Here is a 121896-nt window from a genome sequence, read left to right as displayed (position 1 = left end):
CTTGGACAGGAGCTGTGATATCACTTATACATACTTGTGCCACCTCTCTACGTTCCCTGCAATTCAAATATACCTCACTTGCAGAAGACCACATTTTTTTAACCTTCTTTCATTGCCAAAGACTGTGACTACCTCTGAGAGCAGTTCATTTTCTTTTCCTTGAGGCCTGACTACCAAATACTGTACGTTAAAAGTCTTGGTCTTATATCAACCAGACATTTTCATTCTGTGCCTCTTATCTTGACCTGGGAGATGAAAGTCATTATTCTCTACTAGAGGGATTCAGGCTTTCTGGGACAAATGGGACATGTTTGGGAGGGAGCTATGGATGAAATTACAACATCCATAAAGCCAAACTTGAAAGATCATTTTAATTCAGGTCTTTCAGAAAGGTGTATAAGGGAAATGGAGAATTGTCAAGCATATGCTTCTTTGTTTTCCTCTTGTTCTTACTGACAGAGATCTTGGGAAGAGGCAACTAGATGATGATCAAACTATAACACTAGGCACCTGTTCTTAGGAGGATTAGGATCTCATGGGATTTCTGTGTTGCAGTCAAACTATGGTTAGCATGTACATGTTTTCATATTGTTTTCATTTTGGCTCTGAAAATATAGATGTGGTCTTCTTTTTTCCCATGATTATAACACCCTATCCTAATCCCCAAACCAATTTCACACAATGAGCATGAATAACTGTTATGAATAAAACCACTTTGTGTTAAAAGAACTTTTCTGGTGAGATTAGGGATTATATCATTGTAATGTTGAAGATATCTGAAAAGTTTGTGGAACTAATGCTTCATAAGTTTTTATCTTCTGGTTTTGTGCAGGGTGGCTTTTCCTCTTGTTATGTTCTAGTAACATAAGACCTTGATGTATTCTAATCACTGAGATGAAGAGTCTTGATGGATCTTGCCTGGAAGATGAATGGCACATATGGTAATTCACATATATTTCAGTTATTTTAAAAGTATCACTTATGAAGGAGGTGCATAGTGTCATGGAATATACATCATTCTGGATGTCCAGTTGAGCATGGCTCCAATGAGTGTTCTTGGACCAAATTACTAAATGGTTATCAGGTGATCCAAGCCTGATTTCCTCTACCTACTAAGATCCTAAGAGTCTCTGAAGTCTAACCATAGGACATTTATAAGCAAGGAATCTTTAGTTGACTGCATAGTCATTCTCTAGAGTGATGACCTTGGGACATGAGATAATCTCCATTGCACAGTTCTATTCCTGGCAGAGAAAAAAACTGCTCTTTCATTGCTGGTAGGGTACAGAATCATTAAACTTTAAAAAATACTAATTATAGAAAGTAAGAGAGAGTATCAGTAAAATAAAATTCTGTGTTGGAACCCAATGTAAGGGCTTTGCTACAAGATATTTTAGAAGGAGAGGACTTAGACAAGTGAGATAATTCTGAGATGCATGTGCTTTAGGGCCTGCAGCAATGAATAGCTGGGTTATCTGTGGATGGGGATGCTTTTTCACTTGTGAGCATATCTGGCCAGTGGCTTTTCTTAGGAAAAGCCATTTCTGTTTATTCATTGATCTGTGGGCCTTTTATGTCTTAAATACCTAATTTCATTATAGGTAGTTAGAATTAGGAATATGGGTAAAGTATCTGAACAGTGCAGAAGGACAGAAAAGAGCAGGAAGAATACAACATAGCTCATTTACAAAAAAGTGAAAGCAGAGATTTGAAGCAGATGTTAGAGATTATAATAAAGTTGCTACATATGGTTGGAGCAGACCTTATTTTCTCATCTGTAGGAATCTATATGTAGGGAAAAAGAAAAGTGAAGAACACCAGCAATGGTTTATTGTTTATACAACACAACATGGTAAATGGTGTCAGAATCAACCACACACATTTATTGAATTCATTGACTAAAACAAGCCTCTCTCCAGTGCACTCAAGGTCATTGTAATTATATCCACCATGTGTCCCAGTGGCAACAATAAAGCTGGTGCTCTCAGGCAAGTGCATATTCAAATGTCCCCTTATCAAATTCTTCAACTTCATCTTCCCATGTAGAAGAAGGCATGCTGCTATAAGGATCGAGCAGGATTTTGAAGCATCGAATAATAAGAAGTCCCAGGAAGATACACAAAATCCCCACAAAAGCAAAACCAGTTTTTTGTTCCAGAGTCAATGAGAAAGCTGATACTTCGTTGACACTCATCTTAGCTGAAGAGTTGCCACAGTAGGGACTACTCATTATTCTCTGTCACATCCTTGTGACCCTTTAGAAATCTTGCTGGAGTCACCTCTTGGCCTGGAAACAAAATTAGATTCCATTTAGTTTCTACGGTGCATGCTATCGATCAGGTAATAGTTTATGAAAGCTGGCATTTTTCAAACCCTCACCATTTAATTCACAAAAGCTGTTGTAGCACATCATCATGTATGGATCTGAACAAAATTAGTATTGGAGATGCTACCTCTACTATAGTAATTACAAAATTGCCCATCCTGGACAAATTTCACTGTGCTATGGATTATAAATGTAAATTCAAGTAGGAAATTAAGCATTCAGAGGACACCAAAAGATGATTAAATCTCTGGTTCTTTGACATGGATTGTCATCTATTTACATTTTATTTTGGAAGGTGTAGATAGTCATAAATAATCATGTTTAAAGTGTATCACCACTGCCCTTTGTCTAAAAATTATGACCTTTATAAATATGTCTCTTCTCTACTTCCTCTGCTTCATATTTATGTACCAGTATTTTCTTTTACACTCCCACTTCATAAACTAAATGTTATGGTGTGTGTGTGTGTGTGTGAACCCAGACCTTTCCACTCTTCCACTGAGCCAAACCTGGTCTCCAACTGCTAATTTCTTAAAGGGACAAAATATATTTTAACAATTCCATCAGTAAGAGAAGTACCCAACACAGCCACTAACAAGTAACACACAATCATAGTTGTGGGCTATTAACCAATTCCCTATCATTGCTATTAACTCTCCAAACACCCTCAGTAAACATGAGGTTCAAGTTAAGCAGTATGTTCTTTACATAAATCCAGTTTCAAGATAAGCTCCCTAGTTCCTTTTCATCCAAATTTCTACTCCAAAACTCATAATGTATTGAAATTCCAAAACCCAACAAATACATTTAGAAAGAATAATGTCGAATGGAAGCAAAAACAGACATTTGGTATCTTACTGTTAACATCAAAAAATTCCTAAAATTTAAAATCCGTGAATTAAACAAAATGATCAGTAAACCACAGCCACCTTTCTTGAGAAGAGTGTCCTCAAATAGCTTGCTGTTTGGTAATTACGAATGATATGTTTTCGGTATTTTTGTTGTTCCTTCTGATAATTTGAAGAAATGTATTTGTTAAAATGACTGATTTAGACTTTGGCAGGCAGGAGGGCATACCTGGTGGTTCTCAGGGCTTACTCTTGGCTCTGCAACTCAGAGATCACTCCTGGTGGGAGTCAGTGACCACAGGGAGTACTGAGTGTCCAACCTACTTGGCCAGATGCAAGGCAAGTGCCCTCCCCATTGTATTATCTCTCCAACCCAAAATAAAATTTATTTATAAATTTTATAAATAAAAATTTAGACTTTTAAAATTTTCTAACTTTTGGCAAAAGAGAGAACAAGGAATGAACAGTAAAAAGTGGGGAAAGAGAGAAATTAAAAAAAATATGTTCCTTTGCTTTCAAAATTGTTTGCCAACTAATACAACATGCAATATCAAACAACATTTGTTTTTTTCCACAATGGGATTATGAGTTCTATCTCCAAGCCTTAAGTTGCAGAAATATTCAGTTTTTTTCTTGTATATGATGTTTATTTGACATTTTTGCTTAATAAATAAAAATATATTCCTTTAAACCCTGTTGAACTTCCACCATTTTACTTTTTCTGCCTCGCCAAGTATGATATACTGAAAATATTTTATTATTTCTTTAAAATTTAGGATCACTTAAAGTAGCTCAAAATATTTTTAAAGATTGTGTTTTCAGCGCGTAGGGCATTTGCCTTGCACACAGGCTGACCCGGGTTCGATTCCTCTGTCCCTCTCAGAGAGCCTGGCAAGCTACCAGTGGTGTATCTGATATGCCAAAATCAGTAACAAGTCTTACAATAGAGACATTACTGGTGCCCACTCAAGAAAATTGATGAGCAACGGGATGACAGTAACAGTGACAGTATTTTCATGTTCTTTGTCCTGTTGAAGGCGGAGGATATTGGACTAAATGTTTACTTACCTTAAACTTAGAATCTCTTAAACTTAAGAATCTCTAATACTATTACTTTTGCTACTTTTAACACTTACTTTTAATACTATTACTTTTACTGTAATACTATTATTTTCATCAATTAAAAAATTTTTAAATGTTTTTGGGTAATTACCAGCAGTAGTCAGGGTTATGCTTGGCTCTGCCCTCAAAAATCACTCCTTACTGGCAGGGGGAACTATGTGGATACTAGGGATAAAACTCGGGCTGGCCACATTTAAGGCAAGCCCCCCCACCCACTGAACTATCTCTCCAGCCATAAAAACTATTTTGTTGAGATCTATATACGTTCTGATTCTTTGTTGGATGGATGGAGAAACTGAAAAAGTTAAAAAAGAGTAAGAAATAACAAAACAAAACAAAAATCTACCAGGATGTTTCTATATAGAGATGCTGGGTTAAACATTTGTCATGTAACTGACATGCCGAGTCATGCCATTGTATTCAGCTAATTCCCCCTGCTGGATTTTTTTCTGCCCTTCCTCAGAACCATAACCTTGTTGGGCAGTAACATTTGAATATTTCAGGAAACCTGTGGCTAAGAGAAGACAATAAACCTGATTTATTGGTGGACACTGTGCTGTGCTTCACAGATTCTCATCAAAGAAGGACTTGTTGCCCAGTGGCTGGGAATGCTGCCAGCCAACAGGCTTCATTTGTTCTTGCCCTTCACGGATTCCTTACCATCAGAGAGCCGCCTCAGCCCAGGAAACAGCCCCCTCATAGGGCAGACGGTTTTCAGTGACAGGCGGGGCCATCTTGATTGGAATGGACACAACTCTGAAATTGTAACTGTTTCGAAACTCTGAAACTATTGGAACTCTAAGGTTCCCAGGGGTAAACTGAGGCTTTTGAACTCACACCTCAGCTCAAGTTCTGCCCAATTATTCTTCCCCCTCCATTTGTGGTGATCTCAACACAATGAAAGCTCTGCACACTGAAGTCTGGCTCAGTTTCTCAGGAATACAACAGTTGCTGTCACAAAACTTAAAAAAAAAGAGCAGTTTTAATGACCTGTCTTTTTTTTACCCAAATAGCTCATATTACCATAATGCAGAAACAGCCTAAACTGAGTTAAAATCACTGTATCACTGTATCATTGTCATCCTGTTGTTCATCGATTTGCTCAAGTGGGCACCAGTAGGGTCTCCATTGTCCCTGTCATATGCTAGTGTAGCCCGATGATGTATTGGGGACTCTTTCAGGATCAGGGGAATAAGGAATGTCGTTGTTACTGTATTTGGCATATTGAGTATGCCAAGGGTAGCTTGCCAGGCTCTTCCGTGTGGGCGGGATATTCTCGGTAGCTTGCCGGGCTCTCCAAGAGGGATGGAGGCTTTTAGAGCGGCCTCTAGTCACCTTTACAGGTGTTCCCAATCTAGTGAATGTAAGCTTTTGGTCGACTGGCATGCTGTAACGATCTGCACACTGACAAACATGCACCTGCCTGCATCTCTGTCTCTGGGGAGCACCTGGGACATCTGCGGCCTCAGGTTGATCTACTTGAGGTTGATGGAGTGCGCCTGGAGGTTGTTGAGCAGCTGGCAGAGCAGGACCCTATTGCGGAGGGTGTGTGCCAGGTCGAAAATCTGCGCTGAGTCCCAGTTAAAATAGTAATTTTATTTTTTAGATGTTTTTTAAAATTACAATGATGGCACAGTCATCACTATCACTATCACTGTCATTTCGTTGTTCATTGATTTGCTCGAGTGGGCACCAGTAACGTCTTCATTGTGAGGCTTGTTGCTACTGTTTTTGGCATATTGAATATGCCACAGGCAGCTTGCCAGGCTCTGCCATGCGGGTGAGATACTCTCGGTAGCTTGCTGGGCTCTCTGAGAGGGGTGGAGGAATTGAACCCGGGTCGGCCACGTGCAAGGCAAATGCCCTACATGCTGTGCTATTGCTCCAGCCCATGGCACAGTCATGGGATGACATATAGCTGGTCCTTCCAGAATTTCTCTGTGGATTCGTGGCCAATAGTTAATCCACTTAACCCATATCACTCTGCTATTCTTATTCAAGACCACCAACGACCAAATAAACAAATTTTTAAAGAAGGCACAACACTTTTTTGCCCCTATTAAATTGAAATAAGTTATCTTCCTGATTAGAAATATAAAACTTCTTATGTTACAACTTTCCTAGCATATAGAAAGTGATCTTTTGTTATTAGTCATAGACTAGCTATTGAGTCACTTAGTACTTTAAATGGAAAAACACCTACTTTTTTCTTTAAAATATTTAAAATTATAGTTTAGGTAACATGGCTATAATTTTAAAATTTGTAGTATTTATATAAAAAATTACTGTAATCCCTCACCCCAACATTTCCCAACCCTCCACTAGTGTCCTGGCACCTTTGCTTCAACTTCATTTTCCCCCTTACAGATCTATTCACTGTTTAAAAGTTTTGTAATCCAATGCCAAGAGTTTGTTACTGTTCAATGCTGGATTCCCTGTTTTGTCTCTCTGTATACCACAGATGGGTGAGATCATCTGGAATTTGCTCTCCCTCTGATTTATTTCATTGTTACATGTTTTTCAGTCCCATCCACATTGCACCAAACTACATGATTTCATTTTTTCTTAGAGCTGTATTACATCTCATTGGAAAAACAACTTCTTTGAAGCAGTTACCATAGTTCCATGTTTAGGGTATTTAATAAAAGTTAAAATTTAATTAACCAAATTAATTGTAGAATATGATTTTTTGGTGAATGACACTCTGATTTTTAAAAATATGCTTTAAGCATCCATAAAACATGAAAATGCATTTGTTTGAAACAAACAAGAAAACTTTGATTTAAGAAATCTCTCAGGAAGTTAGAAATAAACATTTAGCAGCTAATTCAAAGTAGAAATATTTCCTTGCTTTTGTATTAGATTCACTAATACCCAAAAATCTTTAGTGAGTAGGTTTAAATTATTGAAGTGACCATTATTAAATTTGTCACAAAGCTGGAATAAAGATCCAGAGAGAGAGAGAGTTCATCAGGTAAAGTACTTGCCTTACATGTGGCCAATCTGAGCTCAATTCCTAACACCACAAATGGTCCCCTGAGCAATGCCAGGAGTGATCCCTGAGCAAAAGCCAGTAGTAAACCCTGGTCATTACAAGGTATTGGCCCCAAACCAAATACCAAACAACAACAACAAAAAGAACAAAAAAGCAAAGCTGACATGAAAGTTCAATGAGAAGGCCACGATATCATAATTCAAGGCAACCCTGATTATAAGAGTTTTGAATGAAGCCAGAACATAAAGTTTGACAGAAGTGCTATTAATTTCCTTTATTTAAATGATAAGGAAATAGATGCTCCAACACCATATGTATAATACTTGATTTAGTAGTTTGTATGAAATATATCTGCAGGTCACAGTTAATCAAAAGTGGTTATAAATCAAAAATGTAAAGTGGTTGCTTAAATAAGCAAATTCTTAGATTTAATAGTGCATAAATGATCAAAAGTAATTACATTATTACTATGAATTGGTCACACCTTACTTTCATCCAAAAGTGTTTTTTCAATAGTTATTATGTTCTAGTAGCCAAGGATCTCTCAACGTAAAAGGTTTGTTTTAGATCCGAGCACAATCAAGAATGAAATAATGAAGGCTTCTATATAAGTAACATAAGGGAAAAGGAAACAATAACTTTTTAGTATCTACCACATTCTTGCAAGTGTGGCTTTACATAGTATTTTATATAATCTTCATAATAATTTTATAGGGTTGAAAAGATTATCCTTAGTCTCTTTTTAAAAATGATTCAAAGATGATGATTAAATTTAGAAGAAATAGAGACTTCACATATTTGGGGATCAGAAATTTTTTGTTTGTTCTTGGGTTTTTGTGAAAGAGATTACAGGTTTTAAAGTATGTCTACATAGATGTGAGGGATGAGATTTGGCAACTGTGATGTCATGAGCCGTAAGAAGAAAAACTTGAAAGATGATTCCACTCTATAAAGCTTGGACAAGTGTGAGGATGGTTCTTTAATTGCAAAATGTAAAGAAATGATAATGTGTAGACTTGGAGAGTAAAAAAAGTTTAGTTCTGGATTCAGTGAATTTGTGGTTTTCATAGCTGGCATATAGCTCACATTTAAGCAGTGGTATTTAAAAGACAAGTTCCTTTGGCCCAGCAAAAATTGCTAGTAGAGTAGAATGTCTGCTGTACTATTTTTGCCAAATCAAGTTTGTGTAGAAAAAAAATCAAGAATGGAGAGAATTCAGTATACATATGCATTTTTAAACTTCTTTAAGAGGAGACAATTGTTGATGGGCAGGAGAGATAGCTTAATGGGCTGAAGCACACTTTGCATGCTGGAAGCCTTGGTTTGATCTCTAACACTGCACCATCTCCCAAGCACAGAAGCAGTTCTAGAGCATTGCACCAGGAGTTTCCCTTAAGCACCCTAGATGTGGCCAAAAATCATCATCACATAATCATCATCATCATCATCATCATCATTATCATCATCATCATCGTCGTCATTGTCCTTATCATCCTCATCAAAATGAAAAAAAAATCCAAGGATGTAGGTCAGCAGCAGAGTACTTGCCTTTTTTTGTGTAAGGCATCCCTGGATTCAGTGCTCTGCTCACAAAGGAAAGAAAGAGAGGGACAGAAAGAGGGGTGGGGAGAGAGAGAGAGAGAGAGAGAGAGAGAGAGAGAGAGAGAGAGAGAGAGAGAGAAGAAAGGCAGGCAGGCAGGAAGGACGGATCTTATTTTTTCCCAGAAAATGGAAGACAATAATGCTCTACATCACTAATCATCAGGGAGATGCAGATCAAAACAACAATGAGATATCATCTCACACCACAGAGACTGGCCCACATACAAAAAAACAAAAGCAACCCGTGTTGGAGCGGATGTGGGAACAAAGGGACTCTCCTTCACTGCTGGTGGCAATGCCGACTGGTTCAGCCCTTTTGGAAAACAATATGGAAAATTCTCAAAAAATTAGAAATGAGCTCCCATTTGATCCAGCAATACATCTCCTGGGTCAACAAAGTATAGTAGAAATGACATTTGCACTTGTATGTTCATTGCAGCACTGTTTACAATAGCCAAAATCTGGAAAAAACTGGAGTGCCCCCAGACATATGAATGGTTAAAGAAACTTCGGTACATCTACACAATGGAATACTATGCAGCTGTTAGAAAAGATTAAGTCATGAAATTTTCATATAAATGGATCAACATGGAAAGTATTATGTTGAGTGAAATGAGTCAGAAAGGAGGCAGACATAGAAAGATCACACTCACCTGTGGAATATAAAATAGCAGAATGGGAGACTGACACCCAAGAGTAATAGAGATAAGAATCAGGAGGTCTGCCTCATAGCTTGGAAACTGGCCTCAATGCTTGGGGAAAAGGCAGCTGAGATAGAGAAAGGAACACGTAGTAGAGAATATTGGGAGGATCCTCTCAGGTTGAAAGCTGCGTGCCAAAAGTAGACTGTAGACCGAACAGGATGGCCACTCAATACCTCTATTGCAAACTACAATATCCAACAGGAGAGAGAACAAAAGGGAATGCTCTGCTGCAGAGGCAGGATGGGGTGACGAGGTGGGTGGGGGTGGTGGGAGGGATACTGGGAACATTGGTGGAGGAGAATGGGCACTGGTGGAGGGATGTAAATGAAATGCAAACATGAAAGTTCATAAGTTTGTTAACTGTACCTCATGGTGATTCACTAATAAAAATTTTTAAAAAGAGGGAAGACAATAGCCATATTCAAATTATCAAAGTATTAATCCCGAGGAATCCAGATCAAATTGTTCTGAATAAATTTGGAGGGCATTTTTGTTGTAAATATGTTAAAAGTTTTTTTGCAATTATTACAAATAATCAATGACAGGCTAAACCTAGGTGTATTCCTTGAAGAATGCCTCTTGCATAAGAAGAAAACAGATGTGATCAGAACTATGAGTGATAAAGGAGAAACAACAAAAAGGAAGGTTTCCTTGCAGATTTCAAACATGCAGGCCAGAGATAGAGAGTTCAAAGGTCATGCACACATGCTTGGCATGCACAGGACTTCAGGGTTGAGACCCAACACCACATGGCCCCCCAGCACTGTGCCCCAGCACTTCTGAGAAGACCTCCACCCCAAATTCAAAGTACAGGAGTGTAGATTATTTGGCACATTATTTTAGTAAGAGGACATAGTTTTCTGTTACGTTTTCAATTTTTTATTTTTTGGTTTTGGGGCCACTCCCAGTGATGCACAGGAATTATGGTAATGCAGTGGCGGGGATTAGATGCAGAGATCCTACATGGAAAGTATATGCTCTAGTCCTCTGAGCCTTACCTCTGGCCCTGTGTTCAGGTTTCAGTAGAGCCAAGTAAATAAACTTAAAGATTCCAAAAACCCTGATATTTTTCTTAAAAACAATTGTTTAACCATATTTTAAATCAAGATACCTAGATTTACAATACTGTTAATCATACTTTCAAAATGCATATATAATTTCAATAAAACCAGAAAACCTACTTTCCCTCCAAACATTAAGAAAAACTCTAGGGAGAATAGAGGGTCCATTAACATTCTTTTATTTTAAAGGTTTTGTATTGTTGTTGTTAGTTTGGTTGTCTTTTTGCTTTTTTTTTTTTTTGGCCATGTCCAGCAACGCTCATGGCTACACCTGGTCTTCTGCTCAGGAATCACTCCTGGCACTGCTCAAAGAATGATATGCAAGGGGGGCTGCATGCAAGGCAAACATCCTAATCACTGTGCTATATCTCTGGCCACATCTTAAAAAGAACTTAAACTTTTATATATACCTTCATATTGACCTTATATTATAGATGGAAACAAACTATAGGTCAAGGAGAAAATCTGAGTGGACACAATTCAAAGGTTGAATGAAATCTGGGGCTGAGAATGCGGTCCAAATGTGGAGTCTGACATGTATGAGGTCCTGGATTAGATCCAAAACAAAGCAAAACAAAACAAAGAGAGAGGAAATAGAACAAAACAGCCATTGCTACAGGCTTTGTATATATAACCGTATAAGTAAATTATATAATTATATAAATAAATTACATAATTATATGAATAAAAGCCAGTAGGCCTGAGGTATACGTAGCTATGGGATAGAGCACATGACTCAAAAATGTGAGGCCTTTAGTTTAATACGTTGAGTCACACACATGAAGTAAAGAAGATATAAATCAAATTTGCTTTATTTTTCACAGTTCAGTAATTGGTTAACAATCTGTTCAGCAAGGATGATGCTCTTGTCATATATGTAGCAATTAAAATATCAGTATTTTAGGCCTAAATTTTCAATTATCTATTCAAATTCTCCATTTGACTTACTTGTACAGTTTCCCCTCACATAGTTTTTGATATGTTGCTAAGCATGATAATCTTTATCCCTTTATAGATTGGCATAGAGTATAATATGTATAAAGTCTATCTAATTAACAAAATGTTGCTAAGACTAAATAGAATTCTTCAGTTACAATAATTTCCCTCTTCATAATTAAAATTTTAAAATTACTCAGTAACTGTGGATGAAATATACATTTACTACATCCTCTAATTTCTGGATGATGTGGATAAACAAAAAGTCAATGTGTTCTATGCAGCAGACATTCTAATGCCTAATTTAAAGGAAATACATCTGTTAATATCTTGCTGACTAGGAGATAGAAAATGAAAAAAAACTGACAAAAATTTAGACCATTGAGCTTTCCAAACCACAAACTAAAAAAGAGCCTGTATGGGGAAAAAATAGCTGAAAAAAAATTTTTAAGAGTAGAATGTCACATTTTATGTTGATAAAATTATTTGTAAAATTATCACAATGAACAGTTAAATTACCTGGATCTGATTAAAGTTTTAAGCAACATTTTGTCATAATGAAGATTATTTGTCTCAAGATATGTTTATATACTTTAGAAATGAGAAAGTAATCCTAAAGCACCTCCTATCTTTATAATTAACAGGAAATGAGATTACTAAATTCTGGTAAATAATTGGATTAGATTAGACCAAGTTTATACCTATAGGTACTAAATATCCCAAGCATCATTTAGTTGCTTTACAGCTAATCAGCAATGAATGAATAAACAAAATCTTTCAGTGATCAGTCATATAAATAATACCATTGTGAGTAGTCAATTGGGGTTGACTAAAATTTTATACCTAATTATGTAGCCTTTCATATATATTGTGCTGCATATGCTGTTTGTTTTTTCTATAACATAAGTTTACTGATTAGAGATAAGAAAAGTGATTTTTAGAAAAATTTATTTAGTTTGCATGCTTAATATGAAATTGCAGAAACCAATAGTAAAACATAGAATCATTAAAGACAACCTTCTATATTTTATTTTAATCAACAGGTTTTTCCCTTCTTGTTTACCTATAAGTAGTATTCCAAATAGCAAATCTGGAGTAGCAAATATTGTAATGGAGTATGGAATTCTGGGTGAAGAATATGTTGATTGTAGTAATTAGATGCAATAATCTCTAGTGTTAATCATATGAACATTTATATTTCATAAAATGGAAAATATAAGATGTCCCCAACTTAAAAATTCCTCTCATAAACATATAAACCCCACATCAAATATGAATCTTATGATAGCCTTTTAAAACAACAAAGGAAAAGATAATAATTAAGGACTTATCCATATAGAGCCAGCTAATCATAATAAATGAATTGTGTTGGAATTAAAAGAAATCTTAAATTACAAACCCAGATGTCTTCCTTATGATGAAGTGCATGCATTTCAGGCCTTGCCAGGTATCCCAAATCTTGAAATCTGCTACAATCCACCCCCAGCCTTTCAAATTTTACCCTTAAAGAGAATTCCCTTCAGAGAATTTTTCCATAGCTCCTCAAGGACTCACTCCAGTCCTTGATTCTAAAGGTCTGAAAACCTGGTCTGAAAATTCTCAAAATGTCTCATCATTAGAGAAATGGAGACTGTCATTGTCATTCTGCCTTATTTGTCTCCAGTTTTCTTTGGACAAAGTAAAGCCCTGAAACCTCCTAGCAAACAATTTAGGAAAATCATCGGCAATCTGACAGCACACACAGCACATCCTTTTTATTTTTATTTATTTCTTTTCTTTGGCAGAAGCAACAGCAGCAGCAGCAGGGAAATATTGGGGCCCTCTCCTTCCGAATTTGAACTCACCCAAACTGCAGACTCCCTCCCCCACCCAGACCCGCCCTCCTCCTTCCCACTCCCGAGCTTTAGAAAAACAAGAGAATGAGAACATGCTTCTTATCTGGACCTGCATTGGAACCCTGTCAGTTAATGCAGGGGGAGAAAGTTACTTCGCAGGCTGCAGCGGTGTCTCACCTTCCATGCTTGTTGCCATGGAGATGACATCCAGCGAGTGGACTAGTGTTGACAGGTTTGTCTGTGTTCGCTGATCGGTTCAGAAACAATGTAAAAGGCGTATCCTGGGAATCTGCAGGGAGTCACTGGACCCACTGCTGTTAGGGCTTTCCTGGCCTAGGTGTGTAAATATCTGTGGCTATCAGTGAGATAGGACTCAAGTGCATGTGAAGTGCGTGTGTGCGCGAGTGGATTTGCAAGAAAATGTGCGTGGATGACTTCACTGTGGCAGTGTGTAAATATTTACGCGGAGGCGCCTGTGTGTTGTTTGTGTGTATGTCTGAGGGCGCCTGCCTCTGTGTGTGTGTGTGTGTGTGTGTGTGTGTGTGTGTGTGTGTGTGTGTGTGTGTGTGTGTGTGTGTGAGCCAGAGCCGAAAAAGGAGCCTCCCAGGGCAGCAACAGGCTCTATCTCATCCTCATCCTGCTAAAAAGAAAGAAAAAAAAATAGGTGCGCTCTGCAGATTAGCGATCGGAGTTGATCACCCTCTTGGTTTCCCCAGGCAATGGAAATTGAATGAATTTGTTAAGACCCTCGTTTCCCTCCTCGCTGCCCTGACAGTTGTGTCATTCGCGTTTTGCTGACCTCAGTGACCGCAGTCTCGATAGAAAAAAGTAAGCGTTAAATTCTTACGTGTTGCTTCTCATCTGATCACGGAAAGACCGGAGTGCAAGATAATCTGATTTAACTGGGGACTGCGAGCTTCTACTGGAGTTATTATTCCTCACTCGTCTTGTTTTCCCTTCTACGCAAATCCAACTGAAATCCCCTCCCTTTTGGAGGAGCCGGGGCTGTGCGCTGTCCGTAGTGCTGAAACATTGCGTAGTAAGACATTGCTCTCAGGTATGAGCTTTAAAGACACCACACAACAGCTGCTGGGATAAAGCCCCTCAGCAATTGCAAAGCACATTTTCTTAAAAATGTTGATCACATCATTTACATTCCAAACCTAAACCGTGTTGCCAGAAAAACAAAACAATTGAGGAAAAAAAAAACCTTTTTCTTCGTTTCCAATTCTGCTCATGTCTGGAGAATATATCCAAAACCTAGTTTCAAACACCTGTAGGTCTGAAAAAAATATTATTTTTCACTCATTAATAACTGAACTTTCAGTGGTTGGGAAAATTAAGATGTGTAATTTGGTACTCATTTATACAAAACCATGGTGAAAACACATAAATGAGAGGTGTATATATAGGTTAATTAATGAAATGAAAATAAAATCTAGAGTCACTTATAGTATTTGTTAATTTAGGACACTTCATAGACTTACAAATAAAGGAAAATAGTAGTCTACAAGGATGTGCTAAACAAAGTTATTAATTTTTACTTACGACTATCAAAAACTTTATAACTAAATGTCCATCAGAGAAAAGAGAGAGAATAGAATAACAGTAACTTGTTTTTTTGCCATGATTTTATTGATAGTTTAAATTTTGCTGAAAAGTTTTGTAAAACAATATGGACATTCCCCAAAATCTAGAAATTGAGTTCCCATTTGACCCAGCAATGCCACTTCTGGGAATATACCCTGTTGACCCAACAACACACAGCAGAAATGCCACCTGCAATCCTATATTTTCCTATGTTTGTTGTAGCACTATTCACAATAGCTAGAGTCTGGAAACAACCTGAGTACCCGGGAATAGATGACTGGATAAAGAAACTGTGGTATATCTACACAGTGGAATACTACACAGCTATTAGAAAAAAATGAAGCCATGAAATTTGTTTATAAGTGGATGGACATGGAGAGTGGCATGCTGAGTAAAATGAGTCAGAAGGAGAGGGACAGATATAGAATGACCTCACTAATTTGTGGATATTTAAAAAATAGTATGAGACTACTATCTAAGACCAGGAAAAACAGGGGCCAGAAAGGACTGGCTCACAGTTGGAAGCTTACCCCAAGTGTGTGTGGGGCGAAAGGTAGTTAGGATAGAGAAGGGACCATTTTTAAGATGTATATTTAATTTGTTGAGATAATATTGTTTTATAAGAGAGTAAATATATGTCTTAGGATACAATGCTACTGCCTTGTATCGACCTTCAAAATGCCAGGTCCCTCCACCACTGTTCCTATGTCCCTTCTCATATGCCCTCTCTTCTCATATATTTGGTAATTTAAATTTGAATTTTACATTGTCTGGATAATCTCTGCAGTTTGTTCTACTCTATACTTCTGTCTTTCATACTGTGTCCTACTTCTACTTATTACTTTTGAAAACCCAGCTCAAGAAAACAGAATTAGCTACTGCTAGTTCTACCACTGATGTATGAACTCTACTCCAAGAATTTGTTATCTTGGTTGGAGATTTTTGACTTTCCCGATTAATTCCATAAATGTGATTTCATAGTCAATAACCATTATTCTGATCTTAAAAATACATACACCACCAATATAAATATTATTTAGTAAATCATATTTGGCTTAGAAAGTGGAACAGGATCATTGTTTTATATCACTGGTGAGTATCCTGCTCTGCTGTCATATACATGGATTTTTTAGAGGTTGTTCTACATTGTCTTCTATTATTTATTTTTATTTGTTTTTGTTTTTGTTGTTTTTTGGGACCCAGAGGTTCTCAGAGATAGTCATGGCTCTGCACTCAAGAACTACTCTTTGAGAGCTTGGGGGACCATACGGGATGCCAGGGATCAAACCCAAGTTGGCCGCATACTAAGCAAGGGCCCTACCCCTGTGCTGTTGCTCTAGCCCCTGTTATTTTTAAAACCATGCGTACCTCTGCATATCATTGACTGTGCTTCCACCAAATGCTTGTAAATTGATGCTAAAAGAAAGTTTCTATAAAAATTAGATTCTTTGGTGTTAGTTGGTACATGATCTTGATCTTTTCAAGCAATATGAGCAATGGTGATGGTCATAAAAGTCTGCAAAGTGGGTCATTCAAAAAAGTGTAATGGATTAAAAGTCCATTATGTTCCATTTCCTTTGCTACATACTGGAATACAAAGATATATGACATTTGGTCTCTGCCCTTGATAAGATACATTGCAAAACATAAAATCTATGAAGTGCCATAGCACAGAAATAATTTATGTTTTATTCTCTGTTGCCAAAAAAGCAAGGAAAAATAACAAAATAGAGAAAAGCTAAAATACCTGTACTTTAGGTCTTTTGCCAATGTCTGCTGTCTAGATCTTATTAAAAATTGCTTATAGATACAAAATAGATGGATGCTCTTCTAAAGGACATGTGCTCGGCCAATATTCTGGATAGCCTGTGATTTATTTCCAGAGCAATTCAAATTTTTAGAAGTGAAACATATCTATCTATCTATCTCTCTCTATATATATATATAACATTATTTAGGCTTCTCTCAAACAGAATTTCCTTTACTTAAGCATAACACTTTTAGTTTATATTGCAAATATTCTGCTTAGAACACTCATCAGGTGATACAGCCCGCTCTGTGACTACTATAGGCTTATTACTAAAGATGGTCAACAGATCATTTCTCTTTTTTATTGGTGCTTGGGTTATATTTGCTCCCAACTGAGGTTGTTTTGCTCAGCAGTTCACTTTCAGTGATGCTTAGGGGACCACTGGAGGTGAGTAGCAGAGATTGAACCTTGGTTCTGGTCCATTGAATTATTTCTGCAGCCCACTTACTATTTCTTATATGACATTGCTTTAAAAAACCATTTTTTCTATACCACTTATGTATTAATCTATAATACCACTTCCTTTTACTTAAACTACCTAAGTGTGTCTTCCTTTGCTGTGTCATGTAAATTATGTAACTGACTACATTTGTCTTTTCTTTTTGTTACAAACAAAAACAAAACAGGAGTTTCTTTATGGAAAGCATGCATTCACTCTAACCCTAATTCTCTTTTTCAGTGTGGTTCCTCATATAAATATCCTTAATGAAACAACAACCAAAAGCTCACGGAATTGAAGTAGATAAAATAAAAATAAGAACAAATTTATTTCTCTACTTTTTTTTTGCCAAAAAATGTTGGCTATAGTATGATGTGTGATGCATGCAAAGTAAACACCCTACGCTCTGTATTATCTCTCCAGCCCTCAGAAGTAAAATAGTTTTAAGGCACTTGCCCTTCATGTTCCTGAAACCAGTTCAGTCCTCAGCACTATGTGTGGTCCCCAGAGCACCGCAGTGGCCACTCCTGAGCGCAGAGCCAGGAATAGCCCTGAGGACTTTCCAGTAAGAGCAAACTCTTCTATTTACCCCTGTCCCAGCCTTACCAAAAGAAAAAAGACAAAAATATAATACTTTAAATGTTAATCCAATGTTTATTTTAGGTAATTTTAAGTATCTATTTATATCCAAGAACATCTGCTCATTAAAAATGCATTTTTACATATTTTTATTGTCATTTTTATCAACCCATGTATTTTTTTTCTTCATCAGTGTTGTTGTTTATTTATTTTTGCTCCTGGACCAGGGAAGTTTCTATCTTTCCCTCCCTTGCTTCCTAGATTAGTCAATAATATATGACACTATTTCAAATTGGTTTTGGAGCCATAACCAGCAGTTCTCAGGGCATATTTCTGGGTCTGTGCTCATGGATCACTCCTGGCAGGCCTGAAGGACCATATGTGATACCAGGGATTGAACCCCGGTCAACTGTGTGTGAAGCAAGAACCGTGCTCAATGTACTATCACTCTGGTCCTAATTTTAATATACTGGGAAGGGATTAACAATGATTGGAATGATCAAAATTCCAGTAGAAAAACGTACTGATGAGTATTTTGTCATTGTTCAAAATGAAGTGCAAAAACAAAACCAAACAAAGTCCAGTGCTTTTACCAGATCTGGTAGTCCTTTCTATGGTTCTAAAACTCCAAAATAACCTATAGAGCAATTAAAAATTTTTTTTCCAAAATGAATGATAAGTGGTATCATGATCAGTTTTGCATTAATATTTACCGAGTGGCTCAAAGTTCCACTTATTTCTGTTTCTTGTTTCCTATTTTTCTTTCTTTGAATTTCTTTTTCTAGTTTATTTACCATCTGATCTCTAGGGAGTAGCCAATACAGAAAATGTTGAAATAGCATTAGAGAGTACAGTAATAGGATGATTAGACTTGATTAGAAAATGACTGTGTGATTTTTGTCAACAGTGAAGAAATTTTCTAAGTAAGTGGACTCATAAGTGAATTGAGCATGATGACACTTCAGTATAGATAATGATCTAATGCTGGTCTATTGGATAAGTTCCATTGAAAATGAGATGTGTTTTGTGGGTAAACTTTCCTGCACATAAAAAATGTACTAAATATTTCAGTTAAGAATGGTTTATTTAAATGAAGTTATATGTAATTGGCTTTAACTTACTGCCCATAAGCCTTGATGTTTTCTTTTAAAGTATACTTTAAGCCCTCTTCCATATTTACTGTTAAATCTAGTAAGTATAAGAATATCTTGGAACAAAGTCCCCATGAATGTGTGAGCCACACCATAGTATAATTTATAGTCATTGGGTTAATTTATCTTGCTGAGTTAAAGAAACAGTAGAGCAAAATCAGTTTATTCTGTAGCAGAATATGTTTCTATAATATCAGCTAGTATGCTATTGCTAATCAAGAAGGTTAACAAATGTGGAGACAAATTGGTTTACACAATTTTTCTTAATACAATAGTGTTGACTGCCAAGTGAAAACAACTTTACAGCAAGTCCACTAACTTAGCGGAGTGCAGAAAAGTAGGAGGATAGGTAGTCCCTTTCAGTGTCATTCATTTCAACTTTCTCTTGACTTTTTTTGGCCACATACTTTGTTTTGAATTATATACTACTCACCTCTTCCTGATCTTTCTATATGTGCTCCTGTCATCACTGAACCTTGCCTTATATGTTCCGAATATTTATTAATGATTTTTGTTACTCCCAGCTCGAGCTCAGGGATCACTCCTGGAAGGACTTGGAGGACCATATGGGATTCCAGGGATTGAACTTGGGTTAGCCATGTGCAAGGCAAATGCCCTACCCACTCTACTATGTCTCTAACCCCTTGATATGTATTTTTAACTTGTATTTGCAGCTCTGTTAGTATTTTTAAAATCAAGTCTATAAATGTTTTTACTAATAACCTGATTGTAAAGTTGCATAGGTTTTTCACTGGTATTTTCCCATTGTGATTTTCCCCTAAATATTGGCACTTGTAATGGAATGGACTTTGTCTTTAAAAACAATTTTAGGAGCCCAGAAAAACAATGAGTGGAAAGCACAAAAAAATCCCTAATACATTCCTCCTCCTTCTCCCATGACCTCACCTTTTAATATCTTACTCCTGGCTCTGCACTCAGGATTCATTCCTGGTGGGCTTGTGATGCAGGAGAATTAACCCCAGTTGCTCACATGCAAGCCAAGTCCTCTACCTGCTGTACTGTCTGACTGTTCCCAAGGATCAAATAATTTTTACTAGTCTTGTACAATATTTTATATTCAAAGTAGTTATCTAGGGGAGAAGAGTTTGGATCACACCCAGTAGAGTTCTAGGCTTTTACCTGGCTCTGTGCTCAGGGGTCAGTTTTGGCAGTGGTCAGGGTACCATATTCATTGCTAAGGATTTAACTGGGGTTGGCTGCCTGCAAGGCAACCACCTTGTCTCTCCAGTCCCACAAGAATTCTTGTATAATTATTCCAGGCCTTTAGATGATGTTCAAATAAAATGTTGAAAAATAAAACGTTGGAAAAATATGGATTATTTTTCAGAAGTTCTTCTGAAACTAGCACCCAGAAGTATTAGTAGTCTGGGTGCATGTGTCTAACTTGAAATCAATGGACCCTATTCATTGCCTTAATGATGCTGGTATTGTCAGAACCACTGTCACTGTATGATAGGATAGTAACAATAATATCAAGCAGAGTCTTAGATGCATCAGAGATAACTCGGGGATCTTACTCACAATTGAGATTTGTTAATTTAGTAAGGAAAATAACATGTTACACTTTTTTTTTGGTAAGGGAGGGTGCATCTAGTTTGTGTTCAGGGTTACTCCTGGCCTTTCGCTCAATGATGATTTCTTTTTTTTTTTTTTTTGCTTTTTGGGTCACACCTGGCGATGCACAGGAGTTACTCCTGGCTCTGCACTCAGGAATTACGCCTGGCGGTGCTCAGGGGACCATATGGGATGCTGGGAATCGAACCTGGGTCAGCCGTGTGCAAGGCAAATGCCCTACCCGCTGTGCTATTGCTCCAGCCCCTCAATGATGATTTCTGATAGTGCTTGGGAACCATATGTGTTGCCAGGATTTGAACCAGAGTCTGCTGCGTGCAAACCGAGCATGAGAATTATTCAGCCCCTATTAGTTCTGTATTTGAAAAATTATATTATTTAGAGGTGTAGATATTTTGAATTCTAACAATGGATGAAAGAATGATTATAGTAATTATCTTCTTTGTATTTAGATACCTTATAGAATATTTGAGTACCTTAGAAATTACCAAACATCTATTCTCACCATAATTTAATCTCTCCCATATATGTAACATTCTAATATTTATTATTATTATTATTATTAGTTTCTGATGTTAGGAATGAAGCACAGGATCTTATATATATGAAGAATGCATTCTATCAGCTAGTAACATCCCCAGCCTGATAGACTACAGATGATATTTTTTTGTTTTTTTTGGGTCACACCCAGCGATGCTCAGGGGTTACTCCTGGCTTTGCACTCAGGAATTACTCCTGGCGGTGCTTGGGGGACCATATGGGATGCCGGGAATCGAACTCGGGTCGGCCGCGTGCAAGGCAAATGCCCTACCTGCTGTGCTATCACTCCGGCCCCTACAGATGATATTTTAATCTTAACCAAAACACTAAGAGGCACTGGTGCAAAACTTAGGTGAAGAAAAGGAGTGATATAACTTTTGTTTAAAAAGATTGCAAAGAAATAGTTTTGAGGTTCTATTCCGTTCCATGAACCTAACAGAGCAGAAATCCAATGGCAATGCCTTAAGAAGATAGGGGGCAATTTTTTTCCCAAACAAAGATTTTGGATGCAGGTAGGGTTAATAAAATATCTTGCTGAGTTCACTCATGTTTAATTTTTCTATTTCTCATCTATCAAGCTTATCTTATAGCACTTCACCTTAAACCTATTTATTCATGGCTTCTGGTGGAATTCTCCACCCTCAAGTCTTACAGGAAAGAAGCAAGACAAACAGTGATAAAGACTCCCTTAGGATCTCTCTTGCATCTCTTGCTATAACTTCTCAGAGTTCTGTTCTCTGGCCACGCCATTATTTATTTAGCTGGGCACTTTGCTACACTAAAGACAACTGTAGTTCTAGCAGTAAGGAGAAAAGAAAAAAATAGCTATTATATGGGAAGGTTTTAATGTGTTCCATAGCATGAAATGAAGACCAGTGTGAAAATTATCTTCAGAAAAAAAAAATGAAAGTACTGTTAGTATAACCACAGTGTAGAGGAAACTACTTGAGCACATCAATCATTTTAATAAAAAAAAGTAATGATCCCAGGGATTAAGTTCGTCTGCATAGAACAGAAAGATCCAAGATGATAACAATTTGATCAGCATAGCAATTTATTTCCTCCATTTGAAAACAAATCTTAGGGCAGAAACACTAAGGTTATTATTATTGAGGCTTCATAGTATCATCTGAGACCCTAATTTACTTTTCTGTCACCTCATCCTCAGTACTTCAGATTTCAATCACAAGGTCACTTTATGGTCCAATATGATTTCCATTGATACAGACATCATTTCTTCATTATAGCCAGCAATCTGGAAGAAGACTAAGGTAATTCTTCCAGATAAGCCGCTTTCTTCTAAGAGACCATCTTCATGGATGGTCTCAAAACATTTGAGATGGTCTCAAAACATTTCTGCTTATATGTTACCAGCTAGAATACAGTCACTTGCAAGTGAGACTAGGAAACAGAAACTGTCACAAGTATTCATGTATAAATATTCATAAATGACAGGTACCTATTGTCAAATAAGAGAAATGTAGATTTTGTCGCTTGTTATTTCTATTATAACCATGGGTAACATTACCTTTAAATCAGATTAGCATATGTATTAAACATTATAACTCATCAATCTAAGCTATATGGTTTCTCTCCCGAATGTTGTAATTAAAAATTGTGCTATTGCTATAAGGTGGTTATTGCTAAGTATAAAAATATACTTGATATAAAGCAATCATTTCAAATTAATATTTTTTTCTAAAAAAATTTACCAAACATAGACTTGTTTAAAGTGCTATAATGCTTTTGGAAGGAGGAAGCCCAATTCATGGAATTATCAAAGAGGAGGAAGTTACTATGCCTATAGGAAAGAAAGTTGAAAAGACCTCTTAAAATTTTGCTCTTCTGATCTTTCTTTTAATTAAATTACTGGAAGGAAATTGAGGGAAAGGATTTTCCTTAAATGAATTAAGCAATTAGTTACTGAATAAAAATTTAGATCTAAACAAATATCTTAGGATTATACTCTTCAAAGGGGAAAAAATGACCCCAATGTTACAGAAAAAATCCAAAGTAAATCTGTCATCAGGAACTGACTCCAGTATCATAAATTTGAAAACAATGAAACTAATTGTATAAGACATTCAAGCCAAACCCGCCATAGTGTTAGAGTTATCTGAATAACTGAGGTCAATGTGTAGTTTTGCCTGGATTATCCAGATAATTGCATTAATTCTTGCTGCTGAAATCTCTCTTCAGGATCTATCTTTAGAAATCTAAGTGCTTTCTTTTAAAAAATAAACAACTCCAAACTTAAGTAGAACAACAGAAATGGGTACTGGCAGTAAGAAAAGACAGGTTGAAAAGAAGGAGGACAAGGAAGAATATAAGAAGAGAAAGATAGGACATGAGAGATGAATAGTAGAGGTGAATTGTTCACTTTTTAAGAATAGCACTGTTGCACTGTGGTAGCACTGTGTCTAGTTGTTCATCGATTTGATCGAGTGGGCACCAGCAACGTCTCTATTGTGAGACTTGTTGTTACTGTTTTTGGCATATCGAATATGCCATGTAGCTTGCCAGTCTCTGCAGTGAGGACAGGATACTCTCAGTAGCTTGCCAGGCTCTCTGAGAGAGACGGAGGAATTGAACCCGGGTCGGTCTCATGCAAGGCAAACGTCGTACCCGCTGTGCTATGACTCCAGATCACTTTAAGAATATGTTTCTTATTTGTTTATTTTTGTTGTTGTTGTTGTTTTGGGTCCACATATAATGATGGACCATATAACCATATAATAACCCATATAATGGGTTATTCCTACCTCTGCACTCAGGCATCATTCCTGGCAGGTTTAGGGACCATGTGTGGTTTCAAGGATCAAACCTGGATTAGCTGCATGCAAGGAAAATGCTTTCCCCACTATACTCTTGCTGCCCCCACCCTCCTTGCTTTGGAGAGGTTTCACACTCAGTGGTACCTGGGGGACCAGGCTGTGCTGAGAATAGAACCTTGTACTCCTACATAAAAATCATGTATTTTGGTTCTTGAGTCTTCTCCTTGGTCCAAAGACTACTATTCTTTCTGGTGTAATAATGAACATTCACTTTTAAATCACAGAACAACCTTCTATAATGAGAAAGAGATCTACACAAAGATTTTATACCTAATACACATATCGCTTCTCGGCCTTTTGGCTAAGATCAAGTGTTATACCTAATACATAATGTTTTTTTTAAGCTATCAGTTTCTTTTCAAATTTCAATTTCCCATTTTGTTCTAAATCTATAAATCCTTTTAAAATTTCAATCCTCCAAAATTTGTAAACTGTGATTCCAAATCCAGACATTTAATTTTATAAAACCAAGAAGATTGGCTTAAAATAATCAACACTATACTTTTGGGGTTATTGTTTTTTTTGCCTTCTAAATCTTATAGCAAAGAAAATAAAAAAGATACTTACCTTCTGGATGCCTTTCCATTCACCCTTTTTGGGAGGGGGGTTCACACCCGGCGATGCACAGGAGTTACTCCTGGCTCATGCATTCAGGAATTCTTCCTGACAGTGCTTGGAGGACCATATGGGATGCTGGGAATCGAACTCAGGTCAGCCGCATGCAAGGCAAACGCCCTACCCACTGTGCTATCGCTCAAGCCCTCTCCATTCACTTTTTGTTGTTGTGTTTTTTTGTTTTTGGGTCACACCTGGCGATGCACAGGGGTTACTCCTGGCTCTGCACTCAGGAATTACTCCTGACGGTGCTCAGGGGACCATATGGGATGCTGGGATTTGAACCCGGGTCAGCCGAGTGCAAGGCAAACGCCCTATCCGCTATGCTATCACTTCAGCCCCTGCATTCACTTTTTTGACAGCACTGAGCCCAGTAGAAAATGACTTGCTAATCTTTTCAGGAGCTGAGTATACCATGCAAATAAGTTCTGCCCCATAATGCAAGTGTTGTGTGAGAATTCTAGAGACGTTCCTCCTTTTCTGGACTGCTTCTGTCTCCAGTGCAAATAAGACTCCTAGATCTCCAGTGACTTCTTGGTATATAGAATGACCTTCATATCACACTAGAATTCTCAAGGACTAGAAGAAAACCGAATCAACGATAACTGTGGAGCAATTATACTTGCTCTGCTCTACTTTCCTATCTACTGCATTGCTTTTAGAGAGCAGTTAACTTTTCTCTAGCTTAGGGCACTATTATTTCTAGTGTCTGTTACTAACAGGTGACCATAAGTCTTAAATGATACATAGAATAGTATTGATATAAAAGTTTTAAAATTTTAGGGTTAAATTTTCAGATCTATATAATGCCACTCCACAACCATATGCATATGTAATCACATATTCTGATCTACAAGCAAGAAAATTGAATGAGGGGTTGGAGTGATAGTCCAGAGGGCAGGGTGCTTGCCTTGCACATCGATGGTCCAGGTTCTATCCCAGCAACCATAGGTTCCCTGAGCGCCACCAGGAGTAATTCCTGAGCACAAAAACATGAATAACCCATGATCTTTTCTGTGCGTGGTCCCCCAAATAACAAACAAAGCAAGAAAGGAAATCAAGTGATTAGTGCGGTGTAGTTGGTACATTTGGTATAGTTGAAAAGAATAACAATAGTTGAGAAGATGAAAAGAAAAAGCTAAAGTCCTTCTTCAGAATTACATATAGCTATATGGGAAAAATATGTTTGAAGAAGGAAAGAAGAAAATAGAAAACTGGAAAACAGGGCTGATATTTTAATAATAATACTGTGATCATTATTTTGTGGAGTCAGAGATTGAACCCAGGGTTTCACACAAGCAAGGAAAATACTTTCTCTTGAGCCACATCTTGGCCCAATAATTATTACATATTTGAAAAATATTGTTTAGATTTTCTTAAGGTCAGTACAATATCAATGGAAGAAAGAGAAAGACTAATCTATAGTATAATCAGATGGAGAAGTAAGATGGAATGGAAAATCAATCATTTTCCTATTGAGAAGCTTCACAATTTCCTTCATCTTTTATGATGCACCTCTTCTGTGAAGCTCTCACAGATCCCCTCTAAAAACTATCCTCTGGGGAATGGAGAGCTAGTACAGAGGTTAAGGTGCTTGCTTTTCTTTGCAGCTGGCCCAGGTGCTATCCCCATAACTGCTTATGGTCCCCTGTGCCCTGCCAGGAGTAATCCCTGAACTAAGATCAAGCTGAGATCAAGCCCTGGTATTACCAGGTGTAGCCACAAATCAAAAAACAAACAAACAAAATTACCTATGCTTTTATACATCTACCTGGTCAGGTACATTGAGTGAGGAATTAATCATAGGTTCACCAAACTAAGAGTTGCCAAACCCTCAGTAATCAAGAAAAACACTTTTTTTTTCTTTTTGGGTCACATCCGGCGATGCACAGGGGTTACGCCTGGCTCTGCACTCAGGAATTACCCCTGGCGGTGCTCAGGGGACCATATGGGATGCTGGGAATCGAACCTGGGTCCGCCGCGTGCAAGGCAAATACCCTACCCACTGTGCTATTGCTCCAACCTCAAGACAAACTTTTAAGGGATATTTTAATCAGTATTATGCAGTATTCAGTCTGGTTTCCTGGTTTTTGTAAATAAAAATTTAAATTACTTAGCCTTCTATCTCTGGTAAAGCAATCAAATAGTGCTTTTTATAATTCTCTTCCAACTAAACCTACTCATTTATTTTAAATTATTTTTTCGCCTATAGCTCTATTTCAAGTTTAAAAGTCCTCTTAAAGTACTAAGTTGAAATTCAGAGTCATAATATACTGGGTAGGGCACTTGCCTGGCATGTGACTGACCTGGGTTTGATCCCCCAACTCACAGGGAGTGATCCCTAAACACAGAGCCAGGAGTGAGCCCCTAGCCCAGGCGGGGTGGCCCCAAAATGACAACAACAAAATTAAATATATTGAAAGATTTTGCCAGAACACACTTTATGAGAAACCGTGGGGTTAAGCTTTTATTGTTAAATGTGTTTACAGCAAATAAAAGGATACATGTTTCCAAAGTATCTGTAATTCAGTTCCATGGGCACATCACCTGACTTCTCTTTGACTGCAAAGCCCCAGCAGCCTGGAGAGAGGAAATTCACACTCATCTAGCACTTGTCCTATATAAAGTGTCTTCTTTTAATTATCACCTTAATCCTGCAAGATAGTCATCTTTTTATCGTGAGTTTTTTTTGTTTGGAAAGATTGAGAAGCTAAGAGACTTACCCAAAGAGTTATAGGCAGAATATTCAGTGTTGGCTTTTTTTTTTTCTCTTTTTGGGTCACACCCGGCAATGCACAGGGGTTACTCCTGACTCTGCACTCAGGAATTACCCCTGGCAGTGCTCAGGGGACCATATGGGATGCTAGGAATCGAACCCGGTCCGCCACGTGCAAGGCAAACGCCCTACCCGTTGTGCTATCGCTCCAGCCCATCACTGTTGGCTTTTAACCTAGATTTCCTCTGTGAAAACCCAAAGCCCTTTCTGCCTCTCCGAACATTTAGTCTTGGGTTGACTGAGGCAAAGCAATGACACAGCAACTGCAAGGGCTTGCTTTATGTGGGAGAAACAATGTTGCTAGCACCCTAAATTGTAGTATTTTGCCTAGTGTATTTACCATGACTAACATGATTTTTATGTATATGTGTGGCACAAGTCTCCTTGGATACAATCAGATTTTTTACTAAAAGTTTTGATTGAGGGCAGAAACTAGCATACTGTAATACCGAAGAATACAGTTGAAGAAATTAGACCTTGCTTGAGTAGGTTTTTAACTACATTCTAGAGTATTTGTGATCGCAGAACATGTCAATCATACCCACTAGGACTTTCCTCAAAACAAACTTCCAGGAAGGTTGTTGAGCTTGTCAGCCCAAAAAAATGTATTTCATTATGAATTACACATAAATTAGAAGTTCTTTTAATTTAATGGCTTTTTCTACTTATAAAAGCCAACCCAATATGGCAATTAAATCTGGGGCTAAGCTGCTTCAAATACAGTTTCCGGCAGCATATAATAAACGCAACAAAGAAACCGAAACGTCCATTTGGTAGTCACTGTGGATTTCTTAAGAAAATGATAGATTCTCCCTCGATTAATTGCTGGCCAGGAAAATTAAAAGAAATTGCAATGTTGTTTCATTTGGTGATAGCTGTGTTGCAAGGAAGAGCTTCATTTTCCAAATCGGAAACTCAAGGCCATGCGTTTTAGTGCACTGCAACCAGTCATCAGCAACAATTGAATGAATGTCCACAGGGTGCCTGGGCTTTGAAGTGGATCTAGCCGCATTACTTAAAGGATTTCTTAGCAGACGTCCAGATGTCTTTGAAGATGCAAAGTAGAGCGTGCTCTTCTGATTCCACCTGCCCCGACAGGGAATAAGTTGAAGAGTCTGGGTTTCCGAGCCCTGGAGCTCTCCAGTACCCAGTGCCTCCTTATGTAAGTGAAGACCCCGCTGGGTGCCAATGACAGGCAGGATGGTGATCCAGGCTGGGCTGGGGGGGGGGTATCAGGGCGAGTCAAGCCACCCCCAGGCTGGATCCTAGGCCGTGGGGCGCGGAGGCGACCCTGAGCCTCCATCACCCCCTCCACCAGCACCCCCCGCCCGCGCCCCCACCCCCACCCCCAGCACGCACCAGCTCCCAGTCGCCCAACCCCGACCGGTTCTCGCGAGATCCGGGCAACTGAGCGCTCGGGGCCTTTTCAAATCGGGATCCGTTACCGCTTCCCCGGCCGCCGCCATTGTCGCGCTCGTAGCCCCTCTCGGCGGGCGGCGGAAGGCGGAGGCAGCGGCGGCGCCATGGCGGACGCGGACAAACCCCCAGCGCCCGGGGCTGCCGGCGACGACCACGCGCCCCCGCAGCCCGCCGAGCCGCCGGGCGAGCCGCGGCGAGACCCGCACCCGCCCGAGCCGGACAAGCAGCCGCCGCCGCACAGCAGCAGCAGCAGCAGCTCCAATGGCGTTAAAATGTATTGTCTTTAACTCCGGGGCTCGGGGCCGGGGCTGCGTGTGTGTGTGTGTGTGTGTGTGTGTGTGTGTGTGTGTGTGTGTGTGTGTGTGTGTGTGTGTTGTGTGTGTGTGTTGTGTGTGTGTGCGCGCGCGCGTGTGTGTGCGCGTCTCTGTGTGCGTGCGTGTATGTGTGTGTATGTGTGTCGGGGAAGACCGGCTGCGGGGACGCGAGGCCCGACTCGGCCAGGGAGAAGCCGGCTCTGGACCGTGGGCGGCGGGAGGAGCAGGTGCAGCCGGGCTCTTCCCAGGCCCGTCCCTCCCAAGCCCTCCCTCCACCCGCGCGGGGTCCGGGAGCCGGGGGTGGGCGCTGCGGGCTGGCTCGGGGTGGGGGGTTGGTCCGGGAGCGGGGCTCCTCCCCGATTTCTTAGCCCGAGTCTGCGGGGTCAGCCCCCGGCCCTCCTCTTCCTCTTTGACTTCGACTGGAGCATCTTATTATTATTATTATTATTATTATTATTATTATTATTATGGGAACACAGCTCAACCAACACGGTTTGCGCAAAGAAAAAAAAAGAAGGCTCCCCCCTCCCTCTTCTTTAAAAGGCCAGCAGTTAGTGTTCATCACTAGGGCGTATCTAGGGGTGACATCATCGGACATTTCCTCTCGGCTTTAAAAGGCCGGGAGCGCGCGCCGCCCCCCACGCCCCTCCCCAGCTTTCTACCCCGGGCGCTGCTGCTTCTGCTGCTGTTGTCTAAGGTGGATGTTGATTTCCGAGCGGGAGCGGTCCCTAAAGGGGAAGTGGAAGCCTGTGAGTCCTGGTCCTGCCCCCCACCCCGGACTCCTCCCCGCCCTCGACGGCGTCGCGGGGCGCGGCAGAAAGGGAAAGGTGTGCCCCGCCTTCCTGCCCGGGCTGCTCCCGCAGCCCACAGCCTGGCAGATGGAAGTCGAGGAAGAAAAAACTTGACGGCCCCAATTCCGCGTGGGAGGGCAGCACGATGCTTCCTTTTTGGTGGAATGGTCCCCCGCCCCGGTGAAGGAAAGCCACGACCTGGAAGATCCCGCGGCTGCCCGGGCACTTGGTGCCTTTAAAGAACGCCCTGGACGGCGCTCAGTGATAATTTCTGGCTGGGTGACAGGTCGTGCCCCCCCCACCTTGTTTTTATCTGGCTGTGCCGGGAGGAGGGAAAAAGGCTGGGGGTTTATTTTCCTAGGCGCAGACCTTGTACATTTCATCACCACTTTCTGCTACTTCTCAGGCCTCTGACTTGGATGCAGTGCACATGAGCGCTCACTCAAAAGCAGGAAAAGGACGGGGCTTCTTAGTATAAAGATGTTGGAACGGTGTGGCCCCATGCTTGCTCACAGTTGGGTTCGAGCAGGCCGGGCAGCACCTGCTAGTCAGAATCTGAGTGGCGGGTGTGCTCCTAGGTGGAGAGTGGTACCACTCAGAAACTCAGAAACCAGACGCTGAACAAGGCGCTTTCACTGTCTCGTCTATCAACACGTGGGCTTCTAGGGATCTGGCAGTAGAAAATGGAGTGAGAACCAATGGGATGATGATGATGTAATGTACTTTCGGTTTTTTTGTTGTTTACATCTAAACGTGGACCCTTTGCTCCTGCTCAAAAACACGCCTTGACTCAGAAAAGCCCTGCTAGATTGTAAAAGAGGGTAGAGGTGAAGCAGGTTATCTTAGTCTCAGAAGTCCTGTTAATAGGTCCCTTGTGGTTTAGCTTTACAAGAGTGACAGAGGGGGTAGAGAATTGTCACTTCCGCAGATAAAGAGTTTAAGAAGTATCACTGGTAAATATGAACACATACTCCATACTGATTGTAACTCATCTCCCGCTTTTTCCCCAGAGTTGGGATAAAGAGACCGTTTTATCTCAGGGTTTTCTTGTACGGTCTGCTCCAGATGAGCATTCATGCTAGGTAACTCACACTAACTAATCGGGATCTTTATCTGTATCTACCTAAAAGTACTTTATTAATTCATTTATTTGACTCAGGGGGATAGTATAACTCAACACGACTCTTCAGTTGGTTTTGTTACCGTGCATTTTCAATGGTAAGGACTCATAAGGATGATAGAAATGAGCAAATAGTACCTTAAAATATGTATTGTTTTTCAGTGACTAAATTCCACTTGCTATCAATATTGAAATGATTTTTGTGGAGGTTAGTCCATAGTGATTGAGGATGGAGATCATTATGTCTAAGTCATCTTCAATTCCCCAAAACTTTATTCTTTGAAGGCTTGGTGAAGACTTAAAACATGAAGTCAATATTAGTGATCATGGAACTCATGGACAGAGGATTTGGTTAACATATTCACAATGTTTGACAATATATTGTTTTTCCTTCTTGCTAGAATAGTACACTAGCTTTCCTTAAGTGAGTAGGTAGAAAAATAACAGTATTGTTATAAGGATAATTTGTGGGTGACTGAATAATAATTTAGAGCATTTAAAGATTGTGAGTTGCATTAGGGACTTGAATAAAGTATTGAGCATTGGAGCAAGATGAAGTGTTGGAAGTGGAGTAGTCTACACCTGACTGTGCTCAGGTGCTACTCCTGGCTCAGTTTTTGGGGGACAATCTTGACAGTGCTTAAACTCAGGCCCCTGAAAGCAAAGCATTGTGCACAAGCCCTTTGAGCTATCGTCTTTTTTTTTTTTTGCTTTTTGGGTCACACCCAGCAGTGCTAAGGGGTTACTCCTGCTGGTCCTTGGGGGATCATATGGGATGCTGGAAATTGAACCTTGGTTGGCTGCGTGCAAGGCAAACGCCCTACCCGCTGTACTATCACCCCAGACACAGTAGTTTTTTTATTAAAAAAAATAATAATAGCAGTTAAGAACGGAACTGGAATCTGCAGAGATAGTACAGGGGCAAGAACTGCTCTTGCATTGCATGTTGCTAACTCCAGTTTGATCTCTGGTACCAAATATGATCCCTGGAGCACCACCAGGAGTGATCCCTGAGCACAGAACCAGGAGTCAGACTTGTACTGCTGGAGTTAGTCCAATTACCATCTCCCCCCCCAAAAAAACAAATCATACTGGGCTTAATTCTGAATTTCAGAGGGATAACATTGTTTTAAAATCACATTAAAACTGTACTTTATCACTGTACTTTTCAGAAAAACATTTAATATGGCTAGGAATAATTTAATCTTTAAGACAGTAACATTTTTGTGACAGAATAGTTTTTTTTTTACCCTTTATTGCCTAGTTCTGAATATAGCATCATCTCCCCAAGAGACTTCACATAGATTTTTTTCTATCTTTTCCACAGTGTATTTATGAAATAGTGAATGGGGGTGGCAAGGCAGGAAGGGTAGGTTGATGGGGGAACACTGGTAGAAGTTGTGGCGTAGGAACATTGAATGTATGAAACCCTGTGATCAATAGTATTTGTACATCACAGTGCCTGAAGTAAAAAAAAAGATTACAAGCTAATGTGGTTTCTAAGGATTACAATATGAATGCATTTATTTAAATATTTATGTATTTATGTGCATATGTGCATAAGTTTATGCATTAAAAAATCAGTGATTGTTAATCCAGGAAATGATATTTTGCCAATTCCTATGTTTTCCAAAATATGTGCAACAAATATGCATATAAACATTTAAGTTAAATGCTGTTCATCCAAAAAATTAAAATAAAGTATGGCTTAGTTTCTTAATAACCAGAACAAACCCCTAGCCATAGAAAATTTTAATTTATGCATTGGAAACAAGAAAGTTAGCAATATATTAAAGATGCCTCTGACCGGGGGACTCTTAAAGAAATTGCTTTTTCTTATCAGCCTTTGAGTATTTTAAAGAGATGTGTCTTTTAATATTGTTTTTTTAAGAGAATTGCCAAAATGTAAGCAAATGCTTACAGCATCCATAGAAGAATCAAATATAGCTAATTCTTCAGAACTTTGTACAACTTTCACCATTGGTCTCATTTGAGGAGAAAAGACAGGGGAAAGGATACATAGCTAGAGACAGTATAGCCGCCCTCTTATCTGAGCAGGGACTTGATTATTCTTTAAATGTTGGTTGAATTCACTGCTGGAGTGGTAAATGTGTTTTTTGGGGGGATTAAAATAAAAGGTTTGTTTTTTATTCTGTTGTATTCGGAAACCAGAGAAACTCCTGGGTGCTTTTGATTTTTTTTTGGGGGGGGGTTGTGAAGAACATTTTATTTTTTTTGAACAGAATACCCTTAAAAAGGAAAGCAAAAACTCCCCTCAAACAATGCACATGCACACTCACACGCATACACCACCCGCCCCTGGAATGTTTAGATAATACAATACCAGAGGATTTCTCTCTGTATAAGATGGAATCATAATTTCAAAAGACATGGCACAGTTTATTCACAGATGCTAAGCCAAATATAAAGTATGTTTCTGATCAATCCTGGGTGCTTTTGGCCTCTAGTTGGACTTTCTTGAAAGTGCCACTCTGGTCAGACAGATAGGGGTACTTGTTAGAGTTGTAGAGTGGAAAAGACCATGTTCTGGCTATGCCTTTTCTGGTGAGGGAAGATGTTTGATAGAGAAAGCATCCCTGTTAAGATCTGAGAAGGTGGCAAAAGTAGTTTGGTCCTAATATATCTTCTTGGATTCTAGAATTTTTTTTGGCGGGGAGGTTATTCTGGGGGGACGGGTGGAGGGTGGTTGGGAAAAGACAGTGGTGCTATTTGTGCTCACATGATTACGGCTTCTTAATTATTCATTCTGTTGAGCACATATTAGCAGTCACCATGCCATTGATACAAAAAAAGATAGTCCTTATTTTCATGGAGTTTTAGATGCTGCATTAATGACTGTTCTTAGCTGCCCAGGAAAGTAATGTCTAAAAGTTAAATATATCATGAAACAAATGATTGTTCTGATGAGAGGTCTGTGTACATTGCTGTGATGAGTAGATTGCCATACACCTTGATTTAGAAGATATAATTTAGAGCCTGGTTTATAAAACCAGATCGGTTGTCAGAATAAATCCGTGTAGTTTTTAAAAGATTTAAGTTTCTAGATATTAAAAACCTAGAGATTTTATTAATATGGCTATAAAAGTTACTTTAGAATTGAGGCTATAATATGTTTTAAATTTGCTAAATTAATGATTTAAAATAAATCCACATTTTTAAAAATACGTTGCAATTTAAAAAATATAAATTCATATATTTTCCTCTGGGCTTTAAGGTACTTAATATCTTATGGATGGTTTGTGGTTAGCTTCATATAGTTACATTGTGAATCCTCTCTTTCAAGTGAAATATTTTCCCCATTAGAACCTTATTTAAAAGTGGATACATAAAATTCTATTATGTGTTACATTCAAGAGAAGATTTTTCTTTTTCTCATCCCTTCCAGTGCAGATAATACTACTAAGAAAAATGTTGTAATTCTATGAAGTATCCTACTCTGGTTTATAAGTCAAAACAGACAGTAACCTTAATTTTTATGTTGTTCAAAGTTGGAAATAGAAAAAAATATATAGGAATTATACATACATAAATGTAGATACAGAGCTATAACTATTTTAATGATGTTCCTAAGAAGTAGCGAAAAAGACTCTGGGAAGAAATCTTAACCTTTAAAATAGGAATTTTTCAGGGTATCATGTTATTTTGGGTATGGGGTCTCCCAAGAAATACTCTGGAGGTTTTCCAGAGCTCTAAGCAGCTGTGCTTGGGGTCCCTGTGGTGCTGGGGATCTAAGGACAGCATGTGTTCAATGTCTCTGGCACCTTTGGCTATCATGTTGCAAATCAGTGTTTGTAGAGTTCTGGAAAAGTGTCAGAGTTACTTCACGTGGCAATTTGATTTACTCTAGGAGGTAGGAATGAAACCGTCCCTCCTTTTCTTCTTAGATTCCAATAACATTTACAAAATTGATGTTTTAAAAATGGGTTTTATTGAATACTGTGGCTTTTTGGTATGGGGGAAAGTGTTGATTTTTAAGTGAAAAGTTGAGTAATGTGCTCAATTCCTTACTTTGAAATGGCATTAGGTAATTTAAAAACTTTAAAGATGGCTTCTTAGTTGATTTTCTGAGGTCTAATTTTGTTGAATTTGTGAAGTTATGTGATGAATATGTATTTAATATAGGCTTCTCATATTAGAGACATGACTGAGGTGTGTTTCTGTTGGTGTTATTTTTCATTTATAGGGAGAATGATGAATCAGTGAAAGAAGAGAAATCTGAGTTGAAAGAGAAATCTACAGGAAATAAGAAGGCCAATAGATTTCATCCTTATTCAAAAGAAAAGAATTCAACCGCTGGAGAAAAGAAGGGCCCAAATCGTAACAGGGTTTTCATTAGCAATATCCCATATGACATGAAATGGCAAGCTATTAAAGATCTAATGAGAGAAAAAGGTAACCATCTCTGATAAACCCACTTTTTTGGACAGTCTTCAGATAGAAGTGGGAGGGAGCTAAGCAGACCCTATTTTTCATTCCTCTGAGCCACACAGACTCAAAATTGATTTTTATTTCTTGACATATAAATTAATCTTTCCTCCTCTTTCACTTGACACAATTTCTTCACAAGGTAGTACAGATAAATGAAGCATATCTTTTTTTTTGCCCTTCTATTGGGATTGTAGTGAGCCAGCATATGCATGCCACCAAGAATTTTGTTAAAGTGATTGCTTTGTCTTGTTGAAGTTTTTTTATAGACTTTTAAAGGATCATTGCATTAGTTAAGAAATACATTTAGCGTGTTAAAGTATGAATATAATAAGGTCTGATTTTTTTTCCCAAAAGCTGCTTTGTTATATCTTGGTGGAGTCTGGAATCTGGCTGTGGAATTCACTTTGTTTGCATTGTCATGACTGCTCTGATGCTGCCTCTGCAGTTCTTTATTAAAATTGTGTTACTGCTGTTGCAGTTTTGCTCTCAGAATAACCTGAAGAACCTTTCATTTATAATCATGGTTTGTTTTGGGGAAAAATAATTTTAATACTTGATCTTGTAAAAGTTAGTTTTGTATCTCTTGAAAAATTGAGTTTCAACAGTCTGCAAGCTATGTACTTGGCTGTGAGGCTGATCTCTTCTAATAAATTCAAAATAAATTGCATTGGTGTGTCTGTTGTAAGGTGACAACTATTTGATTGGTTTTATTCATTGACTTTATTTAGAAAGTGTGTGGCTTGCTGTGAAGCATGACGTGTAAATTTAGCTTACTGATGGCAAACATGATTGAAGACATTCAGGTAGAAAGTCACCTTAAAACAGCTGTTGTGTGTCGGCGACTAAAGTTATTTGAAACGTGCTAATGTTGATGTTTTTAATATGATAGGCTAAGGTGCCATTTGTATGTATATGTGCATTTGTTCACCAACTATATCATGCTGGCCAAAATATGATCTGTAGTATGAAATAGGTTAACATGGTTGTTAGCTTTTTTAGAGAACGTGGATGATGTACATTTCTGAAAATTAGTTAAATTTACATAGCCATTGATAGGAGGTATGTTGGTCTGGTTTTTATTGTTGGTGAATAATAGGTGCTTTTCTGTAGAGTTGTGCACAGGTGTGCAGTAAAGCAAGATATTGGTGTTTAAATGTATTGTTTCTTGGTATCTTCCTTTTGTATGTCTTATGTAGTTGGTGAGGTTACATACGTGGAGCTCTTTAAGGATGCGGAAGGAAAATCAAGGGTAAGTGCTGTGGGCAATAATTTGCTTGAGGTTTAAAAGTTCCTCAGCAGTTTACTTTTTGTATAATACTTTTACAAGTTTTTTGAAACTTAAGTTTTATTTTTTTCTTACTTTATTGTATAGCAAGATTTGAGGCTTTATATTAGCAAGTTTGACACATACAAACCAAACTGGCTTCCTGGAAGGGATGGGTTTTGTAAATGCTCATAAAAGGCATTCACTTTTCTAATGCTCTAAGGTAATGCTTCTTCCTAGTCAACATATTTAATATAGGATAATTCTGTTGTGTTTTGATGTCATCAAGGATATTTTAAAAGTCACTGAATGGATAATCTTTAAGAGTTCTATGAGAGGCCTGTAGCATAAAGGTGTTAATTCAGAATGTATGTTTGAAACTTATACTGAAAACTTCATTTGATAGCCCTACAGGACTACTTAAGAGGTAGTACTCTAACCAATTGGTTTGAATGATGATAAATAAATTGACAAAGAATGATTTGGTTGATAGTAGATTTTGATTTTTAGCAAGAAGAATGCAATGAATGCAATGTACTGAAGAATATAATGTAAGCTCTTAACAGTGTTTAATTATATTAATGAAAGCCATTTGGGTGCATTAGAAATAAAGAATGTCATCTTACTCAAATAGAACTAAATAATAATAGTAATGATAATAAATAATAATAATAATCACAAGGATTTATTTAAATGATTTTGCAGCTTCATTTCTTTGGTATAGATGATTTTCTTTGCAGAGATAACTGGACGCTGTTAATTTGCGTGCACCAGTTTTCCTTTAAAGAGAACTTTGTTAAAAATGAGATTACCCTTTTCTTTTTGAATTTTAATAGAATTGAAAAATGCAAACTAAAAACTACGTGTACAGAATAAGTTCTTTGAATTTTTTTTTTGCTATGTAAGGATATGCTTGTTGGATAATTAAATTATTTCCTTGAATTGCTTCTTGATTGAATTTGTACAATAAGATTACTTTTTACTTAGTAAAATAGAAATAAAAAAGTGCTCAACTTTAAAACTTAGAAGATTGTGGTCATTTGTCTCATATACTCCGGAGGTGTGAAAGACACAATTTGATTATATTATTGATTGCTTTTTAATGATTTAAATGTTATCTACCATTAACTTCATCTACTAATCTAACATAATTTTTCTTTTGCATATTATTTATTGACAAATCTACCTGGATTATAGGGCTGTGGGTAAGAATTTCTTTCTTTCTAAGTATTTTAATTGAGTAATAAAATTTCTGATTGTAGAAAGTATTAGTATATAAATATTGTCTTTAATTCTTTTTCCCATTAAGTGTGGTTGAATTCAAAGATGAAGAATTTGTCAAGAAAGCACTAGAAACTATGAACAAATATGATCTTAGTGGAAGACCATTGAATATTAAAGAGGTAAGATATCTTTTATTCGGAATAATTTAAAGAAATAAAAGGACACTTGTTTGTTTGTTTGTTTTTGTCTTTTATAATGTATACATTTGACTACAAGTTTTTAAAAAGCATAAGCTGATTATCAAAGCATTATATATTAATGATGGTTTACTTGTACCCTTAAGCAGTTTTTATGTGTTTTGGATTTGTTTCAGGTTTTGATTGATTTTTTAAAAATTGCAGGAACTACACATTTAGGTGCTGCAGATTTTAGATTCTGAATTTATCTGACATAGTCATCTGCAGTGTTCTGAGTGTATTGTTTATGAAATATATTAGATACTCTTAGAGTTTACTTAATGATGCAGCTTTATAGATTTAGGTTTTGGAGCCGTATCTGGAGATGCCTGAGGCCTACTCCCATCTCTGTGCTTTGGGGTTGCTCTCAGCAGTGCTCAGGGAACCTCGTGATACTAGAGGTGATACTAGATATCAGGATGGGTGGCATGCAAGGAACATGCCTTATCCTTTGTACTATCTCTCTGGCCCCTGGATTGAATAAAAGTGATATTCAACTTATAATGATACTAAATTGAAACTCAGATTAAAATTTTAAGATGTTTAAATCTATTAGCAAAAATTATAGCTGTGATTTGAAAACCCCTAACATGTTCCCTTTATATGGAATTATTTCATTGTAAATGACTGACAAAAGGGTGGTCAGAAGACATATTGACAGAGCTATTCACAGTTAGAATAATTGATCCTGGGATTTTATCTAACTCTAAGTAGTTGGATTTTACAATTACATAACTATGTAAAAATGACTTCTGAAGAAGAGCCGTTTTTGTTTTCCTTTATTTCATATTGTTAATCTTTTCTGAATGATTTCATCACAGATCATTTATGTATACATCTTTGCTAAAGCCTGTTTTAAAAAGTATAGCAGACACTTGGAATGCTGAAGAGTATTAAAGTGACTACTTATTACTCATAGTAGAGCAGTACTGTCAGTGTTTAACTTAGTACGTCAGTGATTTGAGTCCCTGTCAAAGTGATTTGAGTCTCAAGAACATTTTATCTTTGTGGCTAGATATGTTAACTATTCTCTAAACCTTGATAGTTATAATATTATTACTGGTAATAGGTGTTGCTAATAGAGATTTTTATGAGGATTAAATGGGATACGAGGTAAGAACTTTGCCCTAGGAGCTGAGTAGATAGCTTAGCGGGCTGAAGCACATACTTTGCAATTTAAAGCCAGATTCTAAGGACACTGGGGAATACCTTTCATCCTTAGCACCTCTGGGTATAGCCCCCAAATTCCCCAAAATAAAAAGATCTTTGAACAACAACAAACATAAAATGTCCAGCCTTTTTATTCCCTTATCAAGGTGTGAATAATATGAACCTGTCTTTCAGTGTCATCAAGACTAAATGAGTTAAGATATGTAAAGCATTAAATGTTAGTATAATTGTGTTATATAACTGTACACACACACGCGCGCACACACACATATGTATATATGTTACTTAGTGCTCCAAATATAACTACATAAAGTTAGCAGTAAGAATAATAGTATTATGATTGTTATTCTTCCTGTCCACAGTGGAAATTCTCAACAAAGATATGTACCCCAAACACTTTTTTGTTTTTGCTTTTTGGGTCACACCTAGCAGTGCTCAGGGGTTACTCCTGGCTCTGCACTCAGGAATCACTCCTGGCAGTGCTCGGGAGACCATATGGGATGCCGGGTATCAACCAAGGTCGGGCGCGTGCAAGGCAAACACCCTACCCGCTGTGCTATCGCTCAGGTCCCTAAAGCTGAATTTATGCTCAATTCTTTTTTTTTCTTTTTTGTGTCACAGCTGGTGATGCTCAGGGTCACTCCTGGCTCATGCACTCAGGAATTACTCCTGGCAGTACTCGGAGGACCATATGGGATGCTGGGAATCGAACCAGGGTCGGCCGCGTGCAAGGCATACGCCCTCCCAGCTGTGCTATCACTCCAGCCCAAACACTTTTGAACTCCTCCAATTCTGTTTGAGGGGTGGGAGTAGTCTATTTCTTTCAACATTTTTGGAGTGAAGAATTAGTAGAATTCATGCAGAGTTTTTTTTGGGGGGGGGTAAAGGGCTGTAACTGGGATAAAACTCAGGGTCTCACACCTGTAAAGTATGTGTACCCCAGCTCCAGTAGAGAAAATTCAAACTGTTGAAACCTTTGTCAGCTACTTATTGGGCAAGGGTTGTTTGGGTTTTGCCGGATCTCTTCAGTGGTGCTCAGGGGCCCTGTGGGCCACTCCTAGGAATGTTGGGCCAACCAACCATGCCTGCAGTTATAGATGTGACACTCTGGCCCTATGGTGCCAGGACCACCAGGGCCATGACTGGTGATGCTCAGGGGATTCTGTGTTGCTGGGCATCAAACCAGGTTCAGACTCTGTGCAAGGCAAGTCCTTAACCCCTTTACTGGCTTTCTCACCTTTCTCTCTTTTCATTTTATGTTTTGAATTCCACCTAGTGAGTTGAATGGAAAGTATGTTAAATTTTTTGTTTTGTTTTGGGGCCATACCTGGTGGTTCTCAGTTGACCTTATACTGTACCAGGAATTGAGCCTGGGCCAGTCATATCCAAACCAAGTGCCCTACCCACTGTACTATTGTTATCACCCCCCCCCCCGTTAATTTTTCTTACTTAAAAGTAAATATATCTCTCTTATAAAGTTAATAAACTAAAAAACAAGCTCTTTCTGTATATATATATATATATATGTATGTATACACACATATACAGAAAGAGCTTGTTTTTTAGTTTATGTGTGTGTATATTTTTTTTGGCTGGGATACTTAACCATTCTTTTCCCTTCATCTTAATAATTGTATATGGTACAGGAATGAAATTTACAGTAATAGTTCCTTTGTACCTGGTATTTTCTTTTTGTGCTTTTGGTGGCTGGGGGATGCTCTTTTCTATGCCTGGATTGCTCTTGGTGGTGCTTGAGGGACCAGGTGTGTCCAGGGATTGAACTCTAGCCTCTTCCATGCAAATCGTTCACTCAGCCTGGTGAGCTATCTCCAGACTAGACCCCCTGAATTCTTGGGCTTTATAACATTCTGTTCCACTGTTGAAAAACCTTGAGTTGGTCTTAGTTTTGCATTTCAATGGGCTTACAGTGGTGAGGAATTCACCATTTTGGAAAGAAAAGCAAACAGTAAGTATTGTTTTTTTGAGCTGTATGGATGTGTTATATATCACAATATATGATGGCAGAATTAACTAATTTCAAGTTCTTAAGTGACTTTAGTGATTGGAAAGAGGTATATTTAACTGATGTTCCTGGAGACTGAAATCTTTTGTCTGTCCACAGGTTTTTATTGGACTGAATTCTTTGGATGAGAAAAAGGCTTACTCTTCAAGAGGGTCAATAATTTCAGCCAGATGGGATAGCTACTGTAGAATTTGAAGTTGTTATTTTAATTAAATAGTTTTATTGATGTTTCTAGTGGCATTTAACATTCAATATGTGTTATAGGATCCTGATGGAGAAAATGCTCGTAGGGCATTGCAACGAACAGGAGGATCATTTCCAGGAGGACATGTACCCGATATGGGATCGGGGTTGATGAATTTGCCACCTTCCATTCTCAATAATCCAAACATTCCTCCTGAGGTTATCAGTAATTTGCAGGCTGGTAGACTTGGTTCCACAATTTTTGTTGCTAATGTAAGTTAAGCTTCAGTCTAAAATTTTGTCATTCAGCTATTTAGTTCTAATTGTGAGAGTAATCAGATGAATCAGTTTCTGATATATAGAATACTTTGCTGTTATTATTAACAAGCTTTTAAAAGTCTGCAAGGTTAGAGTATACATAACATGTTGAACGTTTTGTAGGAGAACTGTGCAATTTAGACACTAAAGCAGTTCTTAAAATTATTGTATGTGACTTGTACTGATAAATGGCTTTTTTGGGTTTAGCTTTGATTTTTGTGAATATGCCTGTTGTTGTTAGTTTGTTATTCTAAGGTTTTGGAAGTCAGTGATAAAATTTTTAAAATCTGAACTTTTCTCAGTAAAACTAGATGTGTAGGTTTCAGTTGTAAAAGGATTGAGCAGTTGAGTTATTTGTTTAGGGAATTAAAAAAAACTAAGTACAGGGAACAACATAGATATAGCCTTATTGATTTTAAGATAATTTTATTTGAACAAGAATTATTTAACAAGAATTAGAATTTGGTAGTTTTGATAATTTAGAAATTTTTGTATTTATAAGTGGGCAAGGGGTTTTATTAGGTATATAACTTTATGATTTTATGTTAAGCTTGACTTCAAAGTTGGTTGGAAGAAGCTAAAGGAAGTGTTCAGCATAGCTGGAACTGTAAAACGGGCAGATATTAAAGAAGACAAAGATGGCAAAAGCAGAGGAATGGGCACAGTCACTTTTGAACAAGCGATTGAAGCAGTGCAAGCAATTTGTATCCTGATTTACACTTTAGTGTTTTTAAAATAAGAGTGTACAGCTTGGTGCAATTTGTTGGAAGTCCTGGAACTTAAGGTTGCCTGGCTTAGAAATGTGTTTTAGACTTTAGTCTCCAGTGCATAAAACCTTTTCTATGTCCAAGTACTAAAGTCACTCTTAAAACTTGAAATAGCCATATTGTATAGATTTGATATGCTCCCTTTTCTACATTTTTTACAAGAGCTAATCATATGCAGTTATGTAATCCATTGTATTAGAATTCCATTCCTTTCAATGAAGGAATTTTTGTTTCATTTGAAATAGTTTCACTTAAGAGATTATATTTTATGTGTAAAATGCAGATAATGAGACAAAAAATTGAAGACGTTTGAGTGTACAGAAGAAACTAATACAAACAAATGAACTATTACAAGATGATGAAAATGTTAAAAAATTATCCTAATGAGATTGTTAAAAATGTGTTTCTGTTCAAATGTACTTCTGTAGTTATTTTAACTGACTTTCCTTGACTGAACCAACAGCCATGTTCAATGGGCAGTTTTTGTTTGATAGACCTATGCATGTGAAAATGGTGAGTTCCTATACATCACTTTAACCCTTCAGTCTCCTTGTCTTTCATCTACTCTTTTACATTCCAGATTTTTAATTATACAGTAACCATTTGATAACTCTTTTGCAAATAGGATGACAAGTCTGTACCTCATGAAGAATACCGTTCACATGATAGTAAAACACCACAGTTACCACGTAAGTAAAATTTGTTATTAGAAACAGTACAAACTGTTTTTAGTTTTTTAGTTTTCTGTGTGCTAAGCTAGACTCTGCTTTTGTTTTAATATATTCCGTGTTGTTCAGATAATAGGATTAGAATTTTTCTCACACAGTATAATTAATATAAACTAGCTCTTATTCCTATCATTTTACTGTTTCTTTTGGATATTAAACTTTTTTTTTCTTGGGTAACACCCAGCAATGCACAGAAGTTACTCCTGGCTCATACATTCAAGAGTTACTCCTGGTGGTGTTCGGGGGGACCATATGGGATGCTGGGAATCAAACCCAGGTCAGCCGCCTGCAAGGCAAACGCCCTACCCGTTATGCTATCGCTCCACCCCTTAGATATTAAAGTTTTTGCCATAATTTTTTCAATATGCAGGCAAAATAAAATTATTCATGTGTCTGATACATTCCATATTTATTTTTGATTACATTTTACAATAAAACTTTTCAGATAGAGTTTTATTTTCTAGTTCCCCTGACCATTTCCCACCAGGTCTCTTACCCATCAACTGATGCCTCATATTTATCAGTAACTTAACTGTACATTTATGTGTCCCTAAACATTATGTGGACCTATTTTGCTGGATGTGAAATTGGGTGTGCATGATGTCTTATTATTTATAATTGTTTGTACTGACTGATTTTGGTGAATATTGTTTTTTAATTCATTATGTTTATAGATGTTGCTCTGGTTTCTTTTGTGTGTGGGGGGTGAGCATATCCTGCAGTTCTCAGGATCAACTCTAGTTCTGTGCCCTGGAGTCACTACTCATGATGATGGGAGGTCCACACAATAGGGGGGATCAGAACCTGGGTGTCCTGTATATAACATGCTCTCAGCCCATTGAGCTCTCTAGACCTAATCCCATATTAACTCCTAATTCTGTGTTTCATTTTTTTTTTAATTAGGTTATTCTTTTTTATTTGAAGCAATTCTAAGTGGAGGGATATTCTTTTTATGTCAAAAGAATCTGTTCTGTCTGGGCTGGGAGATGACTCAGCGGGGCTGAGAAGGGAGACCCTGGGGTTTTACTCTTAATAGTAGCTCATGGCCTCTGAACACTGCCACAGTTGGTTCTAACAATATTTGCTCAAAATTTCTTGTAAAACTGTGGCCATGAGACACTGGGAAGACTACAGCTGATTGTTTAAATTTTGTACTGCTTCTTGAGTAAATTTTGGTAACTCCTATTTAAGAATTTTACTTTTTTTTTTCATTTTCAGGTTTATGGGCATAGATATTGGCATAGAAATTAAGTCTGCCTCAGTGGTAGTTGTCTTTTAAGTTATTGAGAAGTTAAAGGCAGTTTCTCTTTTTGCTTGGTTAATTTTATTTAGAGATGTATTTTACAATTCCTTTAGAAAATGAGACAAATTTCATTTTCTCTATCATGATTTCTGCTCTCTATTTTTGAGTTTAGTTTCATTTTTGTTCTGACTTCTTGAGTTGAATACTTCACTGATTTTTTTCAGCTTTTTAAAATAGATAATCTGACTATAAATTGGATTGCTGTGAGCAAGTTTTGCCATGGATATTTTTGTTCTGATTTGATTTTTAACATATTACTAAATAGCTATTATATCTTTATAAGCCATGCATTTTTGAATTTTCAAACATTTGATGGTTTTGTCGTTTAGTTTCTAACATATAAATGCACTCAGGATTCTTTGGAATTGATTTGGATATAATATTATGGCCAAAAATATGATACATTTTTATAGATATTCTAGTATTATGAATATTCATTCGATTACTAATTATTTTAATTGTCATCCCTACTAATATTTTACCTCCTTTTACTATTATTGAGGTTTATATGGTAATATCTCACTAAAATAGTGATTTTACCTATCCTATTTATTTCTTTTTACTTTTTAAGTATTTTTGAGTTACTTAGGTACATTGAAGTTGAGAACTAGTATATTTTTCTAGGAAATCAAATTTGATTATTAAGGTGACTTTATCTCCAGTGGTTGGAAAGAACCACAATTGGTTATTTTGGGGGCAGAGGGCAGTTAGTTAAGATAAGGAGGGTTCAATATAATAGCTGGAAATGATCACTCTGGACAGTAACGGAGCGGTGGAGAGAGAGCAAGCAAGAGGGAGCAGGAGAGGGAGAGGGAGCTGTGCCTGCCATAGAGGCAACCTGGGAGGTGCTGAGGGGGAGGAAATTGGGTACACTGGTACTGGGAAATTACACTGGTGAAGGGATGGATGAGTGTTGGAACATTGTATGACTGAAACTCAATCATGAACAGCTTTGTAATATTCTATCTCATGGTGATTCCGTTAAAAATAAATGAATAAATAATTCTGCCCCAGAGTTTAGTCTAACCTATAGGCTATTAAAAAAAAAATGGTGACTTTAGTAACTAGTTCTGAAGTTTTTTTGCTAGTTTTATGTAAATTAAAAAAACAACCTTGTTTATTCATGTCTATTGATTTGTTCAGATTCCCATTATATTTTTGGTATGTTTTTTATTATTTTTAAATACTTATTTTTTTATTACATATTGCTTTGTCTTTTAGTGACTATCCTGGATATTTTATTAATGTCTGTGTAGAGTCTTAAAATTAATATAATTCCTTTACTCTCCTTGAAGTGCTTTACTTCTAATCACATTCTTAGTGAATTTACGCTTTTAATGTTTAAAGCTTTAGTTCTGTATTTTTTAATCCTATAAATGAGACACTTATTTGCAATTTTATATTTTTATGTCTTTTATTTTCACAGATATTGGAACTAGTATTTCCTCCTGAAAAAATATATGTACATTTTATAACTATTCTTTTGAGATTTATATTTATTTATTTTCTTCTCAGGATAGAACTAGACTTAACAGAATCAGGTAATTTTTGTTAAGTTGATCATACCAAACTTTCCCATTTTTTTTCCTTCCTGTATTTCAAATTATAATTCTGCAAATTTGAGTCTCATACTCATATCCCTAATATTCTAATTGCTTCATAAAATTAGGATTTCCAAGATTCTGTAAAAAAACATTTTTAAATGATTGGGTTTCAGTCATACCACTGTCAGCTTCCCTCTACCAATGCCCCCCTCAGTGCCCCCACTTTCCTCCCACCCACCAGTCTTTCTTCTACAAGAGGCACTGTGTGTGTGTGTTTTGTATTGTGGTTTATAGTACTCCTGGGGATAGGGTTTGACACCTTTTGGCACCACCTCTCCTCAAGGTTGAATGCTACCCTCTGCCATTGACATTGCCTATCCCTGTCTGTCTCCTACTCCTCTCAAGTGGAGTTCTTCCTCCTGAATGCCAGTTCTCATGCTCTTTGTTTCCATTTCCTTTGGGTATCAGATATTTCCCTATCATGTTTCTTTATGTCCTGCATATGTGACAGATCACCTTGTGTTGACCTCTCTTCCTCTGACAAACTTTACTAGCATTCATACTCTCCAGGTTCCTCTGTGTCGCAGCGATCTTCATGACTTTATCTTTTCTTATATCTGATCTAGGAATTAATATTCTACCAGAATATCGTTCTTATTTCAAGACATGGGATTGCTTTACTTTCAAGGATTCCTGGTTCTATTTTGTGAAGATTAATATTCAAGATGAAAATATGAGTTCTAGGGGCTGGAGCAATAGTACAGCGGGTAGGGCGTTTGCCTTGCACACGGCCGACCTGAGTTCGATTCCCAGCATCCCATATGGTCCCTCTAGGACAGCCAAAAGTAATTCCTGAATGCAAAGCCAGGAGTAAACCCTATGCATCGCTGGGTGTGACCAAGAGAAAAAAAAAAAAAAAATATATATATATATATGAGTTCTAGGAGTAGACTTGAACTTTGTATTTCATCAAATGTGCTCTTGCTTTTAATTCAGCCACTTTAGAGACTGAATTTTAAAAAGGCATTTCCTTCCCCGAATAATGTTGGTTTTTCCAATTTCACACAGCATTTTGCTGTACTCGTCTGTACTCCAGTGTTCTCCACTATTATATGCTCCATTGACCAGCAAAACTTGAAAAGTATGCTCAAATTTGGTAGAGTAAAACAGTTCCCATTCAAATGTTAATTTAGTTATGTTATCTTTAAAGTATATCAGATTATGTTCTATAGGGTATATTTTTTTACAATTTAAGAGCGGTCGTAATTAGTACTGCATTTAGAAAAAGAAAACGTAATTCAAATCTTAGCTTAATCACATAGCTGAGTAGCTTTGTGCAAGTAACTTAAGATGTCAAAACTTTGCTCATCTATTAATGAAAACACTCAAGGTATCATATAAAATATAAATCAGTGATAAAACTAGGATACATGTAGATTAACATTTGCGTTTCTCAATATTATGTACTTAGGCAGTGGGTGTGGGGTGCCTCCTAAGCCCTAAATGATACTCAGAAGACTGATTGCTCCTGGCAGTTCTCTGGCAGCCAACTAGCAATTCAATGCAAGGATCTGATGATGCAGTGTTTTGAGGGTCCTGTAGTGCTGGAGATTGTCAGGTCATTCTGGTGGGCTCTCCAGGGCCACAAATGGTGATCCCCTTGGTGATGCTTGGGATTCCATATGTGCCAGGGATAAAACCGGGGTCAGCTCCATGGGAGGATTGTGCCTTAATCCTGTACTGTTGTAATTATTTAGTGTTTAGTATGACTTGAACTATGTAAAAACAGTTGTTCAGGCTGGAGAAGATAGTTCCATGGGTATGGTGATTCTCTTTCATGCTTTGATTTGGGTTCAATCCTTGGCACCTTATGGTCCCAGAGTACCACCAGGAGTGATTCCAGAGCCAGGAACGAGGCCCAGGCACCCTATCTTCCATCCCCTCCACAGTAATTTTCAGATTAAGTGGCTCTACAAATTCCAGCATGTTTCTTTTTCAGGTATGTTATTAAGTGATACAATGTTAAAAACCCTTTTGGCATTTTCACTAAGCCCTCTTTGGGGGAGCTGAGAGCGGGGCATGCCTGCTGGTGTTCAGAGGATTGTGTAGTCTGAGTCATGCTAGCTCCGGCACTTTGGACCAGCTCCCTTGCTCCTTCCTAATTTTTTCTAATACACTTTTAAGTGACATATGACCTTCATAAAACAATTTTCATTGATAAAAGTATTAAATAGTGAGGCTTTGCTATGTTATGTTCACAGTAAAACACAAGCCAGTTCTCTTATTTTATAAGTTAATAAAAATTTGAATTACCACCATAGGCAGATAGTCTGACATTTAGTGCTGGTTAATCATACATATTGGTAATATTGTTTGGTATTACTGTTGGTAATTGTAATTGGTAATACTTTCCTGTTGGTGTTTTAGGTGGCCTTGGAGGCATTGGAATGGGACTTGGTCCTGGTGGACAGCCAATTAGTGCCAGCCAGTTGAACATAGGTGGTGTAATGGGAAATTTAGGTCCAAGTGGTGAGTTTCTAACTTTTTAAAAAGTTTCATTTGTTACATTATAAAGTTTATATCTACTTGCTTGTAACTTAAAGGACTTTTTATAGTTGATTATGTCAGTATGAAAAGAGAAATGAAACCCCGAAAGCAGAGGATGGGTGAAAGGCAGGCAGGTTCCTCTAAGGCCAGCTCTGTGGTAGTGTGAGCCCTTGGGCACTGGGGCTTTGTCGAGTCTTTAAAGCGAAAGGAGAATGGTTGTAATACTTTGTAGATCGTGAATATAGAATATTTTGAGACAGTTTAAATGCTTATATCTGATTGAGAAGGTAGCTTCATAGGTACCTATTGTGTCTCTTTATCTGGACTAATCTAGTGTTTATTTTTGAAAAAGATCTCTTAGCTTTTTGGTTTCATAGCTCCTTTCTATCCTTAAAATTTGTTGAGGGCCTCAACTGCTTTTCAGTGATTATATTTATCAATATTGTATTAAAATATTAAACATTCTATTTTTTAAGAGATAGAACCATATGCATTGATGTGAATAGAATTTTTAAGAAAATTGTGTTTTCCACAAAAAAGAAATTAATGAGGAAGAGTAGCATTGTTTTTCCTTTTGGAATATCTTTTTAATGTTTGGCTAAATGTAAGATAACTATGTTATTATATCTGCTTTTCTATTTCATTTGTTAAAGATCATGTAGTCTCTAGAAAATTATGCTTATGAAAGAATGAGTATGAAATAGTTATCATAATAAAATTTAATGAGTGAAATAGTTTGATATATTGAACTCTCCAGGGTACCCAACACCATTCTTTGATAAGTACTAATTTAATTGAAGAACTAATACATGCTATAATATTCTTTGTGTTGTTGTGATGCTAGACTAGTACTCTAAAGAGAAGTTAAAATAATCATTCTTACTCAAATAGCTAGAGATTTTCCCCTTCCTCTTATCTAGGTTCTTATCCTAAACACATACAGCATTTTTATTCAATTGCACTGCATCCTTAGCTTTCATGTTTTTTAGAGGAGTCCTTTCTCTCTGTCTTGATCTGATATGTTGTTATCTATGTGGTATGCTGCAGAAAAATCAGTAGTAGTGATTTTTTTCTGATTCTTACTAGTTATTGTTTCCTGGAAAAAAAACAATAATCTAGTCCTAGATGTTTTCTAACTAACTTTGAGTATCACCAATGCATTTTGTTTCCTATTTAATGATTATTTAAGGAGATCTTTCTGAAGACTCATGATTGATTAACTACCTGCTGTGATAGCATCTTAAACCATCCCACTTGAGCCCTGCTGCTTCTCTAGTGTTGTGACCAGTGGTGGCTTTTTTTTTTTTGTATTGTGTTGTCATTCTTCAGTCACACCGACACAATTTAATGAAAGTACATGCTCTGTATTTTATTTGAGGTATGGGAATGGATGGTCCAGGTTTTGGAGGCATGAATAGAATTGGAGGAGGTACGTATAGTGTTTATTATATGTGCCCATCACATATTTTTGTAAATTGGAAACTGTTGGAAATTTTCAGGACAATGTCCTAAAGAAATTGCTGGCAGAAAGTGAACTTGTTATATACGTATGGGATATGAAGGTGATGAGTTAAGCAGCTGCGCAAGGTAGGGTGGGTGAAGGGCTTGCTGCTAAGATCTAACATTTATAAATGTACCTTTCAACTGTAAACCTAACAGTCAAATCTCAAAATTAATCTTTATTTCGTAGGAATTGGGTTTGGTGGTCTGGAAGCAATGAATAGCATGGGAGGATTTGGAGGAGTTGGCCGAATGGGAGGTAGGCAAATGTATGAGTGGGAAGTATATATTTCATCTAGTTTCCCTGTTACTAAAAATTCCCTTTTTCACTTAGGAATGGGTAGATGTCTTCAGAGGGCATAAGGGAACTAGGGGATAGGCAAGGTTATGATGGGAATGGGAATATGTATGGAAAATGAGGTAAATTGGATAAATCACAGACTCTCCTGTATTTTGACTTTGCTTTATTGTCAGTTTAATATTGTGCGTTCACAAATGAATCACTGTGTATCTTTGTACTTGGAAAATGGGTTAATTTGTTACATAATTTTTTCAGAGCTATACCGTGGTGCAATGACTAGTAGCATGGAGAGAGATTTTGGACGTGGTGATCTTGGAATAAATCGAGGCTTTGGAGATTCCTTTGGTAGACTTGGTAGGGCTGGATGCATATTTCTTTCCTTTTTGCAGGTTATATGTATTTTAAAATTTTCTCTATTTTTGTAAAAACTTGGAAGATGTTAATTTTTCATATAAGTTAATACTTAATAAAATACTTTAGGAATTTGCATGTATACATTTTTTAAGAATCTTATATATTTGAATACTTTCTAAAAAATTATGTTTTCAGTAATTATATCTTATGAGGGGGTTTATTAACTTGGGAATTTTAAAGTATGATTGTTTAATTAGTACATTTATCTTTCCATCCTTGTTTAGGCAGTGCAATGATTGGAGGGTTTGCAGGAAGAATAGGAGCTTCTAACATGGGTCCAGTAGGATCTGGAATAAGTAGGTTTAAATTTTTCTAGAATTTATTCAGTAATACTTGAGTGTCCGCAAAAGATTCTGCCAGAGTAGCACTTGTAATGTAGTATTAATTTCTTGTTAAATGTTAGTATGTCTTGTCATTATTAAAAAAAATAACTCTGGGCCCAGAGCAATAGTACATCACATAAGTTGCTTGCCTCGCACACGCCCAACCTGGGTTCGATTCCCTGTATCCCATATGGTTTCTCAAGCATTGCCAGTAGTGATTGCAGAGTGCAGAAGGGACCCCTGAGCATCGCCAGGTATGATCTGAAAACTTAAAGAGAAAAAAAGAAAAACCTTGAACTGTTTGAAAATCTTAAACTAGTTTTGAATCTTCTTTGACTTTTCAAAATTGATTTCCCCAAAGTGTATATGTCTATTATAAATAATCCAAGAATTTCCTTTTAAGCTAAGGAATCTGGGATCATTTTATGTATCAGGAACAACTTCTGCTTTTGCACAAACTTTTTTCCCTTGTTTACTCCAACTACTGTTTATAAGTGACATTTTATCTGTGAACATCTTGGTGTCCTTTGTTAGGTAAATTGCCCCAGATTCAGTATTTAAAAATAAAATGAAACAAAACCGCTGAGATACACAGTGGATTGTGCGTTTGCCTTGTATAAGGCAGAACCTGTTTAATCCCTGACACCCGAGTGGTCCTTTGAGCCTTCACAGAAGTGATCCCTTAATGCAGAGCCGGGAGTAAGCCCTGAGCACTGCAGGGTGTGGCCCCAAACCAAAAATAAATTAATAACAAAAAAGAACAAAAAAATACCTGCTTAGGTTGAGGGTTAAAGTTGAAAGAAAATGTTCTTTCTTTTCCTTCTAAAATTTACCTGAGATAGAATTGAATTATTGTAACACTTTGGAATGTTAACATATCTTTCACCTGTTTCCACTATCAGTCATATTAACGCTTAGTACATTGCTTGATTTTGACCTTTGTTGCTTACTAAACTGTCTCTGAGATCTCCATACTTTACTGATTTCCTTTAATTAATTGAAATCTCTTGAATAGGGAAAACAGCCTATTTGAGTTTTTCTAAATTCTGTTGACTAAAGTTAACTACTTCTATTGTGCCCTTTCTTTTTCATTCCTTCTTTCGTCATCATCTTTTTTAGCCTTGACTCATTTCTCTATTCATTTTAACTTCCCTACTTTCCCATTACACCTCAGTATTTGTGGTTTGTTTCCTAAATTTTATATTATTCCCAGAAAATCAGTTAGGGGTGATACTAATTTTTTGAGTTTCTGTGTTATGGGGACATTAAGAATAGGAACAAGGATAGGTTTGAAATTGAGTAGGATTATAATTGTTCATGGAAGAGCATAGTAGTGAGGGGGGCCCTGATCTGGAGCTAACATTTTAAGCTAATGGAGTGTGATTGATTCCGTTGCTGTTTTCCTAAGTTTTGCATGATAATGAGAGTAAAAGTTATGTGTTCTATGGTTGTTGAAATTTTAATTGTTTTAAAGAGAGAAATTTTTCTGTGAAACAGAAGATACTGAGGTGAAAGGCAAGATAGGAAATATATAGGAAGGTATGAAAGCAATAATTGATCTATTGGAGTTGTAATAATTTTTCTCATATCTTTGTTCTGATAATCTTGTTATAAATAAAGAAAAGAGATGAAAACTTAACAATTATGAATAAAGTAGTTAGTAACAAGTTTTAATCATTTATATGATGTGTGTCATGATCAGAATTAATATACAGATGCTTATAAAGTATTTATGACGTATTTACATTGTGGCTAGAATTAGAATTTTGCTGGTCATTAATTTCAACAATAATGCATGTCAAAGTTATATTCTTAGAAGATTCATGTTTATAAAATTATTTTATATGCATATGTTATCTAAATACAGAAGTGAATTCTTTTTTTCTCAAAAATTATTTTCTCTCTCCTCCTTTTCTCTTCACCTGCCTTCTCATTTCTGTTTTTGAAACAAAAATACCGAACTCCCGAATCCTTCCTTCCTTTCCTGAAAATCCAGGTGGTGGAATGGGTGGTATGAACAGTGTGACTGGAGGAATGGGGATGGGACTGGATCGGATGAGTTCCGGCTTCGATAGAATGGGACCTGGTATAGGAGCTATACTGGAAAGGAGCATCGATATGGATCGAGGATTTTTATCAGGTCCAATGGGAGGCGGAATGAGAGACAGAATAGGCTCCAAAGGCAACCAGATATTTGTCAGAAATGTAAGCAACTAAATGTTACGGATACTTAATTTTTTTTCCCTCTGAGTATATTTTACTAATACCTTTTCTCATTCTAGTTGCCTTTTGACCTGACTTGGCAGAAACTAAAAGAGAAATTCAGTCAATGTGGTAAGTATATAAATAACTGATGATGTGTGGGTTTCAGAGGAAATTTTTATTTTTAACTTTTAAAGATTGCTTTGCCTGCCCAGATCTTTTTCCTGAGTTGTTTGCCAGGTCAAATTTTACTTCAGATAAGTAAGTTCTTTGCTGTTCTGACCCAGAGCCGCTCAGGTAACTGCTAGATAATGAAATTTAGAGTAGAATCCGTCATGGTCTCCTGTGAATTGGAAACTGCTTGTTTTACCTGACTTTTAAAATATCATGTGTCATTTATTGTTAAAAACAGGTTTTTCCTATGGGAAATATTAATAATATATCTACTTCCTATTTTTAGTATAGTGCCGTGCTTGTCAGCATGACCCAGTGAAAGGCTAATGTTCAGATGATCAGTTACTAGGTGAGACCCTTTCTGCAACACTCTCTTATCTATACAACACAGAAAACTTCCATGATAGCATAATCAGTTGCCCAGGATAGTTTTATACATCAACACATTCTGCTGGCCCTACTAATTCTTAATTAGAAAAAGTAGTGATAAAGGTTAAAAATAGCTTTGAGAACTAATGGCATGCTAAAAGTAAAAATAAATCTTAATATTTTGAAATCTTGAGGGGCATAAGTTTAGTGCTCATGACAAAATTGCCTATGTGTGATGTTATTACAGATATTTATCATCTTCTGTGTTCTCAGAGTACTTTTTACTTAGCTCTCTTGTAATAATGTGTTTACATTGTGTTCTCAGAATACTTTGCACCTAATTCTGCTGTAATTATCTGTAATAATCTGTTCACATGTTTTCTTCCTCTGGAGGGCAAGAACTATTATTCCAAGAACCTTTCATTCTCTCTGTTCAAATAGTTTATAAAGTGTGTACAAATGAGTTAAGCATTCTGGTCTTTGTTTATCTTTATTTATAATTTTCCCAGTCTGGAGCGATTGCACAGCGGGTAGGGCATTTGCCTTGCATGCGGCTGACCCGAATTCGATTCCTCCACCCCTCTCGGAGAGCCTGGCAAGCTACCAAGCGTATCCCGCCCGCATGGCAAAGCCTGGCAAGCTACCCGTGACGTATTTGATATGCCAAAAACAGTAACAACAAGTCTCACAATGGAGACGTTATTGGTGCTCGCTTAGCAAGTCGATGAACAATGGGAGGACAGTGCTACAGTGCAGTGCTACAAATAATAGATTTTTGGTACTCATCATGACATTACATTTACAAAGGGGAACAACAAAGTAAGAGACTATCCCTGTCCTTAAAAAACATAGTGTGAGGGCATGGAGATTCCTCAGTGGGCTGGAGCCATGTTTTTCATGCAGGAGGCCTGGGTTTTAATCTCCAGCATGTTACGGTCCTCCAAGCACTGCCAGGTGTGGCCCAAACATCAAAAACATCAACAAAAAAAAAAAAGAAGAAGAAAAGATGCAATGTGAATCTGTTCAGGATGTATCTAATCCTTTTTGTTGATTTTGTTTTTCTAGAATATTTTCTCTGGAATATTTTATCTAAAATTAAAGACAAGAAATTTTTGTTTTGTATTGTTTTGGGAGCACACTTGGAAATGCTCAGGGCTTACTCCTGACTCTGTGCTCAGGAATCACTCCTGGTGTTCTCAGGGGGACCACATTGGATGCTGGGGATCCAACCCAGGTTAGCCACGTATAAGACTAATTAATGCCCTACCAGCTGTACTATCTCTCCGGCCCCAGAAACTTTTTTAATTAATAAAAGATGATGAAAGTGAGTCAGCTTGCCACTAAAAGGGATCAGATCTGTAGAGTTGTTTAGAGGCTTTAGTTGTCATTTTAGGGATAAGATCTACCTCAGTGAGTAAGCTGCATCTGACTATGAATCTGATAGACTGCAGAGGAATGAACTTACTGATGTCTTAATAGAGCTTAATGGAATACATCAAATTGGTGCAGTGGCAGCCAGTGTCTCTAATATGTGGTAAGTTCAGTGGAAAAAATTACATATGAGGTAGAGTACATTATTATTATTTAAAAATTTTTATGTTTCGGGGGTCAGGAATTATGTCTGCCAGTGCTTGGGGTATCATATGTAGTGCAGGGGATTGAACTGGGGTGAGGCACATGCAAGGCAAGGGCCTTAACCCTTCTACTGTCTCTCTGGTTCCAAGGACATTCTTTTTAGTAATAGAAACTGGAGCTATAGCACAGCGGGTAGGACGCTTGCCTTGCACGTAACGACCCGAGTTCGATTCCTCCATCCCTCTCAGAGAGCCCAGCAAGCTACTGAGCCTGGCAAGCCACCCATGGTGTATTTGATATGCCAAAAACAGTGACAAGTCTCACAATGGAGACGTTACTGGTGCCTGCTCGAGCAAATGGATGAACAATGGGATGACAGTGCTACAGTGCTACAATAGAAACAAAACAAGATAAACAGAGAGGAGTGGGGCAAACAAGTGACATCAATGATACAGTGACTGTTGTTTATTAAAACTAAGAGCTCTGGGGCTTGGAGCAATAGTGCAGCAAGTAGCGTATTGCCTTGCATGTTTGATCCTAGGTTCAATCCCGGGCACCCCATATGTTCCCTGAGCACCATCAGGAGTGATCCCTGAGCACAGAGCCAGGAGTTAGCCCTGAGCACAGTCAGGTGTGACCCAAACACAAAAGTAAATAAGTAAAAATAAAATAAAACTATGTACTTTTCTGTCCTTTCTATCCTTTTCTTTGCTGTGACAGGTATCAATCCCCTAGGCAGGTTTTCTTTTGAGGTCAGTCGTGAACAAGGCTTGCCGCAAACTTGAGGTCTTTTAGGGCACTTCTTGTTGGAATAGAATTATTTTGACAGGACATACCAATTTATTTTATGAAAGAAAAACAATGGTCAGATCTACATTTAAGCATTTGAATAGTATTTAGGCCCTTTCAAAATTCTAAATGATTTATCATTTTACTCCTACATCATAATTTTCTTTTTGACCAGTTGTAGTGATATCTTGAAGTTAATAATGGTCTTTGTTTTTCTTCTCAATTTTATTGTAAAATCTGCTGACTTAGGTTTATACTAAGGGAATAACCAAATTAAGTAATCCTCTATCATCTTTGCATTTTTTTCACCTTGAAATGCATTGGTAGGAAGGAAAATTTATTGGTGGTAGAGAACTGTTGACAAATGTGGAAATGATCTGGCTTATAAAATTTGAACCATTCTTTTTTTGTCACATCACTTTATTTTTATTTTTATTTTTTTTACATGACTTTATTTTTAAATGATAGAATTTCCTTTTTACTTAGTGTGAGAAGTCATGGCCTTTTTGTCACACAAAAAGACAAGGTTTTGTTGCTCTCTTCAGGATGAGTAAGAATATAGTTTTTTGATTGCTGCTAAGTGAAAACCTAGTAGTACTCCATGCATTCTTCAGACAGTATCTTCAGAGAAATCATTCACCAGCAAACCTGTTTACAAAATGTGCAAACTGTCCTTTATGGGGCAGTTGCAAAGGCTGAGAAAGTGTTGTATTATGGTTTTGTTCACTCTCAGTAGAACATTTCCTTAGCCTATATAACTCAAGAAAAAAAACTAATAAGATTAGACTTACGTTTTTATAGTTAAATGGATCTCTTTCTGTCCTTATAGAGTTTTTTATTGGCATGCATTTTTAAGAATACTGATTCTAAATTAATTGACTCAGGGTTAGACCTGCATTAGTATAGGTTTTACTGATAAGGTCACTGGGCATACATAGTCTTTCAAAATTATTCCCATACTATTCAAACACTTTTCATTTTTTTTAAGCAAAATGTGTGTATGTGTGTGTGAGTTGTTTTTGTGTTTTAGATGTATATGTTTTACCAGTTGTAGACTAAATATTGTTTAGGTCAGCACTGACCATTATAACATAATTTATCTTGGGATTAGCCTATTTTGTGCTTTTAAAAGTACAATTAAAGACAGCTGACACAAGTTTCAAGATCATACTTTTGTCTCCATTTGCTAACTTGGATCATTTAATAATAAGTAGGTTAGCAAGTTGACATCAGCTGGTATGAAACAAAATGCAGTAATGGAAGGTGGTGAAAATATAGAAGGAAAAAAATAGTTCAGGGTGTCTAATAAATCATTTAGATTAAGATTTAAACAAAAGAAAAATCCTTATTAGTGAATAAAGATTAAAACCTGATCCTGTCATCTCAAAAAGACTTAATGAAACATTTTTTTAGTAAACACTTTGCGTTTACCTTTCATCTTTCTTTTCTCCTTTATACACTGAATATGCCTGGTTCTCCAATTTGGTTTCCTGCCTACAATTATCCAAAATTATCCAAAGCTATCAGACATCTGTAGTTAAGGGGAGAGATATATGGTAAATAATTACCTCACATCTAAGTCTGTGTGTTTCAAGTGATTATACATTACAGTTTGTAGTTTGCCTGGGAATAGTCTCACTTTACTTTCGTTATCATGTATAAAAATGAATAACTTTCTCTTCTGCCCTCTTTTCTGGCTTGGATGATGGATTCTTATGAGTCACTGTGAATTTTGATATTGGTACTAATGATACTGATTTCAAATGCAAGTCTGTCGTCTCAGCAGTAATATTGTGTATTGAGCATTTACATAGTATTCCTCCCCTGTGAACAGTTACATGCTATTCCTCCTCTGGAAGATTCTGTGAAGCTACCATTTTTAGATTTACATATATCTTCTGCATCTGTCCCCATAACATATTTCCTGCCTCTCTGGACTTAAAAGTTCTAATTGTAATATTGAATACATCCCTTTGGTGTTATGGTAGAATAAGAAAGGGCTTTTTATAGCTTGTTAAAAATTTTTGAATTGTTGCTATTATTTGCATGAATGTGATAGTGAGGTGAATAAAAAAGGTAAGGAAGAGAGATTAGCGAGATTGGACAGATAGCAACAGTCGTTACAGGTTTTCTTTAAATTTTGTTTACACAAATTTGTAAATTTGTTACCGGTGACTTGCCATTTTTTGTTCTCTGTTGTCTTGAATTTTTTTCCTATGAAGTTCACTTCTGAATCAGAGTTTAATGTACAAACAACTTTTAATAACATATTGAATTCCAAGAAAATTTATCTTGATTCCAATCTTGTATATTCTAATTTATATACAGTCATTACATTGCATGAATTTTGTTACACTTAGGTGAGAATTTATGTTATTTTTGAATCATTAATGTTTTAAAGGATACTACTTAACATTTCATCGACAATTTGAAGGACTTCAAACCTCTGTAGTGTGATGGAATGTATTTGATTAAGATAGTTAATTCTTTCACTTTCTCTAATGTTAATTTTTATTTTATAGGTCATGTAATGTTTGCTGAAATAAAAATGGAGAATGGGAAGTCAAAAGGCTGCGGAACGGTCAGATTTGACTCCCCAGAATCAGCTGAAAAAGCATGCAGAATAATGAATGGCATAAAAATCAGTGGCAGAGAAATTGATGTTCGCTTGGATCGTAATGCATAATTTAAACCATGGTCGGAACATTCTTACATCTGTTTTGCTGATTCTCCTAGTAAAAGTCATTTTTTTAGTGATACTATGTGCTTACAAAAGCTGTAAAAATGAACTTTTAAGACTCCCACCAGCTTTTAACAGTATAGTGTTAAATATACTGTGATTTTTGTTATCTCAAGTTTGGGTTTTTAAAGACAGCAAGTCTGGTCATTCAGTTTATATGAATGGTTATACTGTTTTTAATGAAATAAGCCATTTTCTTGTTATTTTCGACACTACATCGTGGGATTTGTTCAAGTTTCCCCAAATTTTATCAACTTATTGTAATGTGACATAGATGGTTTTTTTTTCAGAAATTCTGTTTTATATATATACATATATATATAATTGTCCTTGTAAAGAAAGGGCTCAGACAAATTAAGATGCGATTTTAGTTGGCTCTAAGTTACTTTTCTTTTGTGATAAACAATGTAAGTAAGTTTTAGATTGTATAGTTCATGACTTTTATTTTAATTAAATGAAGAAATGGATTTTTCTTTTTCTGCCCATCCCCATCATTCATATTTCCACATAACATTATTTAATATTAATCTCCGCAACCCCAAATTTTATTGTTTCCAATAATCCCAAGTTCATATAGAACTGATAGTGTAGCAAGCCCCAAGTATATTATTAGGCAGACTACTCCCAACTTCCTGTCAAGTTTCCATCTATTGAAGTGAACTGCTGAAAAAAGAAAAATAATAGAAATATTGAGAGAGATAGTAATGTAAGTGAGTCCTCTGCTGTTCACTTCTACTGGAGCAGATGAATTTATAAATGCAGTTTTAATAAACCATGGAACACCTAGGCACAGCATATCAAACACATTGGATCCCACAATGTTAGACATAGCCATATCTCCTTTACCTGCAACGAGAAAGGCACATTGTTAAAATGTGCAGATCAGTACTGTACTTTATTATAAGGTGCATCAGTGAAAACACTGGATACTTTTTGTTTGTTGGTTATGGAAAATTGTATTAGAACAAACTCTTTGCATTTTTTATTTTGGGATGGGTTAGTTTTTTACGTCTTAACGTTTATTTATCTAATAATTATCTTTTATTTATTAAACCACCTTTCACTAAGGTATATAGATTACTTGTTGCTTTTTCCTTTTAATTGAACATGGCTAATCACAATTCAGTGCACATGTCAGAGAAATATTATTTGGGAGACTAGATTGAATGAAATCAATCTGCTATTACATGGCCTTTTTTTTTGAGTCCACCCTTTTTCTCCTTCAAAAGTATTAGAGGTAAAAATATTTTTAAAGGTCTCTGCGCCATGTATTTCACCCAGATTTGAAGAATGGACATTGCAGCTTGAGATACCTAGTTCTTACCTTTTCTTGCAACCAGCACACTTGCAATGGTGTCTGGTATACTTGTTCCTGCTGCTAATAAAGTAAGGCCCATTACTGTATCTGGAATTCCTAATGTTTCCCCTATAACAAATAGACATTTACAGTTACAAATGTTACAGATTCATAAACTGTTCTGCATATATTTCCTTTTTGAACCAACAACAACCAAAAAAGAGGCATATTCAGATTTCACAACCAGTATGTACTTTTTTAGACTTTAGTTGACAAACTGTTATAAGACTGATAAACTGGATGGTTCGTTTAAAAATAAAAAACTACCACAGATTTTTATTAGAAAATGTTTGGATAGATCCCCAAAATTTTACAAAGAAGTTGTTCCTTTACTTTACAATATACTTACAGAAGTTTTGGATATCCTCTGTACTAAGTTTATTGCTTTGTATCAATGAGAGTTAGTGATTATTTTCTTTTAAAAACATTTTCTTAAAGTGAATAGAGTTAAATGTATTTATAGCTATTTTAAGCTATATTAATATGGTATGTATTTTTTAAATCCTATTTTAGTCATATATTTTATTATTTTCTTTGGGAATATACCATAAATCTATGGAAAGCAAAATAGAATTTTCCTTGAGTCTAACATTATGGTCTCAGTTTATTAATGCTTCTGTTTTATTTCATGTTAGCTTAGTATTTACCAAACCATATGTTAATTTTGGGACCAGAACCAGAAAGAAGGGTTTGTTGTTTTCTAGTGCTGGGATTGAGCCCAGGGCCTCCCACATGTATGGTGAGTGCTAGATTGCTGAGCTATCTCTGCCTGCCCCTCAACCCCCCCTTGGAATTTTTTTTTTAATGTTTTTGTAATTCCTTGTTTAATGTTGTGATTGAAGCCTTAGTATTCTTTTTCTGTTTTTCTTAAAATGCCAATTAAAACTTATTTATTGCATGCTTATATATTGATAGCAGACTGGTTGTTAATTTTTACTAGTTTGCTATAGTTCATATGTACATAAACCATTAATATTTACCATTTGGGGAGCTATTCTATGAATTATGCTTGTTTTTGTTCTTGTACTTTCCTAATGCCAGGTATGCACTCTCTAAGAAAATTTGGAAAGATTTAATATTCAAGCTCATTTGGCTTTTTCACCTTCCTTATTAAAATAAGAAAAAAAACCCTGCTTTTTTGCTAACATTTTCTTTGGAAAGTTAGAGGTCAATAGATTTTGAAGTGGCTCTTTAATAATTTTAGGGTTTGTAGGTTTATATGATCTCTGAGTTATTCAATGACATTTAAGTTTCCATAGAAATTATGTAATGAATGGCATGATTGTGCTCAGTTTCACGAACAAAACTGGAGACTTGATGATTTAGGTGTACTGGTGGTAGTTTGTTTAACTTCTGACGTATCGATTCAGGTAACCTTTGGGGCAGAAATTTGTGATCGTTTTGGTTTTTATTTTTCCTTCTGGATTTGGATTTTATTAGAACTAGAACAAATTCTGGCCAAGAAGTATCAAAATGATGGGTTAATCAAGAAGGCAGTGAAAACCTAAAATGAAACTTTGTTTTATACCTTTTTCACTCATTTTCTAGTATGTTTATATTGCTATATTGTAAAAAAAAATTAAATCCAGATAAACAAACTGAGCACTCATCACTTCTTTCCCCAGACACTGGAACCTTGCTATATTTTCCATTAAGGAATGAAATTCAATATAAAGTGAGTAATGTAGACCCCATACAATGTGGTTAAATTATTAGCATAATAGACATCTTGTGGATTTTATTTCATTTATAAGATGACTTAGTGTAACCCTGGGCTATATAGTAGTGAGAACATAGTTGAATATGTAATACACAACTTACAAAGCCTAATTAAGCTTGCTGTTATATTAATATTTAGTCTTTTTGTAAATAGCACCAATCTTTAGCCAAAAAAGAAACTTGTTTGTTTAGTTAGACTGCTTATAATGACTATACACAACTTGTTCTTAAATGGATTATTTTCTTCTTAAATTGTACTGTTGTGTTTTAGATACATACCAGTTACTGTGACCATCCAAACCAGGATATATGTAAATGCAGATATCCATAGTGCAGACATGATAAAGGTTATTGCAAAATAATTTTTCCAAAGTTTTCTTCTGCAGTCCGGTGTGGTTAGAAAAAGTAATGTAATAATAGGAAGAGATAATACCCAAAAAATTCTTTTCAAGTCTGCTTCAGGCATGCTGAATACACTTGGTGGATCTGTTCAGAAAAAATTAAACCATTTTGAGTTTTCTCAAATGGCCAATTAAGTTTGAAATGTCCATTTAGGAAGCTACATTGAAATAAATTAGCTGTATCAGTTTTTAAGAGGCTATTTAAAACATTTGAAACCTCATTATGGATATTGCTGGCAAAAAGAAACTAATTTAGAATTTAAGGCATCCAGTGTTAAATGGGATACTCAGCAGTTTCTTTATTTGGGGTCTTAAACCCCTCAAAATATCTTGGGTCATTCTCTAAATATGTTGGAATGTTTATGAAGTCTCAGAAACACATTTATTGGTTTTTTATAATGTTGTTGGATTTTAATAACTTTTATGGGACTAACCTGACTTCCTGAACTTACCTGCTCTATTTGTCTTCATTTCCTATTAGAGATGCCTCTACCTGCCCTATGTATCAGATAACACCTACGTGGAGAATATCAAATCATTATAGTATGGATTGATTCAAATACTTGATTCTAATCCATTATAATTAGGGGAGTATTTTATTGTCTTCCACCAATTAATGAATCTAAAATTTTCTGTAATTCTTAGAACCTTAAGAAAATAGGAATCTAATATGTAATTAACAATGTAGCTAGTAAAATTGAGTATTTATTCGTTTTGTTTTATTTTATTTATAACAGAAACAGTAATGTTGGATAAAATTGGAACTCACTTTAAAATTATTTAAAATTTGTATGCATTGAAAAACATCATACATAGATCAAGCCATATTACAACTAATACTAGTAAAATAATGCAAAATTTTTGTAACGCCTCAGCCAATGAACATTAACATTAGGTGCAATACAATACCATTATAGTGTAATTAAAATTTTTAGATGGGTTATTTTGAGTTTTTTTCTAATAAAATATAATTTAGAGATGTATAGGTTTTGCATTTGAGAGGCTGGAAACATTTTTTGTAAGTGATACAGTTATCTTTTACTTTATTTTAGGTAGTAAAACAAATTCTCTTCATAATGCACTGAAGTAAATTTAAAATGAAGTGCATACAACTACTGTAAAAAAATAACCTGTATGTTTATCTTTTTGATCATAATTGAATTTAACTTCCTACAAATTATATTTACTTAAATGTTTATACTATTTGCTTCAAATGACATTCAAAGCTCAGCTGTTTTCTTTTTTCCCCTCACTAGTCTCTTTCTCTCAAGTCTTAGTTTTCTGAGTGGCATTCCCATTTCCTCATTGCTTATGCTAACGGCTTTCACGAATGGAAGTGTTCCATTTAGTCAACAACCCCTTGTTTCTTTGGCGTCAGTCCATGTTCTATGAAGAGAATACTTAAGTCTATCTGTATCATTTGCATAGTGCTTGTTAGCTGTTATTTATTGGTTACAAAGTCTTACCTCTCTTCTAAGGCTTTGTTAAAATATTTCCTTTTCTTCTTTAATCTTTCCTATCTAAACCATTGTCATCAAGTTTTAGACAATGTGCAGTGTGTCCTTTTTAGAATCCACAATTAAACTTTAATTTTTTCTTTTTATGGAACTTAAACCTTCAAGTTTTCCCTTCAGTGTTGGAAACTTCTTAAGGGTAGAGCCTGTGACTTCATTATCTCTAAACTTCCATGGTATATTAGTACTCATAGTACTTGCTGGATTGAAATAAGATTCTCAAGTTTTCCTGCTGAGTAGATGTAATCATGGGATAGAATGTGGTTATTACCTTCAGAAGCCTGACTAAGACCATGTAAACTTAGAGAAAGCTGGGAGTAGCCAGAATCTTCATGAAATATTCCACTATCTGTTCTTGATTGCCGGCGAATGAATGGTTGACCCTCATCTTCCCATCCCATCAATGACTGTTGTTCATTTCTCTCCTCCATGGCTTTGTTAAGACAGGTGCAGCAGGCACTGCATTTCTTTATAATATATTGGCTAATTTGCATATCAAAGCACAGCACCAAGACATATAATCCATATATTAAAAGCAGGAAGGTTCCTTCATACCTATAAATTAGAGAAATTTGTGTTTTTAAATTAAAGGCAGAAATTAATAGTGTCTGTTATATTTGCTAGATTTTCTAAGAAATACAGCAATAAAATATTTCTTGTTATATTTTGTTTTTGTAGATGTATTGAAACTTAGTTACAGCATTATTATAAATTTATCGATAAAAGCTTGATATTGTCTTCCTATATTTCAAATAATCGAAGATTATAGAATGAATATCCTTACTTGTAGATTCCTTCCAAAAGGCAGGCATAAACACACTTTGAAAATAATATAGGCAATAATTATAGGTTTTCAGAATAAAAGTGAAACTAATAAATAGCAATGGACATACACCTTAGTCCATTACCAGAGTGTCTTCCACAAGATAAATATTTATAATAGAATATATCTGTTACACAATGTATTCAAATTTTATGTATAACAATTTTTGTGAATTTCACAATATGTTAGACTTTGTCTCGATTGTTTCAGTTTACAGAGATTAATTGATCGTAATGTAATTGGATTAGGCATATATTCACAAGAAAAATTTTTCTCTAAAATGTGAAATTATATTTTAGGCACTAAGAACAACTTTCTTATACGTGGATTTCTTTTTTAAAACTGTGTTTGGTTAATGGCATCACGTTTGAAACTTGCATTCACCTTTTACTTATAATTAGTGAATCTGCTGAGTTGAAAGCAGAATTCTTGATTTCCCTAAGGGGTGGAGTATTAGCTTGTTACTGTCAGTCACTGTCCCCTTACAGACAACCGCTGGGTCCCAGAGGGATGGATCATGTAATCAACAGCCTCTTTTGTCCAGGTGGGGAAGAGGAGATAGTTATATGTAGAAGAATCATTAGGAATTTTTCTGGGCTTTGTTCCCTGAGTGCAGGTACTGCTAAATTGCGGTATTCCCAGGTAGTACCATTTACTTTGATTTTTTTTTTTTGTTTTTCCTTTTTTTTTATGATGCCCTCAGCTTTTGTGTACCTGCACAACTAGTGTGGCCATAGATTTCTTCTTTTTCATGAAGTCTTGCATAGTAATGAACAACCATTATACCAAAGCTTAGCCGAAATAGTTCTCTGCCAAGTCACCTTTTGCATTTTCTGGGACCCTCAAGTCACAGGGAGATAACAAAAAAGAGCAAACAATGTTTGATATTGAAATCCTAAGTATTGTGTGCATGCATAAATATATATATGTATAAATATGCATATATATACATATCCTCTTGCTTAATGCAAATTGGAGAAGAATTTGAAGGAAATTATTTTACTTTATCATTTTCTCTCTCCTGTCTTAAAATTTTAATCACTTGAATCAAACAAACTATAATGCGGTAGATTTTTTTTTTAAGTCCAAACAGTGGTATTGGGACTTTTGTTTTTTGTTTTGGGGGTCCATACGTGACACTGCTTAGAACTTACCCCTGCCTTGTGCTCAGGGATCACTCCTGGTGAGGCCATACATGATGCAGGGATTGAACCAGGACGGCCAGATGCATGGCCAGTTCCCGACTCACTGTTCTATTGCTCTTGCCCACACACTGTTGGAGCTTTAAGGGACAGCAAAAACTGCTCTGAAGATATGGCCAGCAATGAGAAAGAAGTCTGGGAATATGTACATATTAAGGAAAATAAAATGACTAAAATAAATTGTAGAGAGATGACAAGAACCAACAATTGAAAAATTAGAGACCCGCTCATTGGACATGATATAGATGTGATAGATAACGGAAAGGGACTGAAACATTTCTCCAAAAAGGTTTGTAAATGATAATTTTTAAACATTTTGTTATTTAAACACTGGTTTAGAAAGTGATTCGTAATATGGGCATTCATGTTCCAACACCAATCCCACCACCAGTGTGACCTTTCCGCCATTTTCCCCAGTTTCCCACCCATCCATTATTTTAGCAGGCACAAAATAATTTATTTCATATTGCTTGTTACAACTGAATGGTTAATGAATTATCAAAAATTCTTAAGTAAAAGAAAAATTGTGAAAATTGTTACACCTTACCATGGGGTCATTTAACTCCTTGTCTGAGTGTTTACAAAGGTGTCATTCACTGAACCTCTATGTTACTGTGTTTGTTTATTGAGCTTAGTTTGGCTTCTATGTTATTTTCCTACCTAATTTGGTGTGTTCCTACTGGGGTGTCAGTATTGTGGAATTTGGAGATGTCTTGCAATCCAGGAACTCCAAGATCTCTAGAACTGGGCCGATGAGTTTACATGGGTTATGGGATGTGGGTGTTGAACTAGAATTTCTTGAAGTCTTATAGTGTTCTGCATAAGAGTAATGATTATTTCAAGCTTACCAGTAAACTTTGTTGTCGAATATTATACCAAGAACTGCTGCTACACTAATTGCATAAGCCACACAGTCTCTGAGTAGGGGCCAGCAGGAGAGCGTGGAAACCTGTAAAATGATAGTAAATTTATTGTTTCCATTATATTGTAACTTCAAGTACTTACCTAGTATAATACTATAATTATTTGTATATTTGTAGCTGGGTATTAATTTTTGCATATTGCTTAGAGAAAACTGAACTTTAAGACAAATTGTGTTTCTAAACTTTACTTTGATTTTCATATACTTGACCAATAACTACTTGTGGGTTAACTTTAAAATGAGTATGTGTTGTTTTTCTATGAATTAATAAATTGATTGAACACATCACTGGTGCCTTTTTTGTTCAAGAGAAATAGTTCTTGGTGTGACACTAAGTTTTGTTGAGTCAAAGTGTCTTACATACCACATTAGATAGCAAGCCACAGGCCGCACAGATGCCAAGTAGATTATAAATTGCAGATCCAAGAATGGTGCTAATGCCAATATCTCCCTTCGTTATGAATACACCTGTGAGCAAGGTAGTAGTTAAGTTAGTGTTGGCTTAAGATAAAAGTCCTATCAAGTAGGCAAAAAACATGGAGCTTGACTTACCTAGGAAAGCAGTAACTAATTCAGGAGCCGAACTACCAGCTGCCATGAACGTTGCACCTGCAACATCCTGAGACAGTCCAAGGGCTGAGGACAAACGTAATTAGGACAATTGTGTTAGAACTGGTCAGAGTGACTAGAGTATGTCTAATACAAGAGCTAGTCAAATCTACAGCTTCACAGAAAAATACTTATTGACTTAGCTGGAAAAAGAAAACTTTCCAGGTGGACAGGATTCACTGTTTTGATTTGTTTATGAATTCACAAATGGCCAGGAGACTGTGCCGCAGCTCACAAGCCTAATTGCAAAGATAGGAATCATTTGGAAACCAGCAAGATACCTTTTTACATAGATGGAGTACTTGAGTTAAGAAATGGCAATTTGGGAGTCCTTACTCAATTTAGAAGAAAAAGTGATTAGTAACTTGTAGAAATCTAAAAATGGAGCTGAATTTTTATTATTCACTGGAAGCAATAGGCAGTTTTACCATCATTTAAATACAAATGAGAGAAAATTAGTTTAAACCAAATAAGATTCAAGATGAAATAAAATGTCCATTGATTCAAAACATGGAACCACTAAAACATCAGTACTGGTATTCAAATAGTATATGTATATTATCCAGATTTATAGGTTTACAATCTACAAACCTCAGGATGAGAATTACTGTAAAAGAATTTTTTTTTTTATGTTCTTGTGTATAGGGCTGGAGCGATAGCACAGCGGGTAGGACGTTTGCCTTGCTCGTGGTCGACCCAGGTTTGATTTCTCTGCCCATCTTGGAGAGCTGGGCAAGCTACCGAGAGTATCTCACCCAGATGGCAGAGCCTGGCAAGCTACCTGTGGCGTATTGGATATGCCAAAAACAGTAACAACAAGCCTCAAAATGGAGACGTTACTGGTGCCCACTTGAGCAAATCGATGAGCAACAGGATGATAGTGATACAGTGATACTTGTGTATAAATGACTTGCAGCCCCATGAAAAAAATGCTCCTATATACATTAGGGGAAAAACCACAGTGACATAGCACTCACACCTGTGAGAATAGCCCTTACTAAGAATAAGTGCCGATGAGAATAGAGAAGACAGAACTCATCTACTTTAGGTGAAAATGTAAATTGACTTATACTAGAGAAAAGAGGATGGAAAAGTCACCAAAAAAATTAAATTTAGAGTTGTCCTGTGATCCAGTAACTTTAGTCCTAGGTATCAGAAGAAGACAAGAATTTGAAAATGCTGCACCTTTATGTATATTCCTTACTAAAGTAAGGAGCAGGGAAAGCCAGTGCTGAGGGAAGATTGCATCAGGTCAACCAAGCTATACTACTTGATAGAGGTTGCATGCTAGGCATTTAAATTCTCTCCCTCGGTCATAAAGTTCCTGACCTTGTCTAAGTGCCAAATCTAGGAAGAAAATTGAGGTTTCCAAGGCTTACGCTATCAATTTTTGTTATGTTGTTTATGTATTGAGTCTCACACTTCTGTTTTCCTGTACCTCGGAATTCTCCTGTGCTTGAGTCCTGTCACCTGTGTTCAGTTTTTCCTTACTGTTTTATCTCTGTGGAGACCATTCTCTGTTCCTCACCCTCAGCTGCCTATTAGGTTTCTCTGATGGAGTTCTGCCTTTCACTTTACTGATTCCTCCTCTCCCTGCTACCCGGAACCTATCCTGCCACCACTTTGGATGATGTGTTTTCAAAAATAATAAAACTACTGTTGCCTATACAATTTTTAGGAACCTTCCTGTTTTCTGTAAAAAATAAAAAGGCAAAGTTTATTTGTATGTCTGAAACATGGATGAGCATTTGCAACTGCTTTGACCAACATCATGGCAGAGCCATAGCATGTCCAAAACTAGGGCATGAAAATTAAAAATAATTTCCTCTTGGGTTCTCTAGGGGCCTTTGCTTTAGAGCCTTAAGCTACCATGTCGAAAGTCTGATTACCTTGAATCCCTGTTTCTAGAAACAATATGAAAAGCCCAAATAGAAATAGGGATATCCAAATATCCCCGTGCCCTGGGATTGGGAGTCTTCTCTGTTCAGGCACCAGGCATGGGTAAAAAAGAGATTTTAGATCATTCCAGAACTTCATCTGTGACAACTACAGGCCAGAACCATCCTTTACGTCCATCATTGTATTATCTCAGATAATAAAATTACTGTTGGTTTTAAGTTAATAGTTTGGAAATTTTGTTAGCTAGCCATAGATAACTGGAACCTGATTATATTCATTTGTCACATTTATTGAACACCATTCATGCCAGGTAAATTCTATGTGCTGACAATTATATATCCAGTTTTAGTGCTAGTGAGAGAAAATGGACTAGCTGAAATGCATATGTGAAAAGTAGCTTTGAAACAATACAATGGGAGCGTATAAAATAATACAAAGGGAGAATAGTCCTTTAAGATTGGATAAATAGGAACAGACTTCACTGAGGTGACTTAAAGTTGCAGAGGGAACTAGCCACACATGTATCCATGGTAAAAATATTCTAGCAAAAGGGGAATATCCAAAAGCTGTGAAGTGAACACTTGCCTGGGTATTTAAGAAACAGGGAAAAGCCAGAACTAAAGTGTGTGATGGTAGAGTGGTAAGTGGATTCTTCTAAGGACTTTGATTTTTATTCTGAGAGCTATGGAGAATGTTGGGTATTCATCTACAAAGTCCCTGCTGGTGATATGAGCCCAGTCATATTTTATCCCCATGAGGTTATTCTGTCTCAGAAACCCAAGCACTTTTTTTTTTTGCTTCTTGGGTCACACCGGGCGATGCACAGGGGTTACTCCTGGCTCTGCACTCAGGAATCACTCCTGGCGGTGCTCAGGAGACCATATGGGATGCTGGGAATCGAACCCGGGTTGGCTACATGCAAGGCAAATGCCCTACCTGCTGTGCTATTGCTCCAGCCCCCAGAAACCCAAGCATTTTAATCAGCGCCATTTCCCCAGCTAATTAACCTTCATTTTGAATAGTTCTTGATGATTTAATGTACATCCTCTTTTCAATTCACTATTTTCCTTTGGTCTTGTTGCTTGAGGAACATGTACCTGCAGTGACTAAAAGAGGGGAGAGAAGTAAGAGTTTGTGTAACTTAATAATATTTCTCTTATTGGCTAGAGGGAGCTTTCTATTTTCACTACAGCCTAGTAATGAATAGTAAGACCAATTGATTTTTAGAACAAGATAAACCATTTTGCTTTGGATGAAAATTTTATTATTTTAGGAATAAGGTAAATGTCTTTTGTTTATGGAATACACTTTAATTTAGATAGTAATCTCAACTTTCAAGATATCATGGATGATATTCCTGGAGCCATGTCCATGGGGTTAACGCAAAGTATGAGCATAAGGGGATAATAAAGATTTTAGATGTGAGGAGTTTGGGACAGAGAGAGAGAGGGAGAGAGAGAGGGAGAGAGGCGGGGGAGAGAGAGCTGTGCTTAGGATTTACTCCTGGCTCTAAACTCAGGGTGTTACTGAAGAAACCATATATGGAACAAAGGAACAAACTCAAGTCAGTTTTATGCAAAGCAGATGCCTTACTGTGTGTACTATCCAGCACCAGGGCATAAACTCTGGTGGTCAACTCAATTACTTTCTTCTTGCTTTGTGGCCTTTACAATAATCTACCTTTCATTCCATTTCTTCTTATTGGAAAAATAGTTACTGGAAATGAGGAAATCTTTGAAATTTTTTCAGCATATTCCAATGTATGTATACATTTAAAGGTATTGGATATTATGAGTTTTCCTCTCAAATCAGGGGTAGATAATGGAGGAAATTTTTTAAATTATGTACTTTATCTCAAAGTAACTATCAAAAGTTAGGCAGCTGAAGATGGGATGACCAGTTTGCATGCTATTTGGAGCACACTTTATTATAAAAATATAATCTCAAAAGGAAAATGGCAATTGGGTAAATGCCTGATCCTTCTGAACATTTTCTTGACCAAAAGGCAGTGACAATAAAGCTGTTGCTATTCACTGGGGCTCTAATTGAGTTAAGAGCTAAGAGTCTGTATAGATGAAGTGTAAGATTTCAAAGATATTTTAACAAATTATATTTTAAGGTCCTATGCACATTTTTGTAAAATGGTTTATATCTTTGCACTTTAGAATAGACTGCCTTTGTCTTCCCTGACCTTTGAATAGCATTTCTGTCTTCTATGGTTTATTATTAAAGATAAATTGTTCTGAATTATTTTTCCCATAACTGTTACGTCCCCTCATTTGTTACTCTAAAGGAATGATTACATTTCTTTCAGGATATGGTAGAAATCCTCGTGGTGAGTTTTCTTTATAGGTTTGGATGTTATCCCTTTGTTTATATAAAGTGCTACTTAATGAAATGATTATTCATGCTAATCAGACTTTTTCTTAAACATGTTTTCTTCTCCTATATTATGCCAGAAAGCCTCCTACAGCTTTTGAAAATCCTTTTCTTCTTAAATACCAGGGCAAGCTTTAACCTAAAATGAACATTTGAATTCTAACCCTTTCCAAAACTTAACATGAGATTTTAGACCAGCTTATATTTTGACAAATACAGAGTGTTGGGCTATGTAGTTTTAAAGGTAGCTCCTAATTTTGCCATTTTTCCTTAAAATGTAGACTACAAAATCTACACCTTATCTCTTTATGCCATTTAATTTTAAAGAATATTCTTACATATAAAAAGCCCATATTGGGGCTGGAGCAGTAGTACAGTGGGTAGGGTGTTTGCCTTGCATGCGGCTGATACGGGTTCAATTCCCAGCATCCCATATGGTCCTCTGAGCACCGCCAGGGGTGATTCCTGAGTGCAGAGCAGGAGTAACCCCTGTACATTGCCAGGTGTGACCCAAAAAGGAAAAAAAAAGCCTATATTATTGAAAATTTAGAAGACATCAAGAGGTCGGGGAAATAGTACAAAGGTTAAGGAGCTTGCTTAGCACATGGCGGCGACCACGACTCCAGTTTGAATTCCAACACCACATAGGATCTCTCACACCACCAGGTGTGGGCCCTCAGCACCACCAGCTGCAGCCCCCAAACAAACAAACCAACAAACAAACAATAATATGAAGGGGAAAATAGAAAGAGATCTTAACCAGTACTGTCATTTCCATTTCTTTCGCAATGCACATTTTACTAGTGTTATTGCCATGAGCCATATGAAATCTGATCTGATACTCTCTGGAGCAGAAGTTCTCAGTGATAGCAAGTTTTGATGCTTTGTGAAAGGAGTTGCATTTTTCAAACAGTCAAAAATCATTCCTACCCAATTTTGGTGACTAAGATGAGTCGTTAAACTGAGTAATTCCATTTAGGGTCCAGAACTCAAGTGTCACAGCCAACACTGTTGTTTTTATGATTTGCAAAACAGATTCTGACATTAACTCAATTATATTTTTGGAGTTATTTGGAATGAATAAGCATTACTAGGATAATTGCTCACTCTTATAACTGTGCACCACTGCATTATATGCTTGGTGTTAAAATATTTGGAGTACTTTATTGAATTGCCACTTTATTTTTGGTTTGAGCTATGATGAAATGAATGTTGAAACTCACTGTATTGCTTTTAAAGGTCTGAAAAGGACAGACTTTCTTCTCACCCTCAATTTAGTACCTCATATTACCATAGATTTCCACCTGCCTTAAGCCTATCACTTTTACTTTTAAAAAAAAGTTGCTTTTTCTCTTATCTAGTTAAAGAGAAAAGATGAATATAAAGTTTCTACTATTTGTGATTATTATCATTATTATTATCAATTTCTGCTTGTTTCTGCAATTGCATCATAGTAATATCCACATGATTTGGTACTTATTTTGTTTCATAAGCCCAATGTAGATCTAGATTCAGTCTAAGGGGACCACAGTTTTAGATCAGTGAGAAAAGAGAAAGAAAATGAAAATGCTCTTAGGAGGATGAGTCCTCATATGACAGAGCACTATTCTTAGATTCTTTGTTCTCTGGGAAGGCTTTGCCTCTGTAAATTTCATGAGGATTACGACTCATATAATCACCTGAAACTATAGGCTATCCAAATGCCATACACATAGAATTATTGAACAACCTTTCAATTTTGTCAGTTTAGAGCTAATTCTACCTGGAATTAAAACCTACATTTCTTTTCGTTTTTTCCTTTATGAAACAAAGTAGAATGTCAGCTAATATTCAAGGCAGAGTGAGTAAAATATTTTTAATTAAAAAAGTAAATATGTATGTTTCTCTAAAACCTTATTAAGTCATTTTTACTTAAGACATGTTGTACCTCAAAAGATCAACCTGGAGGAGTGATTAGACTTTTTAACTGTACATTAGTGAAACAGATTAAAAGGAAAACCCAAACATTCAGAGGCCTGGGAATGTGACTGAGTGGTAGAGTTGCTCCTTGTAAGCACAAGGCCCTGGATTAGATTTCCAGCATCACCTCACATTGCAGAGTGTGGTAGGGTTGCCATTTGTGATCCTCGGGGCTTTAGGAAACCATTTCAACTAAGTGTGTGAGCACTAGAACTACTGTGTGACACTCCCCCCGCCCCCCGTGAGCACTACACCTAAGTCAAACAATAGAAGTATATGTGCATGCCTGGGAACAAATGTGGCTGGCTGAATATATTTAATTTAAAACCATCCTATTTTGTATAACTTTTATGATAACTAATGGATGAATCAATAAATGTTAGTGCATTTGTACATTTTGGGTACACCTCAGTAAACTCCAGGATTATTTAGTACTTAAATTTTTCCTTTCAGGTCACACCCAGCTGTGCTTAGGGCTTCTGTCTCAGGAATTACTCCTGAAGGTGCCTGGGGGACCATATGGGATGCTGGGGATCGGATCTGAGTTTGCCACATGCAAGGCAAGGTGCTGCATGTGGGCCATCTCTCTGGCCCCTAATTTTGCACTTTTAAGAGACAAAATAGGTCGAATTATGACTTCATAAAAGAACCATAGGGGACTATATAGTATTTTTATATTGTTTTAGCTTGCCAGAGCGTGGCAAGCTACCCATGGCATATTTGATATGCCAAAAACAGTAATGATAGGTCTCATTCCACGGACCCTGTAAGAGCCTCCAATTGTTGGGAAAGACGAGTAAGGAGAGGCTGCTAAAATCTCAGGGCTGAGTGTAATAGAGACTTCCTGGTGTCTGCTCGAGTATATTGATGAACAATGGGATGACAATGACACAGTGATTTTTTTTGAAGCCAGTTTCTCTGGATGTAAATAAATTCCAAGGAAATTGTGTTTCATTGCTAATGTCCTAATTTGAATGAGAACATGCTAGATCTTAGAAAGGATCAAAGACAGAATTAACTTATAGACATATAAAATGAAATGAGCTGGCACTATTACTATCTCATTTTGTTGACAGGGTTTTTGATACTCAAGACCAGAGTTACTTAGTGCTGAAGATTTGGGGGTGGTGTGATCATCCATCAATCACTTCCCTAACAGCTACAGAAGAGCTGTATTACAAAGCAAAGAGCAGTTCACTGGAGAAATACATGTTTGCCGATGATGTTTCAGTGTAATTCCACAAGTGGTGGAAGTCATTATTGAATTCACTTAAAGATTATTTTGAAGTGGCTATCTATTTTAATGCAGTTGTTTTTAATGCAGTTCCTCTGCAGAGAGGAAAAGTTGTTTTTGCCACACCCAAGACAATCTTTTTGTGTCCTTTTGTTTGTGGGCCATATCTGGTGTTACTCAGTACTCAAGGCTTTGTCCTGGCTCTGCCTCAGGATCAGTCCTTATAAACAAAATTCTTGATGGATTGTTTTTTCAAGTAAGTTATTTTTTGGAAATGTGAAGGCAAAAATATACATATATATTGCTTTCTATCTATTAAAAAGAGAAAGATTCTAAGTGGAATGTACTACTCTGAATTTTAAATTTTGTTTTGGGGGGGCGCCAGTGGAAGGGGTGGTATTTGGCCACAACTGGCAGTGCTCAAGGCTTACTCCTGGCTCTGCACTCAGAAATCACTCCTTGGAGATGCAGGTGACCATATGGGATGCTGGCAATTGAGCTTAGGTCCGCTTCAGGCAAGGCAAGAGTCTTACCCATTGTATTCTCTCTCTGGTTCCAAGAATTTTAAATTTAGTAGCTTCGTACAATTGCTTTCTAATTAAAAGTATGATCCTGACACAGGATGAACAGATTAGATTATTAGGATTGAATACTATTGAAACCAATCTATCTATCAAAATCTATTAGTTTTTTTTAACAAGAAGCATTGTATCTTTTAGCAAAGCAGAATCATAATAGAAGAAATAATTACTAAAAAAAGAAACTACAAGTAAAAGTATATATGGCACATTTTCTAACCTAGGTATACTTCAAAAAGGGAAGAAAAAACGGAGTAATAATAAAATATGTTTGCTTAAAGATATGAAAGTTTGAAATGTGATAAACAAAGTACAAAAGCAAACTGCAAACCACAAGAAAGCACATGATATAAAACTATATTAGAAAAAGGGTTATTATTCTTACATATATGCTTAAAATCTTAGGAATAAGAAAGGACTGCTTTATTGGGCAACATAGTACAAATGTACCATCCGTTAAACTCCTATCCTGGTTGGCTAAGAATAGCCAGTGGGGATCTGAATAGTGCTTGCAGACACATTGCCAAAAAAAGCACAAATGCAAACCTACAAATTTCAGTAAAAATGCAAATCATTCAATCTCATTAGTAAGATAAATATAAATTTTATAGAATGAAGCTCTATTTAGAACAATTAAAGACATTTCAAATGATAGTATTTATGGGTTTCTGGAGTATAAGCTATCAGTCAGGCACTCTGGAGTTTAATTTGACACTTCCTTTATGGAATGCTCTTGGCAGAGTTTATCATAGGACATAAAATGTGACTATCTCAGCCTCTATCAGAAATCACTAAAAGCGTTCCCAAAACTTTTAAATAAGTATGGGCATAACATTATTCAAAGCAAAACAAACAACAACAACAACAACAAAACCAAGTGACTAATGTGCTTGTTAATTTTAAAAATTATACATTTCTACTGAATGCCTATTATGTATGGGAACCAATGTTAAGTGCTCAAATCACCGATAAAGTCATAAATTGTCATGCTACCATTGAAAAATCATGTGGGGAACATAGAAATTGTGTAAGCTTTGTATGCAGTCAACCCTGGTCTGCCTGTCCTCACCCCCTGGCTCCCCACCCTTTCTGGATAGTCTGTGGCACGATCTGATCAGGCTCTTGCACTGAATCCCTGGCTGTTTGGTTGCAAACTTCTGCCTAGGGCAGCTGGACCTCCAGAATATTGCTGAACACTGTTTGGAACTGCGCCCCCCACCAGAAAAAAAGTAGCACTGCTTTCAGGTAGGGCGTTCGCCTTTCATGCAGCAGACCCAGGTTTAATTCCTACATCCCTCTCGAAGAACCCGGCAAGCTACTGAGAGTATCCCGCCTGCATGGCAAGCTCCCCGTGGCATATTCGATATGCCAGAAACAGTAACAAGAAGTCTCACAGTGGAGACATTACTGGTGCCCGCTCGAGCAAATTAATGAGCAACAGGACTACAGTGCTACAGTGCAGTGTTAATGTGGGAAAGTGTGTCTAATGAAATATATGAGAAAACAGGAAAGCCTTCAAACTGCATGAAAAGCTGATCCAAGGGATTTATAGAAGGTGCAGCAGTGACTGTGTAGTTCTGAGTGATGGTCATGCAGGCAAGTGCACTTTTGACCCTCGCATTTCATCAGCCAAAATCCTCTCTTAATTTAATCTCTTAAAAATATCAATGCATGTGAAGGACTGTATATTTATGTCTACTTAAGCTAAATAGTTACAATAAGCTTAAGCCGACTTACAAATATTTTTTTCACAAAAAAATATTGGGCCTGGCATGTAGTTTAGTAGTAGAACTGTTGCATGTATAAGACTCTGTGCTCCATCCTGAGCACTGGAAACAAACAAATGGGAATAAACAAAATTCTCCCAAACAAATGCATGTTGCCATGTTCCATTTTGGGTCCTAAGGGTACTGTTTTCTTTTCTGAGAAATAAGTTGAGAAAATAACCTGGCATGCAAGGAGTTGGGGGTTGGATGTGGAGAAAGGGAATGATCGTGCATATGTTCTTTTTTCCCCTGAGAAGAGGTGCTACCCGTGTGTGTGTGTGTGTGTGTGTGTGTGTGCATTTGTGTGTACTTGTGGAGAGAGAAGAGAATACTGTTTCCATATAGTCATGCAAGTAGTGGGAGGCAAATGAACACATGACTTTGACCATCTCTGAAGCCATCAGGCTTAAACAACTAAACTCAGGAAGCATTAGACAAAGACCATAAATGTAGACCACTTTGCTCACAAGGCAAGGCATCACTGATACCCAAGTCAGGGTATAAGTGACCAGTGTCCCCATAAAAGTCTGGACTCAGAATTCTGAGTGATGTCCCTGACTAAAGAGGACATGAACCTGGGTGCCTCACATTTGCAGAAACAAACCAGCGCCCGAGCTTAATTTGAATAGATGGATTTATAATTGTCTGATGTCTAAAATCTCTTTACACAGGCTTCAGGGCTTATTTGCTAATTTGGGAGTTGCTCAACATCACTACGTTTCCTTACTGGCAGGATGCTAAGGAAAATAGGATTATACAGGCATTTGTTTATTTACCCCTCTAGGCAGTGAAATTTCTAAAATTTCCAGTTTGCAAATTTTAGAGTAAAAGCACTCCTCCACAAATTTAAATATAAAATGGCAAATATTGGGAGTTCATCTCTAGTATGTATACGTGAACACTCAATACTGTCTGCACGCAGCTAGGTGGGATAGCAAGCACCCAGGGCATTTCTGGTGCGAGGCAGCATAATGATGATGCCCAGGCACTCATTAAAGCTGCTCAGCTACACAGCAGTCACCAAGAAACATTGTCCCCAGGCCAGTTCCTGTAGACCAAGGATCCGCCCAGCCCCAGCCCCTAGATAGATGGAGCATATGTGTGTCATAGCTCCCACCAGGAAGGCGGGGAAGATTCCAGCCACTTACAATGACTGATGAGCTCCAGGGAGGGTAGGAAGTAGTCGTCACAGACAATGGACACTGCCAGGAACATGTAGAAGATGATTAGGAAGTAGATTATGATGCCCCCATCCACACGCTCCTGTTTTGTGAAAAACCCTTCCGGGAACTCGGACGAAGGAGAAGTAGCACATTGGGTGCCATTTTCTGGGGAGGGAAAGGAGGTGAAAATTTGAAGGAAGTCGGCGTTAGATTCTAATGTCATCCAGATAATTTCATCACTCCTTAAGTTGACCCTAGGACCTTGGATCAGAATGAAATTTGAAGATCCCAAGTGAAAATGTCAAAAGCCCCTTGGAAAATGATGTAGTCTTTTAAAAAGTTTCTTGAGGACCCAAAGTAAGTGCTTTCATGAAATAAGCTGATGACAGTGAAAAGTCTTCAGGGTGGACGCCATGCAAACACTCCTCCCTCACCGTCTTCTTTTCTAAAAAGAGAATTCTGAATTCCTCTATCTGTACAATTTCAGATGCAGCCACTCAAATACCCCAAGTTGTTCACGGACCCAATCATCAGCTTTGCAGAGAGCGTTTCTAGGAAGTTTCCTAGCTGAGACTCCAACAATGAAAACTGGAGCTTGTTGGAGCTCTTGAGAATTTATTCCAGGGATCAGAAAGGGCTGACACACTTCCAAAGGCTAGAAATCAGAGCAAACAGAGCAGGAAGTATAAGCCCTTTGTGCCGACATCCAGATGTGGGAACGGCTGCCGCCCGGGCTGCCAACCCAGCCTCCACCTACCTGTGGCCCTCGGCAGACGCTGGGGTAGGGAGGCGCCCCGGGGAGGCAGGTGTGCAGTGGCCCAGAGGATGCCAAGAAATAGAGCCCTTCTCGTCCACATCAGGCCCCCTTGCTTCTGCATTTCTGTTGTGCTGGGAGTGCAGCCTGCCGCTGCAGAAAGGGAGAAAAGAAGGATTAAGCTGGATCATGTGAGGCGTCTCCTTCCTGCCCAATACTCTGCCCAGGGCACAATTCAGCCTGGTCAGTGCAGGAGGGAGGTTGTTTGCGCCAGACAGACTTCTCAGATCAGAATCCTGCAGGAGTCCCCAGGAGCAGGCAAGCCTTGGTGAAGCAGCTCCAGGTTCTTTGCACTAGTTCGGTCTTAAGACCGGCTCGGTTTTTGCTTGTCTCTAGATTTCTAAAGGCCTGTGACTGCTTCCCTTTCTCTCTCACAGCTCTTCGACAAATTGTTGAAGCGTATATAAATGTCTATTCTTTGGCTAGCTTGGCACCCATTTATATTTGTTTTGGTGTTTGGTTTGGGGAATTACTCTCTGTTCAGTGCTCAGAGGATGCTCCTGGTGGTGCTAAGGGATTGTATGTGTCAAGGATCAAATCCAGGTATCCTGCATGTATTCCAGTCTATTGAATTCTTTCTGTGGTCTTGGATATTTTTGTTTGTCTACTTTTCAGAGGCAGGAAGAAGCCACTGTGGTAAATCAGCAGAGAAATGGTGGGAGCTTGAACCAAAGTAGTTGCATTGGGAATAGAAAAAAGGCAAAGTTTTCCAGATCTGGAAAGGAAACACTGGGTACTGTTTGACTATTAACTAACTGTGTTTTCTGCTGGAGTTTATTATCTAAGATGGAAAATTGGCAAGTCAAACTTCAATATATTGAAGCTATCTTCTCTACCTTAGCATTTGCTGAGCTCTCTGAAATGCAAGTAAAATCAAAACCTCAAAATGTAAGATCACCCCCAGTAAGCAAGGTAGCAACAATGTGCTAATACAGGCTTAAGAGCCGGACCTTATGATCTGTTATTTCGCCCTATTACTTGCTAACTATGTGGCTTTGGCCAAGTTATTTCAACTCTCTTGCTCCTCAGTTCTACACCTTTGGTTTTTGGGCCACACCCAGAGCTGTACAGGACTTACTCCAGGCTCGAGTTCAGAGTTTACTTTTGGTGGTGCTCAGGGAACATATTTGTGGGACTGGCTGCATGCAAGGCAAGCTCTAAAGCACCATGCCCACTGTATTATTGCTCTGGAAACCTTACACACATCTCTTAATAAAACATCTCATGAATTCATACTGGTGCTTTTCCCTTAAGGGTCTTAGTTCTCAAGAGTGCAGGGGATTATAAGATTAAAATAGCCAATGTTCTATAGTAACTCATTTGTTTTCTCTATGCTATATATGTAAAGGTCTCAAAAGTATAATCTTGCTGCTGTTACTACTACTACAAATACAGCTAATGAGAAAAGTTAAAAGCTGCAATGTCCTAAGAGCTAGAGTGTATTTTCATTGCTTCAACATAAGATTATATATGACAATTTTTTCACCTCTAACTCATAACTAAGTATCCAGTTCTTGCCATTATTATTATTATTATTATAAGTAGTAGTAGTAGTAGTAGTAGTAGTAGTAGTAGTAGTAGTAATAGTAGTATTTTTGCCATGCTCAAAACCAGGGTACCACACTTGAAAGGCAAGTTCTTTACTGCTAAGTTATTTTCATGTTCATTGCCACTTTTAGTTTGATGTCTCTTTAGATATTATGTTACTTGGAACTTATTTTCTAGCAGATTTTTTGAAAGGGCTAATGGGAATAATATTTCTTGAGTTCTTTCATATTGCTAAAAATTTGTCAATAGTTTTTATATTTGAAATTTTAGCTTTGCCCGATGTAAGAACTTGGACTCACACATTTCCTCTTGAGTTACTTAAATGTAAATATGTCACTCCATAAGGGCCTGGGGGATGACTCAGTGGCAAGGGTGTAATCCTTGTACTTTTGAAGCTGGTTAGACCACAGGTTTGATTCCACACTCTGCCCCACATGTGCTATGTGGAATCTACATGTGCTGTGCTATGTGGGAACCCTGGTGAACACCAGTTGTTTCAACAAACGCCAATAAACAATTCAAAAGGCTATTCTATTTTCTTCTGGAAAAGACATTGCTATGAACAAGCAAATGAGATCATTCTCTTCTTACATGTCCTGCTTCCCCCCACGCAAAGATGAAGAGTTTTAATTTTTCCTTAGCATTTCATAATTTTACTAGAATATATCTTAATGTTAATCTGTCCAGGTCAATATTCTTAGGTACAAAGTGTGCTCTTAAATATGCAGTTTCAAATATATCTTTTAATTTAGTTTTTGGCTCACACTGGCAGTTCTCAGGGCTTGCTCCTGGCTCTATACTCAGGCATCACTCCTGTCAAGATTTAGGGGACCATCTTGGATGTTAGGGATCAAAACCAGGTCAGCCACATGCAAGACAAACACCTTATCCAATGTACTTTTACCTCGGCACCAAATCATTTTATTTCAGAAAATTTTTATTGAATCGCAAGTTTTGGTATTTTTTAAATTCTTTTCTTTGGATTTATTTTTTCACAGACTTCTACTATTTCTCTGTTGACTATTCCTTGGGTATCTCCAACATTGTTGTTTGATCATAAATTCCTTTCTTAAAAAGCTGTTTCTTCATTTCCTTTTGATTAAAATTTTTTGTATTTTCCATTCTAGTTTTCTTAAGCTGTTACCTGTGGTGTCTATTGCTCTTATGTTACTTCTAGTTTCAGAGTAATTTTTCCAATATTTTTTTCTTTTATGTCTAACTCTTTCACAATAGCTACCACTTCATTTCATTTTCCAACCCTCCCACGTGCTGTTCTGCATACCTTGTTAGGATTTCCTTCAACCCTTCTAGGATTCCAGGTACAATTTGTTCTACCCTGTGGGAGGTCTTTTTGGCACACTCTCATAGTCAAAAGGGGACATTTTCTTCTCCTTAATATCTTTTATTCTTAGGTTAACTTTGAGTGGGATTTGACCTCTACACTGTATTTTTCTCATTTATCTTTTAAATTTTTTTTATTAGTGAATCACCCTGAGGTAAAGTTACAAAGTTATGAACTTTCATGTTTGCATTTCAGTCATACAGTGATCATTTATATCCTCCACCAGTGCCCATTCTCCTCCACCAATGATCCCAGTATCCCTCCCACCACCCCCACCCCAACCCCCACCACCCTACCCTGCCTCTGTGGCAGGGCATTCCCTTTTTGTCCTCTCTCCTTTTGGGTGTTGTAGTTTGCAATAGAGGTATTGAGTGGCCATCATGTCCGGTCTATAGTCTACTTGGAGCAGTAGCACAGCAGTAGGGCTTTTGCCTTGCACGCGGCCGACCTGGGTTTGATCCCTCCATCCCTCTCCTAGAGCCCGGCAAGCTACCAAGAGTATCCTGCCTGCACTGCAGAGCCTGACAAGCTACTCGTGGTGTATTCGATATTCCAAAAACAGTAACAACAAAAATAAAATAAAAAATAAAAGGAAAGAAATTAAAGAAAATTTTTTATTTTTCTCATTTCTGGGTGGAATAATTTTTCCTGAAGGTTTAGAAGGTTAAGTGTGGCTCTTCTCTACTCTTAGAAGCTTTTCTTTTCCCACCCTATTTCCTTTCTTGCAATCTTCAAAAATAACTTGGCTTCTTCTCTGAGATTTACAACATGCTTTCATTCAGACCTCCCCAGCTCCTGTTGTTTCTACTTTTGTTTTAGAACAAGAAGTTTTGCGATGCAATTTAAAATTATCATACAATATCTTGTAATTGAAGAGGGAGGGCTCATTGATCAATTTGAGAGTTGAGATCCACAATCCCCTTCTGTGGGACTCGTCTAAAAACTCCTCTTGATTTTAACTGCTGTTCCTTTGCTGTTATTGTTGTTGTTGTTGTTGGTGGTGGTGGTGGTGGTGTTTGGGCCACACCTGCTGGTGCTCAGGTGTGGGCTTACTCCTTGCTCTGCATTAACGGGTAACTCCTAGTGGATTTGGGGGACCATATAGGATGCTGTAGATAGAACCTGGGTTGCCCACATGCAAGGAAAGCACGACCAACTGAACTCTCACTTCAGCCCCTTAACTGCTATTATTAAATGGCCCTATGATACTTCCATCATTGTCTTTTGCCACCTATTTCAATTTGTGTAGATTCTCTGTGCCTTTCCTGTGCTTCTTCCTCTATAAAAGATGCTATAATGTATGCTTGGTGCCACCATTGTGGTTTGTCCTCACTTGTTTGTATTTGGGTTTTTTGGTGAAGAAATATTGGCACAATTTTATTTTAATTTGTTGTTAATGGGCCTTTGACTTTTTTTTTTTTTTTTGATTTTTGGGTCACACCTGGCAATGCTCAGGGCTGACTCCTGGTTCTGCACTCAGGAATCACTCCTGGTGGTGCTCAGGGGACCATATGGGATGCTGGGAATCGAACCCTACTCGGCCATGTGCAAGGCAAATGAACTACCTGCTGTACTATCGCTCCAGCCTCGGGCCTTTGACTTTGTTCTGATTGCTTTGTGTTTTTCTATAAGGAGATTTGAAAAGACTGAAAATCACATCCTGGCTTTCTCCACCTTGAAAAGCATTTTTATTTTCAATGACAGGACTTCCTGATTTCATCTTTTAAACTAGAAAGTTCTTTTAGCACCAGAAACATATGGCTTAGTTTACAAAGATTCTATTTACATTTAAACAGTGGGAGCCTCATCTCTTATGTAAAGTTGTATATAGCTAAATTGTTAAATAGGTTCGTGCTGAGACCAAACCAGACCAAACTGTGAGCCTATTGTATATTTGATCTTGGGAAGAAAAAAATCACTCCACCTCTTAAGGTTTCCTTGTTCTCATCCGCAAAATTACTGTGTTATGCTCAATATGATAAAGATATCGTCTTCCATCTTATTAGCACTTGCTAGTATTAGACATTATCAAACTCCTGTGTTGTGCTTCATACTCAGAATGGAGATTCAAATAAATAAAGAAACCCTAAAACAGTTATCTTTCAAAATAGTCAAATAAAGTCACTCATTAAAAATCAGTACAGAGGTTGCTATTGATCTGTGATCTAGTTATATCGGTGATAAATTATTTCCCCTTTTTTGAGGGTGGGGCATAGCCAGCAGTGCTTAGAATTTTCTCCTGATTTGTGCTCAGGGATCACTCCTGGCAGGGGTTAGGGGACCAGATATGGTGCCAGGGCAAGCACCTTAAGTCCTATAGTATCTTCCTGGCCTCTGTGGTAGTTTTTTTTTTTTAAAGGAAAACAACCCATCAGAATGGTCTTCAGTTCCTCATTAGCATGAACTGATTTCTGGTTTAAATTGTTTTCCAAGATTTCTGAACCTCTGATGAGTTAACTACCACTGATATGCTTGAGAATCAAGATGAACAGTTACCAATGTACTAAACAGGAGATGTTCATAGGCCTCATTTAGTACAGTTCTCCCAGACACTATAGGATACTGGAGTAGTTCTTACTGGATAGTTAGTAGAAGTACCTCACTGAGACATGACTGATGAATTGGCTCTTCCCCAGCCTATCGGAATCAAAATGATTGCAGCTGGCTCAAGCATGGGCATTTAAATCCCATAGATGATTCTAAGAGGATTGAGAACCTTTGGAGTGGATCTTGCTATTCCTACTTTAAAGGCATTAAAGATGCCAGGTTAAGTCAAATGTCTAAGATCTATGGTAACATAGTCCTCGACTAAGTCTCTGAGTGCCAGGATATAGCTCAAAATCTGTCCAGTGCCAAAGTGCCTGAAAGTCTTTAATGGCTAACTTGTGCCAAGTCCTTGGACTGTTTCAGGATGGCAAAACAATGTCCATCTGACTTCCTACTCCACATCTAGTGTCCCATATAGGACTGGGTGTGTAGAGACACCTAAAAAATACCACTGAATGAATAAAATAAGCAATTCCAGACTTTTCCTTGTCAGCATGCACAGATCCCTCTGAGAATATACAGCCCTTTTGTAACTTGGTCTTTTTGCCTCATACACATGTCACCTGCTCTGTTGTTTGAACCCCAGCTTAAGCTATGGCTTGTGACCCCATTATGGGATTACCTGTGCAAAACAAGCAAACAAACAAAAAAGCTTTAAAATTAATTTTAAGGGCTGGGGGGATAGCACAGCAGGTAGTGCATGTACCTTGCATGCAGCCAACCCGGGTTCGATTCCCAGCATCCCATATGGTCGGTCCTCTGAGCACCGCTAGGAGTAATTCCTGGATGCAGAGCCAGGAGTAACCCCTGTGCATCATCGGGCGTGACCCAAAAAGCAACAATAACAACAAAAAATAATTTTAAAATAAGTTTCTTTATGATTCACCAGGAGAAAATATTTATTATTTATGCCTCTTCTTTTATACTGATAAACTTGGAGTTGTGAAAAATTTCTGGGGCAAAATGGGCTAGCAAGTGGAAAAAGAATTTAAGCGCCTGACTCAGCCCTGCAGCAGCAAGCCTTGCTTAGCTCTTTAGCACCCTCTGTGAAGCTTTACACATATTGGGCTTTCTGACTCCCTGTTGGTGGAACTGGAGGAAAAGTTACAAGCTGGAGCCCTGTGAAACCTGTCATTAAAGGTTTCAAAAGGAAGGATCCTTTTGATTCTCCTTCACGGAACAAGACCTAAGGATGTTTGCCACCCTTTGCCTTTTATTATCTTCACCCCTGACCACAAATGAAAGTTTTCGTAGAAGTCCCATTTCTGCGAACATGGTGGAAAGAAAAGTAAGCAGATGGTGAGAACTGGCCCCTTGTTGAGTACACCTAGTTCAATTTCCCTTTGAATTCCTGAACACTTGCTGTTGAGATGTTTGATGCATGAGCAGGAACACGCACATAATTGGCCACTGTCTTTTGGAATGTGAACATACAGAGTCAATGCCTCCAGGTGACCTTAGTGCCAGAGGAATTGATGGCCTCTGTAGTAAAGAACCACCTAGGTTGAATGGAGTGAGTGGAGAGTGGTCAGCATCTCCCTGGCTGCTGCCTCTGAGTGATCCTCTTTCAGATAGTCTATGTAGAATGGCCTGAGGGCCCTCCTGCCCCTGCAGCCAAAAACCTCCACAACCCAACCGCTGCCATGCTCAAGGCAACTCCTCACACTCTTGGGCCTAACCTCACGCACGAGTGAATGCATTTCTGGACCCTGTCACCGCATTTGCGGCTGCGTAAGACACCATAATATACACTACCCATTTGGGCTGGAGTGATAGCATAGCGGGTAGGGCGTCTGCCTTGCATGCGGCCGACCTGGGTTCGATTCCCAGCATCCCATATGGTCTCCTGAGCACCGCCAGGAGTAATTCCTGAGTGCAGAGCCAGGAATAACCCCTGTGCATTTCCAGGTGTGACTCAAAAAAAGCAAAAAAAAAAAAAAAAAGATACACTACCCTTTATCCAAGAGTACTACACCACATTTGATGGGGTTCAAATAGTATGCAACCAATCATAGAGGAAAAAATATATATGTATGCATATATACATATTTCCATATATATATATATATATATACAAAAGTTCACATCACTCAACCTTTAACAACATGTTAGTGATATCTTAAAGAATTTCTTAATGGCCCCGGCCAAAACAGAACAATCTTCACACTGTTTCTTCTATTGATACTTTTTTGGTAGCATTTTCAGTGGTTTTTTCATAACAGACAATACAAAATATTTTATTTCAGTTGTGCTTTGGGACAGGGATTGGGGCTTGGAATGGAAACATCCCAAATATGGTGGTGGGAAGGTGTAATGGTGGTAGGATTGGTGTTTGAATATTAAATGTAATCATAGATTGTGAACTACCTCATACAAACATATATATATAAATATATATATATATATATATATATATATATATATATATATATATGGCCTCTGTGGTAAAGGCATTCTCCTGACTTGGAGCCACCCTGTTTTGCAATCACTTCATTTATGGCCCCACCACCCCAACTTGGGAGAGGTTGACCTAAGTCACAGCCAGGGTCAGGCATGAGGAGACCTGCGTTCTCCTCACCGGACCACATACCCACAAGCACTCATCACCTTGTCCACATTGTCATCCCTACTGAGTGTAAGAGCAGAAGTCAGGGTTCAGTCCTGATTCAGCATTTGAGCAGATGTTTCAAATTTTCAACCCAGTTCAGCATGGCCTTAGTTGCCACTAGGTGGTTCCAACTTAGTGAAGATTATTTAAAAAGCATTTCCATTCTTAGAAGACCTTCATTATCTTAAAATTTGCATCTTCTCCTCTTGTTCGTAGGCCAAATAATGTCCTTCATTTTAAAAACTTTTTAAAATTAATTAATTTTTAAAATTGAATCACATTGGAAGAATTAATATTGTCAAAATGGCAATTCTCCCCAAAGCATTGTACAAATTCAAAAATACTAGTACTTTTTAGCTCGGAATCAGCTTAACTAAGGAGGTAAAGGACTTGTATAATGAAAACTACAAAACGCTACTTCAGGAAATAAAAGAGGACATGAGGAAATGGAAAGACATCCCCTGCTCATGGATTGGAAGAATTAATATTGTCAAAATGACAATACTCCCCAAAGCATTGTACAAATTCAATGCGATCCCTATAGGGATACCCTTGACATTCTTCAAAGAAATGGAGCAAGCGCTCCTGAAATTCATATGGAACAATAAGCCCCCACGAATAGCTAAAGCAATTCTTGGGAAAAAGAAAATGGGAGGAATCAACCTCCCCAACTTCAAACTCTATTACAAAGTGGTAGTCATTAAAACAGCTTGGTACTGGAACAAAGGCAGAGCAGCAGACCAATGGAACAGGGTTGAATACTCTGACACATCCCCCCAAATATATGACCATCTAATTTTTGATAAGGGAGCAAAAAAGGTGAAGTGGAGCAAGGAAAGCATGTTTAACAAATTGTGCTGGCAAAACTGGACAGCTACATGCAAAAAAATGGGCTTAGACCTCCACCTATCACCATGTACAAAAGTCAGATCAAAATGGATTAAGGACCTCAACATCAGACCAGAATCCCTAAGGTACATTGAAGACAAGGTCGGCAAAACCCTCCACGACATTGAAGCCAGAGGTATCTTCAAAGCTGACATGCCACTGGCCAAGCAAGTGAAAACAGAGATAAATAATTGGGACTATCTCAAACTAAAAAGCTTCTGCACCTCAAGAGAAACAGTGACCAAAATACAAAGACAATCTACAGAATGAGAAAGGATATTTACGCAGTACCCATCCGATAAAGGGTTGATAACAAGGATATAGAATGCACTGGTTGAACTCCACAAGAAGAAAACTGCCAACCCGATCAAAAAATGGGGTGATGAAATGAACAGAAACTTTCCTAAAGAAGAAATCTGAATGGCTCAGAGGCACATGAGAAAATGTTCCACATCACTAATCATCAAAGAAATGCAGATCAAGACAACCATGAGATATCATCTCACACCACAAAGACTGGCCCACATCCCAAAAAACAAAAACAACCGGTGTTGGCGTGGATGCGGGGAGAAAGGGACTCTTCTTCACTGCTGGTGGGAATGCCGACTGGTTCAGCCCTTTTGGAAAACAATATGGACGATTCTCAAAAAATTAGAAATTGAGCTTCCATTTGACCCAGCAATACCACTCCTGGGAATATATCCTGGAGAGGCAAAAAGGTATAGTAGAGATGGCATCTGTATTTCTATGTTTATTGCAGCACTGTTTACAATAGCCAGAATCTTGGAAAAAAACAGAGTGCCCCAAAACAGATAACTGGTTAAAGAAACTCTGGTACATCTACACAATGGAATACTATGTAGCCGTCAGAAAACATGAAGTCATGAAATTTGCATATAAATGGATCAACATGGAAAGTATCATGTTGAGTGAAATGAGTCAGAAAGAAAGAGACAGACATAGAAAGATTGCACTCATATGTGGAATATAATGTAACTGAGAAGTACAAGTTGGCAATGATGCAACTTCTGGCAGATATCTCTCTGGACTTAGTTACTAAAATACTAAAATACAGAAACCCAAAACCGAGAGGCTGCTAAGTGTTGTCACTCGACCTCATATCTCTTCATCCTCAGCAATGGAAAACAAATTATCTAATGCTTCCTTTTCAGCAGGTCTGACTTTAGGGGAGAGACTCTCCAAACAATAATAGTGAGTTTTGTTGAAATATTGTATGAAATCAAAGTGAAAGTAAAGTGAAATTTATTAGTTACACAGGCGGGGGGTCTAAGGGTGGGGGGTAGGGGCGTTGGGGGGTTAGGGGTGTGGGGGTGCGGGGTGGAGCTATACTGGGATTCTTGGTGGTGGAATATGTGCACTGGTGAATGGATGGGTATTCGTGCATTGTATAACTGAGATTTAAACCTGAAAACTTTGTAACTTTCCACATGGTGACTCAATAAAAAAATTAAAAAAATAAAATAAAAAAAGAATAAGTAAAAAAAAATTGAATCACAGTGAGATACACAGTTACAAAGTTGTTCATTATTGGGTTTCAGCCAGATAATGTTCCAACACCCGTGTATGTTTCCTATCACCAATGTCCCCAGTTCCCCTCCCACCTCCACCCCCTACCCTCTCCTCTATGGCAGGCATGGCAGATTCTCTCTCTCTCTCTCTCTCTCTCTCTCTCTCTCTCTCTCTCTCTCTCTCTTTCCTTTTGAGCCTTGTGGTTTGCAATAGTTACTGAAAGGTTGTCACATATTCCTTTACCTACTTTGAACACTCAGTTTCTTTTCAAAATGATCATATTTCCCCCCCTTTTACTGGAGAGCATATTCCAATTCCCTAAATACTAAGGAGGAATCCAAGTTATGCAAAACAAGTGTTTGAAATTTTTTTTAAAAAATAGAGGATATAATTTTAGAATAACCAAAACACATAGATTAAACACTACCTCCTCCGTTCCCTGCCCACCCCCAATTCAATGAATAGACTATTACATACTCCTGGGTTCTGTGATTAAAGGGCTAAATGTGAAATGTTCATTCACCCTCTGCATCGCAACCCAGAGCTTGCTCAGAACTAGGCAGAGTGCTCAGCTCGTAGCAATTTGAATGCATCGGGCAGTCACATAGCTGGAGGGAAAATTTATAAGGGATTGTCTTTGGTTATATGTGCCCCCAAAACGGAACTTTGCTTTGAGCCTGTGTTTTTGATACTTGCTATTTCTACTTCATTTGTGCTCACTCCCCTCAATTCATCTTTTTTTGAAAGATTTTGTTATTAAATCACTGTGAGATAGCTCTTTACAAAGCTGTTTATAATTTAGTTTCAGTTATACTGTGTTCCAACACCCATCCCTCCACCAGTGTACACTTCCCAGCACCAGTGTCCCGAATTTCCCTCCCATCACCTCCTCCCACCACCCAGATTGCCTCTAGGGCAGGTATTTTTCTTCTCTCTTTGTCTTTCTATTTCTCTTTTTCTTTCCATCCCTCTGTCTCTGTCTTTGTCTCTGTCTCTGTCTCTCTCTCCTTTTGTGTATTTTGGTTTGCAGTACAGTTACTGAAAGGCTATCTATACCTACTTTTAACATTCATTACTTATCCACTGATATAATTTCTAGCTATTATTGTCATCCTGGTCCCTTCTCTATCTTATCTATTCTCTATCTTATAGTTGATTGAAACCATTGACCAGTCCTCTTAGACCCTGTTTTCCCTGGCAGTAGATTTGTCTTCTACTATATATATTTATTATATACCACAAATGAATTCAGTCATTCTGTATCTGCCCTTTCTCTCTGACTCATTTCACTCATGATGATACTCTCCATGTCCATCTATTTATAGGCAAATTTCTTGCATTTATTTTTCCTAACAGCTGAATAGTATTACATTGTGTAGATGTGCCATAGTTTCTTTATCCATTCGTCTGTTCTCGGGCACTCAGGATGTTCCCAGATTCAGACTATTGTGGATAGTGCTTCAGTGAACGGAGGAGCGCAGATGGTGTTTCTACTGTATGTTTTTTGGCCCCCCTGGGTACATTCCCAGAAGTGGTATTGCTGGGTCGAATGGGAGCTCAAGTTCTAATTTTTTTGAGGAATGTCCATGTCTTTTTGTTTTTTTTAAAAAAGGTTGGACCAATTGTCATTCGCACCAACAATGAAGGAGAGTCCCTTTCTCCCCATGTCTGCACCAGCTCTGGTTCTTCTAATACTTTTGGATGTGTGCCAGTCTCTGTGGTGTCCTCACCTCATCTTACTTCTCCAAGTTTAAATAATAACTTTCCCTGAGTGGTTCAGTACTTGGTAACTGAATGACTGACCTGGAAAGAAGATCTGGCTTTGTCATTTTCTCCTGCAACTCTATTTACTATCGTGTGTTGAGGGACTGGCAAGTGAGTCAAGATTGTTTAGGGATCCTTATTTGGACATGCTGGAGTGTGGAGGTTTATTTCCTTCACTTGAATACAACAGTACCCTGCGGGCTCTGTGTTAGCACCATCATTTCTCCTGAGTATGCTCTGTGAAAGCTGCCATCCTGCCATGGGGAGACAAATGCTTCTGTGAGTCTAAGTAATCTGAATCAATCCATTCCACATTTGCAGGGCTCAGTACTTCTCTCAAAGTCTGGAAGCCCTGAACCCTAAAACTCATAGGAAATGAGTTGGAGAGAGGAGCATCCAGTAAGTACTTTGTAATCTCCTCTCCTGGGTGATACAAATGACTCCCAGGCTGGTACTTAGCCCCATCTGTTAAGGAAAACCCCAAATTCCATCACCTGCTCTTAGGCTTGTGCCTTTGTGTCAGGCCTGTTTGTGGGGCTCAAGAGGAGGCTCGAGGCGAGTCATCACAGCATCTCGCAGTCCTGCAGCTGTGTCTCCAAATCCCCACACCCCAAATTGTGAGGAAAAACCCAAAGTTCACACCTAGCTCTGGGACTTGTGTTTTTGGATTGGACAGTAGGTTGGAAGCATTGTGGAGCAGGTGCCCGGAGGGCTGCACTTTGTAACTCTGAATCTAGAGGCTTCGTTTGCAGGAGTGGCGGTGGTGTTTTGTGTGGGAGTGGGAGGTGGGTGGAGGGGTGGTGGTGACATAACATTAGGGCCCTGGGGATTCAGTCCCAGCACCCTGCCAGGTGCTTCCCTTGAACTGTATTAGGAAAAGCCCAAAATATATCTCCTGCTTGTGCTTTTGCTTCAGGTTGGTCAGTCTGCTTATCTGAGTGAAGGGGCAGTGTCAGACTGAGCTGGATGGTACCCTGTAGCCCTGCAATCAGGCCATCACGCCCCATAATCCAAATGTAAGCGGAAGTCAAAATTTCCCCCTCTGTCTGGTGACTTACTTGTACCTTCAGTTGGTATCCTGGGTTGGAAAGGGCGGTGAGCCAGGTCTTGAACGGTCTGCAACATATGCCTCTCAGCGCAGAAGCTGTGCAGAAGAGGGAGGCTGGTAACTGGAAAGTTGTGGCTCCAGCCCTAGGGTCTTGTTGGGTGTTTCCCCCTTCTATTTTTTCCCCTTAACTCAAAATTTCTACTCTATCTTCTTAGCTTGTGCTTCTTTGTCCGGTTGGTCTACTTGTATGGCTGGGGTCGGGGGCCCAGGGTAGACTGCATGGTGTACTGCAACCCAATAGTTTGGTTTTTAACTACCCCCCAACCTACACAAGTTGTGAGTAGAATCCAACATTTCACCTCCACTCCTATGCTTGTGCCTCCGTTTTGATTGTTTTGTTGGAAGGGCTGTTGTACAGGTACCCAGAGGCCTGCCTCTGAAGGAGGTGCTTAGTGGATCAAAGCTGCAAAAATTGAGGTCATTCACTTCCTTACCCAGATTTCTCTTTATAAGGACCCACCAGAAAAATTTCCATAGGATGCCATTGCTAGGGAGACCCTTGACTCTAATCACTGAACTGAAATTTTGTGTATTTCACACACAATATTTTCTTTTCTGCTTTACCTCAAATAGCCAGATTCATGGTTCCAGCTTAAATTAGCAATTTTGCAGGAGAATATGGTATTTCTTGGGAATAATTGTTCTGTTTGCTTTCTCTTATTGAATTTCTCTGTTTTCCATATGAGATCATTGTTTCTTGGGCTTTCTATTCAGAATCTTTCTTGGAAAAGTTCTCTTCATCACTAATCATCAGAGAGATGCAGATCAAAATAACAATGAGATATAATCTCACACCACAGAGACTGGCACACATCCAAAAAAACAAAAGCAAACAGTGTTAATGTGGATGTGGAGAAAAAGGAACTCTTCTTCACTGCTGGTGGGAATGCCAAATGGTCCAGCCTTTTTGGAAAACAATATGGACCTTTTTAAAAAAACTAGAAATTGAGCTCCCATTTGACACAGCAATACCACTTCTGGGAATATATTCCGGAGATGCAAAAAAGCACAGTAGAAATAGCATCTGTACTTGTATGTATATTGCAGCACTGTTTACAGCAGCCAGAATCTGGAAAAACCCCGAGTGCCTGAGAACAGATGATTGGTTAAAGAAACTTCGGTATATCTACACAATGGAATACTATGAAATTGTTAAAAAAAGATTAATGCGATCCCTATAAGGATACCCTTGACATTCTTCAAAGAAATGGAGCAAGCGCTCCTGAAATTCATATGGAACAATAAGTCCCCACGAATAGCTAAAGCAATTCTTGGGAAAAAGAAAATGGGAGGAATCAACCTCCCCAACTTCAAACTCTACTACAAAGCAGTAGTCATTAAAACAGCATGGTATTGGAACAAAGGCAGAGCGGCAGACCAATGGAACAGGGTTGAATACTCTGACACACACCCCCAAATATATGATCATCTAATCTTTGATAAGGGAACAAGAAATGTGAAGTGGAGCAAGGAAAACATGTATAACAAATTGTGCTGGCAAAACTGGACAGCTATATGCAAAAAAATGGGCTTAGATCTCCACCTATCACCATGTACAAAAGTCAGATCAAAATGGATTAAAGACCTCAACATCAGACCAGAATCCCTAAGGTACATTGAAGACAAGGCCAGCAAAACCCTCCACGACATTGTAGCCAACGGTATCTTCAAAGCTGACACGCCACTGGCTAAGCAAGTGAAAACAGAGATAAATAAATGGGACTACCTTAAACTAAGAAGCTTCTGCACCTCAAAAGAAACAGTGACCAAAGTACAAAGACAGCCTACAGAATGGGAAAGGATATTTACCCAATACCCATCTGATAAGGGGTTGGTATCAAGGATATACAAGGCACTGGTTGAGCTCAACAAGAAGAAAACGGCCGACCCAATCAAAAAATGGGGTGATGAAATGAACAGAAACTTCCCCAAAGAAGAAATCCTAATGGCTGAGAGGCACATGAGAAAATTCTCTACATCACTAATCATCAGGGAGATGCAGATCAAAACAAAAATGAGATGCCATCTCACACCACAGAGACTGGCCCACATCCAAAAAAACAAAAGCAACTGGTGTTGGCGCAGATGTGGGGAGAAAGGGACTCTTCTTCATTGCTGGTGGGATTGTCGACTGGTTCAGCCCTTTTGGAAAACAATATGGACGATTCTCAGAAAATTAGAAATTGAGCTCCCATTTGACCCAGCAATACCACTCCTGGGAATATGTCCCGGAGAGGCAAAAAGGTATAGTAGAAATAACATCTGCATTTGTATGTTCATTGCAGCACTGTTTACAATAGCCACAATTTGGAAAAAACTGGAGTGCCTCCAAACAGATGACTGGTTAAAGAAACTTTGGTACATCTACACAATGGAATAGTATGCAGCTGTTAGAAAAGATGAAGTCATGAAATTTGCATATAAGTGGATCAACATGGAAAGTGAAATGAGTTAGAAAGAAGGAGACAGACATAGAAAGATTGCACTCATATGTGGAATATAAAGTAGCAGAGAAGTACGAGTTAGCAATGATGTAACTTCTGGCAGAAATTTCCTTAGACTTAGTTACTAAAATACAGAAATCCAAAACCTCGTGGCCGCTATTGTGGCCACAGGACCTCATATCTCTTCATTCTCAGCAATGGAAAACAAATTATCAAATGCTTCCTTTCCAGCAGGTCCGACTTTGTGGTGGGGGGAAACTCCAAACAATAATAGTGAGTTTTTTGTTGAAATATTGAATGTAATCAAAGTAAAGAGAAAGTAAAGTGAAATTTATCAGCTACACGGGGGTGGGGTAGGAGGTTTACTGTGGTTCTTGTTGGTGAAATATGTGCACTGGTGAAGGGATAGGTGTTCGAGCATTGTGTAACTGGGACTTAAGTCTGAAAGCTTTGTAACTTTCCACATGGTGATTCAATAAAAGAAAAGGAAAAAAAGAAAATTAAGGTGGAACATATGCTAAAAAAAAGATTAAACCATGAAATTTTATATAAGTGGATCAACATGGAGAGTATCATGCTAAGTGAAATGAGTTGGAAAGAGCGGGACAGACACAGAAAGACTGCACCCATTTGTGGAATATAAAGTAACAATCGGAGAATAATACCTAAGAATAGTAGAGATAATGGCCAGGAGGGTGGTCCCAAGGCTTGGAAGCTGATCTTGTGTGCTGGGGGAAAAGGCAGGTGGGATGGAGAAGAGACAAGTAAATGATGGTTGGAGAGATCACTCAGGATGGTAGATGCATGCTGAAAGTAGGCTATGGACCAAACATGATGGCTGCTTAGTGCTTATATTGCAAACCATAAGACCCAAAAGGAGAGAAAGAGTAAGAGGGAGTGTGTTCTGTGTTCCACAGAGACAGGGGGTGGGAAGGGGTGGGGGTGGCGGGAGGGACACTGGGAACATTGGTGGTGGAGAATGGGCACTAGTGGAGGGATGGGTACTCGAACATTGTTTGATTGAAATGTAATCATGAAAATTTGTAAGTCTGTAACTGTATCTCATTGTGATTCATCAGATTAAAAAAATAATATTTACCTTCAAAACAAACAAACAAAAAGAATCTTTCTTGGGCACCAGAGAGATAGTACAGGATGGAAGGTGCTTTCCTTGCATGTCACTGACCTGGGTTTGATCTGTAGCAACAACATGTTCCCTGAGCACAAAGGGGTCACTCCAGAGTCAGGAATTGCTTCTGTACTAGCAGATGTAGTGCAAAGACAAAATATGAGAGAGAGAGAGAAAGAGAGAGAAGGAAGAAAGGAAGGGAGGGAGGGAGGGAGGGAGGAAGGAAGGAAGGAAGGAAGGAAGGAAGGAAGGAAGGAAGGAAGGAAGGAAGGAAGGAAGGAAGGAAGGAAGGAAGGAAGGAAGGAAGAATAAATCTTCTTGAATATTAAATGCTAAATTCTGTTTTCACCAAGGTTTAGATCTATGTGATTTTCTTTTAACCACTTCAGTTGATGTAAGCTTCTAATAATCGTGTGCAAGTATACCTATTAGTTTATAAATAGTGACTGTTATGATTCATAGTATGACAATTTAAAGCTTATTGCTTATAAATATCTGGATTAAGCTCATTTGGGTGTCAGGGAATTTTATAAATGAGTGAGTGAGACACTTTGTATAGGAGGTAACACAAAAATAGCTAATAACTTGTCAAGCACCATACAGGTAGAAATGGCATAATTGGAATTCAAGCCCAGGACATCAAACTTTCCAGAAAAATTGTGGGGAAAAGTTGCATCTTCCAAGTCATGCTCAAGAGTCACAGGGGGACCAGTGGTTCAATGTGAGGGCTGAAGGATGCGTTATTGCTCAGCTCTTTCCGGGCCACTGGAAAGCTGGCTGGGGCAGTTATAAACAAGGAAAGTGCTTTAACCTTTGTATTATTTCCTATAGCCCGGAATACTTTGCATTTAATCACTGAATTCCACTGTATCACTGTATCCACTGTAGCTCTAGGTTAATTCCACTGCCGGTTTTGATTTTGTTTGTTTGGGGGCCACATCCAGCAGTGCTTGGTGCTATTCCCGGTTCATTGCTCAGAGATTGTCCCCAGAAATGTTAGAACATAGAGCATTGGGGATCAAACCCAGGCCTCATATACAAAGCATGTGCACTAAACCTTTAAGCTATTTCCCAGTCCCACTTTTGGATCTTGTATAGCTGGTCACAGCAGAGTGGTAGGAGCAAGACCTATTCCTGCCATCCTTGGCCTAAAGGCACAGTGCTTTAGTCTGCCCAGATGAGACCCTGAGCGGCTGCACATGAACAGCTCCTCTGCTCCTAAAAGACCATGATCCCGGAGGCCCACTAACTGCTTTAGAAACCCAGCGGCTTCTTGCAGAAATGCCTCTAGACTGTGAACTAAGCTATGGCTGCATGCCGCCCCGGGAGGGGAACGGTTTTTCTCTCTTGGCCTTTCCTTTTGGCGGCGGCGGTGGCAGCGTGCCAACTGCCACCTTATAGAGTCCACTAACCGGAGGTGTGAGCTTGCAGTGACATGAATTCTGGCAGAAATTTCTCTGGACTTAATTACTAAAATGTGTCTGTGACAATGGCCGTGCGACCTCATATGCTCTTCATTCTCAGCAACGTAAAACAAATTATCAAATGATGCCTTTTCAGCAGGTCTGATTGTTGGGGGAAGTTCCAAATAATAATAGTGAGTTTTCTGTTGAAATATTGAATGCAATCAAAGTAAAGAGAGACAAAGTGAAAATCATCAGCCACACAGGTGGGGGGATGGTTGGGATGGGGGGTCTACTGGGGTTCTTGATGGTGGAACATGTGCAGCTGTGATGAGATGGATGTTTAATCATTGTATGACAGAGTTAAACCTGAAAGCTTTGTAACTTTTCTCATGGTGATTCAAAAATAAATAAATATGTAAATAAATAAACGCACAGTGCTTTAATCAGTAATGCTCAGGGGTTATTCCCTAAGGTGCCACGGGGACATGAAAATCAGGCCTGCTAGGAGAGGACTCTACTCTAGCTGTCCAAGCTCCCAGTGGGCATTTTTGCATATAGAACCTAAACCACTAGAATTCCGGTTTCCAATGTGAGTTCTTGCTGCTGGCTGTGGCACCATAGTATCCCTGATGGCCAGTGAAATGTGGTAGAGCTGCAATTCACAGCCGATAAATAAACTTGTCTTTGACTAAAACAGACTTGAAAACTACCTGGGAATGGGAGAGGAGTGTCTCTGGAGCTGTGTTGTATAGTATTAGTACGTCTAGTGCTTTACTTGATGAAGTACCTACAGAACATTCATATAGCCTGAAGATAGTTCTGGTCATATACTTAGCCTAAGTCCTACACAGTAAAGTTGGTCACAGTGGAAGTATGTCACGCAATGTAGCTGCTCTTTTCTTGAATTTCCTCTCATTTAATTTTTTTCTGAACAACTTGAGCAGTTTCTGGAAAAGAATACAAAGAATATCTCCTTTATACTCATCAGTCCCACTTGGTTCAACTAGATTTCTTGGAATCCTAAATGCATCTTGAGATTTATTTTATCTGTAATTATGGCTAGAACTGGTGATTCTTTTTTCATATGTGTGTAGCTATTATTTCCCCTTTAACTGTCCTTTGATATTGTCACACAGTTGGTTGATGTGCTCCTGCACTTGTCAGTGTACTCATGAGGGTCACATTCTTTTTTTGGGGGGTCACACCCAGCGATGCTCAGGGGTTACTGCTGGCTTTGCACTCAGGAATTACTCCTGGCAGTGCTTGGGGGACCATATGGGATGCCAGGGATCGAACCCGGGTTGGCGGCCATGTGCAAGGCAAACGCCCTACCCACTGTGCTTTTGCTCCGGCCCCAAGGGTCACATTCTTCTAGTTGATGTTTGCAAATGTGCTCCCTGGGGTTTGCATCTTGGAGCGATAGCACAGAGGGTGGGGCATTTGCTTTGCATGCAACTGACTGGGTTTGATTCCTCCACCCCCCTCGGAGAGCCCGGCAGGCTACTGAGAGTATCTCGCCCATAAGGCAGAGCCTGGCAAGCTACCCAGGCTCTGGTATTGTGGCGTATTCAATATGCCAAAAACAGTAACAAGTCTCACAATGGAGACATTACTGGTGCCCGCCCGAGCAAATCGATGAACAATGGGATGACAGTGGACAGTGACAGTGACAGTTTACACATACCTGGCTGTTGTGTGGCCAGAGTAGATTTCCTGTAATCTTCCTTTTTTTTCCCCAATCCTTTCCAAAAGAATGGTAAATGGTTTCAAGGCACTGTGTGTATGTGCTGAATTTTACTAGTTGACATAGATGTGAGTAAATTTCTGGCATTTCTGTAGATGTCACAGGTCAACTCAGAAGAATCAAAAGCCATTTATTCTTTTGCTCATTTGTTTATTTATTAAGCACTTATCGAAGCACTTTTAGTATGCATAACACAGCTTTTGTTCCCAAAATTACAGAAAGCAAACGATCCCAAGGTGAGAGATAGACATGAGCAATACAGGTCAACGCAACCAGTGTTCGATGTGGTGCAAAAGAGGTGTGATTGGGGTGATATGGAAGAAACATTAAGTGATTGTGGTGAATTCACACAAACTTCACAGGGAAAGTGTTACTGGGAATAGCATTTGACAGGGGAGAAAGAGAGAAGGGTAGTATTCAAAAGTAAAAGAAATAGTTTGTGAAGGGACAAGGCAGACACAGCAGCAGTCTGGCTGGCTCAGGAAGGAGTCTTGGACATGAATGGGGGAGGAGCCCCTGTGCTATATGCCGGGATTCTGATCCTTTCTCTCCCTTTGTGGAATGGGAACATAGATTTTTGGAGGAGAAGGGATCTAAGAGAATTTGGAGTCAGTAAGGTACTTGAGACTGATGGGATAATTGTCCATTGAGAATCTCCTGAAAATTTTTGTTTTGATTATCTGTACATGGTTAATCCAGATAAACTTTGTTTTAGTTTTGATTTGTTTCATTGTTTTTTTGGGGGGGGAACCATACCTTGTGGTATTCAGGTGTTCTAAGTATTTTTGATTCTTCCAGTCTTGAGAGGTTGAATCTGGCAGAGAGTAGGGGGTGTAGAGAGTGTCTATACCACATTAATATGAATACTTTGGACACTGACCCACATCATGCAGGTAGAAATACAAATTGGAACAGCTCTTCTGAAGGGCAGTTTGACAATGTACGTCAAAACCACCCCTGAAAACTGAATAACTTTGACCTCAGATTACTTCCTAAAGAATTTGTCTTGAGGGGATGGCCAGAATTTCATCTAGTGGATATTCATTCACTGCCAAAAGCTGGAGACAACCTACACTTTCTAATAAAGATAAGTAGAGGACAATGAAGTACTCTATCCATGCTAACATTATGTATATTTATATATACACACATATAAAAAGTTTTTGTTTTTATGAGAATATATTACCATATAAAAATAAGTTACAAAGTAGTATGTACAAGAGCCTAACTTTGTAAAAAACAGATATATTGATGCTAGAGAGTTAGTACGGTGGATAGGGTAGTTGCTTTACAAATACTTCACCTGGTTTTGATTCTTGGCACCCCATATGGTGCCCTGAGCTCCAGTAGTAGTTATCCCTCAGCATAGAGCCAGGAGCAAGCTGGCTATACATTTCAAAACAAAACCAACCAAAAATTAGATAGTTTCAATTTCTGTGTACATACAAAAAATAGTTTGAAAAAATATACCACAATTTTAATAGTGCTTATCACTGAGTGGTAAGATAATTAGAAATATTGCTTTATACTATTGCTTTATATATATCTAGATATATATCTACATGTATGTATCTATATCCTGCTCGAATCTGGACTGGGCCTCCTCTACCCAGATTCCCCATTTTCCAGTACCTAGGCAGTCACACCCACAAACTGCCCCCTGCAGCCCTGTGATCCCATCAACAGCCAAGATCCAGAGACTATAAAGCAAAGCTCCTGGAAGCTTTGTCTAGTTCTCCCTCTCGGAGAACCTGGCAAGCTACAGAGAGTATCCTGTCTGCACGGCAGAGCCTGGCAAGCTCCCCATGGTGTATTCAATATGCCAAATACAGTAATAATGATGGGTCTCATTCCTCTGATCCTGCAAGAGCCTCTAATGCGGTACTTTTGGGAAGGACAAATAAAGAGAGACTGCTAAAATCGCAGGACTAGGACAAATGGAGATATTACTAGTGCCTGCTCAAGCAAATCGATGAACAACGGTATGACAGTGATACAGTGATATAGTGATATACATTTTAGGGTTTTTGTTTATTTAGCAATAAACATATATCTCTTCATTACTTGTGCATTATAAATTCATTCCCAATTTCTCCTCATAAGTGTGGAGTAGCTTGGTGGTTCACAATATCTATTTAATATTCTTCTCTTATTCCATTCAGGACTATTTGACCAATAATTGGAGACAGTATAAAATAAAAGTTTGAGGAGCATATATTATGATTAAAGAATGTCTTCCTTATATAAACCATGTCTGTGATGGAAGTGATAAGCTAGTTTTATCTCCACTCCTTTTTGGAAAGTACACATCTTTAGACTGAGCAAGGCTGGCCAATTTTCAGAATTGCCATTTCCTAAGTAACTGAGCAATGTCGTAACTTGGATAAGAAGCATCTGCTATTTTCATGTGATTGATGTCCTACAAATGTGTCATTCAAACACCTGATTTCATTTCAAAAGCCATTTGATTTTCATATCCTGCATATATACATGGCAATAATCTGAGGGTGAACCAATTATCTTCCAAGTTGCTGCTCATTTAGTTTTGCCTATTTCTTTTTGACAACAGTGTTCAACAGAATATGAGCCAAGTACAGTGTCTATATTTCTAACACCCTTACACAGGATTCCATATGTTGGGGTGTAAGAGTGTGATGGAGAGTGAATCAAAATCCCGTCCACTGGTTGGTTTTCTGCATAGACTTCAAAGTGCAGGAAAGAGAGGTAGCCCCATTTTTTTCTTGATTCTGTTCCTTCCTAAAAAAATGGAAATAGCCTTTGATTCCACTAGTTGGCGCTGCTCTTTCTTTGTCTCCAGTGGCTCCATCTGCTTCCTGCTAATCCTTTATTCCAGAGTCTTTGTTTAAGGCAGAATAAAAGATCCAGAGATGAATTGGTGGCTTTTACTGTTGTTGCTGTTTGTTTTTCCTCCTCCTTGTTGAAGTGGAAAACAAGGCTGTCAGTAGTTTCTCCCCTGGACACTCTTGCAGAGAAGAGTGTCCAGGGGAGGAACTATTGGCCATCCCCTCAAGACAGAGAAGAAAAGTTGCTTAAAGGCAAAAGTTCCTCTTACCTTTATTAAATCTTGAACTCCTCTAAGATGATAATCTTGGCTCTTCATGAGAGTGGAGAAGAAGGAGCCCCTGTAAGGATGAAGGGAGAATAAGAGAGTCCCAATTATTGAAAAGTGTCAAAACCAGTCCCTACCCCACCCCTGTCTCCAGGGCTAGACTTGTGAGGGTAAAGACCACAGAAGCAAGTGGGCAAGACACAATGGACTATGTGGCTATAAGTTGTGAAGGGGACAGAGAAAACAAGTAAAAATTAGGCCTCTTTTGGGTCCAGAGAGATTGTACAATGGGTAGGGTGTTTGCTTTGCACATGGCTCACCAAATTTGATTCCTGGCAACCCATATGGTCCCCCAAACCTGCCAGAAGTGATCCCTGAGTGCAAAGTCAGGATCCCTGAGTGCAAAGCCCTGAGCACTGCTGGGTGTTTCCCCTCCCCCACCGCTACCCCCCCAACCCCTCCACCTCCGCCCTCCAAAAAAAAAAGAGGAGTAAAAAGGCTTCTTTCCCTGGGTTCTTTTTTAACTTTTTGTTTTGTTTGGGACTATACTTAACAGTGCTCAGGATTTACTCCTAGCTCTTGCTCAGAGATCATTGTGGTTCTGGAGATTAAACCCATCAACCCTGTACAAGGCAAATGCTCTACCCACTATATTGTCTCTGTATTGTTCAATGTATTGTGTTGTATATTGTTCAATACTGGAAGAGAGAGAAAGTTGCAAGATGTCTTAAACCCCTGAATGATAAATGATATTTGACTCTGTAGGATGCCTGATTTCCCTCTACCATCTTCCCAACATGCTACCTATAATAATACAGTTTTGTGGCTCTCTGAAGAAATTAGTTGTACTGCTCCATTCTCTTTGTGGGATCATTAATTTGAGAACTGAAAGTTTAAACACAGTGGGGTTTGCAATTCGTTTGCTAGGGGAAAAGTCACTTCCAGATTCATTTTAAGAATAGATAATCCAATTTTCTGACATCATGAAATTTTCTATATCATATTATTAAATCTAACCCCACCCCTCTCTAACATTTCCAGCTAGAATTATTTCCCCATGCTTAGGAGCAAGTAATCTTATTTTTCAGTTGCATTATTAAGAACAATGCAATTGATTATTTTTTGTTTTATCATGGTTTCTGAAACCCCTGATGGTATAAAATCATGATAGAATTGCTAATACTTATTGTTCATTCATAAAATGGGATTTTCCATGTAGTTTGGAGCAACAAGTATACACAACATGAAAATGGAACAGAGATTACAAGCTGTGCATGAGAGATAAAGGCAGGGACTCTGATCTTAGGTTTGCGACAGACAGCCCAGTGGAAAAATGAAAACATAATCAACAAATCCTATTAAATATGAATAACTTTAAAACATCAGGTATAAGGACTAGAATTAAGTAAAAAGCCTTGTGGACATTGACAGGTAGGAGAATGCATTACTGTTGAAATACTTGCAAAATCATGAATGAGCATAAGGTAGACAGAAGGATTAGAAAAAAAACACTTGAGTCTACTTTTCATTAAGTAGTAAAAGAAATATATTGATGTAATTCTAAGATAGGAGTTTATATGCCCATGTTGGTAATGACACATTTGGGATATAAGATGTTCCACAAATTTCACTAGGTTGGACTCTGACCACTGCTCAAATATTTGACACACAGTTACTTTTCTTTCTCATAACTTGCAGATAGTTTCCGTTGTTTGGGTACAATCATACTGGAAGTATCATTGGTAAGTTTTGTTTTGGCCACACAATTTTCAGTCTTCATAGCAGTACCTGTTAGACATACTGTTTCTTGGTTTAAGCAGAGTCTGACACAGCTGTTGTAAGTCATAAACTTGAGTGCTTTTTCTTGCAGCACTGCTTCGGCCAGGTCCATAATCGCTGGGAGTTCCAGAGTCTGCACTTCTCTGGGGTTGCCCCCTAGGTGCCAGGCCACAGCCGATGCAGCCCAGATCCCTGGATGTGTGAGATGGGAGAGATGAAAGATTGAATAAATGGCAACTAATCAACAACAACTCCCTCTCGGAGAGCCTGGCAAGCTACCAAGAGTATCCCGCCCACACGGCAGAGCCTGGCAAGCTCCCCGTGGCGTATTCAATATACCAAATACAGTAACAATAACAAGTCTCATTCCCCTGACCCTGAAAGAGTCTCCAATACAGCAACCTTTGGATGGATGAGTAAGGAAAGCTGCTAAAATCACAGGGCTGGGACGAATGGAGAAGTTACTGGCACCTGCTCAAGCAAATTGATGAACAACAGGATGACAGTGCTACGTGATACAGTGAATTCTAAGATAATGTTTAGGTGACCCAGTCCTTGTATTTGCTCATCACATCCTCAGTTGGAGTTTCAGTTAAACTGTAATGAAGCAAAAGTCACATGTTCCACTTCATTTCTTTTGAAGAATATTTATTAGATTTTCTCTCTTTCAAATTCTTTTGAACTGAAGACTAAACTGAGCCAATAAATGGTTTCAGTTTAGGCACCCTCCAGAGATGGAAATTTTGGGAGATAAGAAGATGTTAGGGACCTCCTAAGCCCCATGAATAAATCTGTGCTATCCCCTCACTCTTATGTGGTTAAGAGGTCAAGAGTAGGCAGAGATGTCTCCTGACAATGTCTCCAGACAATGAGGTTCAATACAGGCTGAACCTCATTTCCAGGGCAACCTGGAGGGGGGTGGTTGAGCCCAGCACCAGCCCCAACAGAGCCCAGGCAGCAAGCAACTCCCTGAACCTAGTCACCACCATGCTCACGGCTGATCTCCACAGGCTTGGGATAGGCCTCATTCATGAGAATGAATCTGCTGAAAAAAACAGGTATGTGGGTGGCTGAAGTCTCCAGGCTTTCACGGAGTTGGGAATAAGTGACCTCCCCCTATTTGCCTGTCTTTCCGGGAACCTAGTGGCCATGTCCACGATCTGCCTTTGGTGCCATATAAGCTCATTAACAACCATGATCTAGACACTCTCAAATAAATCTTGCAAGCTGCAGAGATGCTCCTAGACCCCACAAAGTCATCTCCAGTTGTAGTATTATATTTAAAGTTTTAGAATTCCTAGAGCACTCGAGCAAAATTTTATGCTCTATTCCACTAATGTACTAAGAGCAGCATGCCATATTTGATGGGGTGTAAGGTAGAAGGCAACAGATCTTGATCAATCAATCAATAAATAAATCAATAAATATTAGCACACAAGGCTAAAAAAGAAGAGGTTAAGAGCAGTATCCGAGCAGAGTGAAGAGCACATATCTGCCACCTACTTAGTTAGAAACTGCTATATGAAAAAAAATGTGAAAGGCTTAATGAGATAGAGAAGTATGGGGAACATGGTGATTTACAGAAGAGGTCATGATCAAACAGCTTTGAGCATGGATCAAAAAGTTTCCAAATAGTACAGATCACTCCAACTGCTGTGCTGCCATGTAATCCCAATAGCCTAATCTGTATTAGCAGTGACTGCCTGCCCAGATGTTTAAGTGCTTTATCTTGTTTATTCCACTTTAGTACCCCAGGAGAAAGACACAAGCAGGTGAGAAAACTTAGAAGAGTTAAGACAATTGCCCAAGGTGATTAGCTAGTAGCTAGTGAAGTAATAAAGACTGGCTCTGATGCCCCCAAGAATAGTTTTGTGCCCCACTGACAATCTGATTTTCAGGAGACCAGAGAGCAGGCGTATGTAAAGGGAATTTTGGTTAGTGCTCTCAGGTTCCATGGGCAACAGATATGCTGCTGAGTTTTCTTGCATCAGCAGAGAAAATTTAATGAACCCAAGTAAAACGAAAGCTGTGGGTGCACCATAGAATTCATGTTGCACATTTCCCTGTGTTTTCGTTTTTCTCCTCTACCATTAGGATGGTGGCCAGACAGTGGCATTTTAAGAAAGCCTCCTTAATGAATTAAAATAGCTTTTTGATGGAAAAACTATTGATAGCCTGTAAAAAAAGTAACGGTCACTAACTTCTCTGGAGTTTACTGAAGAGAACAAATGAAACAAATTTGCAGCAGGTTGTATTCTGCTGGTTTAGATTCTGAAAAATAAATAGACCAATAAACCCTACAATTGGAGATTGCTGGCTCGGTATCTTGAGTTCCTGGGCTGCAATATTTATTTGCCAATCAGAAAACATGACTTTGCATTCCTAAATATGCCTTTGCTTCTCAGGCACGTATTTGTGTCATTCTTTAGCTTCCAGGAAAAAGAGTCATAGTGAACTTGAATCCTATGTTCAATGTCATTTACAAGTTCACAGATAATTCTAGAATCCAACTTACAAACTAGTGGGATCCTTTCTAGGAGAAGCTTCAATTTTTTCAGCTCCAGAAACATTGTGGTGCAAACATACTAACATAAATAGGAATTTGAACTTGTTGCTCTTGTAACTGGTAAGTTCTGTTCTTTCAGATTCTATGCAATGGACCCAATTAAGGGAACACACCATCATAAAACAAACTCATTTGTATGTTGGTGGAAAGTCTGCAGCATGCCCATAAGACAGTACATAGGAGGTGTCAATCATATTTACTGAAAAATAAAGTTCCCTCCAACCCTATTCCCAAACTAGAGACATTCCTGTTTTTCTTATGTCACATTGCATCTTGATTCAGACCATTTGATTTGAGAATGTTTTAATTTGCCTTTGCCCACTTTTGTTGTTTGCAGTACTGGTGATTAAATCCAGGGCTTTACACATACAAGGAAAGTTCTCTAATGCTGAACCACATATATTTCTTGCTCCAAATTTCCCCTTTAAAAAGTCATCACATAACGCTCATCACAACACGCTTTTGCATTCCTCACCTCTCTCCCTGTCACCAGATCTTTTTCATCACCATTGTGACACTCATCCCTTAATGATGAGATAAAGGAGGAGGGAGGAAGGCAGGCATGGATGGTGGGGGGAGTCAGTCAGGTAAGATGGAGTAAGGATCTGCCTTGTGTGTTGTGTTGTGCAGATGAGTTTTTTAAATCTGATTTTTGCAACTCAAATAAGTTGCTTCATAATATGTTTTATGTAAGCAAAACTTTAGTGACAGCCCTCCAAAGAGTTTGGAATCTGACTAGGAGAGTTGGTTGTCAGACGAAACAGAACAACACTCTGGTGAGTGAGGCCTGATGGTAAAGCAGCATGCAAGGCATTAGACTTCAGCATCCATCGCTGGGAAATCAAGCTGCAACCCCCAACAGTAAGAAACAAGAATAATGGAAGTCAGGAGGCTTAGGAGTCTCTGTTTCTGGGATTTCTTGAAGCTCTTTTATGCCCACAGGCTATGACAGTATTCTAACATTGGTTCTTACATTTCTCCCTTCCCCTATTAAGCCAACTGTGTCATCTAGCTTTGATTCTTTGCAATGCCTGGTATTGACAATAGAGGTGTGTATGGGATTTCCATCATGGATAAAGGAAGATGAACGTACAGGAGGGGAATAGTAGCATGAGCCAAAGTGTGAAGGAGGGACAGCCTCTCAGTGCTTATATAAAGCACAATTGAGTTATGTGGCTAGAGTGTGAGTGAGGAATGTAAAACATTGTTGTTATTGTTTTTAGAAGAAGGTTGGTTATGTGTCATGCAGGGCTTCATAAGGAACAGAGAGCATCGGACATTATGAATCAGTAGAAGGATAAGGTCAGGGTTCAGAATGACGCTTTGAAGGATGACTAGGAGCGGGGAATAGAGTTGTCTGTTTACAGCTACTCATTAGCTGGAGTCTTAAGTATCAAAACACTAAGAATCTAGGATTTAAAGTGAATCCTTAATCATCTTGTACCAGAAACATTAGGAATTTTAATACCAGTTGTATTCCTACATGTTTGTCACCTTATGAAATTAATTTAGCTGGTTCACTCCTTAAACATTACCTGTTTGGAGACTTGGGGTCATCCGTTTGGGGATTTTCCATCATGTCTCAGTTGTTTATGTTATTTATATCCCTGACTTAAGAACTTGTTTAATCTCTGAACAAGTAAGTCAAGCTTTCCAGTTTACAAGTAGATATGCCCTATCTCAAGTTGGAGGACCCATGCTTGTGCATTAATGTAGGCATGAGTTCTTGGTACTGTTTAATATTTATGATGATCCTTTATAGTGAGGAGAAGTAAAATAACTAATCCAATAATGCACTGCTTATTAGAATTCACACCTGGAAATCCCATCTTGAGAACTATCTGCCTTAGGGTCTACCACCAAATGTAATAATTCTTTCTGGGAGCCATATGATCAACCTGATAAAACTGAAGGGAGCAAGCCAGGCTCATGCCAGAATCTGAATGTTCGGGAACCTCTTTTCTCTGTGGCCATGACATTGAGGTAGGAAAATTGAAATACAATGTGAGTCTTCTGATCAGTAACTTGAAACAAAGGTACATTGTATGGAGTTAATAGTGCTTTTTCTCCTCAATTCATGTTCCTCCAGAAAGTCAGGATATAATATTCAAAAGAGTATCCTTGTGAGATGTAATTTGTGTTGATGTGGTTAGACTGGATTTGGGTGGGCTCAAAAGTCTGATGACTGGTGTCATTTTTTAGAAGAGGTTAGAACTTACAGAACTCAGCTGTCATAGGGTTCTTCAAAGATGCAGAACCGATAGGATGCATCTCCTCCCTCCCACTCTCTCTTGATAGATAGACAGATTTATTTTATAGATAGGTTCATCAATTATGCAGGCAGGCAAATCCAAACTCAGAGTGGGTTATCAGGTTGGAGACACAGAAGAGCTGATATTGCAGTTCAAGTGCACCTGTGGGCAGAATTTCATCTTGTAGACAGTGGTGGAAGCAGTGTTGAAGGCTGGGCCACATAATCTTTTCTTGTGTTTAGACCTTCAAGTGATTGAATGAAGTACAACCGCATGGGAGGGTAATTTGCCTAATAAAATCTACTGACTTAAATGCTAATATTCTCCCAAAGCACATCACAGGAATGTTCAGAAGAATATTTGACTAAATATCTTGGCAACAAGGTCTAGTCAAGTTGACCCACAAAACTGAATGTCATAGAGATTCCTCATTGGGAAAACATGATGCGAAGATGGAAGCAGAGTTTGGACCCACATGTTTACATGCCAAGGACTGCCAGCCACGCTGAAGGAAAGACTTGGGATTAACAGGGGATGGTTCTCCCACAGAGCCTCAGAAGGACTCATTTCTGTCAACATCCTGGTTCACATGTAGCCTCCTGAGCTGTGACAGAATACATTTCTGTCATGTTAAATCTCTAGTCCAGGAAAGTTTGTGAGCATAGTCTTAGGAAACAATATACAGATAAACTCGTTAATGGCACAGCAACATTTTCCACTTGAAACGGGGATTTGTAGTCAAACTGAGATAAGACTGGATGTTTTCAATTCTGGGCCCATGGCACAATCTTTGTGTGTGTGTGTGTGTGTGTGTGTGTGTGTGTGTGTACACTCAAGAGGACCAGGGAGGGACAAAAAAGCACCAACATACAAAATAACTTCAATGTCTCTGATAGAAAAAAAATGGGTTTAATGTCCTTCTATATAAATAGGCAAAAAATCAATAAACGAAAGATAAATGCTGTTTAGAAAATAAAGTGTAGAAACAATCAATATGCAAAGCAAGAATGACAAATGACTGATGCTTCACAACCGGATGAGCAGGGCCCACAGTGCTTCTTGATTCCCTTCCAATGTCCTCTCATGAGTCCCTAGCATTTGCCTTTCATGAATGCACGTACTGTGTACCCTATAGATATACATTTGGGATCCATACTAGAAGAAACTGGAGAGAAAGCCTGTGTCAAACCAGATGAAGAGCAGGTGGTTAATGCCATGAGCAGGAAGAAATGGCACAGATATGGCTTCTGCAAATTCAGAACATAGGGTGTTGGAATTGTGAAATCAGAAGCAGAATCAGTCAACGCATTCACTGATAAGCAGGTACTGTGGAAGACCTGTTTGTCCGCATTATTAGACTGTGCACTGAGCATAGCAGAACACCAAGTACCTCTCTAACTCCTTACTGCTTGCCATGGAAGAGAAAGACAGAGGGGACAAGAAATAACAAGATGAAGCTGGAGCAATAGCACAGCTGGTAGGGCGTTTGCCTTGCACACTGCCGACCAGTGTTCTATTCCCAGCATCCCATATGGTCCCCCCAAGCACTGCCAGGAGTCATTGCTGAGTGCATGAGCCAGGAGTAACCCTTGTGCATCGCTAGTTGTGAAGCCCACCCCCCAAAAAACAAGAAATAACAAGACAACCTGGATTCTTTAGCCTCGATTGTACAAATGGTTTCTAGTTCTTGCTGCAAATTGGAATCCCTGGAGAGCTTCATTTATTTATTATTTCCCACTCACCCCCAGTGTTCTTGGTGTTCTTGGTGCTCAGGCTGGCCAGTGGTGCTTAGGGGGCCACCAGGACTGCCCTGAGCTGTGCTTGAGCTTGCCTGTGCTCTGCTACTTAACCCACATCCCAGTTCTCTGAAGAGTCATTTGAAAATACAGCTGCTTACTAGAATGTTTACAGCAGTACTGACTTGTAAGAACTCCAAACTGGAAGCTATCCAGATGCACATCAGCAGTAATATGGATAAATAATTATGGATTATTCACATCATGGATCATCATTTAGAAATGAGAATGAAAGATTGACAATTATACACAACGATGTAGATAAATCTTTTTTAGCATCATGAAAAGAAATGAGATTTTTTAAAAATAGTTACCCTGAAGAGTATCATAGTAATATAAGATGTTAATAATGGGGAGCTCTTGGGGTGGGATATATAGAAACTGCACTGTCAACACGTTTTTCTGTAAGATGAAACTGTTCTGAGCCTTAAATGTTTATTTTAATATAAAACAAGCCTCCTTGAGGGTCTAGAGAAATAGCACACTTTTGCCTTACAACCATGAGAGCATGAGTTCAAATCCCTGAGGCCCCCTATGTGCCAAGCTTAGTCCTGAAAACTCGACAGCTTGAGCCTGGGAACTCTGCTGTCTTTGATTTCCAGTACCTCCAGCAATTCCCTGCTGCACTGCTGTGTGTATGGGGGGATGGGGGCACTCGATTGCATCATGAAAAGAGTTGTGATCCAGGAAGAAGTGTGCAGCACAACTGAAAAAAAACAAAAGTGAAATCCAGGACCAAGGGGAGTGATTTCTGGTGAGCTCCTGTGAGAACACTGCAGCCATTCCCAGGGAGCACCACAATGGCAACTTGTGTGCTTTGACTAAGAGAGTGAGTCCTGGTGAGCACCATATCCTTGGGCCCTCACATTGAACCCTACCTCCTCACTGAGCAGCATTTGGGAGCTCCCATCCCGACAAAAATGTGTCAAAGCACTATAGCACTATAACATTGTCATCTCTTGTTTATTGATTTGCTCGAGTGGGCACCAGTAGTGTCTCCATTGTGAGACTTGTTACTATTTTTGGAGTATTGAATACGCCATGGGTAGCTTGCCAGGCTCTGCTGTGCAGGCAGGATACTCTTGGTAGCTTGCCACACTCTCCAAGAGGGACGGAGGAATCAAACCCGCGTTGGCCGCGTGCAAGGCAAACGCCCTACCCGCTGTGCTATCGCTCCAGTCCAAATATGTCAAAAACTTTAGAGATTTTTGTGTGTATTTTTTTTTACAATTTCATTTGTATCAAATCAGTGAGACAGAATAAATTCTTCCAATTCAGTTGGTTCTGAGAGATGTGTTTACCCTGGGAGATGTGGCTGGTGGTGATGCTCTATGTTTAACTAGTGGTGAGCACTGTAGTATATCTCACTGTGAAGATTTATTAAACTCAATACTTGGATGTGATTTTTATATGTAATATCTTATTTCAATGACATGTTAAACGCTAGTCTATTGTCCAATCCTACCTAAACAAAGGAAGTCAGATTTCTTGGGAGAGAGTGTGGGCATTAGCCTTCTGCGAAGCTTCCTAAATGGTTTTATGGTGACCTCGGGTTGAAAGACTTTGCTCCTTGTTTGGCAGGCTGTGAGAGGAACTAGAACCAGAGTTGACTAGCACGTGAATTTCAATTTCCCCGGGGATCTTGCAAGTCTGGGAGGCAGTGATGAGGTCAGCAGGCCTCTGTGATTAGAGACCACTGTGAGCCCAAGAAACATTCAATTCCTATTTATTTTACCTTTTTGGAAGTAGCTACACTTCAGCTCAGAAACATAATATCTTGTGGTAACTGCTCATGTCATGTTCTTCCTTTAAGTTCAAGAGATAAGAAAAAGTGCTTCCCAATTTTCCCGAAAACAGAATTGAAAAGCACTTAGGAGTACGAGAGATGGTCCAGTGGGGAAAGCACTTACCTTGCAGGCTGCCAACCCAGGTTCAATCCCACCATCACATCTAGTCCCCTGCTCCTGACCCTGAGCTCAGTGATCCCTGAGCACAGAGACAGGAGTAAGCCCTGAGCACATCCAGGTGTGACCCCCAAACGAATGAAACAGAATTTAGAAAAAACAATTAGTCTTCTATACCTGAAACACCAATTTATTTTATTTGTGCTCATTCTTGTGTTTCTACTCATACCTAACTTGACTCTCAAGAAGTCATACTTGAAATATACAACGGATAAAACCTGTCTTAGCTTGTTCAGATTGGTCACGAAAGTTCTCCATTGTTATTAGAGATCAACTGCTCTGACAGAATGCACTGAAATGCCAAAACCTGGAGAAGGACCGGGTGAGGGGCAAATCTTTGACTTGTGGGGGAGCCTAAGTCTGAGTGTGTCTTTCTATTAATGATTTAAAATTTTATTTTAATTTATTTTTATATGTTAACAATAATTGATTACATTCAATGTTCCAACACCAATCCCACCACCATAACATACCTTCCCGTGACCATATTTCAAATTATTCCACCCCAATCCCCAAAGCCTGCCCCCAAAGCAGAGCATGATAATTTACTTTGTATTGCCTATTATGAATAATTTGCTGAAGATGATCCAAAAAATTTCCTTAGAGGAAAGTGTGTCCAGATTGTTGTATCACCCTGGAGCCATTAAGCTCTTATATAGAGTATGAGATGTTGAGTGGCCACATTTGCACTCCAGAAACCTCAAGATTTTACCAGTCTGCTGATAGTTCCTTTGTTCTGGGAAGAGAGGAGCTACAGAATGTCCTCTTGAGGGCCTTTGTAATTTTACATTGGTGTCTCACTCTGGTAGACTTCCCCTTCCTTAGACTCATTCTAGGTCACCATGCCAGGCACTTTTCAAATCTTTTCCATAATGACTTAATCTAATCTTCACTTTGGTCTTATCAATCTTTCACAGATGTGAAAACTGATGCCCAGTGCTAATGGCCTATCCACAGTTCCACCAGAAACAGAACTGTTACATCAAAATGTGGTCTTTGCACCAGACTATGCATTACACTGTGGTGCCATACAGCCCATGGTTGTCCTACAGAGCTGAGAGGATGTGACTGCAAATTTCTGACCCCAAAGCAATCCTTCCCCTTCCTTCTCATCACAACCAAAGTATCTCCATTTGCTACGTGATCTTTTTTGCTTCTTCAGAAAAAGTGCTGACTGTTTATGAGTGCTTATGAAGGTGAAGTGAGCTAGTCTGGGAGCAGGTGGGTGTAGGGGGACTGTATCCCATGGCCAGCTGGCCAAATTCTATCAGTAAACAAGGTTTTCAGGGAACAAAGTGGGTCCCCTTTTACAATTATTATCTGGGGCTGCTTGGCTGCTACAGTGGCAGAGATTGTAAGAAACATCCCTGCGTCACTGTATCACTGTCATCCTGTTGTTCATCGATTTACTCGAGCAGGCACCAGTAACGTCTCCATTGGTCCCAGCCCTGAGATTTTAGCAGCCTCTCCTTACTCTTTTTTCCCAATGATTGAAGGCTCTTTCAGGGTCAGGGGAATGAGATCTGTTATTGTTACTGCATTTGGCATATCGAATACGCCATAGGGAGCTTGCCAGGCTCTTCTGTGTGGGCGGAATACTCTCAGGTAGCTTGCCAGGTTTTCCGAGAGGCATATATATATTATATATTATATGTATATATCACTGTCACTGTCACTGTCATCCGTTGCTCATCGATTTATTCGAGTGAGCATCAGTAACGTCTCTCATTGAGAGACTTATTGTTACTGTTTTTGGCATATCCAATATCTAAAATCCAATATCCAATATGGATATATGTATATATATATTTTTTTTCTTTATGATGATGTGTCCAGCCGACCTCCTCCACCCCACTGCCGCCATGCTCCAGGCTGCTTTCCACATGCTCAGGCCAAGCCTCACACATGCGTGAACATATTCCTGTAGGAAACATAAACCCAAAAATACTAGTACTTTTTACCTCGGAATCAGCTTAACTAAGGAGGTAAAGGACTTGTATAATGAAAACTACAAAACGCTACTTCAGGAAATAAAAGAGGACATGAGGAAATGGAAAGACATCCCCTGCTCATGGATTGGAAGAATTAATATTGTCAAAATGACAATACTCCCCAAAGCATTGTACAAATTCAATGCGATCCCTATAGGGATACCCTTGACATTCTTCAAAGAAATGGCTCCTGAAATTTATATGGAACAATAAGCCCCCACGAATAGCTAAAGCAATTCTTGGGAAAAAGAAAATGGGAGGAATCAACCTCCCCAACTTCAAACTCTATACAAAATGGTAGTCATTAAAATAGCATGGTATTGGAACAAAGGCAGAGCTGAAGACCAATGGAACAGGGTTGAATACTCTGACATACACCCCCAAATATATGATCATTTAATCTTTGATAAGGGAAAAAGAAATGTGAAGTGGAGCAAGGAAAGCATGTATAACAAATTGTGCTGGCAAAACTGGACAGCTATATGCAAAAAAAATGGGCTTAGATCTTCACCTATCACCATGTACAAAAGTCAGATCAAAATAGATTAAAGACCTCAACATCAGACCAGAATCCCTAAGATACATTGAAGACAATGTGGGCAAAACCCTCCACAACATTGTAGCCAACAGTATCTTCAAAGCTAACACACCACTGGCCAAGCAAGTGAAAACAGAGATAAATAAATGGGACTATTAAAACTTAGAAGCTTCTGCACCTCAAAAGAAACAGTGACCAAAATACAAAGACAAACTACAGAATGGGAAAGGATATTTATGCAGTACCCATTCTATAAAGGGTTAATATCAAGGATATACAATGCACTGGTTGAACTCCACAAGAAGAAAACTGCCAACCTGATCAAAAAATGGGGTGATGAAATGAACAGTAACTTTCACAAAGAAGAAATCCGAATGGCTGAGAGGCACATGAGAAAATTCTCTACATCACTAATCATCAGTGAGATGCAGATCAAAACAACAATGAGATATCATCTCACACCACAGAGACTGGCCCACATCCAAAAAAACCAAAGCAACCGGTGTTGGCACGGATGTGGGGAGAAAGGGACTCTTCTTCACTGCTGGTGGGAATGCCAACTGGTTCAGCCCTTTTGGAAAACAATATGGGCGATTCTCAAAAAATTAGAAATTGAGCTTCCATTTGACCCAGCAATACCACTCCTGGGAATATATCCTGGAAACGCAAAAAGGTATAGTGGAAATGACATCTGCATTTGTATGTTCATTGCAGCACTGTTTACAATAGCCACAATATGGAAAAAAACAGAGTGCCCCAAAACAGATAACTGGTTAAAGAAACTCTGCTACATCTACACAACGGAATACTATGCAGCTGTCAGAAAACATGAAGTCATGAACTTTGCATATAAGTGGATCAACATGGAAAGTATCACGTTGAGTGAAATGAGTCAGTAAAAAAGAGACAGACATAGAAAGATTGCATTCATATGTGGAATATAAAGTAGCTGAGAGGTACAAGCTTGCAATGATGCAATTTCGGGCAGATATTTCTCTGGATTTAGTTACTAAAATACTAAAATACAGAAATCCAAAATTGTGCAGCCGCTAGTGCGGCCACTCGACCTCATATCTCTTCATTCTCAGCAATGGAAAACAAATTATCAAATGCTTCCTTCTCAGCAGGTCCGACTTTAGGAGGGAGAAACTCCAAACAATAATAGTGAGTTTTGTTGAAATATTGAATGTAATCAAAGTGAAAGTAAACTGAAATTTATCAGTTACACAGGCAGGGGGGCTAGGGGTGTGTGGGGTCTAGGGGTATGGGGGGTGGGGTAGAGCTATACTGTGATTCTTGGTGGTGGAATATGTGCACTGGTGAAGGGATGGGTGTTCGAGCATTGTATAACTGATACTTAAACCTGAAAACTTTGTAACTTTCCACATGGTGACTCAATAAAAAAAATTTAAAAAATAAAATAAAGTGAAATAAAAGAAATATTGAATGTAATCAAAGTAAAGTGAAAGTAAAGTGAAATTTATCAGTTACACAGGCAGGGTGGGGGCTGGGGAAGTGGGGGAGTCAGGGGGTGGTATACTGTGATTCTTGGTGGTGGAATATGTACACTGGTGAAGGGATGGGTGTTCGAGCATTGTGTAACTGAGACTTAAACCTGAAAGCTTTGTAACTTTCCACATGGTGATTCAATAAATGAATAAATAAATAAATAAATAAAAATACTAGTACTTGGGCCTTCTGGAGCAAACTACCTCCCGAACCTGGGAAGAAGTTCTAAATAGAACTCAGGGTTCAAAACCAAAAAGTGCAATCTGAAGAAATATATGCAAAGCTCTGTTCATTGCAGTGCTGAGTACAATATCCAGAATATAGAAACACATATCTAATGACAGATGAATTTGGACAGGGCAGTTGTGGTATCTATACATAGTGGAATATTATGTAAGGTGAAACTTTACAGTTTGCTGCAACATGGATGCAACTGGAGGTTGTAATGTTAAGCGAGATAATTCAGAGGGAGAACAAATACCAGATGTTCTACCTCATCTGTGGTACTCCAGGAGAGAAAAGAAAGGAGTAGACAGTATCAAATTATGATGACTCCTTGGACTTAGATTATAAAACTGAGATTACCAAGTTTTAGGAAGGAGGAAGGAAGGAGTGAGGAGGTGGGCTAGAGGTGACAGAAGGAGAGTGGTGGAAAGTCTTGGGAAGTTTGGTGAAGAAGAATTTAACCCTACATCAATAATGTTAACACTGTTGTAAAATATTACTAAGGTACTGTATGGTCAGAATAAAAATTAAACAGTAGGACATTGCACATCCCAGTTCTGCATGCTCCAGGGATCTTCCCGAGGTCAGCTTTGCAATCCTATCACCTTTGACATTGCTGCCCCAGCTAGCAATGGTGGCAGGGATGGGCCCTGTGCTTGGTGAATATTCATTTGCACACTGGCAAGGGAGCGCAACCTGCATCCTCTCAGGAACAAAGTCATGTATTATTCATTTTTCAGAAACTATTGCTTGGTCTGCAAAAGCAGGAAAGTAGCAGCGTGGGCAGGAGCAGCCAGCTTTGGGGATGTCACCTGGAGGCTGGAAGCTGGGAGTCAGTCTGCAGGGCCTGACGCCTTTCCAATGCCTTGAAGAAAGGACAGTGATGTGGACGGACGGTTTCTTCACCAGATTAGGGCAAGAACTTCATTCCTCCTCCTGTACAATATAATTAAATGATCAAAACCCCAAATGAGTCTTGATATCCCTTGAAATTCAATGCAAAGGAGGCTTCTGATTCAAATTTTATGCTTCTGCCAGTTGTTCCTTACTTGCCCGCTAGTTGGCGGCAGAGGCAATGTGGGGCTGCTGTTGACAACGGGGAATGAACAGATGGTGCAGGGGCTGCTTCTGGCTGTGCGGCAGGAAGCCATTCAGCGCCCTCTCCCGGTTCGTTCTTGAATTCTGTTTTTTGTTTTTTTTTCCTAATAGAGGCCAGCAGAGATTGTGCGTGTGTGTGTGTGTGTGTGTGTGTGTGTGTGTGTGTGTGTACTATTCTCTCCGAGTTGTTTCACTTCCTAGATATCTGGGATGAAATCTTTTCTCCCGAAAGGCTTAGAAATTCTTGTTAATAAATCACACGTGATACCCACATTAGACTTCTCACTTCAGAGCCTAAAGATGGAATTTATATCTATATCTATATCTATATCTATATCTATATCTATATCTATATCTATATCTATATCTATATCTATATCTATACCTATCTATAATCTTTGTCTGGCCCTGGCTTCCTTCTTGGGAAGGCAGAATTTGAGGTCCAGTTTCCTGGAACCATGTCATCCACGGAAATGCTAGCAAGGGTTGAGAGAAGGGGACAGGAAGGAGAAGTGGTGAGGTCAGGATAATCCAAACTTGTCTTTTGCAGGTGGGGTACATTGTTTCATCTCATGAATCCATTTCCTGGGTATGTGAACTGGTGGTAGGGCTAACACTTGGAAGGGAGAGAGAAGAAAGCCTTTATTCCCCACTCCTGTGGACCCACAACACCTGACAGGTTTCTTTCCTGGGCGCTGAACTTCCCTGTCCAGGCCTCATCGTAGCCACATGTCACCGGTGTCGCTTGATCCTGTCTATGTCTATGAGCGTATTACCTTCTTCGCCATGCTCTTCTGGAGGCTTCTGACTCAGGAGAAGTGTTGACCCACAGACAGAGAGCAGAGGTGACATCCTGGGAGCTGAGAGTGAGAGCTTTGCAAATACACCAGTATCTTTGTCCCTTGTTGAGCCAAGTACAAAGCTTGAGGGTAAGGCCTCTCCATGGTTTCTAGGGCCTGGAGCTTCGATGGTTCCACTGCAACCTCCCCTCATTAATACTCCCTTTATTGACAACCCTGTTTCACACCCCACCCCTCCTTCCTTATCTGTGTTTCTGGGTCCTTTTTACATCCTCACATCAGGACCTATCTCTAGTAATGCGACAGAAACCCCGAGAGAGGCCCTGGGGAGGTGAGTGGTACAGGCAGGAAAGCCGCTTGATAGTAGGGACAAAGGTCAGGGTAGGTGTGGTGGGTTTGTTCCGCTGGGCTTCAGGGAATGCACGTTCCAGGTCAGTGTCTATTCTACACAGGGCTGAGCAGAACTCCTGCCCAGATATTCATGTGTTGAAGCTGCACCGGTGTGAAAAATGTACCATCCTCAACGTGTGCGAGTTCATAAATGAGAAAATTGAAGCTCAGCAAGCAGGCTGAAGGAAATTGCCTAAAATAACTCAGAAAGGGGTTGGAGTGATGGCACAGCGGGTCGGGCATTTGCCTTGCACGTGACCAACCCAGGTTCGATTCCCAGCATCCGATATGGTCCCCTGAGCACTGCCAGGAGTAATTCCTGAGTCCAGAGCCAGAAGTGACCCCTGTACATTGCTGAGTGTGACCCAAAAAGCAAAAAAAAAAAAGAAAGAAAGAAAGAAGAAGAAAAATAAATAAAATAAAATAACTCAGCAAGAAAGGGGCAGACAGAGGCAGCTCTTGAACCCAAAGCAATCTGCGCTCAAATCTACACCTATAAAGAAATGGTGACAATTGGAGCTCACCATTATGATTTGCAGGTTTATCATGACCCAATCTAAGTGTAGTGACATTCAGGCATACTATTTCATTGATCTCCAAGACCTACAAGAGAGAAAGTGTGTGTATGTGTGTGTGTGTGTGTGTTCAAAAAGTGAATTTTAAACTGTGCTGCTCTTTTGCTGCCTGTGTTCAGTGGTCTTGGGCTGCTTCCCACACTCAGGGTGGCTGATGGCAATGGGCAGATAAAGGGGAAGATGAGAACCAGGCTGGTTGGTGATCAGTTGCAGTTTATTCCAAGCTCATCTCCCTCAGCCTCCTTCCAGTCTCACCCACTCCATATTCCTCCTCTATCCCCCTCAATTCTCCTCTTTCCTGCCCACTCTTACAGTCTTAGTTATATCCCAAATCATGAGGGGGTGGGGTAGCAATTACACATAGGTGTGGTTATACAATCAACAGATGTAAAGTCCTTCCCTCAGGAGAAGCTTCTTCTGAGAAAAATTCTCATCCAGCAAGATGACATGCCTAAGGGTGAAATACCATCTAGAGGTGCGTTTCTCCTTTCCTTAGTCCAACAACCATTTAAACATTCATCTTAATTCTATTTCTTAATAATATTAGTCATTTTGTATGGACACAGTAAGAGACACATTAAGCTTAGAGGGTGGCTCTCCTGGGGACATCTCGCTATAGATCTCAGACTACAGTGCTCAGGCCAGATGAGCCCTTCCTAGCCCTAAGCAGGGTCCTTGTCCAGTTGTTTCTTTTTGGGTCATGACAGAATTTGTACATGACTGCTGTGTTCTTAACTTATAGTTAAGTATTATGGTGCTTGGCCTGGCCTGTTCTGATGCCAGATTAGCTCACAACTTCCTCTGGGTCCATCCAATCCTTTCATCGGGACCCTGCTATTGGGGTGGTAGTAAGTAAAGGCAACTGAGGCTTAGATCAAGAAAATATGAAAGATTTCCAAGAGTAAGTCGAGAAAATATGAGAAATGTCCAGGAGTAAATATTTTTCAGAGTCAATGCACTCCCAAGTTACAAAAGCATAGCATTAACTTTCTTCCTATATATATATATATATATATATATATATATATATATATACAAAAAGGACATTGCTCTAAAGTAAACTATGCAAAGGACATAAGAAGAAGAGAAAAGCAATATTTCACTTCAAATCCAAAGTCAAAATTCCTTAGAAACATCTGACCTTACAAGTCAACAGAGTCTGATTTGGGGATAAAGGTGATTGACCAGTGGGGAAGCAGAGCACAAAGAGGTTAAAATAAACAGGAATGGGAGTGCCTCTGAAGCACTGTGATGGGTATAACACGAATAAACCTAAGCTCCCTGTGGCTAGGGAGAAAGGACAAACCAATGTTATCCTACATGTGTGCATATGTGTGTGTATGTATGAGAGAGCATGTGTGTGTGTGTATGTGTCCATGAGTGTGTATATGTGGTAGTATTGAATGGTAGAAGTGTGGACTGTTGAAATGTAGAGATGTTTTTCCCAGCAATGTGACCCAAAGAAATTATTCTGTCCTCTTTGTAATCAAACCAGAAAGTGGGTCTGTGTCTCATGTTGGGGTTTAGGTCTTTTTCTGGGACCAGCAGCTGTTTCTAAACCAGATTCTCTCTTCCTGGCCATCAAATAGCACAAAGCAAACAACTTTGTGATGAGTTAAGTGTAAATGAGTCAGAGGCAGAGAGATTAAATTTTCCCTCAAAAACACATGGGTTAAAAAAAAATTATAGTCTCCAGAGAGACTGGCTCCTTGAGGACTGAGCTTTCGCCAAGTCAGCACACTGAAGAAGGCTTTTGTAACTCACTGCCAAACCCCAAGTGCCACTGGCTTCTCCTTGTCTTAG

General features: G+C 38.5%; 3 protein-coding genes across 9 annotated transcripts; 1 reads left to right on the top strand and 2 right to left on the bottom strand.

Moving 5' to 3' along the window:
- Positions 1 to 1857: 1857 nt before the first annotated feature.
- On the bottom strand, positions 1858 to 14486 carry CTXN2 (cortexin 2). Of its 6 annotated transcripts, none has more exons than XM_055130044.1 (3): positions 14277 to 14486; positions 13607 to 14069; positions 1858 to 2287 (listed from the first exon to the last, which is right to left on the bottom strand). In XM_055130044.1, exon 3 carries the CDS (start codon positions 2228 to 2230, stop codon positions 1985 to 1987), a length of 246 nt encoding a protein of 81 aa, XP_054986019.1. In that variant the 5' UTR covers positions 2231 to 2287; positions 13607 to 14069; positions 14277 to 14486; the 3' UTR covers positions 1858 to 1984. The 6 variants fall into 6 exon arrangements, with proteins under 6 accessions (XP_054986019.1, XP_054986020.1, XP_054986021.1 ...); XM_055130045.1 differs by having other exon boundaries at positions 13607 to 14066; XM_055130046.1 differs by lacking the exon at positions 14277 to 14486 and adding an exon at positions 4957 to 5247 and having other exon boundaries at positions 13607 to 14178.
- Positions 14487 to 28758: 14272 nt separating this feature from the next.
- Positions 28759 to 59649, top strand: MYEF2 (myelin expression factor 2). 2 transcript variants are annotated; one of them, XM_004609647.2, is made up of 17 exons: positions 28759 to 29049; positions 35205 to 35413; positions 36646 to 36698; positions 37911 to 37918; positions 38023 to 38116; positions 41631 to 41822; positions 42418 to 42571; positions 43098 to 43147; positions 43260 to 43323; positions 48637 to 48738; positions 50135 to 50185; positions 50447 to 50515; positions 50813 to 50911; positions 51196 to 51267; positions 53291 to 53499; positions 53577 to 53628; positions 58926 to 59649. In XM_004609647.2, the coding sequence occupies exons 1-17, from the start codon at positions 28880 to 28882 to the stop codon at positions 59087 to 59089; spliced, it is 1812 nt and encodes a 603-aa protein (XP_004609704.2). In that variant the 5' UTR covers positions 28759 to 28879; the 3' UTR covers positions 59090 to 59649. The 2 variants fall into 2 exon arrangements, with proteins under 2 accessions (XP_004609704.2, XP_004609705.2); XM_004609648.2 differs by lacking the exon at positions 51196 to 51267 and having other exon boundaries at positions 58926 to 59099.
- Positions 59650 to 59651: 2 nt separating this feature from the next.
- SLC24A5 (solute carrier family 24 member 5) lies at positions 59652 to 79557 on the bottom strand. The gene is made up of 9 exons (XM_004609649.2): positions 79426 to 79557; positions 78654 to 78833; positions 67634 to 67717; positions 67446 to 67549; positions 67008 to 67108; positions 64406 to 64689; positions 62499 to 62705; positions 60468 to 60569; positions 59652 to 59989 (listed from the first exon to the last, which is right to left on the bottom strand). The coding sequence occupies exons 1-9, from the start codon at positions 79544 to 79546 to the stop codon at positions 59667 to 59669; spliced, it is 1506 nt and encodes a 501-aa protein (XP_004609706.2). The 5' UTR covers positions 79547 to 79557; the 3' UTR covers positions 59652 to 59666.
- Positions 79558 to 121896: the final 42339 nt, after the last annotated feature.

Source organism: Sorex araneus, chromosome 3, assembly GCF_027595985.1.
Source record: "Sorex araneus isolate mSorAra2 chromosome 3, mSorAra2.pri, whole genome shotgun sequence".
NCBI classification, from domain to species: Eukaryota; Metazoa; Chordata; class Mammalia; order Eulipotyphla; family Soricidae; genus Sorex; species Sorex araneus.
This window is presented reverse-complemented; position numbering and strand designations above follow the sequence as displayed.

What these genes read in the sequence shown, in the direction of transcription:
- CTXN2 (XM_055130044.1), bottom strand. Translation starts at nt 2,230, where the DNA reads ATGAGTAGTCCCTACTGTGGCAACTCTTCAGCTAAGATGAGTGTCAAC.
- MYEF2 (XM_004609647.2), top strand. Translation starts at nt 28,880, where the DNA reads ATGGCGGACGCGGACAAACCCCCAGCGCCCGGGGCTGCCGGCGACGAC. An exon ending in AGCTCCAATGGCGTTAAAAT is followed by an intron (nt 29,050 to 35,204) that starts GTATTGTCTTTA and finishes TTTCATTTATAG; the next exon opens with GGAGAATGATGAATCAGTGA. An exon ending in AGATTCCTTTGGTAGACTTG is followed by an intron (nt 50,912 to 51,195) that starts GTAGGGCTGGAT and finishes ATCCTTGTTTAG; the next exon opens with GCAGTGCAATGATTGGAGGG.
- SLC24A5 (XM_004609649.2), bottom strand. Translation starts at nt 79,546, where the DNA reads ATGCAGAAGCAAGGGGGCCTGATGTGGACGAGAAGGGCTCTATTTCTT. An exon ending in GCGTCTGCCGAGGGCCACAG is followed by an intron (nt 78,834 to 79,425) that starts GTAGGTGGAGGC and finishes TTCCCTCCCCAG; the next exon opens with AAAATGGCACCCAATGTGCT. An exon ending in ATTAGTTACTGCTTTCCTAG is followed by an intron (nt 67,550 to 67,633) that starts GTAAGTCAAGCT and finishes CCTTGCTCACAG; the next exon opens with GTGTATTCATAACGAAGGGA.